Here is a 133,607-nt window from a genome sequence, read left to right as displayed (position 1 = left end):
AATTTCATATAAATTTACCCTGCGCAAGGCGCAAGTCTTATCATAGTTTGTAGATATATAAGAAAATAATGATTTTACAATTAAATTTTTATAATTTTATAAAAAAATTGTATACATTTTTGAAAATTTTAGTAATAAAATTTTATAAGTTAAAAATATATAATTAAATTATATTTCGAAATTTAGAATGCCATATTTGAAAATATTTATTTTAATGATGATTTATGAGTTATTTCCATATTCTAAAAAAATTTCCAAAAATATGAATTGACATTAAATATAATATATGAGTTATTACTATATTTTAAAAAGTTTATCAAAAATATAAATTAACATTAAATGCAATTGTCCATGTCATCTATGTTATTAAAAGAGAAGTACCCATTAAAAAATACCCCTAAGTTTTCTAACTTATTTACACTTCCATGCCACTGAGAATTAAATTAACTACCTATTTTAATGTTTGTCTTTTCCAGTTAAATTAATGAGTTTTCCTTAATGAAATTTAAACTTAATGTCATTAAATGAACTTAAAAATGCATCATGTTTAACGTAGCTTATTACGGACGAGTACGGCCCAATAATGAACTTGAATTTTATTTTTACGAAAACGTGAATCACTTGACTTATGTATTATTTAAAATATATTAACTACAATATAACAAATGCGTATAACCTACCTATACTTTAGTTTGAAATGATCATGCTCAAGTTTTATATAGTCAACTTACATCATGCATCGTTCGATGTACAATAGTCAAACCACCTATAGTTTTCGTTTTCTTTATAGGATGTATCAACCAACCAATCATCCCATTGATTTTCTAAGCTTTATAAAAAAACAAATCAATAAATACAAACTCAAAATCTAATATATTCTATTAATCAAAAACAAAATATCTTCAATGTCGTATATTTAATGTACCTATTAAATATAGAAACTGTAACCATAATTACACTAATTATAAGAATAGATTTGATTCCAACCAATTGATCTATTACTTCGGTAATTGATTTGCTTGCAAAAGAGGAAACAATAAATTTAAAATTTATAAGAATATAAAGATTATATTCCAACCAATTGCTTATATTTGCGTATGATTTTCTCATAATAAGCTTCAAATTGAACATTGAAAAAGATAGAGAGATTTTTTTTAATCTTTTACCGACACAAACTTAAACAAAACGAAGAGTTAAATGTAATTTTTTTTTGTTACACTTCCCGGAAAAAAACGGTTACAACATCGGCTTTCATAATATGGCCTTTTAACATATTAATGTTATGGACATTTAATAATTATCTTGACGAAAAACAAAGACTATAAATAATTTATTATTAATAAAATTATGAAATTATTTACAATTTGATGACTAATTCATCGCCTTTTTTTATATGTTAAATTTTTCATAGAAGTTTAAAAATCATTTTATTTTCTTTAAATATGTATAACTAATTTATAATCTTTTATGCCATACTAAGTCATAATATAACATTTCTTCATATTTTACATTAATAACCATTGTTTTTATATATCGTCTACAATTCTCTAATTACGTCTATTTGTTCAATTTTTTATATGATATCGAATATTCATCGTAAATAGATGGTCTAAAATGCCAAAAAATTATTTACTTGGTGAATATAATACATCAAATATTACAAATACATTATTTAGTTAAATAAATAACCAAAACCCGTAAATTCAATTCCGCGCTGGCGCGCGGATTAGGGTCTAGTATTAAGTTATAAGACATGACATCAATTTCAGTAGCCATGTCATATTTGTTTTGTGAAATTGACTGTACAAAGTACATGTGACAAAATCACTTCGTAAATATAGATACAACTAGGTATTTTCCTGCACCATGTACAGTGATAAATTTCTTAAAAGTTAAATTGTATTTAAAATGATATTTATTAATATTATATATTTTATTATTTTTGACTAATATTTAATATAAAGTTGATTATTTAAGCATATAATTAAGAAAAAATAATTTTGTTTATTTTAAATTACATTTAATAATATATGTAATATATTTAAAATTCAAATCTTAGATAAATATTTATCTATTTATTTTAGTTAAATGTATTAAATCAACTTGTATACAATTTCTAAAAAATCATATAAAAATTGTATAGTTATTAAAAATTATAACTAAACAATATTTATAAAATGTTCAGATACCTAAAAGAAACTAATGAAATTACGATTAACAATTTATTATTTTTTTTAAAAAGATGTAGAAAATTTTCAAAATATTAGTAATAAAAATTGTATAATTATAAAAATACAATTAAATAATGTATTTCGAAATTGATAATGCATATTTCAATATATTTATTTTAATGATGATTTATGAATTATTACCATATTTTAAGAAGTTTAACAAAAATATAAATCAATATTAAATATAATGTATTAGTTATTGTCATATTCTATAAAGTTTAGCAAAAATATATGTCAGTAATAAATGTGATTTTCCATGTCATAGTAATTATAAGCCATGTCATCAATCTTGTTAGTCATGTCATCATTTTTTTTGTAAAAATGATTGTAGAGGGAAATGTGGCAAAATCACTTCGCAAATATATTCTAGGGATGATAATAAAATCATACAAACAAATAATTTTATTTTAATAGGTTTTTATGTTTATATATATATATATTTCATATCGTTTAAATTTAATTATATATCATATACGATAGATAAGATTGATTGTTTTGCTTTATTTATTCTAAAATTATTTAGAATATACAAGAGCGGTCATTTGATTTATATATGCAAGCCAATTTATTACATAATAGTAATTGATTTCTTAGTTGGTTGATATAATTATTATTTTATTATTTCATAATATGCACAAAAATATAAAATAAGTAATAAATATAAAATATTTATTTTGCACAAGGCGCAAATCTTAACTTAAGTATGTATCTCTTTAATAATTTGAATCTTAAATATTTTCTAAATCTCAGGCCAAAATAAAAGAAAGAAATTAGAATATACTCAAAAATTAATATTTATATCGAGCAAATAACCAAAATGACACAAAAATGAGAAAAATATCGAAGATAGATAGGATTAACACGTGAACGTAAACTTCTCATAAACATAATTAATTTTTAAATTGTTAAATCATGATATAAACCGAACGGACATAGTTTCATTGTAACCAAATAGTAGACATGAGATTATTCGGCCTAAACGTTAGGTTTTTAAGTGATAAATAATTTTTTTGACCTAAAAGATTTTTAAAAATACGACCAGTTCATTAGTAAACAAATTATGTAGTTAACAAAAAAGTTTTTAAAAAATTGTTTAAGGACCAAAAATATTATTTCGATCAATAATATAAATTTTATTTTCCATACAATATTTCTTAAATAATTTTCATACAAATTTACCCTGCGCAAGGCGCATGTCTTATCATAGTTTGTAGATATATAAGAAAATAATGATTTTACAATTAAATTTTTATAATTTTCCAAAAAAAAATTGTATACATTTTTGAAAATTTTAGTAATAAAATTTTATAATTTAAAAATATATAATTAAATTATATTTCGAAATTTAGAATGCCATATTTGAAAATATTTATTTTAATGATGATTTATGAGTTATTTCCATATTCTAAAAAGAATTCCAAAAATATAAATTGACATTAAATGTAATATATGAGTTATTACCATATTTTAAAAAGTTTATCAAAAATATAAATTAACATTAAATGCAATTGTCCATGTCATATTAAGTTATAAGACATGTCATCAATTTAAGTAGTAATGTCATATTTGTTTTGTGAAATTGATTGTACAAAGGACATGTGGCAAAATCACTTCGTAAATATAGTCTAATAAGGGATTCTCTGCTAACTACAAAACAACATTCACGCACACAAATACTTTTTGTTTCTTTTTAACAATAGATGCTTATATTAAAATTAAAAACCCAAAGAACTAAGAAGTCGGTTACAACCGGAGAGATACTCGACGATAAACTAGAAAGCTAACATAACTAAAACATAATGAAAGATAGGAGTGGCTAACGAGAGAAGAAACCCAAAGAATGCAAAAAAAATCGTAATCGACGTTGAAGAACCCAAACAAAAGGTTTTGAGACCAGTTGAAAACTATCTCTGAAGATGCATGGATCTTCCGACGTTGCGGTGAAGTGCGGAGGTTGCCGATAACAGGTTCAACAGAAGAGCTAAAAAGGTAAAGGTTATATTATTTTTATTAAGAAAACGAAACTATGAAAGTAACCGATCGCCAACCGAACTTAAAACAAACATCTTTTTCAAAAATACTACCGAATCTAACCAAAAGGGTTAGGTTTGGTTCAAAATCCCAGCCGCACTTTAAACTCATTAGGTTCTGTCTGGTAATACTTGGTTTGAATTCGTTTTTAAGTTTGGTTTTGTTCTCAGGTTTGAAGCGACTCGTCAGATAAGGATGATGGAGAAGGAAGCTAAAGAGAAGACGAAGCTGGAATGGCATTTACCGATTCTAGCCATGACCGCTGATGTGATCCACGCGACATACGAGGAGTGTCTGAAAAGTGGAATGGATGGTTATGTCTCTAAACCATTTGAAGAAGAGAATCTCTACAAGTCTGTTGCCAAATCATTCAAAGCTAACCCAATCTCAGATTCGTCATGTAGCCAAAGTTGAAGAAGAAAGAGTCATCGTGCTAGAAAAGAAACATGCAACTTGGTTGGTTCGTGTGTACATATAGGGTTCAGAGGTTTTGGGAGTTGGGTTTTGACCAGTAATGTTTGTGAAACGACGGTTTAGTGTTGATATTTAATCCTTACCAGAGTTCGATTTGTACCGAAACCTTTTGTTTTTTATTTATCTAAAGACATACTCCCTACGGATACGCAGTGCCATGAGAAGAGCTGTAGGGGCCTAAGACAAGTTTTAAAAATAAACTTATTTACAATCGTAATGAAAACAGTTTTTAAATGATATATTATTTTCACCAAATACACAAGTCTAATACTGTAAAAGAATAAATTTATAACGTAAATATGTTATATTATGTTATATAGAAAAAATACATGAATTCAGAAAGTGAGTTAATTAATTTTCGTAGAAATGTTTTTTTTTTAAAATAAATCTAAACCACTAGTCTAGAAATTATTTTAAATTTTGGAGCCTTAAAAACAGTCATATTGATCGAGGGTCTGAGGCGAGTGCCTTTTTCAATACACCGTAGGCACGCCTATGCGGATACGAATATAAGATGTTCTATATTTTTATCTTGTATACAAATGTATGATGTTTTGAAATATAATTAATACATTTATTTTTAAAATTTAAACATAAATTAAAAAGTAAAATTATGAGCGGTCAAAAAGTAACAATTAAAATAGTGTATTTATTGTTTCTTAATATGTGTATAAAACTTTAAACATCTTATATTTAAATCCAGAGTAAATAATAAATATCCATTCATTCGATGGTACAACAAACGTCTTTATACATTTACATTGCCCAAACTTTGAGGATGACAGAAAAAAACTCACGAACTTGTAATATAAGTTGGAACGTGTAAGTTAGGAATGTTCGATTCTTATGTTTGTTGTTCTGTACTTCTCATTCCATGCAGTTTCATGTAATATTTTAGAAGTTAGTTGTGTCCGGAGTATCTGATAACATGGGAGACTTAGACGTGGTGCTGCTCCCACCAACTCACACAGGCAAAAGATCATTGGTGGGGATCGGCATAATGTTGATAGAAACTCAGCCATTGAATGAACTTTGAAGAGAAGAGTCAATGAGTCATGTGATGTTGATGAAGCAGATATGAAGCTTGAGATCATTGGTGGTTACATGACAAGGATGATCGTGCAGTAAATTGATAGGACAGTGACTGTATAATTAGGGTCACCGGGAACTGCATAGATGATGATGCCCGGACGTTGATAGAACATTTGAACAGAGGTTAGTTGCAGGGGTTGCAAGATGGGAAGTGTTTGTAAACAAGTTGAAGAGGTTCTCAGCAAACATGGTAAAGCTGAGTTTTGGTTTAGGTGAAGAAAGTATATGCCCCGAGGCTCGAAAGAAAATTTGCTAGGACTCTTGTTTAGTGTCTTGTGATAGAGAAGATCGTTGTGCCGTGGAGAAATCTCACAGAAAGTTGATTAAAAACGGTAATTAGTACTGTGAATCAGTCTGTGTTCTAGTAGCTGTTAGAAACCTTGTATTGGCGACAGCAGTCATGAAGTCAACGAACGAAAGGATTCAAAGGAACAGCTATGTGTAAGATCCTCTAGACGTGAAGACTCAAGGTTATGGTTAATTATGATTGGTATCTCTCAGGTTATTTCTCATGTGACTTTGTCGTGTTCAGAATCAGTACTTTCAAGATAGTTCAAGAAGTTATGTTGTTGGCAAAAAGATGGAGAATTTAAGTTGGTTGAAGAAAACATTTGTTTGTATGTAGCTAATAACTGATCAGTTAGTCAAATCTATCTCATGAGATCGAGCTCTGTCTTGAGAAGTGCAAATTTCTTGAAGGGTCTTTTGGATTTTTTACGGGACTGTGGCATATCTATAAGATGAGTAATGGTTTGTGTTTGACGTAACACATGGTATTATTTCAAGAAGATAAATTCATCTTCAAATGCAGTAAATCAGAAGTTGATTGTGACTTATAGTGATGGAGTCTGAAACTGGTTTCTAAAGTAGCTGTCTTTGGAGCTTTGGTTTATTAACATGTGGAGTTATTGATGTTGAAGAATGTGATTGTGATTGCAAAAGACAAGGAAGTCATGTGTAGGTACGAGCCTCTGTCGGCTTCATGCATCGATACTACAATATGTGGCTTCTCCTCATTGTCTTTGCCTGCAATCTCATCTTAATAGATTTAGAACATCTACTAAGCACAATAAAACAACATTTAAGGAAAAAAAAAAAAAATATATATATATATATATCACTACTATATAAAAAGAACTAATTTAGAAGTTTCTAAAGCTGTCCACATAGGACAAAATATTCTCAACCAATTAAACCACCACGTTATCACGGTCATTTCTTAATAATCAAGCTATTAGGCCACGAAAGCATCTCAGCGCTTCCAGATATTCGGCCCAATCGTAATACTTCCATAGCCCTAATATCTACAGGGATGCCAAATCTGTTTGTCTATCCCACTCTTCTGGTTTAACACTCACAGAGAGCCATGTTATCAATTATTTACACTCTTCCGCTATATTTCTTGCCGATTGCAAAAATTAAAACCAGTCTGTTACAAAACTTTCTATCTTCCACATTCCACTTTTTTTGCTAGATATTGGACTGCTAGATATTGCTGCCCAATTAAAAGTGAGTATTGAGTAACAACATCATCTCCGGACTCCAAGCTCTCTTCGTCTTCTCCCCTTCTCAATATATAAATCGATGCCTTTCTTTTTTCTCACCAATGGGTTTGTACATTTGAGACGAGCCACAGTAGAGCTAATCGTACGGCGGCTAGAATCTGATTGAGGTTAAACGCTTTACTCACGGGATAGAGGTAATGACAGTGAGAATTTGATTTGTGGTTAAACGGACTCATTCTCTTTTTATATTTTTAAACTAAAAACACATAATCTGATTTGGTCGTTTCGCTTTCTTTTGCAGCCATTTGAGTTTGGGGAACGATGAACCATGAAGGTTTGTATCCTAGCTCCTTTATACATAACTTCATTTTCTAATCCTGGACACAGAGAGATTATGAAGAATTCAAGGTTAACCTCAATGCTTAGTTGCGACTGCACAGAAAGTGTCTGAAGAAGTCTTGACTAGGCACAAATGCACTCCCTGGCCTGGTAATAATATTTGTGATCATCTGTCCTGATCTAGGTGAGATTCTCAGAGGCGTTTAACTGTTTCATTTTTGTTATATGTGCTGAGTGTACACATTACTCCCAGAGTTATCTGTTTATTTTCATGTTTTCTCCTTTGAAACAATGGTGTTTGCGATGTATAAAACCACAAGCTGCCTAGGCTGGTTTGTCTTCCCATGAGAAGAGACCCAGAGTTGACCATCATAAAATGTTGGAGCCATGAATCTTTTAGTAAATGATTATGCCTAATCCTTGATTATATTATTTGAATTCTTTCCGCAAATCTCGGGGTTTCTATCTAATGCTCCTTATCTTATGAATGTAGATTGTGATCACTACATCAACAATAGCAAAGCTCTTAGAGAAGCAGAGGTAGATCCTCAGCCGAGAAAGAAGATTCGATGGGATCAGTATACACGACATATACATATATCCCAATGTTGTAGTCTTCGACCTAAGTATACGATAGTTCTGTCAACACCCTCCTTCTCTTGAGTCATAATCTTGGGCTTAAAATTAATTTTTCATCTTGATTGAGCTCCCGCTTTGGCACTGCTTTATGTTGCTACCTTTAGCTTCATTGAATGCAAAAAGAACAGCTACTGAATAGATTTTTAAATGAGGTACATATATATAATCACTGAAAATATTTTTTTTAGCGCCCACTTTGACCTACAAAAGAATTACAATTTAAAGCACTTGAAAGTTGAGTCAACCGATTCAAAACAAGACTTTGATGATTTTGTTATCCCCCACGACAAAGAGACACTTCTTACCGTAAGAAATGCACCATATATTATCTCTAGGGTCTCATCTACTTATGATTTGCATCTTCGTTTTCTCCACAAATAAAGTTTTCCGAGGAGCTGAGTTGAGGAATTCCCATAAGTTATATGGTCAGTGAACAAATAGTAACTGTGGGAGCCAGCTTTTCTGGGATCCTTGACACAGAATACGTAGAGAATCCAAGTAGAATAATGGTTTGTCTCCGGGCAATAATATGTGTCGGGATTACAGTACACTGTGAGTTTTGTGTATTTGACAAAAAGTAATTACAGTGTATTTGTGTATATGCATGTGTCAGACACAAGTTCGTGATTGATTTAGTTGCTGACATGTGAGCAACCTTTTTATGATTGTTTCGTCTTTCTCAACAGATAAATGAACTTATATTATGCCAAGCAATCTAACAAATAAGTTAACTCATTAATTTTTAGATAAGTATTCAAAGTTGTATAAGCCGCATGCAATTTTTCGTGTTTTGTTTATTAAGCTAGATGAGCTTTCAACCTAAAACCAATTGGTAATAAGAGAAGTGATCTATCTATCTTATATATTACTAATGATCTCTTCCAATACCCGATGTGGGACTTATGTCCCTAATACGCCATCTCGAGATGATGGCTCTTTGAACGTCAATCTCGGAATGTTTGGGCAAGGATCGATGGGTCGACTTTGGGCTTGATCGATAATGGATCGGGTTGGATTGTTTGGATCGGGCTCTGATACCATATTAAGCTAGATGAACTTCCAACCTAAAACTAATTGGTAATAAGAGGAGTGACTCATCTATATTATACTCCCTCTGTTTTTTATTGTAAGTAGTTTAAGTAAAATTTGTTTGTTTCAAAATATAAGTAGTTTTCATAATTTTAAGTAACTTTTATTTTATTGGATATTGTGTGACCAATCAAATAATATATACTTATTAATGATTGGTTTAGACTACTGATGTTAGGAGTTTTCAAGGCTCCTAAGACAAATGTTGTAGTATAGTGATTGTCGAACCAGTTCTGAGGGATATCAAAGCACTGAGAATGCAAGTACTCACTTAATCTAAGTGCAACCAATGATTTAGATGGGTTTTAAGCTATGACTAAAACTAGAAAGCAATAACAGAATGATACTTTCTTGACTAAGAAAAAAGAGAACTCATGGGCATAGGGATTAGACCTTGGGTGATCAAGTATCGAACTAAGGATGGCAAATGATCAATCAAACTATCAACCTTAAGCCTAGACACAATTCTAAGCAAGCTCTATGTCTAGATGAATACTCATTTGCTAACATATCTCAAACATCAAATGTCTTTGGTTGAATAATATGAAGGCAATCATTACTAACAAGTCTATTAGCTATCTTAGCATCTTTAACAACAAATGTCTTTGGCAAAGTATACTAAAAGCCTAGGAGAGTTGTCTCAGGCATTTCATCAAACACCTTTCGGGTGGGAAATGCCTATTGATCAACTTTTGAGTGGCCAACTCAGAAGATGCATTAAGAATACTCTACTAGCAAGGAACAAGAATGATCTACACTAAAACATCCTAGAACTAACCTAATCACCATTAATCTCCCTAACCCATGAATTCAAAAGGTGATTACTCACTAATCTCCATGATTCCTCTTAAACCCATATTGGATTTCAGATTAATCATTCAGAGAAAATACAGATAATAGAATAGAAATCAACAGTAGAACATGTGATCAATAAATCAAAGAGATCCCCTTTTTCAAGGTTTTTGGTGGTTTTCTTCAGAACAAAGATAGATCTGCCTCCTGGTGGCTTACAGAGTATTAAAACATAGGTTTAGAAAATAAAAACGTGCATCATCAAATGACCAAAAGGCCCTTGAGAAATCATAAGTTCGAGCAGAAATAAGACGCGGAGCGACCTCCGCTCGTCGCTCCGAGTAGTCGCTCCACACTTCGGGAGCGACCTCGCTGTGTCGCTGCGAGAGGTCGCTCCGGACTCGTTCTCGCGTTCCCGAGTGATGAAAATGCGAGCGACCTCCGCTCGTCGCTCCGAGTAGTCGCTCCATGCTTCGGGAGCGACCTCGCTGTGTCGCTGCGAGAGGTCGCTCTGGCTCCATTGTGTTGTCGTCATGCGATAGAAATGCGAGCGACCTCGGGGTGTCACTCTGGCCAAGTCGCTCTGGGCTTCGGGAGCGACCTGGAGTGGTCGCTCTGATAGGTCGCTCCGGGTCAGTTTTCGGCTTCCACCGGGATGAAATGGCGAGCGACTTCTCCGCATCGCTCTGGTAAGGTCGCTCTGAAAAGGCAGGTCAGAGCGACTTGCTGGTGTCGCTCCGGGAAGTCGCTCCCAACGCTCTGCTCGTCCAATGATCATCTTTACACCTCTTTCGAGCTCCAAACACACCCAAATGTCTCCGAGAACTCCATGTGGTACTCCAATACCTGATAAAGACTTATGTATGCAAAATGCAACCTAAACATGGCTAAATCCTAGTCTATATGATCAAAATGCACATGGATGAATGGATAAGATAATGGAAATATACAAGATATCAACTCCCCCAAACTTGTTCTTTTACTTGTCCACAAGTGAACTTTCTAGAACTCATAGGGAGAGAGGTTTGAAGGTGGGAGCTCATAGCCAAAAGAAACACAACTAGTACTCGATTCAACATCTAATCCAGCACGAGCACACTCTCTTATTACACTCTAGCTTCTCTAGGTCTATCTGAACTCTTTTCATCCCTACACTCATCATCATGCATCCACACATTCAAATCAACCAACTCTCACATTCATTAAGCACAAAACATCAGGTGAATTCTTGCAAATGGTAAGTTGGTCCAAGTCATTTGGTTGGGTGAGGGAAGACTTTTATTCAAGTGATTCAAGAGGTTCGAAACATAAAATCTTTAAGGTGGTTTACTCTCGAAACAAGTAGCCTTGACATTGCACATAATATATCTAAGAAAGGGATCAACTCATGCATACAATGCTCAATCTCCATTGTTCTACCCTTTTCCCAAACATACAATTACACAATCATTCTCAAATGCCAAACCCAACTCACATCTCTCACCAAAAGATCCTAAGAACATTAACTCCTTCTCTTTGAAATCTACAAGGGATTTTTCACAACCTCAAAACATTACTTAGCTCCTAACAACTTTGCTAGCCCCTTTTTCTTTCTTTTTCGTTTCTTTTCATATTTTATTTCTCTTTTTTTTTTTTTTTTTTTTTTTTTTTAGATGGGGGCCAAGACTTTTCATAACTTGAGCTAGAGGTTTTTCTACTTATCCCAATAAGACAATTCACTTAAACACAAAGAGTCATTTCTTTTCCTTTTTCATTGCTCCCAAATCATAATCACAACTCTCACCTCCCACCTATAGCTAGACAATAGAGTGCCCAATCTAGCAAGAATGAAGATCAAGCATTGTCGTTCCCGATACTCTCAACATTATGCACATGTAAGACTTTCCGAAGAAGGCCTCACTCATCAAACAATGAAAGCTTAAAAGGAGGGAAAGGTTTTGGGAGTGGTCTACCACTAGAGTTTGTCAGAATAAGATTGGCATAAAGGATGTGACAACTCAGGTGTGTATAGCCATGACTCAGTACACAAGGGACCATGAGCAAGAAGCATTAAGTTCGTTTAGTTCAAATAAGGTTGTAGTTGGCTTCAAAGACTGAGTTTCAGCAATCAACAAGTTTCAGGAAGAGTCTTCAAGGCTCGAAGCATACAAGTGTTTTTGAGAGGTGCATAAGCTATTCAGGTGCAAAGTAATGTTCTTTACAAGGCATTTCAAATCATTGCTCCCAATGCAAGTAAATGCAACCTATATGCTCTAGACTCTCCTAGAAATGCCAATGATGCAAACTTAATGAATTTTTTTTATGCAAATATATATGTATAATGCAATGCATGAGACTCAAAATCATCAAAGCAAACGTGATCAAATACTTGGTACCTCCCCCAAACTTAAATGACACAGTCTCTGTGTTGTCAAGGAGAGAGAGATACCCAAAAAGAGAAAACTAATATGCAAAAAACGAAATGGTATATACAAGGGAAAGTAGTGGGTTACCTTCTATGGAGAATGAGTAGAGGGAGATGCTCCCTCCTCGTCGTCCTCAGGTGGTAACTCTTCAAGGTGCTCATCAGCAAGAGTGCCCATCTCTTCAATGTAGAAGGCTTGCCCGAACACAGTTGGTTTCTTCATTTTCTCCTTGATGTCAAAGTGGAGAACATGCCCTTTACCCAAATGGAGATCAATCGTGCCCGCTTTCACCTTAACAATTGCTCCTGCTGTAGCTAAGAATGGCCTTCCAAGAATCAATGGGTCTTGAGCCTCCTCACCCATCTCAAGCACCACAAAATCTGTAGGTATCTCATATTTTCCAATCTTCACAGGTAGGTCCTCTAAGATGCCCACAGGGTACTTCACTGAACGATCAGCTAACACCAGAGAGAGTTTACACTTCTTGTACTGAGTGAATCCAAGCTTCTTTGCAACAGACAAAGGCATCACGCTGACACTAGCTCCCAAATCGCAGAGACATTTCTCAAATACCATAGGTCCAAGAGCACAAGGTAGTGTGAAGCATCCTGGATCCTCTAACTTCTCTGGAACATCAAGCCTTTGGATGATGGAACTGCACTCATGGGTAAGAATCATCATGCTTTCCATTTCCTTCTTCTTTGCAGCTACAACATCTTTCAGGAACTTGTTGTATTGAGGAATCAACATGAAAGCATCGATGATGGGCATTGCAACCTGAGCTTCACTCATTTGCTTGTCAAACAAAGCCTTGTACTTCTCTAGCAGCTGCCTCTTGAATCTACCAGGGAATGGTAGTTTGGGTTCATAGGGAGGAGGAACAAAAGAGTTCTCACTTGCTGGAGCAAGAACTTCACCATCTTTCACTGTTTTCTTCGCTTCCCCAACCTTTCCTTTACCCTTGGCTTCCACAATCTTCTCCAAGATTTCATCATTGATTTTCTCATCAACAATCACCACTTCATCATCTAAGTTGATGGCCACCTCTTCACCTAGTTTCTCAGCATCACTGGTGAGGGTTGTAGGAGGTAACTGCTTACCACTCCTAAGGGTGATAGCTTTGGCCTCCTTGGGGTTTTGGTCAGATTTTCCAGGTAGAGATCCTTGCTGGCGAGTCTGGTGAGTGTTCATGGAAGCAAACTGATTCTCTAAATTCTTGACTGTAGAAGCAAGATGTGAGAACTTGTTGTTGAGCTCATTGTAGCTTCCATCAATCTTGGAATGAAGGTTTTTCAACTCATATCCAACATGCTTCTCACTTCTAGTCTGAGACTCCAAGATTTGTTTCAGCAGGGTGTCAGTGCTGCTCTCTTGAGGAGCAGAGGAACCAGATGAGGGGTTTTGATGAGGTTGATAGCTGCCTTGCTGGTTGTTTCGAGGCGGATAACCACTCTGTTGGTTGTTGGGGTAGGATTTCTGTTGGTAGTTGTTGTACTGAAAGTTGGGCTCTTTTTTGTACCAGCTACCATTGTTGTTGATGAAACACAGGTCTTCCTGACCTTCCAAGCCCTCAACCTCATGGACAACAGGTGGTGTATCTTGGCTTGGGTTACCAACAAAGTGCAGCTGCTCTTGTGTGGCTTTATCAGCAAGGAGGATGTCTATCTTATCCTGTAGAGCTTTCAACTCCTTCCTCGTCTGCTTATCATCTGTTCGACTGCTTCTGTCGTGGTCTCCACTGTAGACTGCATCACTCTTTACCATGTTGTCAACCAGCTCCTCTGCATCTTCCTCAGTTCTCCCCAAGAAGAACCCATTGCTAGCTGTATCCAGTCTGGCCCTGTACTTAGGAAGAGCACCACGGTAGAATGTGCTCAGCAAGCTCTCCTTAGAGAAACCATGGTGTGGGCATTGAGCTTGGTAGCCCTTGAATCTCTCCCAGGCTTCACTGAATCCTTCCAAGTTCTTCTGTTGGAAACTGGAGATCTCATTTCTCAGCTTAGCAGTTCTTGAGGATGAGAAGAATTTCTCCAAGAATGCTCTCTTGCACTCATCCCAAGTGGTGATAGAGTGGCTGGGTAGAGACTTCTCCCACTGACGTGCCTTATCCCCCAAAGAGAAAGGGAATAGCTTGAGCTTTAAGGCATCTTCGGACACACCATTGGTTTTTGACAACCCACAGTAGCTGTCGAACCTATCCAAGTGATCAAATGGGTCCTCTAGAGCCAAGCCATGATACTTGTTGTTCTCGATCACGTTGAGGAGTCCTGACTTGACCTCAAAGTTGTTGGCTGCCACAGCTGGTGCTCGGATTCCGAATCTGTGACCATGTATGTTGGGGCGGTCGTAAGTGCCAATGGGTCGAGCTGCCCGCGGTTGGTGTTCTGCCCCTTGCGGTGGATCTGCCATATCAATATCCAAGTGGGCCTGGTGTTCTTCTTCTCTTCTAGCTCTAGCACACTCCCTCTCAAAAGCTCTGATGTCTGCTACTATTGGAACTAGGTTTGATGGACCCCTGCTCCTCAAGTTCATACACCTGAAAGTGAAAGGTAGGTGAAGAAGAAGAATCAGTAACAAAACAAAATTAAAATGACTTAGTCTCAAGCAAGTGACTAAATCTCAATGTTTAAATCTACTCAGAATTTGGCAACGGCGCCAATTTGATGTTAGGAGTTTTCAAGGCTCCTAAGACAAATGTTGTAGTATAGTGATTGTCGAACCAGTTCTGAGGGATATCAAAGCACTGAGAATGCAAGTACTCACTTAATCTAAGTGCAACCAATGATTTAGATGGGTTTTAAGCTATGACTAAAACTAGAAAGCAATAACAGAATGATACTTTCTTGACTAAGGGAAAAGAGAACTCATGGGCATAGGGATTAGACCTTGGGTGATCAAGTATCGAACTAAGGATGGCAAATGATCAATCAAACTATCAACCTTAAGCCTAGACACAATTCTAAGCAAGCTCTATGTCTAGATGAATGCTCATTTGCTAACATATCTCAAACATCAAATGTCTTTGGTTGAATAATATGAAAGCAATCATTACTAACAAGTCTATTAGCTATCTTAGCATCTTTAACAACAAATGTCTTTGGCAAAGTATACTAAAAGCCTAGGAGAGTTGTCTCAGGCATTTCATCAAACACCTTTCGGGTGGGAAATGCCTATTGATCAACTTTTGAGTGGCCAACTCAGAAGATGCATTAAGAATACTCTACTAGCAAGGAACAAGAATGATCTACACTAAAACATCCTAGAACTAACCTAATCACCCTTAATCTCCCTAACCCATGAATTCAAAAGGTGATTACTCACTAATCTCCATGATTCCTCTTAAACCCATATTGGATTTCAGATTAATCATTCAGAGAAAATACAGATAATAGAATAGAAATCAACAGTAGAACATGTGATCAATGAATCAAAGAGATCCCCTTTTTCAAGGTTTTTGGTGGTTTTCTTCAGAACAAAGATAGATCTGCCTCCTGGTGGCTTACAGAGTATTAAAACATAGGTTTAGAAAATAAAAACGTGCATCATCAAATGACCAAAAGGCCCTTGAGAAATCATAAGTTCGAGCAGAAATAAGACGCGGAGCGACCTCCGCTCGTCGCTCCTAGTAGTCGCTCCACACTTCGGGAGCGACCTCGCTGTGTCGCTGCGAGAGGTCGCTCCGGACTCGTTCTCGCGTTCCCGAGTGATGAAAATGCGAGCGACCTCCGCTCGTCGCTCCGAGTAGTCGCTCCATGCTTCGGGAGCGACCTCGCTGTGTCGCTGCGAGAGGTCGCTCTGGCTCCATTGTGTTGTCGTCATGCGATAGAAATGCGAGCGACCTCGGGGTGTCACTCTGGCCAAGTCGCTCTGGGCTTCGGGAGCGACCTGGAGTGGTCGCTCTGATAGGTCGCTCCGGGTCAGTTTTCGGCTTCCACCGGGATGAAATGGCGAGCGACTTCTCCGCATCGCTCTGGTAAGGTCGCTCTGAAAAGGCAGGTCAGAGCGACTTGCTGGTGTCGCTCCTGGAAGTCGCTCCCAACGCTCTGCTCGTCCAATGATCATCTTTACACCTCTTTCGAGCTCCAAACACACCCAAATGTCTCCGAGAACTCCATGTGGTACTCCAATACCTGATAAAGACTTATGTATGCAAAATGCAACCTAAACATGGCTAAATCCTAGTCTATATGATCAAAATGCACATGGATGAATGGATAAGATAATGGAAATATACAAGATATCAACTACACCTAATTTATATATCAAATGCTATTTTTGGAAAAATTAATAACTTTCTTAATAATCATACATTCACCTAAAACTACCTACATAAAAAAATAGAGGGAGTATATTACTAATGATCTCTTTCGATACCCGATGTGGGAGTTATGTCCCTAATATTGTTGATATATACTATCTCTCTGTATTTTAAAATGATGCTTTAAGTTTTTCACAAATGAAATGTTAAAATTATTGTTATTGGGATTAATGTTATTTAGATTAATTTAATCTTTTATATTTTACATTTTAATTACAATATTTATTTGTCACTAATGATGCTCGCCGTTAATGATCTTTGAGTTTTTTCTTGATGCTTTAAGTTTCAACTTTAAAAAATGTTATATAAACAATTAGTAATATTGTAAATATAGTGGAAAATTTTCTAAATTAATAAATTTGAAGCATCTAATCCGCGCGTAGCGCGGAAAAAGAATCTAGTATATATAAAAGAAAACAACATTTCTAAACTTCAGTGCGTCTATAAAGATTATTCTAAACAAACAAACAAAAAACAATCGTTATTTACATCAGATGACAAATAATTTATACTAGGATAAGATCTGCGCCTTGTGCAAGGTGAATTTATATAAAAATTATTTAACAAATATCGTACGGAAAAATAAAAATTTATAATCTTGATCGAATTAATATTTTTGGCCATTCAACAATTTTTTAAAGACTTTTTTGTTAATTACATAATTTGTTTATTAATGAGCTGATCCAATTTTTTAAAATATTTCAAGTAAAAAAATCACTTATCGCATAAGAACCTAACGTTTAGGCTGAAGAATCTCATGTCTACTATTTGGTTACAATGAAACTATGTCAGCTCAGTTTTATATCATGATTTAACAATTTAAAAGTTAATTATGGTTATGAGAAGTTTACGTTCACGTGCCAGTCTTTTGTATCTTCAATATATTTCTCATTTTTGTGTTATTTTGGTTATTGCTCGATATAAATATTGATTTTTGAGTTTATTCTCATTTCGTTATTTTGTTTTGGCCTGAGATTTAGAAAATGTTTAAGATTTAAAATTATTAAAGAGATAGATACTTAGGTTAAGATCCACGCTTTGTACAGAATAGATATTTTATATTTATTACTTATTTTATGTTTTTCAGCATATTATTAAATAATAAAATAATAATTATATATTAAATAACTAAGAAATTAGTTACTATTATATAATAAATTGGCGTGCGCATATAAATCAAACGATCGCTCTTGTTTATTCGCAATCATTTTAGGGTAAATAAATCAAAACAATCAATCTTATCTATTGTATATAATATATAATTAAATTTAAATGATATTAACATAAATATATAGTATACTTTTAATATGGATATTTATTAAAAGAAGTTTGTACTCATATGATTTTATGATTATCTGCATATTTGTATAACAAAATTTTACACCAACGATTTTTTATAATATGGAATGTTTAGTGGTTTCAATAATTTATAATCATTTAAAAAAACAATGAAGATTTCAAAACTAAAATATTAACTTTTCAATATATGTTCAACGGAGATATCAAAATATAAGTATGTATTTTCATATGATGTATAGTTTAATTTAAACGATATGAAATATATATATATATTAACATAATCACCTATTAAAATAAAATTATTTAGTCATGATTTTATAAACATTGTATCTTATTATAGAAAAAAATTTAAACCTTGATCACAAAAGTTTATGTGAGACTTTTAACAGTTTTAATAATTTATACTTGTTTTGAAAAATTCAAAATACAACATATACAAAAAAATCTAAATTTTTATTATATGATTAATGTAATTGTGTAATTTATTTTAATAATAAATAATTAAACAACAAATGATAGAAAGTATACAGATTGTTATTATTCAAAATCATTAATTGAAATATATATTTTAATTACATTAGGTAATTCTGTAAGTTTTTAAGGAAATAATATATATTAATTTTAATTGATAAATGAATGATCCATAATGGTTATACTATATAATATAACATTTCCTAGCAATTTAATTTTGAACTAACAAAATTTTCAATTGATTCTCAAGCCGCCATATAAGCAAAATTAGTATTTTAATTACGTGATAATTCAGCAGAGTACTTTTTTAATTAGTACAAACTACATGTTACTCCCTCTGTTCCCGAAAGAAAGATTTTCTAGAGTATTCACGCATATTAAAGAAACAATTAATTTTTTACAATTAAATTTATTATTTATTTTACTATACATTTTCTAATAAATATCAACCAATAGTATTCAACCAATTCAAATATTTTCAATTAATGTTTCTTAAAAGTATACAACTTTTCAACATTAACTGCTAAAAGTACCTTAAAATTTTAGAAATCTATCATTTTGGAACAAAAAATAAATCTAGAAAATTCTACTTTCAAGAACAGAGAGAGTATAATTTTTTAAATATTTCTCAATTAACATAGAGGGATTATTCATTGAAATGGTTAATGATACAAAGACCTCTTTCTCATCTGCAATGTCTCTATTCGGTGTCATTTTTCAGTCCGCCTCTGAAGCTACCGGTAAGTTTTCTTTGGCGTTTGCTCCTGTGCTTCCTTGTGGCGTCGTAGCTTTGTCATCGCTGCGACAGTCTGGCGATATGAAGCTAGCTGCGTTCTGGTTCTCGGAAACGGCAAGCAGTGAGTTGGTGGCTTGGGTAGTCTCCGGCTTCCTGTCCCTTCTTCGATGACTCTGCTTGTTGGTTGCATCACATCCCAGTTCTGATGTCTCGCTCCCTACATCAGTAGTGTTGCTTTCTAGTAGCTTTTCAGGTCTAAAGGAGCCTATTGGTATTGGGCGCTGCTGCTATCTTGGATCCGTTTTTTTGTGAATGAGCCTCTTATTAGTTTGATGGAGTGGACCTTCTTGAATCTCCGTGGTGCGGGGCAGCGGTTTAGGAGGGTAGCACCTTCTCGGGTTAGAGCTTTGGACATAAAAATGGATCTTTTGGGGAAGGTGGTAACCCCGATGGTGCGGTCTGTTTCAACTTCCACGGTTTCGATCCGACAGGTGAAAGAAAGTAGTGTCTGATGATGGTTGAATCTGTGTGTCGGCGCCTCTTTTGAAAAGGATATGAATATACAGTGTTCGGCTTGGCCTTGGCTAAGTCGGTGTCGTTGGCTGCGTTTTTCAGGTGATGACGAGCGACCATTATGGTCCTTCGAGCCGGAATTCTTTCTCTTCCGCTGTTTATTTCATTTACTTTCCCATGTACTTAGCGATAAGCCCAATCTATTTTCAACGTTCACTGTTTCTTCATCAACTAAACGGAGGTCTTGTTCTGATACGCCCTCCGGGATTAGTTTCATTATTAATATATATAAAAAAAAAATAGGTGTTACTTCAGGTGCGTCACGTAAACGTTGCAGACTAGTTGTTCTCACGTAGTCTTGCCATTTTTAGACATCAATAAAGGTATTCGATCTACCATTTCGTGAAATAAATTATTTACGGTTGGTGCGTATAATACGGTGGTGTTAAATGTTCAACTACTTTTTTTTTTGTCAATACCTTCGACTAATTATCTACTATTTACAGTAATATTTTTTTTTACAGTAATATATGTGAGTTCTATATATAAACTTTTATAATTGTACTATATTTTTCATAAATTATAAGTAGGTTTCAATTATTTCAATACCGTACGTATTTTTGTATCAGCGAATACAATACAACAGACATTCAATGCAATGAGAATATAATAGTTTAGATTACCGTGAAAGTGGTCAGTATTCTGACTATTCAGTAATAAATTCGCCAAACGAACATATAAAAGTTAAACGGCGTCAAACCAACAAAAAAGAATTAAAAAGTAAACGGCGTAAGATAACGACCGTTTATACAATCCGCGAATGTCATGATAATGTGTGGCTAATATCCTCCGGATTTCACGGCGTTTGTCTTTACAGTTTCTTTTTGTCAGGACCAATCGCATTTGTCTTGTTGTCCAATAATTAGTGGGAAGATAAGACCATTCAAATGACTCGTTAAATATTTAATCCTCAGATATTTTCTTAATTAATTCGTTCAAAGATTAAAAAAACAGTAATACCACGATGACTCGTGACTCGTGGATAAAGAAATTAATCTATATATAAATAAACGATGTATACTAAACTGTCTTTAGCACGTTACGATGGTTTTCTCCGCTGATTTGACCGTAATTAATATAGTTTATACCACCGCCACCGTAAATGCCTTTTCAATAGTAGTCTACAGATACATTTCACGCATTGTGGAGTTTGTCGCACGAAAGCTAAAAGAAGGAAATAATATTCTTTTATATAAGCAAATGGAAATAATGTGAAGAAAAATCCAAGATCTATAGAAAATATTCAAATTATGTAAGACAATCAATATTATCAGTGGTAACGAATAAAGCCGAAAAATCAATCATAGAGATACAGGCAAGAGAATAATAAATCAAAGACCATATCATTTTTCTCATCTTGATCAGTAGATTTTTTGTTCCCTTCTTAGCATTAAATTGGTCAGAGAGTTACCAATTCATTTAATTAGTCAATCGTATCGATCTTCTTAATTAAAATATGATCCTCTAGGTTACAAAAGAAACATTTCAAACTGTAGAGTAGTAATTTGGTTCTTAGATCATATAAACATAGACTCATATGTTTGACTAGCCGAATTTATACTGTTTTTACCACTTAATTACGCCGCGTGACAGCTGTATTCATAACATTTCACCACTTAAATAGGCAAAAATAAACAACGATTGTTATTAATATACACTCTCTCTCTGTTCCACACACAACACTCTCTCTCTCTCTCTCGTAGTCCCCAGGAACAAAACTTTAATAATTCATTATTTTTATTTGCTGGTTCATCGATTTTTCTCCAGAAGAATAATTTGGAAAAAAGGCAATGCTTTTATGATCATCTATCTCGCTACTTTATCTCTCCTCTATCTCCGCCGATTCCATCTCTCAATTTGTCTCTCTCTCTCTCTCCCCTTTTCTTCTTCTTCAATGACACCGTAAAACCCTAGAAGATAACAACAGTACACTCCACAAGCTCAAAAAAATGACCAGATCTCATCTCTTCCTCTGTCTCCTCCTCCTCTCCTTCCTCAATTTCGCCGCTCCTCAAGACGACGCGACGATCATGCAATCCCTCAAATCGAGCCTGAATCTCACATCGGACGTGGACTGGTCGAACCCCAACCCTTGCGAATGGGACACCGTCCAATGCGACGGGAGCAGCCGCGTCACTCGGATCCAGCTCAAGCAGAAAGGCGTCCGCGGCACTCTCCCTCCGGATCTCCAGAAACTCTCCGAGCTCGTCGTCGTCGAGTTCTTCTCCAACAAAATCTCCGGCCCGATCCCCGATCTCTCCGGGCTCACTCATCTACAGACTCTCAACCTCCACGACAACCTCTTCGATTCGACTCCTAAGAATCTCTTCTCCGGGATGAACTCCTTGCAAGAGGTGTATTTAGACAACAACCCTTTCCCTTCTTGGGAGATTCCGGAGACCGTTAAGGAAGCGACCTCTCTCAAGAACCTTTCTTTAATTAACTGCAACGTCACGGGTTCGATTCCTGATTTCTTCGGTTCCGAGACTCTCCCGAGCCTCGCTTCTTTGAAGCTGTCTCGTAACAATCTACACGGAGGTTTGCCTTCGAGCTTGTCGGGTTCGTCGTTGCAGCAGCTCTACCTCAACGGACAGAAGCTCAACGGATCGATCTCGGTGCTGCAGAACATGACGTCTCTCGTCGAGGTTGATCTCCAAGGTAACGCCTTTTCAGGTCCAATCCCTGATCTCTCTGGTTTGCAGTCTCTGAGGCTCTTCAATGTAAGAGAGAATCAGCTCACCGGCGTTGTCCCACCGTCGTTTACTGGTCTCAAGTCTCTTACTGTTGTGAATTTGACTAATAATTTATTTCAAGGACCCACTCCGTTATTCCAGAAGTCTGTTAGTGTTGATGCGGTAGCGAAAACGAATAGCTTCTGTCTGGATACCGCTGGTGCTCCGTGTGATCCTCGTGTTGAGACCTTGCTGTCTATAGCTGAGTCGTTTGGTTATCCGGTGAAGCTGGCTATGAGTTGGAAAGGGAATGATCCGTGTGGTAGCTGGCTTGGGATTACTTGTTCGGGGAGTAATGTTACTGTGGTTAATCTAGGGAGGCAGGAGCTTACCGGTTCGATATCTCCGAGTTTTGCTAAGCTTGATTCGTTGGAAACTATCAATCTTTCTAATAATAAACTTAGTGGGAGTATTCCGGAGGAGCTTACCACTTTGCCTAAGCTTAGGACGCTTGATGTGTCTAACAATGACTTCTACGGTGGTGTCCCCAAGTTCAGGGAAAGTGTGAATGTGTTGACTACTGGTAACCTTAACATCGATAAGGATGGACCTGTCTCACCGAGTGGTGGAACTCCTGGAACTTCAGGGGGTAGTAAAGGGTCTGGTGGAGGAAGTGACAGTGGCGGTGGAAACGAAAGTTCTAAGAAGTCAAGCAGTGTCAAGATCATTGTTCCTGTGGTTGGTGGTGTTGTTGGTGCATTGTGTCTTGTAGGGCTCGGTGTTTGTCTCTACGCCAAGAAGAGAAGGAGACCCGCTAAAGTTCAGAGTCCAAACACCAAAATGGTGATTCATCCGCATCACTCTGGTGATAGCGATGCAATTAAACTCACTGTTGCAGCTTCTAGTCTCAACAACGGGGGAGGAGGAGGAACAGAGAGCTCGTACAGTCACAGCGGAAGCGCCAACAGTGACATTCACGTAGTGGAGTCTGGTAACTTGGTTATATCCATTCAGGTTTTGAGGAGTGTGACGAACAACTTCAGCGAAGAGAATATCCTCGGGAGAGGCGGTTTCGGTGTAGTTTACAAAGGTGAACTCCACGATGGAACGAAAATAGCTGTCAAGAGGATGGAGTCTTCTGTTGTGAGTGACAAGGGACTCGCTGAGTTCAAATCAGAGATAACTGTGTTGACTAAAATGCGTCACCGTCATCTCGTTGCGCTTCTCGGTTACTGCCTTGATGGTAACGAGAGGCTTCTTGTCTATGAGTATATGCCGCAGGGAACATTGAGTCAGCATTTATTCCACTGGAAAGAAGAAGAGAGGAAACCTCTTGATTGGACTAGAAGGTTGGCTATTGCATTGGATGTAGCTAGGGGTGTTGAGTATCTACACACGCTTGCTCATCAGAGTTTCATCCATAGGGATCTTAAGCCATCAAACATCCTTCTTGGTGATGACATGAGAGCTAAAGTCTCTGACTTTGGGTTAGTCCGTTTAGCCCCTGAAGGCAAATACTCCATCGAGACTCGTGTCGCTGGGACCTTCGGTTACCTTGCTCCAGAATATGCAGGTTTGAATTTGTTCCCTACCTAACTGTTAATGTCTCATGTTTCATGCTTTGATCGTTTTTGTGGTATTGATTATGGCAGTGACTGGAAGAGTGACGACCAAAGTAGACATCTTCAGCCTTGGGGTTATACTTATGGAGCTGATCACTGGACGTAAAGCTCTTGATGAGACGCAACCTGAGGACAGCGTCCATCTAGTCACATGGTTCCGTCGTGTAGCAGCAAGCAAAGAGAAAGACGAAAACGCCTTCAAAAACGCTATAGACCCAAACATCAAGCTCGACGAGGACACCTTATCCAGCGTTGAAAAAGTTTGGGAGCTTGCTGGTCATTGCTGTGCACGTGAGCCTTACCAAAGACCTGACATGTCTCACATCGTTAACGTTCTTTCTTCGCTCACAGTCCAATGGAAGCCCACTGAGGTTGATCCTGATGACCTATACGGTATAGACTACGATCTTCCGCTTCCGCAGGCGGTTAAGAAGTGGCAAGCTTCTGAGGGGCTTAGCCAGACGGGAGATGACTCTGGATCTTCGTCCTCGGTTTATGGAAGTAAAGACAATACACAGACAAGTATCCCGACACGCCCGTCTGGATTTGCTGACTCGTTCACTTCTGTGGATGGACGTTGAAGAAAATAAAAGACTGCGTTTCTCAGTTTCGTTAAAACGTTTTTAGTAGTATAGTAGTAGTAGATGGAGAAGCATTGTGTGAAAATTCTCTTTTCTTGTTCTTTGTTTTTGTCTGAAGCACTTTACTTATGACATCTATTTTCATGAAAACTTTTGGTTTAAGTGTTTATGCAAACAGAAAATATCCATACCATACATCTTGCATGTTATCAAACATTGTATTTGTGAATTAGTTACATTGTTTAAGATGAAATCAACCAGATGAATATAAGTACCAATTCTCATCGTGGAATAAAGGTCCGAGAAGAGTCCGACAGTGCTATAGACACGTCTTTTCTGGTTCAGTCAAAGAATGTTAAGTTGTAGATTTATTGCTTGGCTTACTATGATCACAACATGATCTCATTGGGAGATCGGATGTGTGTTTGGAGAAGACACCAAAGCTTGTATCTCGCTTGCTGGAGATAGGATGTGTGTTTGGAGTCCATTATACTTGAACGGTCTTGAGTACAATGTCGCAAGACTAAAACCTGAAACTGACTAGACTGTCTGCTTTTATGGTACACACAAGAAGAGTTTTCGCGGGAGAATTCACGCAAGTAAGCTTCGTTAGTCTAAGGAGCACACCTCTTCTTCTTCAAACAAGTTCACGAGATCCAGAGATCTCGACACTGTTATCAACTAAAAGGCATTAATAGAAGTTGGTTAGTCCTCTTTCTTTTCCGTGACATGATGCTTCTGTTGACAAATCACACATTCTTATGGGCATTTATTTAAGGGGTGACGAAAAGGAAAAATAAAACAGCTCATGGAGGTCTGAGATTGAATAAATACGACTCACTTCTGATTCTGTAAAAACAGACTCCACATCATCCAAGTTTGTTTCTTCTTCTCCTCAAAACTTAAGCACAATCAGTTTGTTCTACAACAACTTGTTATAATACATGAAAATGATACAGTTCAAACCACAACAGTCTGCTTTTGAAACGTTTAAGCCAACCACTGTTTTGTCTGGGCATTTAGTAGAAATTCATCCAAAGTATAATATTATACAATCTAGATTATGTTTAGTTATATGATAATTATTGATAGAATAGTAATACTAAAATTTATGATATAAAATTAGTGATGAAATAAAGTGACATAAAACTATATAGTTCATATGGAATATGATTTACTTATTATAGTATATTTTATAATATGATAAAATTGTATATTGTCATATATTAGCATAAAATTGTTTGTTAATAATTTTATAATAATTGTGATTAGATTTGTATATAATAATATTCTAATGATTTGATTACTCTATAGTATTTAACTAATATGTTTGTTTATTTACAAAATGTGTTAAATAGTAATGTTTTTTATTTTATTAAATTAGAGCTTTTATCCAATCACAAGTTATGTTAGCAATTTCTGAAAGTTTAATTTATTCACATTTGACTCATCACTATACGTCATATTAGTTAGATAACACTTTTCAACCAATTAAATTATATGTTTTCATTTAAGCTTATTGTAAGTTAATAGTATGATAACTGTCAAGATAAGGACGAAATATTTCACTCAGAGCATGATTAACCCGGGTTCTTAGGATAGGGTTCTTAGCGAAAGTTAAGAAACAGTTTCTTAACTTCCGATAAGAACCCACTCTAAGATCCCGGGTTAATCATGGTCTCATTAATGAAATGTGGTAGTAACATTTTATAAATCCAAATGGAAACTGCGAGAAATTTATTGTGCATAAAAGAAAACACATCACCATGGACTTCAAAAGCTAATCATCACCCCTAACGAGCCTAGAACTACCGCGGTAAAGATCATCGCTTTGTTACTCTTACCAGAAGAAGAACCACTAGGCATGTCCGAAGCCCAGAGTCTAAGATAAATGTACTCCCCTCGCTGTTATTTCCTTCGAGTTGTTGAAGATTCAAGACATGTTCTTCACTCCAGATCAAGCATTGATTGGAGCTTTCCTCATGTGCATAACCCATACAAGAACAGTTTCCTAGACAAGCCGAGCCGCAACTACCAAGGCTCTTTACCCCCAATACCACTGAGCTGTCAGGTAGCTTTACGTTGGTGAGAGGCAGAAACTTGTTAGTCTCTCCTTTATAGCATTCTAGTAGGTTACTTTTTCTGACACAGCCTCCTGAGTAATCCTTCAAGTCCCAATCTTTTCGCGACCAAGGCCTAAACCCATGAGGAGGGCATTGGCAAAAAGGTTGGGACTTGTCATTGCAAATCCCATAGGAGCCACAGTAAGCGTAGACTTGGCACTGTTGTCGAGGCCAAAGTTTCTCTGAGGGTTCCAAGGACCACTTGACCAGTACTGTGCCGACCCGTTCCAGAGGACTTTGTAAGCTGTGGACTCGTCTAGCTCGAGAGAGAACAAACCTGGAGACGGGTCTTCACTACTCTTCCACGACGTGAGCCGTTGAGTACTCTTCTTGGTCCGTTTGTCGTACCGGATTCTGGCTCCGGGAAGCCACGTGTCACATGGATGGTCGAAGCTCTGCCATAGAACAGAGCCGGACTCGTCCCTGAGGACGAGGTTGCCGTCATCGAGCAAAACGGCCTCGTGAGCAGAGGAAGAGTTGAGACCGGGGGACCAAACTGGAGTCTCGTACCTTCCGTCGAACAGAACTAGGTTCCCGTCGGAGATTTTGAGAACTGATATGTACATGTCGGAGACTGGTTCGTCACGGTTGGCTACCCAGACGATAGTTTGTTGATAAACTTGCTGGTACGACATTCCTATGTAGAACTTTGAAAAACTACCAGCTGGTTGGAAGAAACCCATTTCGAAAATTCCGTTGGAGGAGACGAGTGACTGGACTCCGAAGAGAGTGACGTTGCCTGAGATCGTGTCAATAGTGTAGTTGCCGGAGATCAAAGAAGAGACATGGATGCAGAGGAAGAAGAAGGAAGAGAGGACGTAGAAGAACGAAACCGTGATAAAAAAAACTTTGAGGTGGGGAGAGAGATCGAGAGAATGTCATATGAAGAGTCTGTCCAACTTTTATAAGAGCTACGAATCTTTATGTCTATGGTCTTTGGTCTATGCTGGTGACTCGTGACTGTGAATTTTCTCGTGGGGCTGTTAAGATCAAGAATAGGCCTCGGCGTTCGGGTACCCGTTGGCATTCGGGTCGGGTTTTCGGATTTTCGGGTTTACGCTTCTAGGTCCTATACTAAAATTTTATTAGTACGGGTCGGGTTCGGATAATAACACTTCGGGTTCGGTTCAAAATTATATTGCATCATAAAACCCATAGAGTAATCATATATCGTACGGGTTCGGGTTATATCGGTTCGGTTCGGATATAACCAAAGTAAAAAATAAATTTTTTAAAGTAAAACATAAAGAAAAATATCTAAATTAAATAAAAATTAATCTATCACATATAAAATTGATAAAATAACAATAAAATGTTAAATCAAACATGAAAACAAACATCATTTGTAAAAAATATGTATTGCCTTATAAATAGTAGACTTTTTATTTCAATGAGCAAATTATAAAATACTTATTTATAACTAATTGTGTACTTAAAGAATTTATTAGAATTTTAATATTTATTATTATATATAATATTACCACAAATATTGAATTTAATAATTGGAATACTTATATATATTTCAAAATATTTATATTGACTATTAATTTCGGATTTTTCGGGTTACCCGTTCGGGTTCGGTTAATAACACTTCGGGTTCGGATATTTTTTGTACCACCTTACAAGACCCGTTCGGATATTTTTACGTTTCGGGTCGGATAACGGTTCGGGTTCGGTTCGGATTTCGGGTTCCGGATTTTATGCCCAGGCCTAATCAAGAATCTGTGAATCCATAACACGACATAGAAACGAAGATAAGGGAGAGACAGTGTTGTTGCAAGACAGCTTGAGTGGAAAAAAGAAGGCAAATCTTATTATCAAATAATTGAGTTTCAGTAATTTAGTGAGATAAAGTTAGTGTTACAAAAAAAAAAAAGTGAGATAAAGTTATAAAAATATAAACAACCAATAAAATTTAAACACATATCAATGTGGAGCCTTTTTTTTCCAACAAGTTAAATATTTACTATTAAATAATTGAGTTTCAATAACCGAACTAAGATAAGACCTGCGCCTTGCGCAGGGTGAGTTTATTTGTATATATTATCGATAGTTTTTTTTATATATGTGATCATTTTATTTATATATATAAAATATTTTTTTTTGTTATTATATAATTTCTTTCCGATGGATCGGATCAATTTTTATTAAAAATAATGAAACAAAACTATAATTAATACATAATGGGTTGATCGGATTTGACATTAAACAAATTATGACATAAAAACCTTATTTTTCCATCGAACACATTCTTGAAAAAAATGAACAGTATTGTTTTCACAGTTGAATTATTTGAACTTTTATCTTCCATATGGTTTTGAAAACTTTCAAATCAACCATCGAATTGATACATGTCATTTTAATGTTTTTAGTCGTATACTTAACGAAAACTTACATTTTTGTAATTTAAAGTCATTTAAAAAAATTCAAAATATAACATCTAAGAAAAAATCTAACATATAAGAAAAATCTAACATATAAGGTGTCCTCATTTTTGTATTTTAAAGTCGTTTTTAAAAAAAAATAACATATAAGGTTTCCTCATTTTTGTAATTTAAAGTCATTTTAAAAAATTCAAAATATAACATATAAGAAAAAATCTAATTTTTTATTATATGGTTAATGTGATTGTTTATTTTTTTTAATAATATAAAATTAAACAAAATGAAGAAGGATGCAAAAATTGTTATCAAATCTTTATTATTCATAATCATTAATTGTTATATATATGTAAATCATATTAGGTAATTTCGTAACTTTTATTTAGGGAACAAATACACACTTCTTATATTTTAGGTTAATATAATGTTCTCTAGTGGACATTAAACAAATTATGACATAAAAACCTTATTTTTTTCCTCGAACACAATTTTGAAAAAGTGAATAGTATTGTTTTCATAGTTGAATTATTTTGACTTTTAACTTACATATGGTTTTGAAAGCTTTCAAATCAACCATCAAACTGATACATGTCATTTTAATGTTTTTAGTCGTATATTTAAGGAAAACTTACATTTTTGTAATTTAAAGTTGTTTTAAAAAATTCAAAATATAACATATAAGAAAAATATAACATATAAGGTGTCCTCATTTTTGTATTTTAAAGTCGTTTAAAAAAAAATATATAACATATAAAGATTTCCTCATTTTTGTAATTTAAAGTCATTTAAAAAATTCAAAATATAACATATAAGAAAAAATCTAATTTTTTTATTATATGGTTAATGTAATTGTTTAAGTTTTTTAATAATATAAATTTAAACAAAAATGAAGAAGGATGTAAAAATTGTTATCAAATCTTTATTATTCATAATCATTAATTCTCGTATATACGTAAATCATATTATGTACTGTAGCTTTTATTTAAGGAAAGAATACACACTTCATATATTTTAGGTTAATATAATGTTCTCTAATGTTATATAATTATGGAATAATGTGACACCATTAGATTAAACTATACATTATATTAGATGCTCTAGAATTCTTTGAAATGGAATTTAGAAGGCATTTAGAGTGCCACCTAGGATTTGAGGTTTTTTTTAATTAATACAAAATTAAGGTTCTAATTTTTTAAATGCTTCTCAATTAATATATAGGGGATGAGATAAGATTATAAAAATCTAAACAATCAGTAAAAACTGAACACATATCAATGTGGAACCATTTTCTTTTCTTTCAACAAGTTGAATATTTATTATTAAATAACTGAGTTTCAATAATTAAGTGTCATAAATTCTAAACAACCAATAAAAATTTAACACATATTAACGTGAAGCCATTTTTTCTATCTTTCAACAAGTTGAACAAATTCAATTTGTGTGACCCACGTCATCATCTTTATAAATTCAACAACATTTTTTTTTCCATCAATAGATATTTGATTAAACGACCTAAAAACCCACAATACAACGTACATAAGCCCAAAAACGGGCCAAAATACAACAAAAATCTGGATCCAAGGCTCAAGTACGAGAACTCTAGGAGACAAACGAGGTTCCACCGCCGCACGGACAAACGCTGCGGCTCCGACGTCGCCCTCGCTTCGAAACACCACCGGGTAACCAACCGTCGATTCACCCGGATCCACCGGAGCTCACTAACTCCACACCATCACCACCGCAAACATCTTCAACTCAAGTGAACCCAATTTCGGAGAGCATCAATCGACTGTTCGAGATCTCATCTGTCACCATTCATCCCAATCACCGAGAGGAAAGCTTCACGCGAACCATCACCGTTAACCATGGTCGAGCTTCGATCGTCCTCCGACCAGATCTCCACCAAACCAAACCAAACCAAAAGCGTAAAACTAAAAGGAAGGAGAAAACCAAACCCTAAAATGGAACTAGGGAACCAAAAGTCGGCGAGGCAAAGCAAGGAACACCTTCACCCCCCGGGATCTAGACTGACGACGGCAGAGCTGACGAAGCCTCCACCTCTCGGGGACAGGAACCGGCGTCGACGGAGCTGGAGGAGCCTCTGTCTCCCGGAGACAAAACCAAGTAGCCGAACGATGAGCTTCACCGCGACTTCCTCAACACGACCACGCCTTTACACCAGAGACAGATCCGCCATGTGCGGCCTTGTTCCAGAGCTCGGGCAAGGCAGAGGAGAGAGGGAACGAGAGCGAAGCGAAAATCAACAGCTTTAAAGGTGGCTTGAGGGGCTCCGGTGACGGCACGCACGCTCACGCGTCGACCGGTCACCGGACCCGGTTATAGATCTACTTTCTCTTTCTCTCTCTCTGAATTATTTTAATATTGTCAGATTATTTTACCGTTAAATTCAACAACATTATTGCATTACTTTCAACCGTTAGAATTATTAATTCAGCTACCTCATTGTTATTGGTCTAGCATCACAACTTATAATTTAAAGATAGTCTAAAAGCATTAAAAATATTTTCATTGTTATTTTACACTTTTTATAAAATAGAATAATTCTATCACGGAGTCGTAAAATTTGAATTTTACTCTATTTTTAAAATGAAAAAACAAAATAATAGCTGAAAACTAAATTTTGTTGTTCCAATTTTAGAGTGATTTGTTTTTACTCTATCATAGAATAAAAAGAGTAGAATTAAAGAAGATTTTACTATAACCCCTATTTTGAAATAAAAATAGAGTGACGTTGAAAATGTTATAAAGATATACTAGATTTTGATCCGCGCGGGCGCGGATGTATTTTTTAAAAAATATGATGCTATTTGTTTTTTATGTCACTATTTAAGGTTGGGCAAAAAATTCGAATTCGAAGAACCGAACCGATCACAATCCGAATAAGTAGTACTAAATCCGAACCGAAATTGATTAAATATCTGAATTATTCAAAATTTTGGTATTTGAAGAACTGAAATCTAATCCCATCTGAACCGAAGTATTTTGGGCATCCAAAATAGATTTATATACTTATATATGTATTAATTATTTTTAGATTTAATATATATAAAAACATCCAGAATATATATGATACTTTAAGTCTTTTAAATTTTTTGAAAATATATACAAATAATCAAACGTAAATATCTAAAATAGTTAAAATATACTCAAAACTCCAAAAATACTTAAATAATTATTAATTCTCTATCCAAATATTTAAACCAAACCAATTTATATATTAAGTTAGGTACTCTGACATATATTATTCAAATATATATGTAATATATTCTATTGTTTATAGATTTTTTTAAAATAATTTAAATTGATTATCCAAATCCGAACCAAATCCTCAAAGATCTGAACCGAACACGAAATCCCAAACAGACCTGAAAACAAATCCGAACGCCCACCCGTAATCACTATTATATATCATATATGTGTCATCCATCATAGGTTACAAAATATGTGTTATCATATAATTAATCATATTTTATACGTACCATCAAATAAGTAATCTTATAATTATTAATATTTTATATGTGCAATCATATAAATAATCACATATATTATATTTTTAAATTTCAATGTGAAATATAAAAACCATAATTTAAGTTGGTGTTTGAAATTGAGCTTTGTATTGTATTTTTCTTATATATATTGAAATTTTTTTTATAATGGTTATCGGAAAATATGTTATTAAAAATCAAATTTTGAATATATGTATATTTTGAATAAATTTTTGATATAAATCAATTTTAAATTATTATTTTGATTTGAATATGTATATCAAGTATCATAAGTCCATTACTTTTTATTATAATGTAATGGACTTCCAATTTTTTTAATAGCATAAGCCCATTATTATTTTTTCCTAACTTAGTCCTATCTATGTTTCCAAACAACACTATTTTTTTCTAATTACTATCTATGTTGCCAAACAAAAGCTTAAAATACTTCTAATTTAATAAGATAACTAGAACTTGATCCGCGCTTCCGCGCAGATGTTTATTTTTATTTTTTATAAATAAATTTTTATTTGTATTAGTTATAATATATATTTAAAATTTACATGTTCAAATAATTGTTTAATATGACATTTCTAAACACAATAATTATCTTGTTTATATTGAGTAATTTTATTTTATCATGTAAACCATCAATTGTATGATCAATGTTCTTTGAATATGACATGTATATCCGAACAAATGTATTTCTTTTATGCATCAAAATTTTATGATAATATATAATAATTTTTTTGTATATACTATTTATGGATAAAAGTTTATGATAATGTATAGTAAAATTGTTGTATATACTATATATTATGTGAAATTAGTAAAATAGTTACCGTATAATGTATGTATTTAATTATGAAATTTATATATGGAATTAATTATTTTCAAACACACATATATAAAATAAATAGGAAAATACAAAGAATACAAAAACCTAAGTTTATTAATTATTGTTCTCATAAATTTTTAGTTAGAATTTGATTTTGGAAATACATTAATTAAAGAAGAAAAGACAAAGAATCATAAAAGGTAAGTTAATTAATAACTTCAATGGCATGCCTTTGTAAATAAGTTGAAAAATTAAAGGGTATTTTATTTTTGTACTTCTCTTTTAATAGTATAGATAGATTTAATAAGATAACTAGAACTTGATCCGCGCGTCCGCGCGGATGTTTATTTTTATTTTTTATAAATAAATTTTTATTTGTATTAGTTATAATATATATTTAAAATTTACATGTTCAAATAATTGTTTAATATGACATTTCTAAACACAATAATTATCTTGTTTATATTGAGTAATTTTATTTTATCATGTAAACCATCAATTGTATGATCAATGTTCTTTGAATATGACATGTATATCCGAACAAATGTATTTCTTTTATGCATCAAAATTTTATGATAATATATAATAATTTTTTTGTATATACTATTTATGGATAAAATTTTATGATAATGTATAGTAAAATTGTTGTATATACTATATATTATGTGAAATTAGTAAAATAGTTACCGTATAATGTATGTATTTAATTATGAAATTTATTTATGGAATTAATTATTTTCAAACACACATATATAAAATAAATAGGAAAATACAAAGAATACAAAAACCTAAGTTTATTAATTATTGTTCTCATAAATTTTTAGTTAGAATTTGATTTTGGAAATACATTAATTAAAGAAGAAAAGACAAAGAATCATAAAAGGTAAGTTAATTAATAACTTCAATGGCATGCCTTTGTAAATAAGTTGAAAAATTAAAGGGTATTTTATTTTTGTACTTCTCTTTTAATAGTATAGATAGATTTAATAAGATAACTAGAACTTGATCCGCGCGTCCGCGCGGATGTTTATTTTTATTTTTATAAATAAATTTTTATTTGTATTAGTTATAATATATATTTAAAATTTACATGTTCAAATAATTGTTTAATATGACATTTCTAAACACAATAATTATCTTGTTTATATTGAGTAATTTTATTTTATCATGTAAACCATCAATTGTATGATCAATGTTCTTAGAATATGACATGTATATCCGAACAAATGTATTTCTTTTATGCATCAAAATTTTATGATAATATATAATAATTTTTTTGTATATACTATTTATGGATAAAATTTTATGATAATGTATAGTAAAATTGTTGTATATACTATATATTATGTGAAATTAGTAAAATAGTTACCGTATAATGTATGTATTTAATTATGAAATTTATATATGGAATTAATTATTTTCAAACACACATATATAAAATAAATAGGAAAATACAAAGAATACAAAAACCTAAGTTTATTAATTATTGTTCTCATAAATTTTTAGTTAGAATTTGATTTTGGAAATACATTAATTAAAGAAGAAAAGACAAATAATCATAAAAGGTAAGTTAATTAATAACTTCAATGGCATGCCTTTGTAAATAAGTTGAAAAATTAAAGGGTATTTTATTTTTGTACTTCTCTTTTAATAGTATAGATATATATTGAAATGCGAGTACACTAAGCATATTAAGAGATGTGGGTGATCATATCCTATTATCCACAATATTCTATACTAGATTAAGACAGAAAATATTAATATATATCACATTATTGAAATAACATGATTTTTCATTAAATATACATGTAAGTTACAAAATAATAAATAAATTCAAAATTGGCAATAGGAACCTGCATTACAAATTACAAAAGAATGTGTTTTTTTTTTTGAAAATGTACAAAAAATTGTGTTCTATCGTTAAATACGTGTGGATTGACCAATATTGTATAAAACCATAATGGGGTTTAGTCATTATATCTATCGTACATGATCCTACCATTGTAGCTCTGATTTTGATTTTTTTTGTCTAGGAAAATTAAAGGCATATTTAAACATCTTTAGCGTAAGAGTCGTCATGTTGTAAATAACTAATTCATGTAGCAATATTGAGACAAAATTTGTTTAAAAATAAGGTTATTGAATCGATTTTTTCAAGATTTTCATCCAATATTAATGAATTCATATATATCCAGAATTAGTGCCATATTTATCTTTATACATTTACTAATTTGAAATATTATGAAGATCTTTGCACTGTATAGCAAATATTGGTAATGATTGGTTCGACTGTCGCTGTAAAATTTTAACTGTAAAAGTTTAGCTGTAGATAAATTGGTTAGAACTGTAAAGTTGTTTCTGTAGATTATTTTTGCAGAGACTTTTGCTGTAGTTAAATTTGTTGTGGCTGTAAGTTATAGGCTGCAGATGTTTTAAAATTAAATATGTGAAATATGTGATGTAATGTATATATAAAATAATAATTATTTGATCACTTAAAATAATTGATATTAATATTTCTAAAAATTATCAAAGTTTATTATTATGTAAAATGGGATATGTAAATAATATTTAAATTATTTAAAATATTTCAATAATTTAAAAGCACCCAAAATTAGAGTAAAATATTTAAAGATGTTTTTTATTATGATTATCTTATATATTTGATATTATAGATAATTTTTTATTCTACAGTTTCTACAGCCTATAAATGAAAGATGTAGGTTTTTTTAACTAAAATACATAAGAAAAATGTTTGCTTTATTTTTTTTGATGTACCTTTAAAAATAAAGCTAAAGCATGATTGGTAAAATTAATAGAAATTTGATGTAGGGTTTAACTTTGAAAAGTAAAGCTAAAGTATGATTGGCAAAGTTTAATGATTTAGAAAAAAATAAAGCTAAAGTAAGTAGATAAAGCCCAACCAATCACCACTATTGTGTGGTTGACTATCTCTTCATAACTTTGGAAACTTATGTTATTAAGAAAATATTGTTATCAACTCATTTATATATTACCCGACTCAATGTTATAATTAACGTATAAAGATATTTAAATTACATAGCTAGGATTTCATGTACATTGTATTGCCATATTAGACATTATATTGCATATTCTTATGAGATTACCTTGGAGAGCAAAACACATATTCAACATTTTTGGAATCATATGTTATAAGTAATTACTTTATTCCAATAAATAAACTAATGAAAAATAGTTTACCCCAAGGTTTGATTATTGAAATGTTTAACCGTGAAAATGGACCGGTATATTACGTTATAACAAATTTTGTTGTTATCCAAACAAAACAATCTGTTATTACAAAGAATAACTATTCTCTTCTCCTATGCTGTCACATCAGTAATTCTTTAAACCACATGCTGACATGTGTCTTATTTTAAAAACAATGCATTTCATTTACACTCTGTTTGGGCATTTTTTGTGTAGGGGCTCTAGGTTTCAGTTAAAGAGTAAAGCCCGCGGACGAGACAACATTGTGATTGGTAGTTGCTGTATGTGCTGTGCACAGTCTTATTTATTTCTAAAGCACCAAATTCAGAGCAATTAAGCTTTAAATTTTTTTTTGAAGCCACAGCTCTAGAAATAACCTACAGCTGTACAAGTGCTCTGCAGGGCCAAATATCCAAAGCAAATTTTTAGTGCTTTCATAAAATTCTACAGCAATAAAATTTAAAGCCACAGCAAAAAATCTACAGATTTTTTTCTACAGCAAAAATTTTAAAACTACAGCCATTACCAATCGGACCCATTATCTTTTTTGTGCGATCAACTTCCGCTGAGGAGATAACACCGTTTACATCAGTGTATGAACTAACAATGTTTTTAAATTGCAGGTATGCATATTAGACAAAAACAAAGTGAAGGTACGTTACCACACAGTTCTCGTGTGTGGGTATGAATCGTGGCATTTGGTAAGAGTGCAAGTCCAAATATGCCGTTTTCCATTTGATTGTCCGTTTCAATGGCTTATTAATATACCCTTTCACAATTTGATTAATAAAATTTCGAAATTCAGAGAAAAATGCTATTCTAAATTCGATTTTGAAATAAAAAATAAAATGAAGTTGAAAATGCTATATAGATATATATTGAAATGTGATTATACAAAGCATTCTAAGAGATGTAGATGATCACACCCAGTTATCAACTTATCCACAATGTTCTATATAGAGAGCTTACAAAGCTTTTTTTCTAAATTATGGATTATGCCGAGAAAAATTGGCTCATTTTTTAGGTTTCGGTTTCTCTTAGTTTGGTTTTATTATCCAATTCTTATTGGTCTTAGTCAAACAGTTCCATTGGCCATGAAATTTCACATTCATTAAAAACTAAAAACAATATTTAACTTTTCTTTTTCTGTTTTACTACGCAACATAAATGATAAATACTTTATTTGTTTCGAAAATATATTATTTTAGAATTTTTGTTCATATTAAAAAGTATTATTTAATAATTTTTAATTAACTTTAAATTATTTTTTAATTAATTTTATAATTCAAAATCAACAGTAAACGAAAAATGTAATTTTTATCTATAAATATGTTGATATCTACATTGACTAAATTAGTAAACTATACATTAAATTTTGAAAATTTTATCTTTAAATAACAAAAAAGTTAAAAAATCATCATTATGTAACGTATAAAGTAAATTATAAACTTAACATGTTTTGCATGTCGTTTGGTCCAATAGCAGAGCAAAAAATCTTTTCAACCGGGGCTAGTCTTACCTAAAAGAAAATAATAATAATAAAACAATAATATATAAAATAATATTTTTGGATTACTATTACATCTAATTATTAAAAAAAATATATTTAATATTACTGAAAAAATAAAATTGGTTTGGAGTTAGATATTATAATTAGAATTGATAATTTAGTTTAAATTAATTGATATTAAAATATCATTTATTGACTTTCATATAAGTTACTATTTTACCCACTTTTTACTAGTATTAAAATCTAAATAGAAGGATAGTTGTTTTAATATATTTGAAAACATCAAAACTATGATAATTTTTCTAAATATACAAATATATAACATTAATTTTAAACCATTAACAATCTCTTTAAGTTTTTGTATGTTCTGCCATTCAAACAAAGAAAATGAATAGAAATACGTGATATTTTATTTTATTTAGAAATCTATTTTGTGTATCTAAAATTACTTATATGGGTTTATTTAAAATTAAGATCATAAAATAGTTTCTTTAGTTGGAGTAAAGTGGACTTCACAAAATATAGATATCGATTAAATATTTGTACCGGAGTCAATGTTGTACATTTGGGCAAAACAATTTAGATAATTGAAATCAGGTGGAGTCAGCTGACCCCTTATTTCAACATGGCGCCGCCCTAGTTTGGTCTAAAGATTAAGCTCCACAATTTAATATTTTCAAAAAAATTAAGTTTAGACATGGCTTGTTTGTATTTCTTAAATAGTGTCCATCATGTGGTATATTGTTAGAATACATTAAAAATGTCTAAAAATAACATTTTGGTATAAAAAAAAGTCCGCCTAAAATTTCAATTATATTAAATTTTTTATTTGTTTAATTTTAATTTATCCATATACTTATATCAATTTTTGTTACTAAAAGTCTAATTTTTCCTTTTTAAAATCCTAAGTTTAATTTTTTAAAATTGCTTTGTTTTCTGTAACAATTTTTTTGCAAAAACAAATTGCTTAAGCATTTGTTTTCTGTAAATGTAATCTTGTTTATGAGTGAACATACGTGATAATCTCACACAACGTAAATCATCTATTTTAAGCATAGTGCTGGTATGTGCTGAATTTGAATCTAGTCATGATAGATACAATATATTACTTTGACATAAAAAGATACATTATTTTCACCAGTTGAGGGTGTTTCAAAAAAGAAAAAAAGCGTTTCAAAAAAAATCTTCACCGGTTGAGTAAATTACTCTTAGATACAATCATACAAATATATTATGGTGACTGTTGCACAACTAAAATAAGAGGGATAAGATGATTAAATGCGATTATACAAAGCATTCTCAGAGATGTAGATGATCACACCCAGTTATCAACTTATCCACAGTGTTCTATATAGAGAGCTTACAAAGTTTTTTTTCTAAATTATGGATTATGCCGAGAAAAATTGGCTCTTTTTTTTTAGGTTTCAGTTTCTCTTAATTTGGTTTTATTATCCAATTCTTATTGGTCTTAGTCAAACAGTTCCACTGGCCATGAAATTTCACATTTATTAAAAACTAAAAACAATATCTAACTTCTCTTTTTCTGTTTTGCTACACGACATAAATGATAAATACTTTATTTGTTTCGAAAATATATTATTTTAGAGTTTTTGTACATATTAAAAAATATTATTTAATAATTTTTAATTAACTTTAAATTATTTTTAATAAATTTTATAATTCAAAATAAACAGTAAACCAAAAATATAATTATTATCTATAAATATAATGATATCTACATTGACTATATTAGTAAACTATACATTAAATTTTGAAAATTTTATCTTTAACGAACAAAAAAGTTAAAAAATCATCATTATGTAACGTATGGAGTCAATTATAAACTTAACATGTTTTGCATGTCGTTTGGTCCAGTATCAGAGCAAAAAATCTTTTCAACCGGAGCTAGTCTTATATAAAAGAAAATAATAATAATAAAACAATAATATATAAAATAATATTTTTGGATTACTATTACATCTTATTCTTAAAAATTTTAATTTATTTAATATTACTGAAAAAATAAAATTGGTTTGGAGTTAGATATTATAATTAGAATTGATAATTTAGTTTAAATTAATTGATATTAAAATATCATTTATTGACATTCATATAAGTTATTATTTTACCCAGTTTATACTAGTATTAAAATCTAAATCGAAGGATAGTTGTTTTAATATATTTGAAAACATCAAAACTATGATAGTTTTTCTAAAAATACAAATACATAACATTAATTTTAAACCATTAACAATCTCTTTAAGTTTTTGTATGTTCTACCATTCAAACAAAGAAAATGAATAAAAATACGTGATATTTTATTTTATTTAGAAATCTATTTTGTGTATCTAAAATTACTTATATGGGTTTATTTAAAATTAAGATAATAAAATAGTTTATTTAGTTGGAGTAAAGTGGACTTCACACAATATAGAGATCAATTAAATATTTATACCGGAGTCAGTGCTGTTAATTTGGGCAAAACACTTTAGATAATTGAAATCAAGTGGAGTCAGCTGGCCCCTTCTTTCAACATGGCTCCGCCCTGGTTTGGTCTAAAGATTAAGCTCCACAATTTAATATTTTCAAAAAATTAAGTTTAGTCATGGCTTGTTTGTATTTCTTAAATAGTTTCCGTCGTATGTTATATTGTTAGAATACATTATTAAAAGTATCTAAAAATAACATTTTGCTATAAGAAAAGGTCCGTCTAAAATTTCAATTTTATTAAAAAAATTTATTTGTTTAGTTTTAATTTATCCATATACTTATATCAATTTTGGTCATTAAAAGTTCTAATTTTTCCTTTTTAAATCCTCAGTTTAATTTTTAAAAATTCCTTTGTTTTTCTGTAACATTTTTTTGCAAAAAAAAAAAAATTGCTTAAGCATTTGTTTTCTGTAAATGTAATCTTGTTTATGAGTGAACATACGTGATAATCTCACACAACGTAAATCATCTATTTTAAGCATAGTGTTGGTATGTGCTGAATTTGAATTTAGTTATGATATATACAATATCTTACTTTGACATCAAAAGATACATTATTTTCACCAGTTGAGGGTGTTTCAAAAAAGAAAAAAGTGTGTCAAAAAAAATCTTCACCAGTTGAGTAAATTATCCTTAGATACAATCATACAAATATACAACGGTGACTGTTGCAAAAAAAAATTAAGAAAGATAAGATGATGAACCTTTGTTTTTCTGTAACACTTTTTTGCAAAAAAGAAATTGCTTAAGCATTTGTTTTCTGTAAATGTAATCTTGTTTATGAGTGAACATACGTGATAATCCCACACAACATAAATCATCTATTTTAAGCATAGTACTGGTATGTGCTGAATTTGAATTTAGTTATGATAGATACAATATCTTACTTTGACATTAAAAGATACATTATTTTCACCAGTTGAGGGTGTTTCAAAAAAGAAAAAAGTGTTTCAAAAAAAATCTTCACCAGTTGAGTAAATTATCCTTAGATACAATCATACAAATATACAACGGTGACTGTAGCACAACTAAAACAAGAGGGATAAGATGATGTAAAAAAATAAGAAAGATAAGATGATGATTACCTTTGTTTTTCTGTAACACTTTTTTGCAAAAAAAAAATGGTTTAGGCATTTGTTTTCTGTAAATGTAATCTTGTTTATGAGTGAACATACGTGATAATCCTACACAACGTAAATCATCTATTTTAAGCATAGTGCTGGTATGTGCTGAATTTGAATTTAGTTATGATAGATACAATACCTTACTTTGACATCAAAAGATACATTATTTTCACTAGTTGAAGATGTTTCAAAAAAGAAAAAAGTGTGTCAAAAAAAATCTTCACCAGTTGAGTAAATTATCTTTAGATACAAATATACAACCGTGACTCTTGCACAACTAAAACAAGAGGGATAAGATGATGTAAAAAAAAGAAAGATAAGAAGATGATTACCCCCCCCCCCCCACCCCCCAACTCCCCCCACCCCATCTAGCTCCCGCTAAATTGTATGTTTACTCTCACTTAATAGCTATATTATTTTCACCCGGATGTTTCAAAAAAGAAAAAAGTATGTCAAAAAAAATCTTCGCCTGTTGAATAAAATGACGTAATATATATATATATATATGCTTAATTGTATGTTTACTCTCACTTAATAGCTACTTTTTCAAACTCTCCCAAAATATGTGACCTTAATAAATTCATATTTTGTATTATTTTCATGCATTTTAGTTTGAATAACGTTTGACAGAAAAGACGGTGATTATTTTTCTATTTTAGTTTTTGGCCAACCTGCTAATTCTTGCTGGTAAATATAATTAATAAAGTTTTTAGTAGTAATATATTATCTGCAATGCGAGCGGTTTATCTTCAAAAACTAATATATTCATATGAATCTATATGTACAGAATGATATAATTCCAAAATTAATAAGCTTTTTCCTTGGAAATTTCGGAGTAAATATAGGAAGCTTTGCTTACCTTTATCGCACCATCGAAATTATAAAGACTCCTTTTTCTTCCTCAAAGTCAAATTATGTCCACTCAATTATTAATATAGATTTGCATATTAACAACCTCACTAGCCGATTTCATTTGCATTTAAAATGATTAATTTTGAAGGTTAAAACTTAAAAGTTAATATAGTTACACGTCTTTCAAATTCCCGCATGCTATCCATTCTAGGTGTAAAAGAGCAACAGTTTATGTTGACTGTTAGGACTTTTGATATTTCCCTTATTTAATTAATTATAAAAAGTTGTCCTTTATTTTCCTTATTTATTAATATTTTCTCACAAAACACAATATACAATTGATGATACATTCCTAATATAATTTGTTTATATTTCCTTTGCCTTCTACTAATTTATTCACACCGCAATCACTTCTTCTTTTTTGCTTCTGGCCTCTCCTTCCTCTTCCCCAAAAACCCTGAATGTTCTTCCTTAACGCTGCTCATCTGATCGATTAAAGGAATCCAATTTCTCATACCCAAATGAATCTGGTACAAACCCTTATTTATTTTATATTTTTTCCGATTCATTTTATCTGTTTTTAATTTGTATATCAATTCATCATAAACACCAAAACACTCCAAAATTTCTGCCGATCTCATCCTTTTTTTTCCTAACAAATCCCTAAGGTTCAAGTTTTTCTAGTTTCAACAAAAAAATAGAAATCATAAACAAGAAATTTCTGCAGAATTTATCCTTAACAACTATCAAATTTGTTTTTTTTAATAATCTGGCTAATGAATCAGTTTAATTCAAATTTGTAATATTTTCATATATATTCACTATAAAATATCAATAAAGTTTCAAATTTCTGCAGATTCCATCCCTTTAAGAAATAACTGGCTTTTTTCTTAAACCAACCTCTAATCCAAGTTTCAAGTGACTTCATATGTAACTGATATATAAACTCAATAGAATCTCAAATTTCATATTTTAAAAATTAATAAGAAGCCGATTTAATTTTTGATTATCGTCTTAAATCATATATAAATTTATCATAAAGTTTCTGAATCTTTTTCAGATATTCACAAGTAAATTAAATTTTCAAAACAATGGTTGCAGAGTGAGAAGAGAAATGTTGATGGAGATTGGATTGCGACACTATTGAGCTTAGAGTTCTTTGGGACATGTGTGGATCATATGCATCTTCGAAAGAACGAGAAAAATGTCTTTTGCATTGACTGTAACATCGAAATCTGCAGACATTGTTGTAACACAGAAGCTCACTCTGTCCATCGTCGTCTTCAGATCTGCAAATATGTTTATCAAGATGTTCTGCGTCTCCTCGATATTCAACACTACTTTGATTGCTCCGAGATACAGGTTTTTATTTTATTTTGAATATTTTATTTTGAATATTTTATTTATTTGTGTTGTGGTATCTTTTTTTGATCGGATTTTCAGTGCCTATGAAATTCAAAATTAACTTGATATATACTATTGTTTTACCTTTTTTGTTATTGATTGGCAATAGACATATAAAATAAATGGAGAAAAGGCAATACATTTGAATTCGAGGCCGCAAGCAAAAGATGCAAGACCTTCAACAAAGTCCAAGAATGCAGCTTCATGCGTTACTTGTAAAAGATATATTCAAGATCGTCCTAATCGATTTTGCTCCATCTCATGCAAGGTAAAATTTGATCTTTCATTTTCATTAAAGTTATTTTTTACATCTATACATTGCTTTTTTTTTATTAGTCAATTGTTACTTTGATGGTTATGCATTTAAAAAAAATAAGTTAGTTAGTTAGCAGAGTAATAGAAAATGTTTTGGTTAGAATGTATCGTAAAAGTTTTAAAGAACAATCTTGAAATTCTAAAAAGAGTTAGTCCTCACTCGTCAGTAGATGAATGAGGCATATATCTCTGACGAGATAACTTTGAATTCTACACATTGTCAATGACTCAATAGTACAGTTCTCACTCGATTTTACTTTGGTTTTAGAGTACATTCAAATAAACTTTTTCTTTAAACAATTTCTTTTCAACACTACACGCATAGGAGTTTTTATATTTTCTTTTGGAATAATCGTAACACACCAAGAAACATGTTAGAGTATCAGTCATATCTATACTTTTGACACGTAACCTACATTAACATAGGAGTATCATTTTTTTAAACGTTAATATGGACATTATTGAATTGTATATACGTTATAAACACGTTTCAAAAACGTGAAATTCAAAGAATTCTTTTCATGCCAAATACTATATCTTCTTTCAAGTTTAGAGTATGCTCAAATAACTGAACGACATTTGTTTTTGTAGATTTCATCAGGCCCTCCGAAAAAACGTAAGTTTTGTTTCTCTTCAGAAGTGGAACAAAGTGTTTTGGAGAAAGAACATTATAATCGAGAAGGAAGTTTAGAAGAGAAAAAATCATCCATATCGTCACTCACCGATGTTTCAGAAGACTCGGAAGCTTTATTGAGTAATCTTTCACTGAGACCATTCACGAGACTACTCAAGAGAAAAGGAATTTCCCAAAGATCTCCTCTTCATTGATTTTTTTTTTCTTTGTTTTTCTGGATTGTGTTCAAAGCTATACAGTCTTTGCATTTTCCATTTGAAAGTGATATAATATTGGATATTAATTTTATGTTTTAAATTAATAATTTATAAAAAAAATATAGTGAATGCTGTGAGACAAAAAGAAGAAATGAGACCAGAGCGATGGTGATGTTGAAGGCCGTATGAATGATTTATTTATTATCATCATAGAGAAAAGAGAGATATGGGTCCAAAAGTGTTCAAAGTTTGGTGTTTATGAGATTGTGTTGATTCACTGGAACCCACAAATAAAAAATGTGAATATTGTGCAGTATTCTTAATGATTTTAAAGATCAAACTGATGGGTACATTCGTCCGTCATATTTCTACAGAATTGATAAAAGAAATATATTTTCTACAGAATTCATTTTTTTAACACTAAAACTTCGTTAACAAGAACAGATCAGAGCATCTCCAAAAAAATAATTCTATTTTAAAGTTTTCGAAACTCTATATCTGAAATTTAAAGGTGTTTTTATCTAAAAACAAAACTTCAAACTCAACTTCAAAAATATTTGTATTTTATAATATAGTACTTATATTTGTCATAACTAATTTGAATTCATAAAACCTTTGTAAAAAACTAGCACATATATAAACATATTACAACAATATTAATTAATAAAATATTTTATTAAAATATAAAAATTTAAATAAAAATAACTTAATTAATATTAAACTTCAAACAAAATACCATATTATTTCATAAAATGATTTTCGTAATGCATATATAATCTATTAGTGCATTTCGAAGTAAGAATGGCTCTCCTCAGTTTTATTTCGTAGATTACGAACTAACAGTTGTTGAAATCGGGTAATATTGATACTTGTAAATACATTAGATCGGAACAAAAAAGTAAAAGAGAAACATAAAATATTGCTAAAACACTAATTTTTTTTTATTATACTAATATTCGTGAATATATTCGATATGAACAAGAAAGAATTATACAAAAAGACATCATAAACAAACAACCATCTTCAGTCACACAAAAAAAATTGGACAATATTTGAAAATTTTGAAGGTTCCAGATCAAACTTACCTGACTATTAGTGTTGTTGTAATATTTAAATTTGTGTAATATTTATGTCTTCATGTAATTTTTAAAAATCTTTTTGTTAAGTTTTCTTTTGTATATTATTGTTGTCTAAATCTAGCTTAAAATATTTTAAATCTTATTTTAAAGTTTTATTTAATTTTATGTGTAAAATTTAAAATCTGTAAACAAAATTTAAAATATTTATGAATCATAACGGTGATGTGTGATTGTAGGGACCAAAATGCAAATAAAATATGAAACTTCAAATTTGAAGTTTAGAGTAATGAAACTTCAAATATATAGTTTAACTTCTCGAAACTTCAAATTTGAAGTTGTGGAAGCACCGTAGCCGACTGGTTAAGGTTTAAAGGCTTCTACACCCATGTATGGGGTTCGAATCCCAGATTATGCAATTTATTGCAGATTACGGGGAATCCAGGTTTCAAGTCCCGGAAAAAACGATTTATTAAACAATTATGCAGACTACGGAAGAAAAGCCCACAAGGGATCTTCAACATGGTGAAGTAAATCTGGTCAGACGTGGATCTTCATAGGATGGTTCATGTGTGCAGTTAGGCGTGGATCTTTATAAGGTAGTTAGTATTATCGGTTGTCGAATCGTCTATGTAATATTTTTCATATCATAATTGTAAGATCATAATAAATCAGTGTTAAAAAAAAGTTTTGAAGTTTTTTTTTTGTAGAGCATAAAACTTCGTATTTGAAGTTATAAAGTGTATTTTAGAAATGCTCTTACAAGAGTAGAATGTTTTAATGGAATACATTAGTGAGATATTGCACTGGCAGGCTTCAAACCTCCTGAGCTGAGAACAACTCCAATCCTAATCCATATTTTAACAACTTCAATCCTAATCCATATTTTACTGTAAAATGGAATGAAAAATAAAGAAAAATAAAAGAAAAATACTGTCTCAAATATATGTTTTTTTTGTTAAAGGTCTCAAATATATGTCTTTCTGTAGGTTTGAGATTTTGTTCTTCCATTTTCTACAGAATTCATCCGTTATATTTTGTTTTTTATATTCACTATATCAGAAAGCTTTTATTCAATTAAAATATTATTACCCATCATCATCTCATTTCTTCTCTCTATTTAAATATAGTAGTGTTAAGAATTCATAACTTAAAAGATGAAGCACCGACTGACAAAAAGAAGAGCAGAAGCATGAATCTAAAGAGGGTGATTTAAATATGTGACAGAAAATCACGAGTGGTGTTAGTTTTAATTCCTGCCATAAAATAACATTATCAAATCCAACAAGTGTATATATTTATGATAAAATGATCCTCTATCTACAGTTTATTTTGTTTAATTACAATACTTAAACTATAAAATATAAATCCAAAACATATCTATGCATACAGAAATTTTGACCATATACTTGCTTTAAATTTGATCTTTTTTTGTTAACAGCTTTAAATTTGATCGAATCTGTCTAATTTTAATTATTAAATTTCTTAATAGTTAAGTAGACATAATAAATTTTAGAAACGCACATAAATGTTGACCACCAGTGCCTCACCAGTCAGCATGGCTCGTTTATCGGGCGGAGACGTTTGTCGCGATATTAGTCTCGAACAAAATAAATTAGAACAAAAACAAGACTTAGCTAGAGTTTTTTTTTAACCAACTCAATATAATAGAAATCTTAAATCAAAAAGGCATCCTCGTCTTATGGCTGGATCACTGTTATTGATAATTATTGACTCACCTTATTAAAAGGATAATATGATCAATGATACAAGAAGAATGATGGTCATAATGTTTTTGCAGCAAAATCCACTTTGAAAATTAAAAAGGAAAAATAGAAAGTAATACTAAAACCATTAATTGGATATGATTATGGCAGACAAAAAGTAAGGAATAAAAGAAGAATGTTGTGAGCCAATTGAATATGACATATTTAACTAAAGGGGTCGAGATATATTGAGCCATGGAGAGTAATGCATGTGCTTTTCAATCTCAATGTCATGCATGTTCCACATGTCATGCATTCATCTTCAATATTATACTCTTATCTCTTTCAAATTAATTGGCGTTTATAGACTAAAATTTTTAGTAACAAAGTAAGTGTTGTTTTAACTTCTAATGCATTTACTATTGATTTATTCGCTTTATATCCGTTATTGAACTAAATAACTAATGGTACCGAATTTTAATAGTCAAATAAAAATTTTAAACTTCAATTTTTTCTTAGTTTGTAAGAATAACTTTAAATTACTTATAATTTAAAACAAATGAGATAGTCAAGTTGTATAATATTCCATCAGAAAAGATTCATGTTTTAGCAGAAAAGAATTGTTTCAATTTTTTTTAACATATTCAATGCATTATTTAATGATTAAATGTAAATTTTTTTTAAAAAATAAGTTATTGAAATTCTATTAGTAAAAATTATGGAAAATAGTTAGTTACAAAAAATAATTTATTGACAATCAAAATTTAATATGTTTATACGCAATTTATAGCTTCTACCAAAATGTCTGGAGCAAAATAACAATGTTTTTCTGATGCAGCAAAGTAAAGATCGATCAATGGTTAAAGTATTCAATGGTTTGGAAATGTTCACCATAACAATGTACGATCAATCATAGCGATCTCCAAAACACCAGCTATGCATGTTAATTAATATAATCAATGGTTTATGTTAAAATATATTAGGGAAAGTCCGCACTTCTTGGGTCGCAAGCGATCTCCAAAACACTTGGCTATGCAAGTGCTAGCGATTGGCAACACTGCGTTTCTTGGATCTTACGCTATCTCCAAAACATCTATTACATAAAAACACCTGAGGCACAACTTCATCATCTTCTATGGAATGACACTTAGTGTGGTGCCAAACCTTGCAAGCATCACAAGCCACCATTCTCTCGCCGTCATCATCTCTAGCACCGCATCTGCACTCAACGGTCCAGTCATCAAACCCGCCTTCATACCTTAGCTCTGTCCCTGTATCCAGACCAAACCCTGTTACCAGAAACTCTGTCATCATAATCTTATTACCATCTGACTTTACACCAGAGGTCTCATCAATCTTCTCAAGGTCTTTCTTTCTGATCTCCAACACTTCAAAATTCTCCATGACGAAGTAAGTGTCCCTCAGAGCTTTCTCTGCTGCAGACTTAAGTTCTCTGATGGTTGCGTTTTGAGGAACCATCACGAGTTCTCCAGGGGGTAGTTTCCTGGTGAAGTCTCTGAGTACCTCTTCGTGATTGGGCAAGACTTGGCAGCTTACTGTTAAAGAGTTCTTTTCCTGGTGAGAGAGTAAGGGCCACTCTTTCACAAAGCCCTTGCAGTTCAAGATAACCTCAGAGGCATCACTGTATACCTCTGTATCAGGATAAGATAGCAAGAGATTCTGATACAGATAGAGAATGTCTTCGTAAGGATCTAGTCCAGGAGTGGTTGATCTCCATTCATCAGTTTCTTGAGTTTTCCTTCTCTTTTTCGCTTCTCGCTCTAGAGCAGGGGGAGTTATTTTCCTTAGGGAGAATTGTAGCATCCGCGATTCAGGGTTTGTGAACCTCTGAACTATTTGGTCTCCTATTAGAACCTTGTCAATGTGTTTGAGCAAGAAGTCAATCAACCCTGTATCACCAATGCTGCCTCTAACAGCTTCACGTAGCTCTTGGCGAGTAATGACGCTGTTGTTTCTCTCGTTGAAAACTTTGAGAACAGCTTGAGCTGCGTTACTCAACCTCTTTGCAGACCATCTAGCATCTTCTCCCCTGGCCATAGCATCAAATGAATTATACTTTGGGGGAACCATGCCCACCATTGTGGTATCTTGATCGACTAGGACATCGTCTGCGTCAGAATCATTTTCATTATTATCTGATTCCTCCTTATCATCAGGGGATGAGGTAAAAGAGCTATCAGAAGTGTCCCCATCGTCTTCAGGAATCGGGTTTGAAACATGATTTGAAGACATTGCTACTAATGACATTGCAGTGGTTCTTTCAACGGGAGCTTTAGAAGCGAAGGCAAGCATGAACTGAAGCAACTCAGAGAGAGTGACCAATGGGGTTTTACTTGATTCTATGTAGAAGTTGATTATCATCTTTATCAGTCTCTCTTTTCTTGTTCCGGAGAAATCTTCCTTTATCTTGTCAACTTCCATGGAGCTAAGAATGCAAATAGCTCGACTGTATTGTTCTTTTCTGATCCCAAAGCTTCCATGAGAGAACATGTAATCCCATTTCCCAAACCATGGTCTACCATATGCAACACCATGGAGCAGCCTCAGATCCATCGATCCCTTCCTCGATATATCATCCAGTGAAATCTTCCTGGAGCCATTGCAAAAACATAATCGTTGATTAACGATTTTATAAACACTACTCATTAAACCCACTTAATATTATTGGTAAGGGTAGACTAATTGGTGCATTATAACCACAATGATATAATATGGATTACTAAATAACCAGCATATATATGGCCTGCATCTTTGTATAAGATCTTCAAAAGCTAGTTAAGTTCCCTGCGCTAGTATATACTTCTAAACCATAAATTGAGTAACAATGTATTTTAGTTAGAATCTAGAAATCAAGGTTAGTTCATATACTCTATCTACTATAGATTAAGTCTAAGTTGGGTTTAGAAGACGCATGGCACTACGAGACATAGTAAGGGGTTTGCAAGCTGATCACCTTACAGATTAACCCACCCGTTTCAAAACAAGTGAGTAAAATGCATTTATATACGTAGAATTTGGAATATAAAAACTTGAAAGTCAAAATATTAAATAGAAACATTCAAATAAAAAAAACATTCAAATCCAAAATAACAAATAATTCGAAAACGTAGACAATAAACGCAAGTTGTGAGAAAGAGAAAACGTACTTGGAAACTTAGTTTTTATAATTAAGAGAACTTATGATGAGGGAGATCGAACATCGTCATATAGTTAGTAACATCAATGCTATAGTCTTTCTTTAAAAGTAGCTGACATGAAATGTCACAATCTCTCTCTTTAAATTGGAAAACTTATTTGTCTCAGTTAATTTTAGACAGAAATTTTAATATCAATGACACATTTTTTCTTATAATCAAGAAAACTTAATCTTTCCAATGAAATCTCTAGCACCAATGCCATTATTTCTCTATAATATTATTGAAAATTGTTATAAATATCTAGCAGCAATGGCATTATTTCTCTATAATATTCATGAAAACTCTTATGACATCATAAGAAAAAAAATTCTAGTCCTAAATTTATATTTTATTTAACAAAAAAAGTTTCACCTGATAAATTTTTTAATGTATGCCAGAATCTTTATTACATGTAGTAAAATTCTTTTTGTAAACATTAACTCAACGAACTCTCTTATAATTAGCAAAAAATACATGGAATTTCTAACATCAGTTCTACAATATTATTATGGTTATTATTATGATTGAAATTTCTAATATTAGTGCACTATTTATTTTATAGTCAGAAAAATATTTGTCCAAAATAAGATTTCAAACAATTTTCCGATATGGAATTTTAACATTGATACCAAAATTTCTCTTATAAATAAAAAAATTCCATACAACATTAGAATTTCTGACATCAATTCGACAAAAAAGCTTATTGTTAGAAAAATATATCCATTCCAACTAATCACTGATATGAAATTTTTGATATTAATGGCCATAATTTCTCAAAGTTTTATTCAGTCCGACGTGGAATTTTTAACATAAACACCACAAATGTCTTTTAAATTTAGCAAAAAAACTTCAACATGGAAATTTTAATATGAATACTACAAATGCCTATTATATTTGGCAAAAATATCCGACATGAAATTTTTAAATTTAATACCATTGAATTTATCATTTTTAACTTATTTTTCGATGTGGGATTTCAAACATCAGTTGCGCGCCAAAATGTTTTTCTATAATTAGCAAAAAAAAGTTTCTAGTATTATCTTATATATGATATATATATATATATATATATTTTTGCGAAGTTAGGATTGTCCTAGTTTTACCGTATCTTTTGTTTCATTTCTTATGAAATGATCACAAACAATATTTTGAAAATGGATATAAAATTGATGGTAGAGAATACCAAAACAAGCATACAGGTTACCTAGTGTGAAGAGTTGAACAAAGACGGTCCCAAAGGTGCATGATTTGGTCGCCAGAGAAGTAATTACGAAAAGCATCATCAGTGTTGATGCATAGCAAGTGACCAAAGCCATTGCAGTGAATCACACCATGCATCAAATGCGTGCTAGCCTTAATGGTCTCTCTCGTCAATGGCTCCTTCCATTTATCAATCCTCGGGATTATCAAATGATACTTTCTCTTGGTCACGTAATGATGACCCCAACCTGCACACACATAATAACAATAATAAATCATCAGATTTTTATTTCGACGAAAACAAAACCCTATAAAACGATTAGAAGAACATCACGAGATTTGAGTGATAAACCTAACAAAATCAAAATCAAATAAAAAACGGTTGAGATCGAAAATCGATCGAGAAATTGGTTATACCGACGCATCTACAAACATCGCAGAGAAGATTATGAGATAAATCGCCTTCGGAGATTCGTTCTTCGACGGTGAAAAGAGGGAACACGGCGCCGGTCTCTTCGCTGTAGAGGAAGATACAGGAGACGGTGTTGCCGTGAACGGTGTAATCTTCTGTCGCGGCGTAGTCGCTGAGAAGCGATCTGATGCTGTCGAGGAAAGTAGTCGACGAAAGGTCAACTAAAGAGGAGGAAGAGGAGGCGGAATCGCTAAAATTGATGATCTTGGCCGGTTTTTTCCTCTCCGTGAGGGCGTCGTATGCGGTTATTGCCATGACTGCAAAGAGACTAGTACGACGACGAAAAGAGAAAAGAGAAGAGAGGAGAGGAGATGGTTTTTATTTTATTTTCTTATTACATATATATATATATATATATATATATATCACCGTGATATTATCACGTGACATTGGGGATTTGGGTTGGACCATTGAATTGACGAGTTTGCCCTTATGGCGGCGAAGTTGTTAGCAAATCTCGTACTGTTTTGTCGTTTTGTGATTCCAGGGCTCATTGGTAATTTGCTTGTCAAAAGTAAGAGTGGGATTTCCGGTTTATTATATTTTTCAACACATTCGGCTAATTTTAGGCTATATGACTGACACTTTTTGTAAATGAATTTTGGAGATTTTGTTTCTTCTTAGTATAGTTTTAATTAATAAATTATTGATGGATAGTATCGTTATTTTTTCAACACATTCGTCCAATTTTAGGCTGCGACTGACATTAGTCTTTTTGTAAATGAGTTTTAGAGATTTTGTATGATTTAAGTAAGATTTTTATTAATAAATTATTGATGGATAGTATCGTTATTTAAAAATATGTAAGCAAGTAAAACAAAAAATTTAAGTAATAGTCTCGGCAAAAAAATTGTTTCCTTCTCTAGTAAGAAATAAGAAGCCAAACAATATGATCTTTTGGCTGATAATTTTCTCATGCTCATGCACAATAAATGTTTTATAAAATAAATATATTATAATAATTTAATAATAATTTATTTTTTTTATATTTTAAATAATTTGTAGTTTGCATTGTGTTTTATATGTATGATTTATTTTAAATAATATTATGTTATTTAATTATGCGTATAATTTTGAATATATAATATCATATCTGTTTGGTTATTATTGGATATATTGGATAATATCTAATTTTATAATTCAATCATAGTATTTTTGTTCTATATTTTAAAATCTTGATTAATTTTCCTATATTCATTTAATTTAATTCATGTCTTAGATTTGTAAATATATTTTATTAAGATTATCTATAATTTAATATATATTGTTGTGAGAATTAAATAGTAAAAATAAATTTTTGATTGATTCAAAGTAACATAAATGAATATAGCAACAATAGTCTTTCGAAACCTCATACATATTTATAAATTATATAAAAAATTGGATTGAAACTGTAGGTTAATATCTCTATAATAGTATTTGGAAATTTCATATTGATTTATTTATGTTCAGTCATTCTATAATTTATGACTATAATTTATATGTATAAAAATAAAAGTATTAGAGAAAATTTTATGTTTACCATTTTCAAAGTACTATTTTTCATCTTTACCATCACTGAAGAAACATTTTTAAAAGTACCTTCTTCATTAAGTAACAAAATACTTTTATACACTTGTTATCTATATATATAATAAATTATTATTTAAATAAAAAATAATAATAATAATAATAATAAATAATAATTTTTTTTAGGTTTTCGAATTATACTTTTTCATTAAAAAAAATTTTTGATTTTTTTTTTTGAATTTATTTTTGAAAATCGACAATTATGTTTGAAACTATTTTTTAAATTTTGTTTTATATTTTTTAAGTATTTATTTATATATTTATTAGAATCCTAAATTTTACATTCCAAAAACCCTTTCCCACCTCTGAACTCTAAACCCTAAGTTTAGATTAGTTAATCCTAGGGGTATAAGTGTCTTTTACCCTTTGTTAAAAGTGATGGTAAAAGTGGTTAGTGTAAAAATGAAAAGTAGTATTATAAATGTGCTATTTGTGGCAATTTCCCAATAAATAATAATATAATTTTTTTTGTTAAACTTTTTGTTTTACAAAAAAAAATTGAATTGGTTTAGTTACTTATTTTGGATATCTTGTGTTACGTATATTTCTTCAAATTAAAGTACAACTATTTTAAATCTAATTCAGCCAAATCGAACTAATTGTATTCATTGTATTAGTTTGGTTTTTCATCTCAGATGTGTAAAGTACATTTTTATTTTTTTAAATATTTTGCTATATGTTAATTTTCAAAACTAAAATTAGAAAAAATAAAGTGATGATCGGTAAAAAGTAGCATAAAAACATAACCGATAAATTTTGAAAGAGAAAATTTCTTTACTTTAATACCAAGATTATTTTTGTAAACTCAGTTTTTCATGGAATCACATTATATATAAAAAACTATTTTCGTTTTAAATTTTATAATTTTTCTTATTTGAAATATTATTTATAAAATATAAAAAAGGAAACTTAAATAAAAATAAAAGAATAATACTAATTATTCATTATAGATATCTTAGTTATTTAATATTTTTATAATAATTTGAAAATAGACAGATTTTAAATAAAATACTTATTACTTTTAGAATATATATTATGTTTTTTTTAAGATTATCTTCTTAAATGGAGATTACTTCCTTACTTTAAATTCAAAGATTATTTTGTAAATTTTCTTTTTATGAATCACATTATATTTAAAATTTATTTTCATTTTAAAATTTATAAATGTTCTTTATTATATAGGTTATTTAAAAAATACAAACAAAAAGAAAATTTTATTAAAAAAGGAAAATACAATATTTTTTAATAATGACAATAAGATATATTTGATTCATTAAGAGTATCCATGTAATTAAATATCTTTAGAATCAACGTGAGCTCGACAATAAAAATCAGTTGTTCTTTATTATATAGTTTATTTTAAGAATATAAAAAAGAAATTTAATTAAAAATATAAAATAAAATATTTTTTGATTTTACAGTAAGATATATTTGATTCATTAAGGGGTACCTCTGTAATTAATCATCGTTAGAATCAAGATACATAGAAAACAATTTTTCAAATAATATTATATAGATTTTCAAACATTAAAACCAGAAAGAAATTACTTTATCAATCGAAACGATTTAAGCCCTGTTTAAAAATAAAGTCCAATATAAAATGTAATAGCATGTTAATAACAAAACCCAACCACGTCAACCATAAATGAATTTTGCGTCATACAATCAAACGAGCAGGCAAGCGAAAAAAGCGATCATGATCCATCTTTGATAGTTGAAAGTTGAAACCATAGTTCGAGGATATAGGAAGTCGGTTAGAGCGTAAGGGTCTCACCGATGTAAACACAGCCAGGACTGGCTTAAATAGGGGGACGAGCAGTGCGATCGTCCCGGACTCAATCCGTTGTCTTCCTATTAGTTCAAAGAAGAACAAAACGTCTTTTATGTTTTTTTAAAGCTATTTTCCTTTTTTTTATTTTTTAATATTCTTTTTGTTTTTTAATCATACGTGGCAATTTGACTGTCTTTAATAATAGAAGTGAATTTGAACATTGGGAGGGGAGGGGGAGGTGAACCAAGTTTGTTCCTCAGAGAACCGTAGCCGGACCTTATCATTACCTGAGATCCACGGCCAACGAAATCTACTTCACAGAGGTCAAGCCGACCACTGCCCTTTCACTTCCTTCTCAAAATAGGCGTCAACACACATAAAAACCATCGACACTTCCGCTAGCTTCAACCCCCACGAACCATAAACTTGTTTCTTAACGATGAAGCTCGATCACCGATAATCACACAGTGAAAGAAAGCAAACAACAAAAAGAAACAGCTAACCGAAACAATCTTAACCGAGAAACAAGAAGACGGGTTCAAGACAGCAATTGAACTGGAAACCAGAGAGCTCTTTAAGACCTGAAAGAAACTAGAAGAATCAACACTGCCGATGATCCGAAAGACCAACAACATCATTGGGATACACTGATTCAGCAAGCAGATCCACCGATAAGGGACTGAAAACCGAAGACCACCCAAGCTATCAGCTTCCCTCACTACTTGCCGTTTCCAAAAAGTGTTGATAACAGAAGCAAAATGATTAGTGGTGAAAATTGGAAATAGAGTAAATGAAGAAGTGTCAACAAAGGGACAATGGTAATCGGCCAAATATCATGGTGCCTTACCAGCACGTTTTGGTCGAGCATTAGATTCATCTGTTTGACTACTCTCAGGTACGGCAGTCTCCAAAAAAAAAAGGTATGATAGTCTCTTGATTATAAGACGAAGAACCAGAATTATGAGATGTATGAAATGCATCATGAGACGAGACTGAAGTAAGAGCAACATGAATAGACACATGAAGAATAGTTTTGGAAAAGATTTTATCAGTACACGGATCAAGATTCAATTGTTTGAAAGGAAAATCAGTTTCACAAAGGACCACATTTCTTTAATCAAAAACAGTACGTGTATCTAAATCTAAAACTTTATAAGTTTATAACCTTTGAATTCTGATGGATAACCAAGAAAGACACAACATGAAACACGAGGACTAATTTTGCTATAAAATTGCTAGAATCGTTTTGAATTATGAGGGCTTGACTAGTTTTGTCGGTACCACCCATAAATGATGTATTTGTGAATAGTAGATGCTCTTGGCTTTTGACAGCAATCACCAAAAATGACATGGACCGTTTTGCACCAACGATGTAAACCGCTTTACACCGCTCTAAGCATCTTCAAATCAAAAATTAGTTTCAGCAAACATTTGTAGTTGGAAAAAGATAAATAATTTTTCTCAAAAATATATAAATATAAAATATTTAATTAATTTTTAAAAAATGAGATAAAACTTATATATATATATATATATTTTTATAATTTTTATTATAAAACTTTAAACACACAAATATTTGCTATAATTTTTTAGACTTTAAATATATGTATCCCCAACAATACAATTTAAAATTGTGAACTTATAAATATAATTTTTACATTTCTTATAATAATTTGATTTTTAGTATTTTATAATTATATATAATGTTGCTATTAATTTATTATTAAGCTGTTACTACATTTAGTAACCAAGTCATAAGTATTCCGTAAATATATTAATTTTTGGCGGGTATATGAGTCGTACCAATCGTTCAATCTAATCTATTAAAATTGAAGTACATTTGAGAATTAACCCTTACTTTACAATTATAATTACATCTTCTGCCATTGACATTAAAAAGTACTTATTTACTAAACAATTCCCAAGCCTTTTCATGTTTATTACCAAGCCCAACTCAGTGGACATTTACGATAAAGTCTCATAGATAGAAAATAAATGATTAATATTTCAAAAATATTTCATTCCTTTTACGATGTTCCTATTTATTCGGCTGGTATCGTGATAAGGAGACTGACATAACAATTATTATATGCTTTAAACCACCTCATAATCTAAGGTTGTGACAAATCTTAATATCTAAGCTTAACAGGTATATTCCTTCCAAGTTCTTGCAAAACACGTTTTCAATAATTTTCAGTTTTAGATTTTTTTTAAAAAAATCTTCACACGATCCATCAATATATAGAATATTCCTTCTATCATACCACAAACACAACATAAGTCTTTTTAATGTTACAAATCTAAAAATATAATTGCAACTAACCAAATCAGTTTTTGGTAAGAAATGTGTAAAAAATTATAATAAAAATATCATTATACCTATTTATATATCTTATTAAGAACTACAAATGTTGCTACTAATAAATAATGAAATATTATAAAAAATATATATAAACAAACAAATTATTTCTTTTAGTTAATTCACATTTATTGTTATATATATATCTATGTTTCATTGCTAAACCATCGTGATATATATATATATATATATATATATATATATATATATATATATATGTATATACAATTGAATAAAATAATTCGACTGTTTAAAACAATTAATAAAATTATTGCATATAAAATATAAAATCATATTATACATAATGGGTCTATATTGGTTAGTCGTAAGAAAAATATATACGATCAAACACGTAAGAAAAATATATACGATCAAACATGGAAGAATAATTATGAACTATATAAAAATTAAAAAACACCCGCACAGGCGTGCGGATCAGAATCTAGTAATATTTAAAACCGCAGTCATCCGAATTTGCAAACTCTTACAATCGCTGTGTTCAGGGCCGGCTCAATGGTGTCATGGGTCCTCAGGCAAAACAAAAAATTTAATTTTCAAATTATTGTTTTTCTTTAAAAAATCTGATATATATATGTTTTTTTTTCAAAATACCAGAAGTATTTTTAAAAGTAAATCTATGGAAATAAAAAAAATACTTTCATATAAAAAAAATTAGACCCTTTTTCTTTCTTATTTCATGTATTTTTTTTAAAAAATAGGGCCCTTATCTATTAAGAAATAGTCTTTCGCGAAAAATCAGTTTCACAAAAACTTAGATTCTTTCTCTTCCGCTATATTTGTGATAAACCGTGATTAGAGCTCATCGTGATTTGTGACAGAAAGGGGAGAAGATCAGATGAAGAGCATATATAGAAGAGAAATAAAGAGGAAGAAGATAAGGGATAAACCCATTTGTTAATTGATCATTTGATAGTTTCTTACAAAGACGAGGCATAGTTATATAATAAAACGTAAATAATAGACTTGGGCTTCCTTGATTACTTTCCTTCCGAGGCCCATTTAAAACCCATTTGAGGACTTATCAATACTCTCTGGTTGAGAACAACCTCCTTGTCCACAAGGTTGAGAAGTATATCCCTTTCCTTTGACAGTATCCTCCATGATCCGTAATGCTCAGATAGATACATATCCGGTGGTCTCGGTGAATGGAACCAGTCACCAGTGAGGTTGAGAGTCCATCTACCATCTCCTACTACTGAAACATCTCCCAACAAGTCTATAAATCACCTGCAGCTTCAATATCGACAGACTTGTTATAGCAACCTTCATAGCAGGGGAACATCCAAGTAGATCATACGTCTGAGAACACGTCACTCTCACACCTTTTGTGTTTATCAAAGATATGATGTACATGTTTATCCTAGAAATGAAATCAGCTTTAAAAACTGCAGACAGCAACTCAAACGCTAGCAAAAGCGTAGCAAACTCAGTAACAAACAGAAGAATATGCACATCTCGGTTTCCACATCCCATGACACCCGTATCAGCTTTGAGAGTATATGGATCACTGGAAAGTGGGGTTGAACTGGATTTCTCAGTGGGCAGTTCCATGATTTGATGCTTCACCATTAAATCAGCTTCAAACATCATCTCAGACTTCATAGTTGTACTCACGAGTGTAGGGACTGAGAGCTGATTCTGGTCAGAGCATCAGCTTGGACTCTTTTGGCTTAATACAAGCAGCTCTAGTGTACTCCCTGGTAGAATAACAACCTTGTCCGCAAGGCTTCATAAGCCAAAAACTGAAACTGTAATCACAACTAACCAACTTGATAAAGTCTTTTAACTCTTTAGAGGTCTTGTAACACCGAGCAACAAAAACTTGACCACAATCTCAATTCTTCGGTGCCGTGAATTGTCTTGACCCTTGAGCCTTGTCGCAGCTCGACGAAGCACTTGATTTGGCCTGGATCCCACACATCTTGAGTTTCTCTATGCGCATAAGATCTTGAGTTGTTCTTCATGACAACCATACTGACACTCATCTTTCGAGAACTCACCAAGATCTCATAGGATCTGCAACAACTGTTGAATCTCCATGTTTCTTCCTAAATTTATTAGACCTGACTTGTTGAACAAAAGAAGGTTCAGCACATCCTTTGTAGTTTCTCACATTTCCAAACTCAAACTCCATTGTTCCTCCATCTTCAAGAGACTCTTATCACTGTATATACCTCACCATGTTCCAGCTCCCTCACATCTTTGGCTAAGTTGTTTGGATCCGATGTGCATCTCTCCGGCTTCTGATTCAAGGAACAATCTCTAACACCTGTGTCCACGCCGCTGATACGCCAATACTTTCACTCTGCCTATGAGCAATGAAGAATACTCACATCCCTTTGTGCCTCTGCACCGGAGAGTGGCTCTTTAGGTGACCTCGTAGCTATCATTTTTTTCCGATGCTATTTGTTTTTTTTATGTCATCGGGCAAAAAACTCGAATTCTGAGAATCAGGCTGATCCCAATCCGAATAAGTAGTATCTAATCTGAATCGAAATTGATTAAATATCTGAATTATTCAAAATTTTGGTATTTGAAGAACTGAAACCTAATCCGATCTGAACCAAACTATTTTGGGTATATATCCAAAATAGATTTATATACTTATATATATTAATTATTTTAAAATTTAATATATATATATATATATATATATATAAACATCTAGAATATATATGATACTTTTAAGTTCGTTTAAATACTTGAAAATATATACAAATAATCAAACATAAATATCTAAAATAGTTAAAATATACTCAAAACTCCAAAAATACTTAAATAATTATTAATTCGCTATCCACATATTTAAACCAAACCAATTTAAATTGCTTATCCAAATCCAAATCCGAACCGAATCCTCAAAGATCTGAATCGAACACGAAATCCCAAAAGACCCGAACGCCAACCCCTAATCACTATTATATATCATATATGTGTCATCATAGGTTACAAAAATATGTGTTATCATATAATTAATCGTATTTTATACGTACCATCAAATAAGTTTTCTTATAATTAATAATATTTTATATGTACAATCATATAAATAATCACATATATTATATTTTCAAATTTCAATGTGAAATATAAAAATCATAATTTAATTTGGTGTTTGAAATTGGGCTTTTCATTGTATTTTTCTTATATATATCGAAAACATTTTTATAATGATTATTGGAAAATATGTTAGTAAAAATCAAAATTTGAATATATGTATATTTTTGAATGAATTTTTGATATAAATCAATTTTAAATTATTATTTTGATTTGAATATGTATATCAAGTAACATAAACATATTAATTTTTAATATAATGTAATTAACTTTCAATTTTTTAATAGCATAAGCTCATTTTTTTTCCTAACTTACTCATATTCATGTTTCCAAACAACACTATTTTGTTTTAAACTTCTACTTATGTTGTCAAACAAAATCTTAAAATAATCTATACTATTAAAAGAGAAATACAAAAATAAAATACCCCTTAATTTTTTAACTTATTTACAATAGCATGCCACTGAAGTTATTAATTAACTTATATTTTGTGATTCTTTGTCTTTTCTTATTTAATTAATGTATTTCCAAAATCAAATTCTAACTAAAAATTTATGGCAACAATAATTAATAAAACTAAGTTTTTGTATTCTTTGTCTTTCACTATTATTTTATATATGTGTGTTTGGAAATGATTAATTCCATATATAAATTTCATAATTAAATACATACATTATACGGTAACTATTTTACTAATTCGAAAAATACATAATATATAGTATATACAACAATTTTACTATACATTATTATAAAATTTTAATCCATAAATAGTATATACAAAAACATTATTATATATTATCATAAAATTTGTATCCATAAAAAAAATACATTTGTTCGGATATACATGTCATATTCTAAAAATATTGATCATACAATTGATGGTTTACAGGATAAAATAAAATTACTCAATATAAACAATAAAATTATTGTGTTTTGAAATGTCATATTAAACAACTATTTGAACGGGTAAATTTTAAAATATATATTATAACTAATACAAAAAAAATATTTATAAAAAATAAAAATAAACATCCACGCGGGCGCGTGGATCAAGTTCTAGTTTATCTTATTAAAGTATAAGTGCTTTTAGGAAGGGTTTGGAAACATGAGTAGCAGTAAAAAAATACAACATTGTTTGGAAACATGGATAACAATATATTAAGAAGAAAAAAGTTGCGGGCTTATGTTATTAAAAAAAAATTGAAAATCCATATATTATAAGAAACTATATATTCAGGTTAGTTTTAAAATATACGAAAATAACACAATCTAATTACCTAAAAATATCTTTTGTCTAAAATAATCATAAAACAAAATTTAAACTTTATATATATATATATATATTTCAAATCAAAATATTAAATTAAAATCGATTTATATCGAAAATTGATTCAAAAATATACATATATTGAATAATTGACTTTTACTAAAATAGTTTCTAATAACCATTATAAACATATAAGGAAAATACAATACAAAGCCCAATTTCAAACACCAACTTAAATTTATGTTTTATATTTCACATTAAGCTTTAAAAATATAATATATATATGATTATTTATATGATGGTACATATACAATGTTATTAATTATATGATTATTTATACGATGGTACATATAAAATAAGATTAATTATATGATGACATATATATGATATATAATAGTGACATGAAAAATAAATAGCAACATATTTTTGAAAAAATAATATATGAAATATTATATTATACTTATAAGAAAAATAAAATAGCATTTACTAGAAAATAATAACATAACTCTGTCTACATACAATATTATATATAAGATAAAGCAAACATTTGCAAAGGTTAAAATCTAGTTCTACATAGATAATGAAGTTTAAAAAATGTTTTATCAAATGGATGAAAGAAAATGTTGACAAAAGATAAATTCATCACTAACTGACGTCGTTTTGGTTCTGCCGCAAGAGTGGTTGCGTTTGACCAAATAAAGTTTTCTGTCAAGATGAGCGTGGTATGCACGCGATGACGATGATGCAACATGATGAGGGGATGGGATAAAAGGCTATAGGAAAATCTGGACTCTTGAAAAATATCGTTCATCAAACCTCTCTCTCGCGTGATAAAACATGACGGAGTCCAGTGACGCCGGAGCTTCCATGGCTAGTAAGATCGGAAACTTACGGCTGGCCAGTGACATCGATATTAATGACCACATCGACCTCTCTGGGAAACCCTGCAGGGTATATTTCGATTTCCCTCATCTCATCTATCTCTGTCTCTGTGTCTCTCTTGTTAACCATATATATATGATTCCAAATCTCGATCTTGTGTATATGTACTTGATTTTGGATTCTGTGGCGTGGATCCGTAATCAGATTGTTCTTGGGTAGGAATTTAAGATCAAAATTTTTATTAATTTTCGTTTCCATGAACTCTTCAGGTTATTGATCTCTACACGAAGAGAGGCCTTTGTCACTTACACACCATAAATATATTAACTGGCTACTTCGTGCGGAGAATTGTTCCCATTTCCACAGAGTTTGTTGTACGTCACAAATCTGTCTCTCTCTCTCTCTATATATATTAATATAATCCTCATACATATTTTGTCTATTCTCTCAGATTCCAGATGTGAGCCGTGATCTTTACCAGTTGACTGGTATCTCCTACAAGGATGATTCTGTCTGTCTTCTTACTCACTCACTCATGTCAATCCGCTTCTTCTTTTTTTTGTCTTCCAACTTGATTCCCTGCCCATTTCAGGTTACCCTTCTGCATCACAGCGGCGCCTACACTAGGGATGATATCTTTCTTCCCGAGAACGAGAACCTCAGGACCATGGTTAATTTTCTACCTTTTCCTTCAAACACACGGCATATATGACTACTGATTATCACTGTTTTTTTTTTTCCTTCTCTCAAATTGCAGATGGTTGATGGATTCAACGATGATAAGAGGGTTATTGTGGGTATCGTGACTTCATTGGGGCAGGATGCCGTCTATGCCGTCGATGTCTACCAGACCGGTTCAGCAAATGACATTGATTTTGTGGCCAAAAATGTTGGCTTCTAAGAATGAAGTAGGCCCTAATTGTCTTGCCATGGGCACTGTGCCAGACATTTACTGATAATAAATCTTTGGTTATCTCAGTATTGTAACAACAACACTAAAAAGAAAAAAAACCTTTATGTAGTTGCTTGTGTGTTGTTGTTTTATTTCTCTTATAAAAAGATATTTTATTAGAGTGTTGGTTATTTTGGTAAGCAAAATTAATGTTCCTTAAGATCAAGGACCTAAAGCTAAAGAGGTTTACACCAAACCCCACATCAAAATGTTAAGCGAACCAACAATTCAAAAAACCAAAAAAAAAAAGGGCTCGTCTACTGTGACAGACCGTATCACCTCCATGTTCCCGTAGGATCCAGGCTGCACCACTCAGGTGCAAGGTTTCTACGCTACATTACACTTGGTCAGACCAGGTGGAGGGCTGGCTAACCCAACCGAGCGTCCTCTGTACCTCTGATGTTGGTCTCACCATCCCCCGAAGCACTAAAGCGAAACCATATATCCGCTTCCTCCAGTAGTGCCTTCTCCTGGATCCTTTGCGGACTGAGCCGTGTCTTTTCAAAGCATAGAAGGTGATATGAGCAGTTAATTCAAAGGGGGTAGATGGTCATTGACGCTTGACTAGATAAGAGAAAGTAGCATAAAGTAATCATGGTCTAGTTACTCAGTCTTTCATGCTTTATCTATATATTAGAGGAGAGATTGGAAGAGGAGGGGAATCGAGTGATTGAGTGAGGAAATAGATGAGAGAGCGATCTTCTGAGATGATCTTAGTGAGAGAGATCGTGATCAGACCCTTTGTATTCACTCTTTTATTGAATAAGAACTTGTTTCATCTTTGATTATCAGCATCGTAAATAGTAACAGAAGGTTCCCTGCTTTCCAAACGTGCCATAGGATCCAAAGGAATTTTCTTTTCTTAGTATCATTTGACGCTTTGTTTCTGCTACAAGTAACGAGATAATGGAGATTCAGGAATGTTCTATTACTTGAAAGGCCATGACGAGGAAGAGGAAGGCCGCCTAGGAGCTGCCAGACATCTTTAGCCACAGAGCAGTGGAACAAAACGTGGCAGATAGTCTCAGACCTATATCCACATACATGCCTCGTGATCTTAGACGTGCATTAACCGCCAAAGGCACCAGATAGTGCTCTCCAAAGGAAGTGCTTGATTTTAGGCGAAGTTTTAGTTTTCCACAAGTCAGATCATAGCTTCTTTTCTACAGGAGGCAATGTAGGACTGTCTGCTGCATCATTCAAGGTACTTTCCAAGAATTGATATCCTCTTTGTGAAGTATAGAAGATGCCACTTCCTCAGTGGTAAGCAACGAATAGATAGGATACAGTCAACATTTTGACTGAATCTTTTGATTCTGGTAAATCCCCTAAGTTCGTCCTTCCTCATCTTTGATTCGTTTTTTTTATTCTTTTCACTGTAACTACTACTCAATATCAGTTTATTTTTAATATCATTCACGAGAGTTTTCATCATAATTCTTGTACTGATGAATGCAATATTTCAATTTTGCAAAGTATTTTCCAGATATTAACAAACCCACGCTGACTTTGAAAAATTCTTCTTCTTCTTCTTCTTCTTGTGCATTTCTTGTGGTACTTTATGTCCAGACTGTGGCATAATTCTTCTTCTTGTGCCAATCAGCCCTACGATCACATAAAATATAGTATGAAGTTTTTATTTAAACATCAAAACATTTTGACGTCTGCCTCTTCTTTGGTCAGGCTTGTCTCTACTTTATGTTGGAATTTGATTCGCCACAACACTGAGAGTTTCCACTTTTTGTTGCACAGCCTCTGCTTTCTCCTCTTAGGCAGTGTTAGTGTATTTAAACATTTGGCAAGAAGATTTCACCAGAATACATTAGGCAATTGTAGAAACATTAGCCTCTGTTGGCTCCTTGACCAAGAGTGGTCGCAGGCATTGAAGACATCAATTCATAAGCACAAGAAATTCTGAGGCAGCTAAGAGTGTTCGCGGGCAGAAACACACATAAAACAACCCGGGGGCACTTGTTACAACATGAAATTAATCAAATGCAAAACTCTATCGTCAAATTAAATACCAAATCTTGTCTTACTTGAATCTTATCTCCAAAGAGAACAAAATGTATAAACCCAAATCTGAGTCAATTAGATCACGTTTAGCACCAACAAACTTATGATTCCAACTCAAACAATGCATAAGTTTTTTACTCTAGGCTACTACTACTCTTATATTTAGAAACTTCCTATTACAATGAAAACAATCTTCACTTTGCTCTCACCGGTCACATTTCTCACCTCATTCAGCTTGAGTCTCCCCATATCTCTTATGATGTCTTTTTGAAAAACATGTTGAACTTAGATTCAGATCTTAAGTTGTTGGAAATGATATTGTGCACTACCATCAGCAATTCTGGGAACCGAGAAGCAAAATAGCTATGAAATCCATCTGGCATGTCTCCCATAACCGTCTGAGAAACCATAATGAAAAATCAATTAGATTATGCTAGAGAAAAAAAAAAACAGATTTGAAAGATTTGTTTACGAGGAAATACCTGAATAGAAACTATACTCCCCTTTATATCTATCATGATATCAGAGTAGTGACATTTACAATTCCTGAAGAAACGCACCAATTCCCCAAAATCGTTGTCCCTGTACTTACTTCTCATTGAATTCAAGACATTTCCATCTACCTGGCTGACCCATTTCTTAGCCAATGCAGTCGTTATCTTTCTTTCAGTGGCTGTAAGATTTTGCAGAAAGGCTGGTACAGCAGTGAAATGGTCACTAGCCTCAACAATTAATTGAATCTTTTTATCTGTGCTCCAAAATATTGGATGTTTAAGCACTTCAGATGCACTAGGACTGCAACAATGAAGATAATGTACATTAGAGATTAGCCTTGTTGAAATGATTTTGAATCAAAATAAGAAAATGATGTTACCGTGATTCAGGATTAGAGTTCAGCAAACCTCTAACGAGTTGCTTAGCTTCTGGCAGATGATTTATTTCCGATAAACTTGGTTGGTTACTAGCAATGTGTTTAACACAATTCTTCTCATCTCCAAAAGGATGAAGACCACCGGAGAGTGAATAAAAGAGAATACACCCAAAGCTGAACATATCTAATGCATAGGTAACTGACTTGTCGACTGGCCGCCAACCTAAATTACTAGAACCTGAAAAGAGTTTGAAAATCATATTCCATAAGCATATAATCACAAATACAATACAACCAAAAGAGATAGTATACCAACTATTCAACTATGATCTCTTGTATTAATTTTGTGTTAAAAGATCATTCACTCTAACTTACTCGATAGAAAAGTACTAGACACCAACTCCTCTGAGATTAAAATGATGTCACCCAACCGTGACAATTTGGCAGTCAAAGAATCAGTAACCAAGATATTCTCTGGGTTTATGGCTGTATGAACAACTTTCAATGTATGCAAGAAGTCAAGAGCATAAGCTATATTCCTGAAAAAATAAACAGTTTACATCAGTCTCTAACTTTAATCTAATAAAGTAATAACATCACAAATCAAAACAGAATCTTACTTCATTAGATTTATTAGAGTTTCAGAAGGATTACTATTGGCATCCCACAATTGCTTTCCTTGCATTAGGTTGATTAAATCTGGATCTGCAGCAGACTTTCTTCCCCCGGTTTGTTTTGAGCTACAAAAACTAATCAACATATCTAAACTACATTTGCAAAGCTCAAAACAAATGTAGTTATACTGTTTGTCTGACACAAAACCAAAAGACGTAACAATATTTGGATGGCTGTCATATGAACTGAGCCTATCTATTTCTAAGTTACCCTTCTTAATAATAAGAGAGCGTTTCGCAGCAACATCACGGTTTTTAAATCTCCCCAAAAAGACTTTAGAACTTTTGCTTCCAAGTTGAGTGTCTAAACTGAGTTTCAAATCACCAATAGTCTCTTCCCCTTTATCTTCATTCCTCTTCACAAGATTCATACTGATTCGAAATTTGTTAATTTCTTCAACACTGGAATTTGGGAACAAACATCGACTATATGATGCACTTGTCACGGAAAAACTGGTAAAATCATGAGAGAACGTGAAATCCAGAGGATCTGAATCGATCCTGAAGTCTCCTCTAAGGGTAACCTGAAATGGGCATGAAAGCAAGTTGAAAGACAAAACAAAAAAAAACATGAAGGTGGATTGTTGTGAGCAAGATCACATAATACATACATGCACAGTTTTTTACTTACAACAAAATTATAGAAAAGGGAACAATTCTCCACACAAAGTAGCCATGGAAACGAAATAAACAAATTTGGATCTTAAACTAGACAAAACATAAAGTATTTATAAAGCAAAATCGAAATCACAAAACCGAAGGAAAGATATCATAATTTTCTAAGTAAGAAGATCTGATTACTGATCCAGAAAGATAAAGTCACAAAATCCAAATCAAGTACATATTACACACAAAAATACTAGATTTAGAATCATATGATATCGAGATCAAGAGCGATGTACAAGATAAACAAGAGAGATACAGAGATAGATGATATGAGGGACAATCGAAATCATACCCTGCAGGGTTTCCAAGAGGTGTCAGTGTGATCATTAATACCTATGTGATCAATTTTGTTGAGAGTGATCTCTGCAAAAATTCTTATATCTTCGTTGGAACTTTTTTTGGCAATGATCACCACCTTTTGCTTTATTTTCTCACCTGCTAAACTAAAAAATTGTGTCACAATGACTTCATTCCTCACAATTGTAATTGATGCACTGTTGAATGTATGTAAGAACTTACCGTTTTGTAGGTGTGCTAAATAGCAGAGAGCTGTTTCGAGCTGTAGGCTTATAGCTGAATTTTTATTTTCGATGTTTTCTAATATCCACTTCAGATGTTTACTAGCTAGCAAGGGAGACTGAAATTTTGATTGTCCTGTTAAATGAGATGAATGATGAATGAGATACAATGGGAATATTGGGCAAATAATAAGAAGTTTCTTACTAGTTTCTCTGGCAAAGTTTGCGACCCCCCTAGCTACTTCTTCAAAAACTTTGGGTTGTGGCCATGTATCCGCTATTTCGAGCAAAGCTTGAATCCCTTTACGTTCCTTCTGCAAATTATCTGTTGATGCAGAAGATGAATGTGTTACCAACAAAGATGAAACTAAAAAGAAATAAAAAGAAAAAGAAGAAGAGATAAAATGGAAGTACTATTTCCACATAAGTTTGCAATTGCTTTGGCAACCATCTCTACAGTCTTAACATCTCGAGCCTTCTCTGCTACGTTTGACAAAACCTCGATAATGTCTAGCTCTATGATTTGAGTCTGGCAGTTATCTGAAATGAAAACAGAGTAAATAAATAAATTATTTGTTTATAAATAAAACATGTGCGAGAAGACATTATGATTTGATTCTAGTAGTTATCTGAAAATGAAAATGGAGTATATATAAATGTTTGTGTTTATAAACACAGCATATGAGAAGCTAAAATCAAGTTTTAATTTACATGTCACTGCAAGGTTGGTTATTGCACCAACAGCAATTCTGTGAATATCCTCCGGATGATTTCTACTCAGAACCTCTATCAACACCTCGTGACCATATTCTTTCATAATTGTCTTATGATTTCTCTCTACAAGAAACATAACATATTAAGAGGTAATGGAACCAATTAAATATTAATAAGGCAACTGCAAGTAAAGCAATTAAAATAAATAGTGACTACAAAGATCGCTGAAAGAAACCTTCGGCAGTGAGATTAGCTATCACTTTTGTTGCTTGAAACTGAACATCAACATCTTTAGAGTCAAGCAGATCCAGCAATTTTGTCATATACACTTCAAAAGCAAACCACAGTCAAAGTGTCACTCTATTATTGTTGTTCTAATAAAACGGTAAAACATGGTATGGTATGAGAGATTACCCTCGCCGAAAAATCTAGCTTCAGGATTTACATCTTGGATCTGGGGAAGTTTTATTGGATACCCAAAGTTACTAGAATATTTTGTCTGCACAACAAAGATATCTCATGATACATAACAAACAAACAAAAAATGGTATTGAAAATCTATGTTATTTACCTCGTTAGTAAGACTCAGTTGTAGTATTTGCTGAGCACGCAGTGTGTGTCGTTCCCCTTCTAACTTTTCTTTTTGCTGAGTCACATCTTCCAACTCCTTTTGAAGTTTGCTGATATCTGAATTTTCTAACAACTCCTAAGCAATTAAAGAATGAATTATCATATTGAGTTAGAAAATGTAACATAAACCACAACCGGAATGAAAACGAAATAAAAAAAAAGGATATACTTGTTCAACTGGTTGAATAACGGGTTGAGACTTTGGCTCATTCATTTCCTCAACATCATCATCGACCTTTTTATCCTTTTCGAAAAAACTGAATCGTTTCTTCTTCTTTTCTCTGCAAATCGAGAGGTTAAGGTTAAGAATTTTTCTTTTATGGTTCTTTTCTAGATCTAAGGTTTTTTGTCAAGCTGTCTTCTCAGCTACTTTAAATAAGCTATTTGATGGTTTCATAATGTAGTGCAAACACAGAAAATAGAAAAGAACACAAATAAGACAGTACAAACTTGAATCTCATACACAGTGACTGTGAATCAATCTGCAGAAACAGAGTTTACAAAACACCACAAGAAGCATTAGAGAAGACGAGTTCATTTGCTAAGCTATGAAGTTAAGGAAACCACAAGGAGAAAAGAACTTTGCAAGCTAATCTAATCAAGACAAGACAAGGACATAAGAATCAAGACAAGTAAAGCTTTTCTCTTGGAAAGCACTTCGAGGAGCTCTCCCTGTTGGGGAACGACTAATGGAGAGACACGTACCTGTGGATCATCGGTGCAAGAGATGTGGCTGCTCAGAATCTATCCTTCACCTCTTCTTCCAATGTCCGTACGCACAAAGGGTATGGCAACTCGCCCCGTTCACTACGGCATTGGATGTGAGCAGAATAATAGATTTGATGGCTAGCTGGGAGACCTTATGCTCACTTAACTGTCTCCCTCCCGCTGGTATCACTTCGGGGTCTCTGTTCCCATGGGTCCTCTGGTCGATATGGAAAGCTCGAAACAAATTTGTATTTGAAGGACACTCTGCGTCTCCTGAGGACACCCTCTCGGCGGCCATAGCCTTAGCTCGGGAATGGAGTCAGGACGTGACGAAAGAAAGCCCAAATGCTCTTAGATCGCCTCCTCAACAAATCCCATCCCCGCCTGGAACGGTTGTTGTTCGGTCTGACGCAGCCTGGTCCTCTGTTTCGAAGAAAGCAGGTCTTGGATGGGTTATACTCGATGAAGCAGAGACTAACTCCTTCCAGTCTTCAGCGAGCCCGGTGCTTTCCCCACTTGCAGCAGAGGGTTTGGCTCTTCGCGAGGCAGTGAAACACTGCAGAGGAGAGGGACGGAATCGGACCTCCTTCGAGCTGGACTCAGCTCAACTAGTGAAAGCTCTCAACTCTGGACCCCCTTCCAAGGAGCTCTATTGCATTACCGCTGATGTTAACTACTTTATCTCAGCTTTTGAATTTGTCTCCTTTGTTTGGATACCTCGTGAGAAGAATTCCATGGCAGATTGCCTTGCCAAAAATGCATTGAATGTATCAGAACAAGAGGTTGGTGGTGCTTTCATAGCTCGCAACTAACTACTTTGGTTTAAATTAATGAATTGGTGTTTCAAAAAAAAAAGAAGAAGAAAAATCCTAAAATATGTTTCCATTTCATCGTCCTCTTCCTTCTTTCTTGTGTCGCACTTCTTCCTTTTTCTCCTCACAGCAATTACAGTACTCACAAAATCCTATTCTGATAATTCTATCAAATCAGTCGAAGTACGACATGTTGTCTCCAAAACCGAAAATACCAATCAAAATTATCCAAAACTTAGTTCTGCTTCGCCTCAAATCTCGAAATACATGGAATTTAAAAGAGCAGTGGAAGCATCTTCGAAATAAATGATCCAATGTACTAATCATTAGTAAGTTGATCTCTTATTTTTCGTGAGAATATCCAAAATTTTGACTCAAAACAAAATTGAATTTTTCAACAGTTGATCTGATTCAGCGAGTAAAGCTTAATCAGGTGAGATTTAGCAGCAAGGTATTCATAAAAAAGTCCCATAAAGTCGATGTGAAGCTAGGTAATGCGTTTATAGAACACAATATTAGCAAATCCTTTATTGCTCTCTCCACTAAAACGTCCCCAATTTGGAACATGATCATCATAAACCGGAGCTTGGAGCGTTTAGGCTGACTTGCATGTTGATAGATTCTTACCGGGAAAAAAAAAAAAAAAAAAAAAAGATTCTTACCGGGAGGATCCAAGTTGGGCCTCCGGAAACTGCAATTCAATGGTTGATTGTTAGAATTTGAATGGTTAGTGCGATGTTTTGATTGCTCAGGAAGCAAGATACATAACTAAATGTGGAAGATGGAAGATTGTTTCCCAGTAAAATCACTAACAATATCTGTAGCTCGAACTTTTCTTTAGACAAATGGTTGCAAGAACTGAGTTTAACTCTTTGATAAGCTTAGAAAAAATAGGAAGTTCTCATCTGCTCAAGCTTTAGGTACCATAAGACTTACTGTAGAAGATTATGGTCGTCTATGTTTGGCTAAAGGGCAATTAGTGAGGGTTTGGATGGATATTTGGTTGAGAGTTGATAACCTCTCACTAATATTGTCTCTCTCTGTTTTGGTGAATTTGAACAATGGAAGCAGTCTCACATCTTCTGTTCTGTGGCCCTGTTCGTTTGTACATCTGGAAGATGCATCCAGATGGTTCATCTGGATGTCTTATCCAGATGCTCCATCTGGATGTTGTTCGTTTCTTCATTTCGTCTATGCATCTAGATGAATCATCTGAATATAACTATGTTCGTTTGCTTTTCATTTTTTAACTTTCATCTGCATCTATGTGGACTTGTTAATAAAATGGCTAAAATATTTTTTTTTACGTTTTGGCGGAAAAATAACATTTTTACGGTTTTGGCAGGAAAATAGCATTTTTACGGTTTTGGCGGAAAAAGTTTTTTCGCGATTTTTGGCGGGAAAACGATTTTTGGCGGGAAAAGTTTATTCGCGATTTTTGGCGGGAAAAGTTTTTGGCGGGAAAAGTTTTTTTCGCGATGTTGGCGGGAAAAGCATTTTTGCGGTTTCAGAGGGAAATTACATTTTTCCGGTTTTGGCGGGAAAATACATTTTTCCGTTTTTGGCGGGAAAATACATTTTTCCGGTTTTGGCTGGAAAATGCGTTTTTCCGGTTTTGGCAAGAAAAATTGTTTTCCCGGTTTTGGCGGGAAAATGTGTTTTTCCGGTTTTGGCGGAAAAATTCAGTTTTCCGGTTTTGGTGGGAAACGTGTGTTTTCCGGTTTTGGCGGGAAACGTGTGTTTTCCGGTTTTGGCGGGAAACGAGTGTTTTCCAGTTTTGGCGGGAAAATGCGTTTTCCGATTTTGGCGGGAAAATACAGTTTTCCAGTTTTGGCGGGAAAAGTGTGTTTTCTAGTTTTGGCGGGAAAATGTGTTTTCCGGTTTTGGCGGGAAAATGTGTTTTCCGGTTTTGACGGGGAAATGCGGTTTTCCGGTTTTGGCAGGAAAATTTCGTTTTACGGTTTTGGCGGGAAAATTCTGTTTTTCGGTTTTGGCGGGAAAATTCCTGTTTTCCGGTTTTGGCGGGAAACTTTTGTTTTCCGGTTTTAGCGGGAAATTGTGTTTTCCGGTTTTGGCGGGAAAACTACGTTTCCGGTTTTGGCGGAAAATTCCTGTTTTTCGGTTTTGGCGGGGAAATTACGTTTTCCGGTTTTAGCAAGAAAATTGCTTTTTGCGGTTTTGGCAGAAAAATGCTTTTTGGAGTTTTGGCGGGAATATGCGTTTTTTGGGGGTTTTGACAGAAAAATTCATTTTTCGGTTTGGTCGAAAAGTGCGGTTTTACTGGTTTGGCTGAAAATGTGTTTTTATGGAAATGTACGTTTTACATTTTTTTTTGCGGCAAAACGCATCTTGCGGTTTTGGCAGGAAATTGTCTTTTTCAGTTTTTGCGAGAAAATGCATTTTTTGGTTATAGCGGAAAAATGTATATGCAAAAAATTAGAATCTACGGTTTGAAAATAATATTTTGATTTTAAAAAGGTTTTTTTTGTCATTTATCATATTAAACTGAACTAGATCCATCTGCATCCAGATGCACCTTCAAGACTCACCTTCATTTGGGTGAGAAATGTGAGAATTTGAGATGAGTTTTTAAAAATTCAGCTGGGTGATTCATCTGGATGTAGCATTATAATGCACAAAACGAACATCAATTTGTATCTTCACCCAGATGGATCACCTGGGTGAGCAAATGAACAGGACCTGTCTATGTTCATTTTCTTAATGATGTTCTGTACTTTTATCTGTTTCAGTGAATGGTTACACTGATACTCTCAGTTTCAGTTATAGGTCTGAAGCCAGCGGAATGTCTAGGTTCCATCTGAAAACTTTTTATTTTTTCAGTATTTGGGTTGAAACTAGGCCGACCTTGGAAACTAAACTACATGAGAGGAGGTTTTTCAGAAGCTCGGAGTGGAGCAAAGAAGTATGTTTCAACGAGAGAATTAAAACTTGCATGATGCAGTTGAGGTTGTGCCTATAGGCTATAGGTAGAAGATCATTAGAGAAGGTCTTTAAGATTCAGAGATCATTAGAGAAGGTCTTTAAGATTCAGAATATGTATGATGCATAGCACAACGTAGAGGTGAATACCACTATTTTGTGTGTAATGAGGTTAAAGGTGTGTTGGAACATGGAAGCGTTTTCTTACCTTACTTTTGCACACAGTTCTGAGCTTATTCTCTTGTTTTTGGTCAATTTTTGTTCTTTACTACTTGAACTTGTTATATTTATATGTTCTTTTCTGCGCAATAAATAAAATGTTTTGATGTTTTCTTTTTGTTAATTGGTTTTGCTAACGAGAAATTTAAAGTTCAGTACACTTAGCTAGATTATTATAGAGTATGATTTTTTATTCTTTAATCATTTAAAAACAGTCACACATGATGCAAAAAAAAGTTTTTTGATGAATAAATTTAACATCCATTCGAAAAAAAGAAGTTCAGATTTTTGTATAAGCTTATGTAAGTTAGTAGCTTTACACTATTGGGTTTATTTTAATAAAATAAAATAAAATGTGACATTAGAAATTTATTTTTAATTGCACATAATGTATTTAATACTTGTTTAAAAATATAGATATTTTATTATCACATCTAAAACATCCAACTGTCATGTAACATAATAATAATATATTACACATTATTAGAATGGAATTTTACAGAGGCTCTCCTTAAAAAATGGAATTTGATCTACATTGGGTTAAATTAATGCGAGGATGTATATCATCAGCTCAATATAGGATACTTATTAATGGCCAGCCAAGAGGCCTTATAACCCCTCAACGGGGATTATGTCAAGGGGACCCCTTATCTCCCTACTTATTTATTCTATGTACAGAAGCCTTAATAACAAATATAAAAAAGGCGGAACGGAAGAAACAATTAACTGGTATGAAGGTAGCAAGGGCGTGTCCAGCAATTTCTCATCTGTTATTTGCAGATGATAGTCTTTTCTTTTGTAAGGCAAACAAGAAAGAGTGTCAAACTATTCTCAGGATACTCAAGGACTATGAGACGGTGTCAGTACAACAAATTAATTTTCAGAAATCTTCAATTCAATTTGGGCATAAGATTGAGGAAACCAGCAGTCAAGAGTTGAGAGACATTTTGGGAATTCAGAACCTAGGCGGAATGTGATCCTATTTAGGATTGCCAGAAAGTCTAGGAGGATCTGAGGTACAAGTATTTGGCTTTGTACAAGAGAGGCTAAATAATAGGGTGAATCGATGGACCTTTAGATTTTTTACCAAAGGAGGAAAAGAGGTGATTATTAAATCGCTGATCACGGTTCTACCAAATCATGTGATGTCCGTGTATCGACTACCGAAAGCTACGGTAAAGAAATTAACGAGTGCAGTAGCCCAGTTTTGGTGGGGTCCAGGAGGAAGTACACGAGGTATGCACTGGAAGTCATGGGATAAATTATGTGAACATAAGGATAATGGCGGGCTAGGATTCAAGGACCTGACTGATTTTAACACGAAAATGCTTGGAAAGAAGTTGTGGCGGCTGATCGAGAAGCCAAACACCCTTTTCTCTCGAATTTTTAAAGGACGGTATTACAGGAATGCTTCACCCCTAGAACCGATTCGCTCATATTCTCCGTCTTATGGCTGGAGGAACATTACTTCTGCTAGATCTCTGGTTTGTAAAGGACTAATCAAAAGGGTTGGAACAGGGTCATCTATATCAGTATGGAATGATCCTTGGATCTCATCCACTCGCCCGAGACCAGCTAACAAAAACTTTCATAACAGTTACCCGGACCTCACAGTGGATTCTCTCATTAACCAAGAATCCCGAACATGGAATTTACAAGCAATTAGAACTTTGGTGGAGCCAGACGATGCAAAAATGATTGAAAGTATTCCTTTGAGTAGGAATCAGATGGAAGATAGGAATGAATGGCATTTCACCAATAATGGGAAGTATACAGTACAATCAGGATATCAAGTAGAAAGGATTTATCCTGATAAAGAAAAACCACCATAATTTTATGGACCTAATGTGGATGTACTCAAAGCTTTCTGCTGGAAGGTAAAGTGCCCTCCAAAGTTAAGGCATTTCTTATGGCAGCTATTGACGGGTTGTATAGCGGTAACAAAAAATCTAAAAGAGAGAGGAATACAAGGAAATACATGTTGTACACGGTGTGGTGATCCGGAGGAAACAGTGAATCATGTGTTTTGTGAATGTCCCCCAGCACGTCAAGTATGGGCACTATCGAAGATTCCATCGAATCCAAACATTTTTCCTATTGGCTCTCTTTTTGCTAATATGGATCATTTGTTTTGGAGAGTTAACCCAAAAATGGAAGATCATCAGTTTGCATGGATATTATGGTACATTTGGAAAGGGCGGAATAACAAAGTTTTTAGTAATCTTGATATTGATCTGAAGGAAACGTTTAACTTAGCAGAATTGGAATCAACATTGTGGGCTGAAGCACAGGTCACCACTAACCCCAGGGTGGCACATGAAGTATAGATCAAACCTAATATAAGGTCTACAGGAAGATGGTGTTTCACAGACGGTTCTTGGAAAGATATGGACTTATTTTTAGGGCAGGGCTGGTTGAGCACATTACCGGGGTTTGGTGGTTTGTTAGGAGCAAGGAATGTAAGGGCAAGTCTCTCACCCCTCCATGCGGAGTTTGAGGCTTTAATTTGGGCAATGGAATGCATGAAAAATTTAAGACAGTTTCGGGTTACGTTTGCAACAGATTGTTCTCAGCTGGTGAAGATGGTTTCAGAACCAGAGGAATGACCATCATTCGAAAGCTACCTCGAAGACATTAAACTCCTGCGAAGAAGCTTCGTCAACTCAGATATCGTTCATGTACCCAGGATGGAAAACAAAATGGCAGATCGCTTGGCACGCAATGCTAGGAAACAACCGTCTTTTGTCGTACACATGGATGCAGAGTTGCCTAATTGGTTTACAGAGTCTATATGAGTCTGGGAATGTTTGCTGTCAAAAAAAAAAAAATTACTAAAAGGGCACTATATTTTTTCTTTATACTGCTATCTAGTTTCCAAACAGTTCTCATTTATACTGTTATTCATGTTTAATATAGATTTTTGATTTTATAATTAGTACAAAGTTAATGTTGGTTAACTAATAAATCAGAATATGCACTATTATTATTATGGTAATATAAATAATTTTTTGATTTATTGTTAAGTTAATATAATTAATGAAATTGTTAAATTAAGTGAAATATGAAAATATAATTAATGTAATTATATTAACGAAATTACTAAAAGGGCACAATACTTTTTCTTTATATTGTTATCTATGTTTTCAAACGGTTCTCATTTATATTGTTATTCATGTTTCGAAACAAAACCAAAAGGTACTTAAGTTTTAATAATATAGATGATTTTCACAATTTGAGATCTTTTGATGACCGACTCAATATAACAAATATTTGTCTGGTTTCTAAACTGGTAAGACCAAGTCACCGATTAGTTTATGTAATGTTGAGTATATAAGGTTATTTTAAAGGTCATGTATCAAAGGCTTAAAGTATTACTTCCAAAATTATTGGAAATTCAGTCTTCGTTTGTGTTGAGACGTCTAATTTTAGATAATATCCTAATAGTTCATGAGATGTTTCATGGACTGCATACAAATAACTCATGTAAAGAATTTTTTACTAATCAAGACTGATAAGATGATCGGGTGAAATGGACTTTTAGACAAAAGCATCTTATAAAGAAAACACTTTCACCAGTTTAGGTTTTTTAGATGATGAAATGTATCACATCGATAAAATATAAAATTTTAATCAATAGACAATCAAAAGTACATATTATAACAAAGAGGGTTCGAGAGAAGGGGACCGTGTTGCCATCCTATTTATTTATCTTTTGCACGAAAAATCTTATTGCAAATATTCATTAAAACGTGAAAAATATTTAACAAGTCTTAAAATAGCTAGAAAAAAAATCTACGATGTCTAACATATTATTCATAGGTGATATTTTATTTTTTGTAAAGCAAATAAAGGGGAATGTAAAGTCACTTAAAAGGTTTCAATGGTTATGAGAATACGTCGGGACAACAAATAAACTTCTCAAAATCTTCTTTACAATTTGGACATAAGTCTCGGAGGCTACACGGGTAGAACTGCAACATTTACTTGGGATGACTATTATGATTGGGGAAATGGTAAACTGTTTAAGTATTTCATAAATTTTTGGTGGGTCAAAGACACAAATTTTTGGTTTTTCAATGAAAGAATCAATAATAAAGTAAATAGTTGTACGATTTGTTTTCTTACAAAAAGAGAAAATGAATTAATTATAAAATCAGTAGCATCAGCTATGTCAACGCATGTTATGTCATGCATTTGGTTAGCAAAACAATGACCAAAAAACTAATGAGTGCAATAGAACACTTTTGGTGGAATAGTGATGTGACGAAAAACATGTGATGTGTTTTGCATGTTAGTCAATTGAAAAAGTAACCTACACGCAAATTTCTTGCGACAGTTCGAATACTTCATCTGGTGCTAAGAATACATCTATAGAAGTCTACTCTAAGAACACTTCTCTGTAAGACTTCTTTAGAGAAGCAAATATCTCTAAACTTTTGTCAATTGTAAAACTAACATATTTATCAGAAAATACTTCTTTAAAAATCTTCTTTAATATTATCGAGAATTTAAAAAAAAAACAAAAGTAAGCCAATATTTACAAACGAAAGTTCTCAAAAAGTCTGCTAGTAGAGTAGAGTTCTTAAGAAGTATTCCTTCATAAATTTGCAATTACAAAAATAACCTAAATGGAAGTCCTTTATGTAATGTTTAGTAAACTTTTATTTTCTCCAAATTTAAAATTATTTCTTTACAAATTTCTTGTGAATTTATGTGTATTAGTAAATATTGGGGTTTTTGGATGAAATCCATAATTAGTAATAATTATGACCTTACAAACATTTATGTTTATTATGTTTATAGCTTCTCTGAACTTATTTTTTCAAGATGATGTTTATGTTTGTTAATGTGTTTTAGTGTTATTTTTTTTCAGATAATGTTTCAGTTATCTGTAGTCTACGGAGAATAGTTGGTGAAAGATAATTATTGGGATTTTGTGGTTGATAATGTCAAAGGATTGAGAATGTTCTTATTGAGTGATGGTTCTACGCATGTCGAACTTGTTGAAATGACCCAAAAAGATTATAACTGAATACATAGTTTGCGGAGTTATTTTATATTGTTGTGTTACGAAGACATGATGAACTTCTATTTATCTATATCTAGAGTTATGAACTTATTCTATGTTTGCTATGTTTTGAAACTTATATTATTGTGTTATCAACTTATTGTTATGTTGAACTTGTGTCTATTATTATACTATTGTAAGCCTCTTTTGTAAGTTACACACCATAATCTTAATATAAGATCTACAATGAAAACAATAGTTTATGATTAGAAGAAATTGAATGAATAAATAAAGCATTAGACAAATATTTTAATAGATTGGAGACAAAGTGGATATATTATTTATGATATTATATAAACTATCAAAACATGAGTCTCATAACTCTAAGAGAGAACTAAAATTTTAATGAAATTTGAATGTAAATTGGAAGACTTCTAGAGAAGTCTTATTAAACAAATGTTTCTATAATCAATTTGATCCCCAATTAGATCTGGGGCAAACGCCGACGAAAAGATCACTTGGATTTAGTAAAAAATCGCTTAGATTTACTCATAATGTTTTATTCCTTACCTCTAAAATCCTATTTTGATCGGATCAAAAATGATTTCTATTTCTATATAGGATAGAGTTTCTATACAGAATTAAGAATATAGGATTTGATTTCTTTCTATTATTTGATTTGTTTATATTTATATATACATAATAATAATATGTAGATACTCTCATTATTAAGGTTCTTTAAATAAAATCTTGATTTCCCCTTGAATTGTATGTTTATAACAATATGGACATAATTTTCTCAATTCCAATCGACTAGGAGTGTTATGCTGATTCTTTTGAGTAATATATCTGGAAATTCCAGCCGATTCTTTCTTAATATCATCGAACACAACTGGTGCATTCCTAAATAATTGTTACTCGAACATCTTTACCTTTGGCCATGAAACCTCCTTTGGATTTATGATTCACCCCCAATCTTCTATTTTATCTAGAAGTCTTCTAGTTCGTGGTCGAAATTCATTTTAAATTAAAATTTCCCGATTAAATTTTATTTTTCCTCTTAATTTGCTTGAAGTCTATCAAAAGGTTTTCCCGGAAGTCTGCTCAAGAATTCTGTCGAGAAGTCTCTGAGTAGAAACTCTATATTAATACTTGATAAATTAATAAATATTATAAATTAAGAAATATATCCCGTCCCAATTTAAGACATAAATCGATAAAATAATAAGATAAGAATATTTATAAAAATCTTAGGTAAACATATGGCTCCATTAAAATTATAAATTAATAATTGCATACATAAAAATTTACGAAACTTTTTATTGTGTATCTTTCTTAAAAATGGATTTCATCTCCTATTTTATTTTAGTTTTATCGAGTTATATTTAAAAGTAAATTATATTATATGATATGTATCATCATACAAAAAATATATAAATAATCAAATAAAATGGTAAAAATTCAAATCTTTAAACTTTAATTAATATATACTATTATGAATGAAATATTCTTTTCATTTTTCTACACTAATTGTTTTAAAAAAAATTATAAATCTAACAAAGGACTCTTAAATTAATAACTCTATAAACTAATAAATTTTTGTAGTACCAACATTAATAATTTATGGAATATTTACTTTATATAGTGTTCAGATTGTTGTAAAAAAATAGTGTTCAGATCTAAAAAACTTGCATATTTTTCTTTACTACTAGTGGCAACAAAAGTTTTCGTAGTTCAAAAGTGGGAAGGTTAACCATTCCACTCATTTCATTCATTCAGTGTATGTGGTGAGGCTCGATCCACAATCTCTCGTGCCATCAGAATAATCCTTCAACAAAATGTTTAAAATGATTTCAACCAAATAAAATTTTCAAAAAAAACTAAAAATTTAAGCTTAAATAAGAAGAAAAAAACTACAATAAGCTATATATATATATATATATATATATATATATATATATATATTTATTTATTTATTTATTTATTTATATATTAGTTTGAATCTAACATAAAAATTATATTATTTCAGAATATAATTTCTATAACTAAAATAATAACAAAAAATATATAATCACAATAAGTTTTAATTTATATTCTTGTTTGGTTTTAACACACATATGAAATGAATATACCAAAATTTTAATGATCTATATCTTGCTTTTTAGAAAGAAAACCATGAAAAATACAATTTTAAGCTACAATGATAAAATAATAATCACATTAAGTTGAATCTATAATTTTATTTAGATTTAGCACACCAAACAAAAAAAACAATTATTAGTGAAAAATAAAAACTTACCAGTTTTGGCAGTTTGCATAGCAGACTTCTCCGGCGGACTTCTCGAGAAGTCTTCTAGCGAAGTCTTCTAATGCACTCTGAAATCTGATATTGTCCTCATATCTAAAAAAAACTGCATATCCAAAAACGTTAAAATGGCTTCAAAACGGAGAAAAAAAATTCAAAAATGCATATTTTCAATTTACAGATCTACCTTTAAAGGAGAAAAAGATGAAAAACATGAAATGAAAAACCTGCAAAAACAAGATAAATTAGTGAGAAAGATATGAAAAAAATAGTTGAGAAATTGATATAAAATTTGGTGTCTTTAAGCACAAAGAGATTAGAAACATGTTGAAAAGTTTTAGAGTGAAAATATTACATTTTGTTGCAGTCATTCGAGAGTAATAGAGAAAACGTGTAAATCTTATTTATATAAGGAGACAAAAAATCCAATTAGGTCAAATATTTTTGGTTTAGAAGACTTTTTGGGAAGTGTTCTAACATATCATGCACTAAAAGACTTCTTGGAAAATCTTCTAAACCTTAAATTTATTATTCGTTCCAGAAGACAAAAGTATTCTAATGCATCATATGTTAGTAGACTTTCCAATAGATCTTCTAAATCCTAAAAGCAAATAACTAACTAAATAGCAAAATCACTTTATTGAACATAAGCTAAATTTATAAAGTTTTTAATATATACAAAACTAAACACATATATGTCAAATTTACATTATTTTAAAATCTTAAGATTTTAAAATATGACCCTCAAATACAAATAATATTACAACATATATTACCAAACCCTAAACCGAGTACCATCATGACTTACAACATATATTCACTCACCTGTGTTGAAAACAATTCAATTTTGGTAAATCTAAATTTACATAATTTAAAATTGTTTATATTTAAATTATTTCAACTTATTTTTCATAAAAATATTTTTTATAAATTTTATATATTATTTTTAAAATTAAATACATGGGTTCACTAACCGGAGAAGACTTCACAAGGTTATATTTGTAAAAGTAATTATATGTTTTTGGTTGGTCATATGAAAATGGTTGTAACTTTATTACTCTCACCGTTTCGATTTAATTGTCATTGTAGGGAAAAGTTTTTGTTTCAAAATAAGTCTCGTTTTAGAGTTTCAATAAAAAAATTATTGATAAGAATCTCCGCTTTATTTTTCTATTGGTTTAAATATGGTTAATGGTGTTTTTAGTTTGGAAATATACAAAATCATATGTTTTCTTAATCTGTGTGCATAAACTCGGAACGACAATTAAAATAAAACGGAGGGAGCACCATTTTAGATTACTTTTGTATTTTATTGAATTTAGGATATGGTTTTGCATTTAAAATCAAATTTTAGGTCATTTCGTGCAAATCCCACATGAAGTATTTAGTTGAGTAGTTTACTAATAGCAGTATAAAAAGGTTTCTTATTGTTTTTAGGCTTACATACCACAGATATAGTTCCCTATTCTTTTGAAAATGTTTCTTTTTGATTGGTCAATAAATTTAAAATCTCATCGGAAAAAATGAATTGTGGCTCAAGTTAATTTTAGTAAAAAAAAATTGATTATATTAACATATTTTATACTTTATATTTAAAGTTAAAATTTTTATTTAAAATAGCGGTTGATTGATTGAATGTTAATTCATCCAAAAACATAATACACAACAAAATCTTTTAAATGAAATATATAGTATTAAAATAAGATAATATATAATCAATATAATAAATAATTATGGTAAATGCGTTTAGTAAATAAGAAATTAATTATATATATAATAAACCAGTGTACAGAAATCTTATTCAAAAAGTAATCAAAATAAAATTAAAAAAATCACCAATTATATTCTGTAACTAACAAAAATATATATTTTAAACATAATTAGTTTGATTGATAACGTTTTTGGATAATTTTTTAATACATATGTATATTTTTAATTAGTAACTATCATAATTATATTGTTATTCTATCTAAGTAATTTTTTTAATACTGGGTAACACATTACATCATCATATAATCTCTAACTCTATTACATATGATGGTCAACTACTTGCAACATATGTTAAAAATTTGATTATATTCATAAATTTAATTGTTTCATTTTTAATTATCTAAATCAATAAGTTTTCTAAATGTATATGAGAAAATAAATACTAATGGATTCAAAACAATTACATAGGAGAGGAAAATATTAATAATTTATTTATGGACTTTAAAAGATAATTTCGAATAATTTTATTTTACATACTTTATAAAAAGTAGAAAAAAGAGTAAAAATGTAAGACAACTATATTAAATAGAAATGAATACTTCTTATTAAATAGATAAGCATCTGATATTTAACAAGAACAACAAAAACAAATATTACAGATTGAAGATAAGTACTATTTCAATTATGCTAAATATTTTTAGACATACATTAAAACTTAAGATATTATTTTATTGTTTTTCACTAGCTCACTTTAACTCTAGTATTATTATTAAGTCTTTATATGTTTGTTTAAGTCTTTATATATTTTTATCTATAGTGATATGTATTATTATAATTAATTTATTTTATGTATTATTATTTTTATAGTAAATTTTTATGATTTAATTTATTAATCACATACGGCAGTCATAAACTGTATAACGACACTGATTATGTATAGGTCGCCAATACAAGGCAGTCAGAGCATCTCCAACCTCACTCCATAATTTACTGTAAAATGGAGTGGGAAATGAAGTGATGAACAAACAAAAAACTCATTACTCCATTTATGGAGTAGAGTTGGAGATGCTCTCATAAACAGTTGTGTGCATACAAGACAATTAATCACATATAGGTCGCCATGTTAGTGTGAGCCTACATAAGACTCTTCGTTTGTCTAGGTTAGACTCTGATACCACCTGTAATGTTCTAATTGTCCACAGTTAATGCATTTCAGACTTGTTCACTCGGCCAGTGGATTCTATTATGTCTCATGTACGGTGCGTTAATTTTTTGAAGGCTCAAAATATTTGTGTATTGATCTTGTAATCACCAAATGATTTTTTTTTGTGTGTTTTGGTTTCACTCACATAGTATTGTGAATCGATAGATCATCTATTCTTTGACTATTCAAGATCAAACATGCTTTAAAAAAAATTGAAAAGAAATTAGCTATAAATATATATGCATTTTAATAATATAGATAGCACAATCAATTTGTATTACCTTTCAACATATACTACCATAATAAGATCTTCTTAAACAAAAGAAGAAACGTGGTCACGGAAACAGATAGTTTTCTTGCATTTCTAGTTATAAAAACCAACGACAATACAATAACATCTCTAAAATACAAAAATACTCTTGTTTTGGGCATTTTATTTTCCATGTATTTGTAATCGGGCAGTTTTAATATCAAGTATTGCTTGCACAATATTATTGTCCAAGTAGAGGTTGACTGCAAAAAATTAAGAATAAAATAGTCAACTATTAACTAGTTAACGGAAAACTAACAATTTATGTCGATTTTAACTGTTGACTATTTTAATTATAATTTTGTGCAATGATTAGTTGAGAAATAAATATGTGCATATAATACTTTAGTATTTAATTTGTCGATTGCAAATAATTGAGAAATTAAAAACACCAGTCATTTTTTAAAAAAAATCATAATTTAAAAGATACTTAAGTTAGATATAACCAATAAACGAATATTTACTTTTAGAAAGAGTTTTTGAGTTTTTTATGTATAAACAATACAAATACTTATAGTTTTATCGTATAGTTGACGTGCTTCATCTTTATAAAACCTATGGATAATTTCGTATTTCTTGGAAAATTATATGATGCACATTGGATCTCTACTTTAAACAATAAAATGTAATTATCTCTATTTTAGAAAATCATATAACATCGATACAATTCAAATGTATTTCTTTTATATGCTTTTGTAAAAACTCAAAAATCCTTTTCCTGGATTAAATATCTCGTATATTGGTTAAACTTGAGAACCTTTTTAATTATAAATTATTTTAAAAAATCATCTAGAGTGATTTTATAAATATCAAGTACATCAACAATACGATGTAACTATAATTATCTTTTATTGTTTTATATATATAATTGTAAGAACTCAACCATTTCTTCTAAAAAGTAAATATCTCGTATATTGGTTTTGTTTAAGTTAATAATATTTTTAAATGGATTTATGTTCCTGACTTTAAATTTAATAAGAAACATAACAAAAAAAGTAAGCGTGGACAATTCGGTTTAGGTCGGGTTTGGTTTGGGTTTGGTTCGGTTCGGTTTATTTGGGTCTAAAAAACCTTAAAACAAAGTCAACCCAAAATATTTTGGTTTGGTTTATGTTTGGTTTGGTTTTAATTCGGTCTGGTTTGTGTTCGCTTCGGTTTAATATAATTTTTTGTGTTTGTTCAGTTCAGTTGAGTTGTTTTTTTAGTTTTATTCTAGTTCAGTTACAAAATATAATTTATAAAAAACATAAACAAATCATCATTCGACACTAAAGCATTATTTTTTCATATTTAAATGTAAAGCCAAACATCACAATAAAATCTAGAAGACTAACCCAATAATTTTATATTATTATTTTTAAACCTAATATAAAATATCATAGGTATTTTTTTTGGTTTTGATGCTAATGTATAAGATTCATATTCTTTTATTTTATTTTAGTTGTATTTATTCTATTCATTTATAAGTAAAATTTATAAAATTCTGTTTACCTGTTTAGATTAAATGGTTAAATATATTAAATTTTAATATTATTAAATATTTAATTAATCTAGTTAAAAATACTTTGATTTTTCAGTTTGGTTCGGTTAAAACCAAACCAAACCATTTGGATTGATAAAATCATGAACCAAATGGTTTGGACATATACTTTGGTTTGGTTTGGTTCCTTTTTTTTTTGCCCATGCTTACAAAAATGTGAGTGTTTGTTCCTCAAGTATTTTCAGTTGGCATATTAAATACTTAAGTTATATCCGCATATTTATTCCTTAACTAATCATTGAGTGCGCAAAATTATGATTAGAATAATTAATCGTTAAAATTTGACGAGAATAACCGATTAATGGTTGACTATTTTATTTTCAATTTTGTGCAGTTAATTATTAGTTGATGAATAATTTTGTGCAAGCAATACTTAAGTATTAAAACTGCGGGTTCTAAATATTTAGGGAATATTATGCTCATTTTCCCCCTTGTTTTCTTGTTTAATAATTTTTTTTCCTTTTTAAATTGTGAATACATGATGAATCTTTGAGTAGTCTATAGATCCAACGAGAATGCTAAGTTTACCACACACACAAAAAAAGCAAAAAAAAATCTTATCTTAAAAATCATAAAAACAATGGTCACCTCACATAATGGTATGACTCTTTAACAAAATACAATGCTTATCACGCCGGCGGGTCCATGCTGCAGCATAGCCGGATTACTCCTTTCCCGGCGCATTTCTCGGCAGTTTTCTCAAATAACCGAATTACCATCACGCACAAACTCGAATACCCGTAACACCATTTCAACCGTTCCTGCGACATCGAGAGCTTCGAAGCCATTACGGTGCGGTGCTCGGAGAAGGGTGAGAGACGACGGAGAAGATGAAGATGAAACGTACGGCTACAACGAGGAGATAGCGATGCTGGAGACTTATAGCCAAACGTGTAGAGACGAAGCGCTTATCGTGACGGCCATTGTTGACGGTGAAGAGGTGGAAGTTCTGATCTTCAAAGGATTTTCGTCGTGTCTGAGCGGAGACACGGCGGTGGACCCGGCGAGGAGTGTGTTGCCGGAGAGAGCAGTGATTACGAAGATAGATAGAGTGAGAGGTCCTTTCGATCCTTCACAGATTCATTACATTCAGAAAGGACTCTCTTTTCAAGCTTTCAAGGAGACTATGGTCAAGTAATGTTCTAGAAGATATATATACACTGTATATCAAGAGAGTGTTATATGGTCAATGAATGTTGCCTTTTGATTAGTAGAGAGAAGAATGCTAATTTAAGTGAATTGATCCAGAGTTTTATATATATATATTAGTGTTGGTTTATTTAAACTTTCAATACAGTTGCTGGAGATTATGGTTTTTATTACCTATCTCAAACTGCATACCACCACTTTATAACCAATAATACCTCTTTACACTATCATATTTATCTGACCAAACGAAATTACGAGTCCGTAACTCCGTATTGAATTTCATGTGCTTTAAATTTAAAATTGATTCGAGTAAATTGCCAAAATTCTTTATATATTACTACTCTTGATCACCTAAATTTTCAATGTGGTATCTCAACTTCTACTCAAAGAATTTAATACTTCACACCTCTTTTACTGAACTAATTTTAAGATTTGCAACAATCATCTAAGTTCTCTTTGACAGACAATGAGAAACCAAACTACGTTAAGTTTAAACTCTAAAGGCTTGAAACCATGAACATTCTTTTTTTTTTTTTTTTTTTGCTAAGACCATGAACATTATTTGCTTACAAGATTGTGGTGAGAGTCTGTTATGGTCAATAAATGTTGCGTTTGAATTCATAAAGAGAAGAATGCTAATGAGAAGATTTTAGGATTTGTAACAATCGTATAAGTTCTGCGTTGACCAGAAAAAGTAAGAGCTAGTTGTGAGAAACCAAACTACTTACCACTATGTTAAGTTCATAGTCTAATGTTTGAAGTTTCTTCAACCTAAAACATTACTTCAACCCAAACATGTTAAATGCGTAGTTTGTTTAGTGTCCAATTTATGTATAAAATCTATAAGAAAAATGGACAGAGGTAAAGAGAGAAATAAAACAAGTCACACACGAAGCTTAAAAGGGTAGTTACAAACACACACACAGGCTAACTCTTTTCTGTACTATACTATAAGTAAAACAACTCTTTTCTGTACTATACTATAAGTAAAACAATAAACATCACCAACACAAAGAAGATTAGCAATCTTACTATGTTAGAGAAGCACACAAACTTTCTCAATTGCTTTTCTACATTTGTGTGCTTTTGTTTTTAATAATCATCCTTCAATATATTAATCACTGATTGAGATTGAAATTTAGCTCGTGGAATCAAACTTTCTTTCTGGTTACTTCTTTCGATTACTGCGTGCTCCTTGTCATCCCCATTCGTCCTGACCCCCTGCTAAACACCAATTATGCGATTAAAACATTTACTTATAAGTTAAAAACTAATATAACCACTTGGTCATTTAAGTACCTTCCTGACAGCAAATGTGCAGTAGTTGTTGAAGATCCCCTTGAGTTAGTAGTAGTAGTAGAGAGACGTCTCGTTCTACTATCTGGTCCTTTATTATCCACACGCATGGCTGAAACTTCTTTCTCCATTGCAGCTACTTCTCTTCTCATCTTCTTTGCCTCTACCTCCATCGCCTTTGTTAGTGTCTCAACCTTCTTGGCCAACATCTACGCAAACATTTTTTGTCACCAATCAGAGATTATAAACAGAATCAAAAACACATTCCTGGAAAAGGTAAAAAACTAAACTGACCTCAATAGCTTCGTCCTTATCTCTTATGCTTTGATCTTTATCATGAGCAGCTTTTCTTAAAGTTATCACCTCCTTCTGAAGCAAATCATGTAACACTCCCGGGACACTATCATTATTCGTTCCTCCTGCAGGCTTCTCTGACTCTTCTTGTTTTGTTGAGTTAGGTAAGTCGCCTTCGCTGGTTCCTTCAGAAGATTGGTTCAGTGGAAACTTCGAGCTTCGTTCGTTTGTTAGCAGTTTGCTCCTATCTAAAGATCTGCTGCCTCCGTCGAATGATTTGGATGTTCCTCTAGCATGCTTCAGCACTGTACTTGCACTAGAACTCAAAGATCTGAACTGGGAACTCGGTGTTCTCTTGGAGAAGAATCCATTTGAGGTCAGTTTTGGTATGACATCGGCTCCGCCAAGTGATTGTCTTCGTGAAGGCCCGTTGCTGATACTTCTTCCTCCAGGTGTCGTTCTGTTGCCACCGCTTGGAGGCCCTCTTAAACTCTCTTCTAAGACCTTAAGCCGCAGTTGAAATTTCTCCTGCAAAAAACAAAAGAGCCAATTCTAACTAAAGCCATGATATGAAAGGATATAAAGAAGACTTAAAGATTCTAATACCTTCAGCTGAGCTTCTGATTTTGCAGCTCGGTCAGCTATGGCAAGTTTGTCACGTAGCTGTTGCATTTCTCCCTGATAATTAGTTATAACGGTTGAAGTTAAAATGAATCAGACGATTTGAAGAAGCAAAGAGAAGCCAAACAAAGATAAGTGACCTGCAGAAATCTCCGTTCTTCGAGCCATTGCTTCACAGGCATCACTTTGTCGCTACCATCTTTCCACTCATTTGCCACTACAGTTGCAACCCTGCTTGCGCTTACCTTTGCACGGGCCAGCTCCCGGTCAAGGACTCTCCTCTCTTCCTGAGGTAAACAACAGTGGCCACAGTTATGGTCAGCACATGAGTTGAATATAATAAGAACCAATGAAGACAATACGCTACTGAGGCACTGTAAAGGTAAAATGTGATTACATTCATTTCTTGGAATTTCCTCTGGTAATCTCGCACTGCATTTGCAGCTGCGCCACCAGCAAGAACAGCTTCTTCTAGCTCTCGCACAGTCTGTGTAAACTTTTCAACTTCTGCAACCTTTTGTCTGTGCATTCTGTCCAGAATCCTGTTCTCTTCCTAGTATAAACAATCGGTAAACAAGGGATGCTCAGAAAAAAACCTAAGGAAGGAAATGAAATCCAAAGTTCCGCCTAATAAAGCAATACCTGACAAATTTCAATCTGTTTCATTAACTCTTGGTTCTTGTTCTGGAGATCATCAACCATTGAAGCCTTGGCAAGAGCAGTCTCGACAGTTCTTTCGGCATCCAGCAAAGCTGCTTCCTTTGATTTAGTTAGACGGTCCAATGCTCTGTTATCGTCTTGAACTTTAGCAATCTACAAATGAAGAATGCAAATCCAACTTTTTTTAACAGGTTCCAAGACTCAATAAGCAGAAGAGATATGTTTGGTTAGAAAGAAAGTAAAAATACTTCATGTCTCGCCAACTTGAGTTCAGCCTCTAGAGGGGCAAGAATGGCTTCAATAGGAGGCATATCATCATCCTTCTGAGCAGCATGAACCCTTCGAAGAGTGGCTTCTGCAGCAAATTGAGCTGCCATGGACGCCCTTTTTTCTTCATTAATTTTCTTGATTTCAAGATTCTATAACAGGAAATGATTTTTCATCAAATACAGATCCAAAAGAAATAGCAAAATGAAATGCAACCGAGGAAACATTGCAAGCATACTTTACTCTGGACAAGGTTCTCAGCCAGTTTGAGCTTCTCCGACATCTTTCCCAACTCTTCGGTAAGCTTTAGCAATAAAATTTCGAAGTAGAACGTCAGCGTATACAAAGATGGAAAGGAACAATTTATTTAAGTAATACAATAGATAGACTACATATACATGTGACTTTCACTGGCACTATATCACACAGCATTTCAAAAAACTAGCTACAAACAATAGTGAGAGGCTGAGGCCATCTCCAACCCAAACCTATATTTTCCTCTAAAATAGAGTAACTCTATTATAGAGTAACTTTTGCTCCAATGGTTGACTCTGTAATAGAGTTACTCTATTATAGAGGGGGATATAGGGATGTCATCTTTTTACTCTAAAAATAGAGTAACGTTTTCTTTTCTGGAGAAACAAGAACTCAAGAATATGTATATTCTTCATCGAACGACTGGTGAAGGCATGTCTACAAAGGAACGGTAACAGAAAAGTACTAAGACCACATATGGGAAAGCTAAGCCAGATTTAGAAACCAACCCCAAAAACTTATTGATTTCAACAATCTGTTCTGGCTCACAAAGAACACGAACGCAACTTGAGCAGAAAATACTAGCCGAAGGATACTTACTAGTTTTAAGTAAATCCTAAAATTTTCACATGGTTAAAACCTCTTCCTGACCATTAATATGATCCAAACAAATCAAAAGGAACCCAATATGTCAAGCTATATTCACCTCAATGTGAAATAACTAAGTCGAATCAAAGCACAATCCAAACAACCTTAAAGAACAATAGAACATAGTGAAAAATAAAAGGGAAAGAAGAGAAGAGCTCCAGATAACTCTGACTAACAAGACTTGTTCATCAATTTCGAGTTAAAAAAAAGGGAAAGAAAGTAAATGCATTACAACTAACGAAAACACTATGGTAACTAACCTCTTCGACAGCCTTCTCTCTTTGGCGTTCAGACAACCTCAAGGCCTTGATCTCAGCTTGGGATTCAGACAACTCCCGATCTTTATCTGCACACACCAAAGTCAAATGTTTCAAACCCCCAACAAAATGACACGCATGCACGTAAGTACAGGGTGAAAACACAATGTTACAAAATCAAAATTAAAAAAAAAAAAATGTCAACGGAAACTTGAATCAACCAATAAGAATAAAGAGATGGTCGAGTATCGTCGTTATTGTACCTCTGACTTCATTCTCGAGCCTGCTGAGCTCGACTCTCACCGGATCTGAGCCATGGAGTAAAGTAATGAACTCGTCTTCAGAACTCGGCTTCACTGACCTCCGTCCTTTACTTCCTCCTCCTTCACGGACAGACGATGACTTCGTCAATGACGGCCGCTGCGGCGAAGAATTCCTCCGAGAACTCCCGAACTCACTCGCCGTCGGACGGCCATTGCTAACCTCAAACGCATATCCTCTTTCCTCCATCGTTTCCCCCCAAATCTAAAACCCTAATTTCAAATTTCAAACAATCAAATCAAGATCTCAAATTCCACCACTGAAATTCAGCTAGACCGCCACGATAGATAGAAACTAAACACACATTCTCGTTTAATCGAGCAGAAATCGAAGAAAAACAAAAAAAAAATGCAGAAAGACCTGAGAATCGTTGAGGAGAATCAAGGAGACTCCTCGTAGTCCAAAAGGGTTAGGGTTTGAATTTTAATTTTTGTTTGTTGCAAAATATAGCTTATAGATGCAGGAATGGGAGAAATGGTGGAAGTTTGTTGTTTATAAGCTTTAGGAAAGAAGAAGGATTTTAGAGAGGTTTATGGCTAAATGTTTGTTTTTATTTAATGTTGTAAATAATTAAAGTGTTAGCTAATAGAAGACACATGATTGCGTCATATATATATAGTACAAAATTACGTTTAATTAATTCAGGGTTGCCAAATTGGGATTTATTACTAATTACCATTCATTTAATTTTATAAGAGGTCTGTAATTGAAAAAAAAAAAAAAAAGAGGTCTGTAAAAAAATTTCTTTTTTTTTATTAAACTACTTTCGGATTTTTTATAGTGGCAAAGTGATATAACTTTTATTAACAACAGTGGGAAAAGTGATAGTTTATATTTCATTAAACAAAATTTTCCAACATGGTTTTTTATTTAACAAAATGAGTATTTTCTGTTGGGAAAATTTGATATTTGTGTCACTAAATAAATTTGTGTTATTCACAATAATCATTTTTAAACTATCAATTTACTAAAGTAAAAACTCTATAAATTAATAATGTTAGAATTATAATATTTTATTAATTTATAGAGTTATTAATTTACAAAATAAAAATAAAAATAGTGGATTTTATCATATATATCAATTAAATTTTAGATATTTGATTTTCATACCTTTTACTATGTTAGTTGGTTAGTATGAAATATGTTTCAAAGAAAAGAAAAGAAATATTTTTCATAGAATTTAAATATAATTTTAAATATGCCTTTACTATATCTTTTCCAAATATATTGAAGTGTTAAAAATAGAAGTCAACTCTTGTGAATAAAAAGCAAACAATTTTTTTTGCACTTATATAAGCTATAAATAATATAACTATTAATGAGATCATTTATTTATATAGAAATTTATTTTAAAAAATATTATCTTATCGATTTTTGTCATATTTTGGAATTGTTTCAATTCAAAATTGATGAAATTTATTATATTTTTCATTGATTTTTGTCATATTTTGAATCGATTCAATTCAAAATTGATGAAATTTTTTAATTTATTATATTTATTAATTTACCAAAGTATTGATTTATAGAACTTCTACTGTCTATAAGTCGTATGTATGCTTCCTTTGTTGATAGTCTAAAGGATCATGGACCATGTTAATTTTATTTGGAAGTGGAGAATCAATATAGGCTATAGCCATTGACAAGTATATATTGATCCGGCCATTCTTTAGATTTTCATTATCAACCATCCAATCTGTCCTCACGTGTAGCGATAGAAACACTACAAATCACGTCCTCCAATACTCGAAAATCTTATTAGATTTTTCTCTCGAAAAGTCACTGTTCTCTTCACACGGTTTTGTAGTTATATGTGTATGTTCACAAGTCACAAGTCTTACTTCATACGTTACATAATGTAACAAAATATTCAAATTGTTAATTTTGGTAAGGGGACATTCGATTCTAATTTGATGGTTTGAGCGATTTTATATTAAAAACTGGGGCTGCTTCTTACCATTTATCAGTAAGCAATCAACGTATGTTACCTAACGAATTTAATACAGGTTTGCAGGCCAATCATATGTATTTCCTTATAAATTATAATTTATGTTTGGCGCAAATAATTTCACTCTTAAGATGAAGGAAACATTGTTTCAAAACGGTGTCTTTAGAACCGAACCACCTCAACATAAACAAATTAACCAACACCGAAGAAACCAAACCAAACAACAGAAAGCTAATACATATATTAGTTCATATCTATATCCAAAATATCCAAACCAAAAAGCAAATGAGCATTGAATCAAAATTTAACCTAAAATTATTAGTTAAATTTAAAAGAAATCAAATATATATGTATAAATATAATTTATAACAATATTCAAAATATTTAAAGAAATTGAATTACACCAACTATTTAAAATAATATAAATTACCTGATATTTTATTTGAATCATACAAACTATTTATTATCCAAATTATCTGAAACAGGGCCGTCTAATCGCACGTGCATGTGGAGCGGTCGAACAGGGTTCGAATATAAAAATAAAAATTTTAAAGAAATTTTCAACAATATATACATAAATTATAGTCTAAAACTTCAAAATTTAAATACAGTACTGACTAATTTAGAGTTTATAATTTATAAAAAAACCTTAAACATATATAAATAGAACTATTAATTTCTAAAGCTATTTTATTATGCTTTAAATATATCGTTAATATTTTTGAACAGGGTATAAAAAATAATTGAGACGCCCCTGATCTGAATTACATTCCCTCTTTTCGAAAAGATACATATCTTTTAGAATTTTCATACACATTAATAAAACATATAAATTTTAGTTATAAATGCATTGTTTTTCACTGACAAAAAATGCATTTTTGTGATTAACTATTTTTTATAACTTTTAGCCAATAAACATAATTAATTTTCTAAAATTTTATAATTTACAATTATTATTTAATAAAAATGTAAAGAACGTATCTTTTATAAACAAATAATTTTCTAAAACATGGATATTTTTTTTGTAACAGAGGAGTATGCTTTTGACAAAAATGATGAATGCGTATTTCAAATCCGGGTGCATGAAGGCTGTCTTTTAAGTGAAAGCTAATGATGTTATGTACACTGCTTATTGACGCTTTGTGCAGAGGAGTTTCAGAAACTCTTTAGCAAACTTTCAGAGGCTGTACTTGTTCCAGATATGCTCATGTACACTTCTTGGATAGCTGATTTGTATAAGCAAAGGGAATTTGGTTGATGCGTTTAAGTTAAAAACCAAAATGGTTCAACAGGGTCTCGAGCTCGACTTGTTAACCTACACTACATTGATTTACAGGTTAGCTAGCAAGGTTTTGACTGATGGTGGAGGCTAGACAAGTTTTCGATGAAATGCTGAGAAGAGAGATAAGTCCTGATGCAGCTGTTTTTGATCTCTTGATTAGAGCTTTATGAAAAGGAGGGGAATATGACCGCTGCTTCAGGTTTGTGTCTCAATATGCAAACTAAAAGGCTCAAATCAGTTGTAAGTGATGAGGAATGCAGTAAAAAATGTGACAACGAAGTGAGATGTACTTGAACTTAGAGATGATATGTATAATGTGATCTCTTGCAATTAAAAAGGGATACCTTTAACAATAGATACATGATTTTTCATTTTATATATACAAGAGTTTTAACTGATGAAATGGAACTTATGTCTCTGTTTTATTAGAGTCCGTCTTCAAGATTGGTCAGTGGTTCCTTTAAGGATGTTATGTTTGCAGAGAGGGCACGTTGCTCTCATCTTTAGCCATTTAACTATACAATTGGCATGGAAATGGTGGTTGCAAGGAAGAGTATGAAGCTCTGCTCCATCTTCATAAGAGCTCAGACATATACAACAGTCCTGCAGGAAAGAAATCAAAGTAAACAAACATCTTTCAAACTTTATAAAACATAACAAATTCTTATCATAACAGATTGGTTTTACCGCATCCTCAGCAAGTAATGTTCTTTCAGTTGCCAAGCTTAAACCATCAGTCGGAACGGGAACCATTTTACCAGCTCCGGTAATGCTCTTCTCGTTGCTATGAAAAGCCTGAAACTTGTACATCGGAAGAACTCCTAGCTCCGCCTCTGATACCCCTTCCTGTATATAAACCCGCAAAGCTGTAATCTTTAAAGACCACAAAGATGGACATTTTCAAGAGACTATTCATGCTCATACCGTTCCTGCAACGGCATAAAGAAGGGCGATGATGCAGGGGAGGCAGCAGCAGAGAGCTATCCCAACAAGGCAAGCCAAAAGAACACAGAAAATGGCGAAGAACACATCAATCGCCAGTAACATCACCGACAACCTGCGAAAAAAACCCAACAAGATATTAAAAGAAAAACAAATAATGTGTAGTGTTTTAACAATGTGACCAAAAACTGTATTATTACCAGTAAAGGTTAGGAGCTTCTCCTAAAAGCCTATCTCCACCTTGAACTACCCAATAGAATCCAAGTATCCACCATATGAATGATATCACAGTGTTTATCGACTCACATCTTTTCGCAAAACTGATCACAACAACACATTCATCATAAACCGACAAGAACAGACTAAATCATCATAAAGACCAAACCTGTATGTTGTTGAACTATCACCATCTTCTTCATGATCATACTCACTGTTGTAACCTAGACCGTCACCGGACTCCAAATCTCTAGCTCTACGCCTCGTGTTTCTCCTCCAGTACTCGGACCAAACCAACGCCACGTGGATCAAACACTGTAACCCGTACCCGCAGATCCACACCCTGATCGGCTCGTTCGGTCTTTCTTCGATTGTGCCGACGAGCATAACCGCCGAGGCGATTACCAGAGCGGCGTTCCAGAGTATGTCGGCGGCGACGACGGGCTTCGAGTAGCCCCAGTCGATGCGTCTCTCCTCGAAGGCACGCGCCGCCGTCTCTCTCACGAGCATCGACGGCGCGCGGTGGCCGGTGATCCGGCCCAAGAGAACGGCGAGAGCTGTAGGCCTGGCGGCTGATGAAGAAGAGGAGGAGCCGTCCTGACGCGGGCGGAGAAGTGGGGCGTGTTGATCACGCGCCGCTGTGGGATCTGAAGGGGAAGACGACGACATCGGTTTATTCTTCTCGGGAGTTTTTTTTTTTTTGTTTCTTTTAAACCGACGAAGAGAATTGATTACTGGTTTCACTTTCTCTCTCTCTCTTTAGAAAACGCTAAGCCATGTCGGGCCGGTCATTTTAAAATTGATCTAAACTAATTAACTAGAGTTAACTTGATTAAGTAAACGACGATAATTATAATAATTAATTTACGATTAGACTGACAGAGTCAAAAATATTAGTTATCATTCAAATTATCCTTTGACCTTTGGATGTTTCCACGTTTGTTAGCTATTAACTGGCGCAAAGGTAGTAAAGGTGGTCATTTTTGTTGGTCATGCCGACCCAAAACTCATATTCAAACATTTTTTGTTTTGTTTTGCATAGTCAAAACTAGGGCTGTTGGTCTGTTGCAAAAAAAGCTCGACTATTGTTTTGACCTAATGGCGGATGAGAGCGTTTCAAGTGAGAGTCGAAGAGCTATTCCTTGGTTATTGTGGGCAATATGGAAGAACATGAATGCGATCATCTTCGCTAACACAAGAGACTCTGTGAGGAGACAAGTTCTATTTGCAATGGAGGAAGCTAAACTATGGAAAGGGCTTAACAGGGCTCGTAACTCACCTTTGAACTGTCCTTCTGCTCTGGTCCTGGCCAGGAGTTGGTCTCCTCCACTGCAATCTCAGGTGAAATGTAACATACATGCGAACTGGCGTAATAATAAGCTGCATTGTGGTGGCTCTTGGATTACAAGAGATTACCAAGGAAGATCTCAACCATCATGCACGAGAAGCTTTTACCTCTTCTCCGGACAGATTCACGGTAGAGCCAAGAGTTTTGTTATGGGCTTTACAGAGTTTGAGAAACCTACATGTTCAAAAAGTGGTAATTGGCTCTTACTTAAGCGAACTCGTTGAAGCAATTAAAAGACCTGCTGATTGGCCAAAGTATCGATGGCTATTACAACAGGTGGTGGGGTTAATTGGTGCTTTCCCTATGGTTGGTTTTGAGATTGAATCGACCACATCGAACTTTGTAGCAAGGGAGATAGCTCGGAGTGTTCTGCGTAATGGTTTGTTTCAGTCATACCTTGCTCTTGGTGGTCCTTCCTAGCTGCATGATCGTATTCGTCAAGAGAGTGCATTTTAAGCTCTGAGTTTTATTATGTAGTCTCTTACTTTGCTTTGTCTCTTTGCTTTACTGATGTAATCAGTTGTTTCATAAGTTTCATAAAAAAAACTAGGGCTGTTCGGTGAAGTTTAAATTTGATTTTTTGGTTTATAAAATTATCTACCATATTATATTAGTTTCAATTTATATATTGTCGAATTTGCAGTTTATTTAATTTTATACCAAAAACTCTAACTATATATATATATATTTTTTTTTTATCTAATCAATTTTATTAAACAATATTCTACTTTTTAAATATAATATTTTTTATTTAACTATTAAAAATAATTGGTTAAACAAAAATTATAATTAGTTAATTTTATATAATAAAAATAAGAAAAGTTAATAAATAACATAATACTGTATTATTAAATGGGCAATTCTCCATAATAGTATCTTTTTAGTTTTTGTCTCAAAAATAAGATGGAAAGCTAAAAGTCACAAAAATAATATTCATTAACTGTTCAAAAGACTCTAATACCCTCAATAAATAATACAACTAACAAAAAAAGACGCGTCTTCCTCGGCGTCGTCTCCTACGATCTCTCTCTCATGACTGTGGCACGAAGACGATGAGCACTGTCATCAACTCCGACGAAAGCACGAAGCTTTGATTATATTCTCTCTGATCTCTCTCTCACGACGGCGGCACCAAGGCGACGAAATCCCAATCAACTCCGGCGACGACAAACATTATCATCAACTCCGACGAAAACATGAAGCTTTGATTCTCCAACGCCATCTCGGTATGATTCCAAAGTCTAGAGTTTTGAGATTCAAATACGAGGCTTCAATCTTCAATAATAATGGTTTGAGAACTAATAGGTTTGTTTTGTTGTATTAATTGAACAGATAAAACAAAGCAATTCAGGATTCACTTTGAGCAGTACAAAAGCTAATGTAATCCATCTTATTTTCTCCAAAAGTTTCTATCTTGATGGGATTTGGTTATGCCCTTTAACATGTTCAATAGAATGACAAAGCATTTCTGTGTCATTTTTAAAGCACTGATTGAGAAATATGATTAATGATCCTTTTGAGCTGTGTTGAACACTCAGGTCTTGTGATTATCTCCTTACCTCTTGCCATCATTGATGCTGCTCTTACTGTCTTAAGCTTAGCTTTCCTAAGTGACAGGTTATTTTGATTTCTTTTTTAATTTCTACTTTTATATTCCTGCTTACATATCATTTGTTTTCTGTTTGCATCTATTGAATGTGTTTAGGAACTGTTGCTTATGACATTGTTAGTCTCTTGTTGCTTGTGCTTGTGAAGCTGTCTAGTGTTCAGAAAAATTTCAGGAAGCATTTGTGTAGTTTCAAGAAAGCCTTCCAGAAAATCGGATGGTAGCAAATTTTGAAATTTTTTTGCTTGGTGTTTTGATCTGCTTAGGCATGTTGATATCTTTGGTAAGCTCTTGAATTTGCTTATGAGTCTCTTGTTGCTTGTGCTTGTGAAGATGTCTAGTGTTCAGAAAAAAAATCAGGAAGCATTTGTGTAGTTTCAGGAAAGCCTTCCAGAAACTCGGATGGTAACAAATTTTGAAACTTTTTTGGTTGGTGTCTTGTTCTGCTTAGGCATGTTGGTATCTTTGGTAGGTTCTTGAATTTTCTTTTGAGTCTCTTGTTGCTTGTGCTTGTAAAACTGTCTAGTGTTTAGAAAAAGTTCAGGAAGCATTTGTGTAGTTTCAGGAAAGCCTTCCAGAAAATCGGATAGTATTTTCCCTTGTTTACGCAAGATAGAAACAAGATGGGAGATTCTGATTTCGGATGGACGAAGCTTGATAAAGAGGATGATACACATGTCAGTACCAAAGAAAAGTCAAGATATAAGTACCAAAGAAAAGTCAAGCTTAATCAATATGGTATACATATACTTCGTAGTTAGATCGTGTAGATAATACACATACAGTTTTGTGAATGTGAGATAGGAGAAATCATATATCCGTGTGGTTTACATAGCTAGCTCTTGTTTTTTGTTATTGCAAATATGATGGGATGCTAGATACAGAAACAGTGACCAATCCCACAGATAAAACTGTGGCTCATTTGTTGAAGCATCCCAAGGAAACAAAAGAAAGTTGTGAAGGGTATATTTCGTCCCATGCCATTTTATAATCGTTCATATAGAGCTTTATATAGATTTATTATTAACTTAGTACTCAGGTGTTGATTTTGTCATCACTCAGTTTAGGTTGCTGTGTTAGAGAGGAGCTTGAGGTATTCAGAAGAGTAGCCAACATCTCTCTGCATGTCTACAAACAATCTCCTTTTTGGTCCTTTCATGTGAAGCTTTTATTCTTGTATTATTTGTTTTGTTTTGTGACTTGTTGAATACCCCTTCTTATAACACGTACCTCCATGAGAACTACATTTTGGAAAACTCATGAAGTTTGTTTGCTCTTACATGTTTATCTTTCAAAACCAGATTTGGTCTCTTATTACAATTGTATGCAATAACTAAAGACAAAAAAAACTTCTCATATCAATCAAACTAAATTAAATGAGAAGTAAAAAATCTCATAGGTTGTAATGAATTTGCCTTTTCTTGAGTTGATGATGCATTGGTATGTGGAGAAAGACCCAACATGTTCTTTACTGTATGTGATGTTCACAGCATGTTTCTTGTTCAAACCATTATATATTGATTAATATGCATAGTCTTTGTTATAGATGGCTATCCTGAATTATAACTTAATCTTCCAGAACAACCAAAACAAAACAACATAATCAAAATCCAAAAAAAAAATTCATTGGCTATAGAAATCACCAAATAGAGTTCATTGTCTACAAAAGAGAGAACACATATCAAGCAGAGAACATGGAAATAAGATAACTTGAAGCATTTTCAGTAATTCTATCAAGAAAGTGTTAAATGTGGTATCATTATAAAACACACATGTTCTCTAGGATAGCTTGTAAAACTTTCAGGATGAGTTTCAGAAAATAAAATGAATGTGTTTTCTTGCATAAGTCTGTTTTCGAAGAAAATCAAAAGCGTGTAAAAAATGTTAGACACTCCTTGTTCATGATAACTATCCTGAATTGGAACTTAATCTTCCAAAACAACCAAAACAAAACAACATAATCAAAATCTATAAGAAAATTCATTGACTATATAAATCTCCAAATAGAGTTTATTGTCTACAAAACAGAGAACACATATCAAACAAAGAACATGGAAATAGGATAGCTTGAAGCATTTTCAGTAATTATATCAAGAAAGTGTTAAATGTGGTATATCATTATAAAACACACATGTTATCTAGGATAGCTTGTGGAACTTTTATGATGGGTTTCAAGAAAATAAAATGAGTATGTTTTCATGCATAATTTTGTTTTCGAAGAGAATCAAAAGCGTGTAAGGAATGTTAGACAGTCTTTGTTCAGGATGGCTATCCTGAATTGAAACTTAATCTTCCACAACAATCAAAACAAAACAACATAAAAAATCTATAAGAAAAATCACTGGCTATAGAAATCTCAAATAGAGTTCATTGTCTACAAAACAGAGAACATGGAAATATGATAATGTGTTTTCTTGCATAATTATGTTTTCGAGGAGAACCAAAAGCGTGTAAAGAATTTTAGACAGCCCTTGTTTAGGATGGCTATCTTGAATTGAAACTTAATTTTCCAGAATAATCAAAACAAAACAACATAATCAAAATCTATAAAAAAATTCATTAGCTATAGAAATCACCAAATAATGTTAGACAGTCTTTGAGGATTGCAACTTAATTGAGTTAATCACGCAGCATCACTTGCAAGACGTTAACAAGCTAAGTGTGGTAAGTTATTTTGATGACGATATAAATGTACATCTCTATTGATATAGATTATATATGTTTTCTAAGGGCTTGATTGGTAGAGTATTGTCATTAGCAGTAGCAGTATGCTATAGAAGCAGTATGATGTAGGAGTTGTATGCTTTTGCTAAACTGTTTAATAGGATGATTGTATAGCAGTATGATTATGCTATTTAAAATTATTATAAAAATTAGTATATAATATATAATAACATATAAAATTAAAAGGATATATAATTAATTTATTTTATTTAATAATTTAAAAATTATTTTTATATCAAAATATATTATTTTAAAATAAATTTTATAATTAAAATATCTATTTTAAAAAATAATATTTCACATTTAAAATTAATTAAATTAAATTATATAAATTAAATTATATTTTAAATGTGAAATACTATTTTTTTAACATATTTTTATTGTAAATTAATTTTAGAAATAAAATTCTTATTTTCTAGATATAAAAATAATTTTATGAGATTATTAAATTAATAAATGAATTAATTATATATTTTTTTTAATTTATAAATTATAAATGCAAATACTCTTCTAAAAGCTTCATATGAGAGCATTGGTCATACAACATTTGAAAATCATTAGCATTTACTGAATGCTTTTCTAAATATTTTTTTAACAATTGTTGATTGGATAATGTAGATCATAATAATAATGTTAATGCTCTACCAATCAAGGTCTAAGAATATGATCTATCCTGATCTAAAATTAGTAAAACTTGCTAGGCAATGCAAAAAGTTGCCTAAGTTTTTTTCATTACATGTACTGTATAATATTAAGTACCCTTTATTCGGGCCTGATCAATTTGTATGATCCAAATAAAAACCATAAAGAACCAGCCTAAAATGTGTTGTCCAAATTAAAAGACTAACCCAACTTCTTTGTACGTTTATATATTTAATTTTTCATCCTATTTATTATAAAATTCAGAAAAGTGAGTAAAATATATAAAACATCTATTCGATATTTTGGTTGTATAATATGAGGGGATACAATATAAATACTTTACATATAATAAATTCATTAAAAATTGCATACAATTGGAGAGCAAATCTGGTTTTTGTAAGTTAGTTACAACCAAATTAAGCGGACGTGTCTAATTCCCAAGCATTTTCATCCCAGTTGTACAAACATTTTTTAATTAATAAAAAAATTACAAGTATTTCCATTGCCCTAATATCTCTGGCCCGATCATATAACATTTACACATGTATGAAGCACTCATTTACTAATTATTGTAAATTACAAATATTTCCATTGCCCTAACATCTCTGGCCGATCATATAACATTTACACATGTATGAATCATTCATTTACTAATTCTTGTACTACGATATAAAATTATTATGAAACTGTTTAAATATTTCAATTATTTAATGTGAACCAAAATAATAGTTTTGAAGATCAATTTAAATTATATTTACCCCGCGCATAAGGGAGGGTCTTTACCTATTCGACTTGTATATTTGATTATTTACGAAACGATCTATAATACTAAAACGTTTTAACGAAACTGAGTGCAGTCTTTTATTTTCTTCAACGTCCCTCCACAGAAGTGAAGGAGTCAGCAAAACCAGACGGGCGTGCTGGGATACTTGTCTACGTATTATCTTCACTTCCATAAACCAGAGGACGAAGATCCAGAGTCATCTCCCGTTTGGCTAAGCCCCTCAGAAGCTTGCCAATTCTTTACCGCCTGCGGAAGCGGAAAATCATAGTCTATCCCGTTGAGATCATCAGGTTCGACGTCAGTTGGTTTCCATTGGACTGTGAGCGAAGACAGAACGTTAACAATGTGAGACATGTCAGGTCTTTGGTAAGGCTCACGTGCACAGCAATAACCAGCAAGCTCCCAGACTTTTTCAACACTGGCTAAGGTCTCTTCGTCCAGCTTGATGTTTGGGTCTATTGCGTTTTTGAAGGCGTTTTCGTCTCTGACTTTGCTTGCTGCTACACGACGGAACCATGTCACTAGATGGACGCTGTCCTCACGTTGGGTCACATCTAAGGCTTTACGTCCAGTGACTAGCTCCATAAGTATGACCCCCAGGCTGTATATGTCTACCATGGTCGTCACTCTTCCAGTCACTGCCATGATCAAACCACAAAGTATGAAACTTTAGTATTAGGGTAAGTTCTAAATCAATCAAAGTATGAAACATTAACAGTTGCAAACCTGCATATTCTGGAGCAAGGTAACCGAAGGTCCCAGCTACACGAGTCTCGATGGAGTAGTTGCCTTCAGGGGCTAAACGGACTAACCCAAAGTCAGCGACCTTAGCTCTCATGTCATCACCAAGGAGGATGTTTGATGGCTTAAGATCCCTATGGATGAAACTCTGATGAGCAAACGTGTGTAGATACTCAACACCCCTAGCTACATCCAAAGCAATAGCTAACCTTCTAGTCCAATCAAGAGGTTTCCGCTCTTCTTCTTTCCAGTGGAACAGATGCTGGCTCAGTGTTCCCCGTGGCATGTACTCGTATACAAGAAGCCTCTCGTTACCATCAAGGCAGTACCCTAGAAGCGCAACGAGATGACGGTGACGCATTTTAGTCAAAACATCGATCTCTGATTTGAACTCAGCGAGTCCCTTATCACTCACAACAGAAGCAGAAGACTCCATCCTCTTGACAGCTATTTTCGTTCCATCATTGAGTTCACCTTTGTAAACTACACCGAAACCGCCTGTCCCGAGGATATTCTCTTCGCTGAAGTTGTTTGTCACGCTCCTCAAAACCTGTATGGGTATAACCAAGTTCCCAGACTCCACCACGTGTATGTCACTGTTGGTACTTCCGCTGTGGCTGTAAGAGCTCTCGGCTGCAACAGCGAGTTCAATCGCATCGCTGTCACCAGAGTGATGAGGATGAATAACCATGTTGGTGTTTGGGCTCTGAACTTTAGCGGGTCTCCTTCTTCTCTTCTTGGCGTAGAGGCAAACTCCGAGTCCAACGAGACACAATGCACCAACAAGCACAGGAAGAATTATCTTCACAATGTCACCAAAACTTTTGCCACAACGACCGCCACCAGAAGTCAGCACCTTCACACTTGCGCTGAACTTGGGCACATCACAGTCGAAGATATAGTTGTTAGACACATCGAGTATCCTAAGCTTAGGCAAAGTGGTAAGCTCTGTCGGTATTCTCCCGGTGAGTTGGTTGCTATAAAGAAAGATCGTTTCCAACGAAGTAAGCTTAGCAAAACTCGGAGATATCGTACCAATAAGCTTCTGCCTCGCTAGGTTAATAACTGTAATGTTACTTGGGGAACAAGTAATCCCGAGCCAGCTATCACACGGATCATTCCCTTTCCAACTCATAGCCAGCTTCATCGGATAATTAAACGACTCAGCTATAGACAGCAACGTATCGACACGAGGATCACAAGGAACACCAGCGGTATCCAGACAGAAGCTATTCGTTTTCGCTACCGCATCAACACTAACAGACTTCTGGAATAACGGAGTGGGTCCTTGAAATAAATTATTAGTCAAATTCACAACAGTAAGAGACTTGAGACCAGTAAACGACGGTGGGACAACGCCGGTGAGCTGATTCTCTCTTACATTGAAGAGCCTCAGAGACTGCAAACCAGAGAGATCAGGGATTGGACCTGAAAAGGCGTTACCTTGGAGATCAACCTCGACGAGAGACGTCATGTTCTGCAGCACCGAGATCGATCCGTTGAGCTTCTGTCCGTTGAGGTAGAGCTGCTGCAACGACGAATTCGCGAAGCTCGAAGGCAAACCTCCGTGTAGATTGTTCCGTGATAGGTTTAGAGAAGCGAGGCTCGGGAGCGTCTCGGAGCTGAAGAAATCGGGAATGGATCCGGTGAGGTTGCAGTTGACGAGGGAAAGGTTCTTGAGAGAGGTCGCTTCCTTGACCGTCTCCGGAATCTCCCACGAAGGGAAAGGGTTGTCGTCTAAATACACCTCTTCCAAGGAGTTCATCCCGGAGAAGAGATTCTCCGGCGTCGAAATGAAGAGGTTGTCGTGGAGATTGAGAGTCTGTAGATTCGTGAGACCGGAGAGATCGGGAATTGGGCCGGAGATTCTGTTGGAGAAGAGCTCGAGGATGACGAGCTCGGAGAGGTTCTGGAGATTCGGAGGGAGAGTGCCGCGGATGCCTTTCTGCTTGAGCTGGATCCCAGTGACGCGGCTGCTCCCGTCGCATTGGACGGTGACCCACTTGCAAGGGTTGGGGTTCGACCAGTCCACGTCCGATGTGAGGTTTAGGCTCGATTTGAGGGCTTGCATGACGACGTCGTCTTGAGAGGCCGCGAAATTGAGGAAGGAGAGGAGGAGACAGAGGAGGAAAAGATGAGACATTTTCCTCGACCTTGGAGGTGGAAGGAGTGAGACTTTCTTTTTATCTTCTAGGGTTTTACGCGGCATTGATGATTAGGTGAAGGTGAAGGTGAAGAAGAAGAAGAAGAAGCATTTCGCAAAAATACAAAAATTAAAGATGAATTATTTTGTGTTTTTCTCTATAAAGAGTATGAATGAAAAATGTATATTTAGTGGTGCATCCATGTCAAGTGGAGGGACCGCTTGTGTGTTCCCATTCAACAATTTTTTTAATTTAACGATGGACTGCATTTATAAAATGATAAAATATTGTTGAACTGCTAGCGGTTCTTTGATACGACCAAAAATCCCAAAACCACTCTCTACAGTAATATCCTCCAAATCTAGAGTGTTTTTGGTGGGTAGAACTACCGTTTCTTTTTCTTTTTGCAATTTCTTAGAAAATAACATATATTTTTTTTTTTTGAAAAATAGAAAATAATATATGTTTCGAACTAACTTATACAATTAATTTTATTCTACGTTCAATGTTGTTCCAATTCCTCTTTAACTGATCTATATTATTATTAGTTTTTATATTAAGTGGTGAGAAAGTTAATTTTGTGTTTTTCTCTATTAAGTGGTGAACAAGTTAGCTGGCACGCGTAATTAGATGGTTCTAAATCTACATTGGTGAGTATTTCGTGTAAATTTGTGTTACGAATTTGTAGAATAGCTCAGTGGTGTCAAGTGTGCTCCCATTTAGGGTCATGTGACCTGTTCGATTTCCCACATTTGTAGTTTCTTACTTTTATATTTCAGTCTTTTGTTTTATGTAGCTCCGCACGAGAAACATCTTTTCTTCTTGCACCGGTGCATTAAATATGTTTTGCTATTAGAAATTTTTTATTTTTTTTTCTTTTTTTCTTTGAAATACTTCATAATTTGTTTAATTTTCATATTAGAGTAATGAAAAATTTAGAAAATAGCCATGTTTTTTGTAGACCAATAGAAAGATTGAAAATATAATATAATATCCAAAATTTAAATTTTAATTGTTTTAAATATAATATTTTATTCAAAAATTAAAATAAGGTATATATAAATTATATAATATATTTATAATACTGTGCCTCCGATTAAATAAATTTCTAGATCCGCCACTAACTATGAAAGTTAACAAACCAGTAAAAGAAAGAAGATGATAATATTTTTTTATTCAGAAATGAACATTTATAGAGTCAATATATAGGAGGTTCGGAATCATCTAGACCTAATGACCTCTTAGCTTTACATGTAAAGTAAATTACACAACACATAACGATAATAACGGACTGAATCGATTGAAGATAAGGTTGTTCGTCCTTGCCGTTCTCAACTTTGTCTTTCCAGCTGCTCCGCATACCGACAAACACTGAGAAGATGACCGTTGTGTAGTGGGATCTGGTTGGGCTTCAGTTGTTTTCGTGTTAGGCTAGACCTTATTATCCATTTGGCTTACATTTCTCCTCAAAGTTGAGGTGGGAGAAGGACCAACTCCAAATTTTCACCTTAACTCAACAAAAGACTTCCTCAGAAGAGAGATTGCAAAGATATCATCAACCTGAAGAGAAGCCCGTATATGATGAGTTTCAATCAGTCTCAAGGCCACTTGTTCCCTGATGTAATGGTAGTCGGTATCAAAGTGTTTGGACCGCTTATGAAGAGTCGGGTTGGTGCTCAAATAAACCGTAGACAAGTTGTCAAAGAGAAGCAGGGTAGCGTGTGGCTGAGGTATACGAAAATCACAAAGTAGAAATGAAATCAAAGTTACTGATATCTTGCTTATTTGCATTGTTTTGGTTATTCATTTTTTTTTATATTTTGATCATCTAAGATAGCATTTAGGCATGTTTAAGATACATTTCATTGCATACGTCCTTATCAGGTGTTGAAGATGCAATATGGTGACTTTGGAAGCCTTGAGAGGTGTTTTGGAGACAAGAATGATGGTTTTGCTTCTTGAGTCAAATTGCTAAAGTGTCACAGTGGTTTCTTGGTCTTCACAACGGCCTAATGGAGTGTCGTAAAGCTGTTGGAAAACCAAGTTTAAGATGAGTTTTGCGTATTCTCAATCGGCCTCTTACAGCGGTATGCGAAGCTGCTACTAACAAATCTAGAAGAGCTCAAGAATTATCTAAGTGTCCCAACGGCCAAAACATCACATCGTCTTAGTGTTATCAACCCAACGGCCTCAGCACACCGCAGCGAAGCTTTTACCCATTTGTTCTTGGGCCGGCCCAGGTTTGTTTGGCTAGCCCAACTTATTTTTAGGATTAGTATAAATACTTTTTAGACATAATTTGGGGATTTATCTAGTTTTTTCTCTAAAAACACTTGATACTTTGGTGAAGGATTCAATCTTTAATTTATTTTTATTTTGTTTCTTGTGTTTATTGAGTGGATCTTACTATATAAACATGGTTAAGCTTGAATCTGTGATGGGTTAAAGAGTAAACATGTTTTTTTTTTTAAAGAGTAAACATGTTGATTAGTGAGTAGATCCATTTTGGATTCATGAGCTAGGATGATTATGGTGATTAAGTGAAGATCTAGGATGTTTAGTGTTAGATCTATTTTTTTCCTTGCTAGTTGAGTGCTCTTAATGCTATATTAGTGTTGGCCACTATAATCTAGAGCTATAGACATTTCATGCCCGGATGGTGTTTGATGAAATGCCTGAACCAACTCTTCTTAACTCTTTTCTTGCTTAACCAAAGACATTTGATGTCAGGAAAGCTTAGATAGTTAGTAGACTCATTCTTAATGATTACTTGAGTTAATTGAACCAAAGACATTTGTGTTTGATTAAGAAAAATAAATGAGCATTTATCTTGACAAAGAACTTGTTTAGCATTGTTGTCCAAACTTAAGGAAATGCATTGATTGATAGCTTATCACTTCTAGATTGGATCTTAGTCACTTGAAGTCAAATTCCTAGTCCCATGGGTCTTATTCCCTCTTATCGACAGAAAGCTTGTTACTTGATTGCTTTAGAGTCTTGTTAGTTGAATCATATCACTTCATTAAACTGATTGCACTTAGATTAAGCATTCACTTGCATTATCTTTGCATCATGGTCACTAAGGATTGGATTGACACACATCTATACTACATTGATTTGTAGGATTTAGTAAAATCCATATTAGTTACCTCTTGCGCAGTGGCGGTGCGAGCCTGATACTCTGCCTCAGTGGAGGACCTTCAGACTGTCTCCTGACGTCTAGCAGACCATGATATCAGGTTGGAGACAAGTATAGTGCAGAATCCTGTAGTTGATGCCTTTTATTTTGGCATCCTGCCTAGCCGCTGTCACAATAAGCATACAAAGACAAGCTGAGATTCTTAGGAATGTGCAGACCAACCTTCATTGTCCCTTTCAGATACCGTAGAATACACTATGACTTTTTAGGATTGTAATAGATAATCTGAGTTTAGAATAGAATATAGAAGAGATTCAGGTAGAATAAGAGATTATGAGACTAATAGAGATTAATGGAAAATCATTGTGAAATGAGTAAAGAGAATAATTGTTTAGAACTGTCTAATCTTTATTAAGAGATGAGGTTACAATATATATAGTCTGAGTACATAGGGTTTGCGAATGCATAAAGATAAGAGAAGCATGTGGAGTCAATGGGAAGAGGAGCGGCCATTTGAATCTGGCCAATGAGCGGCCTCACACGTTTAGAGCATCTTTTGGATCCAAGGCAATGGGCTGACTCTGATACCATGCTAAGTTTCTTGGGCTTCCAATTTAAGACCAATTGGCAATTAGTGGATTACAGGAACACATTTACAGTTCACATGAGAATTATTAATAACCTGAAGACAATATATTTTTGGCACATAGCAAATGCATGAGATTTATACCTTTTCCAAACACTTTTTAACATTTAAAAGGCTAAAAACAAATTAGTGTACTATAAAATAGTGTGATTATTTGAGAAGCTGATTTGAATCGTTTTCTGTTGTGAATAGCCACAAATTAAGCAAGAAGGCATTAGAGAACAAAACGTATTGAGGCAAATACCCTTTTAGGGTTTATTATTATTGTGTGAATTGAATAATCTTACAAATCCTTAGACTCATATTTATAGCAGCCTCAAAACCTGATTTCCTTTATCTTTTAGGAATACATACTTATCTATAGAAAAAGTAAATTTCCTAATCCTAAAAAGCGTACCGACCCACGAGTGTCGGACTTTTACTGGTGCACAGAAATTTAAGACACACAGATGCAACATTTTCAAAACACCGTTGTGGTTAATAAAGGTAAGAGAATTGCAAATTAGTACTAATAAGGGTACCCTACTAATAATAATAAGGAATCTAGATGATGGTTGTTTCCTTTTCGGTGTAGCATTAGAAATGGATTCACATTGTTTGACATAACCTGTGGACGGGACACATTGTTTGTCTATCAGCGTGTCTTGGGGGGGTTGTTAAGCTAAATTGGCAATTAAAATAAAAGGAAAAAAGACAATAAAGCAAAGCATGTCTCATAATTTGGGTATTGAAGGCACGTTGCTTAGCGGGTACGTGGCGGTCCGTCTCATTTCTTCTTTCTTTCTCTCTTTCCGTTTTTCCTTTCTCTTCTCTCGGTGGCGAAACTGCGAATCCCTGACACCTCGACGACTCCTCGACAAAATAGCGAGGTCTCTTTCGGTGGCTCTCGGCGAGAAAGGAAAATGACGCACTTTCTATCGGTGGCTCCCCTCCAACAAGGAAAACAGCGACATATCTCTCTATCGGTGGCTCTTTGAGGCGTCATCTCTCTCTATCGGTGGCTCACGGAGACGAAGATAAACGGCGACTGTTGCAGCTCCGGTGAATCGAAAGGTTGTATATCTCATTCTGCATGTCTTGATTCTTATTTATTTGATCAATTTGATCTGTTTTGATTTATTTGATCTCGTTTGATTTATTTGATATGTTGTGATTTGTTTATTCATCGTGGGTTTTTGTGGGTTTTTGTGTAAGAATATTGATCAAAATCGTTTCTTTTTGTTTTTCGATCAGGGAAGCTTCTCGAAGCTGGTGGAGGTTTGGTTGATGATGAAGATAATGATGGTTGGGTTGCTACTCATGGAAGGCCTAAAGGGTTTACTTGTATATCAAATCTGCAAAATTATCTTAACATATAAATCTTTGTAATGGTTTTGATTTGTTTTTGCTTTTTTTTTTTCTTGAGGTTGTTTGATCAAGATGGTCTTGAGGTTGTTTGATCAAGGTGAGACAAAGGCCTACGATTGTTCATACAAGTAAACCACTCTCTTTGCTCTGGGCAATTGGATAAAGCATTGTATTAGTTTGAAATGAATTAACTTGTGGTTCAGTGTTTGGTTAGGTAATAAATTGATGTTTAAGTGGTTAGATAGAAATGAGATTATGGTTGGCTTAGGTAATAAATACTTTACTAGACCCTGACCCGCGCGCGATCAAATTTTCGGTTTTTGGTTATTTATTTAACTAAATAATGTATTTGTAATATTTGATGTATTATATTCACCAAGTAAATATTTTTTTTGGCATCTTAAACCATCTATTTACGATGAATATTCGATATCATATGAAAAATTGAACAAATTGACGTAATTAGAGAATTGTAGACGATGGTTATTAATGTAAAATATGAAGAAATATTATATTATGGCTTAGTACGGCATATATTATAAATTAGTTATACATGTTTAAAGAAAATTAAATGATTTTTAAACTTCTATGAAAAATTTAACATATAAAAAAGGACGATGAATTAGTCATCAAATTATAAATAATTTCATAATTTTATTAATAATAAATTATTTATAGTCTTTGTTTTTCGTCAAGATAATTATTAAATGTCGATAGCATTAATATGTTAAAAGGCCATATTACGAAAGCCCATGTTGTAACCGTTTTTTTCCGGGAAGTGTAACAAAAAAAAATTACATTTAACTCTTTGTTTTGTTTAATTTTGTGTCGGTAAAAGATTAAAAAAATCTCTCTATCTTTTTCAATGTTCAATTTGAAGCTTATTATGCGGAAATCATACGCAAATATAGGCAATTGGTTGGAATCTCTATATCTTTATATTCTTATAAATTTTAAATTTATTGTTTCCTCTTCTGCAAGCAAATCAATTACCGAAGTAATAGATCAATTGGTTGGACTCAAATCTATTCTTATAATTAGTGTAATTATGGTTACAGTTTCTATATTTAATAGGTACATTAACGATACAACATTGAAGATATTCTGTTTTGATTAATAGAATATATTGGATTTTGAGTTTGTATTTATTGATTTGTTTTTTATAAAGCTTAGAAAATCAATGGGATGATTGGTTGGTTGATACATCCTATAAAGAAAACGAAAACTATAGGTGGTTTGAATATTGTACATCGATCGATGCATGATGTAAGTTGACTATATAAAACTTGAACATGATCATTTCAAACTAAAATATAGGTAGGTTATATGCATTTGTTATATTGTAGTTAATATATTTTAAATATTACATAAGTCAAGTGATTCACGTTTTCGTAAAAATAAAATTCAAGTTCATTATTGGGCAGTACTCGTACGTAATAAGCTACGTTAAATATGATGTATTTTTAAGTTCATTTAATGACATTAAGTTTAAATTTGATTAAGGAAAGCTCATTAATTTATCTGGAAAAGATAAGCATTACAATATGTGATTTATTTAATGACATTAAGTTTAAATTTGATTATGGAAAACTCATTAATTTAACTGGAAAAGACAAGCATTAAAATAGGTAGTTTAATTTAATTCTCAGTGGCATGGAAGTGTAAATAAGTTAGAAAACCTAGGGGTATTTTTTAATGGGTACTTCTCTTTTAATAATAGAGATGGAAAAGACAAGCATTAAAATATGTAGGTTTATTTAATGACATTAAGTTTAAATTTGATTAAGGAAAACTCATAATTTAACTGGAAAAGACAAGCATTAAAATAGATAGTTTAATTTAATTCTCAATGGCATAGAAGTGTAAATAAGTTAGAAAACTTAAGGGTATTTTTTAATGGGTACTTCTCTTTTAATAATAGAGATATGGTTAGATAGAAATGAATGGATTACATTGATGAATGTGTTGGATAAATGTCTAATCAGTCTTCTCTTCAATGCGTTGAAGCTTTTTTCAATCTATTAAACTCTTCTCCTCTGTGTTGAATACATTTCTCACCGTGTTCTTCCCTTCCCACTTTCTCATCTCTGTTATTTTCTTTCTCTCTTCCTTGAGCTTGCTTCCAAAATGGATTCTTATCCATCTTCCCACACCTCAAAATTTGTTGACCTACTTAATAGCCAACAAAGCATTTCGTTTGGTAACTATGAAGAGAGAGTTTCACTATCTTCATCACAAGCTTTTGAAACCGAAGATGGTGGAGAGAGTGGTACACAGCGTAGAGAAAGGCGGAAGTGGACGCCTGCAGATGATATTGTGCTCATTAGCTCCTGGCTTAACACAAGCAAAGATCCAGTGGTTAGCAATGAGCAAAGATCAGACACTTTCTGGTCAAAAATAGCAGCGTATTTTGCGGCAAGTCGTCAAGATGGTGGCTGCGAGAGAGAGGCCCTGCATTGCAAGCAACGTTGGCACAAGATCAATGATCTTGTGTGCAATTTATGTGGAGCCTACGAAGCTGCAAGCAGGGAGAAGACCAGCGCTCAAAATGAGAATGATGTGCTCAAACTAGCACATCAAATATTCTACACCAACCATAAGAAAAAATTACTCATGGAACATGCTTGGAAAGAGCTGAGGAATGACCAGAAGTGGTGTGAGGCATCGGCTGCCAAAAACGAAGGAAGTTCTAAAAAAAGAAAGTGTGAAGACGGTGGAGATTCTTCAAGCTCTCAAGCAACTGACATGAAGCGTCCACTGGGTGTAAAAGCGTCAAAGGTCCATGGTAAGAAGACAATGGCTGAGGAGAAAGCGATGAAGGAGTTTGAGACTATGTGGTCTATAAGACAACATGATCTCGCCCTGAAAGAACGCTTGTCTAAGATGAGACTACTGGACAGTCTGATTGCCGATAAAAAAACCTCTCCTTGAGTATGAAGAAGCCCTCATGAAGAAGCTGATTAATGAGTTGTTGTTATCTTAGTTTAAGTTCATTTGTTGTGTTCTCTTGAAGTTTTAATGTTTTGTTCTCTTGAAGTTTTATGTTCTGTTCTCTTTTAAATGTTTCTTGTTATGTTTTAAATGTGCTTGTTTATGGTAAAATGTTTTTTCAAGTTTCATATTCTCTTTTAAATGTGCTTGTTTATGGTAAAATGTTTCTTGAGGTTTCTGTTCTCTTATAAATGTTCTTCTTCATCTTGCTGGCTGCTTATATCTTTGGAGCAAAGAAGACAGAGGTCACGGGTTAATGTTGTTGTTGTTTGTTGTCACGGGCTGTAAAAGCTAGAGGTCACGGGTTAATGTTGTTGTTGTTGTTTGTCACGGGCTGTAAAAGCTAGAGGTCACGGGTTAATGTTGTTGTTGTTGTTTGTTGTGGTTGTAAAAGTTATAAGTCACGGGTTTGTTGTTTGTTTTGGTTGTAAAAGTTTTAAGTCACGGGTTTGTTGTCCTTGTGGTCACTTGTTGTCTTTATAGTTTTGTATTCTTGTTTCAATTTTGCATCACACACACACTTATAAATTGGTTTGTATTCTCACCATTTTCTTCATTCTCTTTCAAAAAGAAATCTTCTATCTTTAAGAAATCTAAAAGAAATGTTCATCTCTTCTTTCATTTTATCTCGTAACAAAAACTCAAACAGTTTTCATCTTGTAACCAAGAATCTCAAACAATTCTAAAAGAAATCTTCATCTTTTATTTCTATCTCGTAACCAAAACTCAATCAATTTTCTATCTTGTAAACAAAACTCTCAAACAATTTTCATCTCCTCTTTCATTTTAAAAAATTATCATCTCAAGGCATCTTCATCTCAAGACACTTTTGAGGATTCGTTTGATGAAACTTTCGATCAATATTTTGATCAACGTTTCGATCAAGCATTTGAGAAGACCAAAGGAGAACAAGGAAAAAATGAGAATTATTGAAAGAAACCGTGAAGAATGTCATCTCCAGTTATGGAATGATTATTTTAGTGATGCTCCAACATATCCTGAAAATCTATTCCGACGACGACTTAGAATGAACAAGTCATTGTTCATGCGTATTGTTGATCGCCTCTCCAATGAAGTTCAATTCTTTCATCAAAAGTAAGACGTTACCAGAAGACTTGGTCTCTCTGCACTTCAAAAGTGTACATCAGCTATTCGTGTGTTGGCATATGGTTATGCGCTTGATGCGGTCGACGAATACCTCCGGGTCGGTGCAACCACTGCTCGTTTATGTGTGTAAAATTTTGTGTAAGCAATAATAAATTTGTTCGGCGATGAGTACCTAAGAAGACCAACACCGGCTGATCTTCAGCGTCTACTTCATATTGGAGAGCTTCATGGATTTCCCAGGATGAAAGGAAGCATCGATTGTATGCATTGTGAGTGCAAGAATTGTCCCACCGCTTGGAAAGACCAATATTCTCGTGGTTCGGGAAAACCCACAATCGTTTTAGAGGCGGTTGCTTCGTATGATCTCTGGATATGTCATGCGTTTTTTTGACCTCCAGGTACCTTAAATGATATTAATGTTCTTGATCGCTTACCTGTTTTTGATGATATAATAAATGGTCGAGCCCCGCAAGTGAATTTCTTGGTCAACGGAAGAGAGTACCATTTGGCTTATTATCTCACCAATGGTATTTATCCAAAATGGGCAACATTTATCCAATCTATTCCAATTTCCCAAGGGCCGAAAGCAGTTTTATATGCGCAACGTCAAGAAGCTGTCCGAAAAGATGTCGAGCGTGCTTTCGGAGTTTTGCAAGCTCAATCTGCCATTGTCAAAAATCCCGCCATTTCTTGGGATAAAGTCAAGATTGGAAAGATTATGAGAGCATGTGTCATACTCCAAAATATGATAGTAGAAGACGAAAGAGATGAATACACTCAATATGATCTCAGATTTCCAACAAGTAGAAGGGAGCGGAAGTTCACATGTCGATCTCACCTATTCTATAGATATCCCAACTAATATCGCCAATCAGATGAGTGTTCGAACAAAAATTCGTGATAGACAAGCGCATCAACAACTAAAAAGTGATTTGGTTGAACATATATGGCGTAAATTTGGAAGTGATCAAGACAACAACTGAGCTTCGATGCCTCTTTGAAATTATTATCGTTTATTTTACTAATATTTGTTTATATGTTTTCATGTTTGTATTTTAAAATCTATGTTTAAAATGTCGTGTTTGACTTTGTTTTATTTAATAAATAAATTTAATCTTTGTTTAAAAATTTATGTTTAAAAAAGGTTAATATTTTTTTTATTGTTAAGAACCTTAATTAAGAAACCACTAATAAATCACTATAATTAAGTGTCTCTTAACAAAGTCTCTTATCCTAATTTTAATACATAAAAAATCATTAAAACCCACTTAAGAAACACTTAAGGGTTTTACCAATAAATATGCTCTTACTGTAGAATATGGAAGTGATTTGAAATACATGACTTTGGTCAGTTTGGTGGATATTACTACCAAGTGCGTAGATGGTAATTAATTGATTGATTTTAGGCTTATGAATTGGATTAAAGATGATTAAATCCAAGGAAATCTAAGATTTATGTAGATTTTTAAAAATTATTATTACGAGTTTTAAGGTTATTTGAAAAATATTCAGGGTTTCTGAAAATATTCTCTCCATCTTAAAAAAAAAACAAATGATAAATTTTATTCATAAATATATTTAATCTTATCAAATATATAGAACGTGTATAAAAATTAAAATTGATTTTCAAATTATGATTTTATTTTTATTCCAAACATTTTAATTTTCTTAGTTTTTAAAGTGAAATAATAAAGAAAAAATTGTTTTGTCATTTAAAAAAGTTTCAAATATTATATATGAATTGGTATTTTTGTTCACAATATATTAACTAAAAAATATATTTCAAAACCCAACAAATACTATTTTATAGATTTTATTGACAAAATCTATATATTTCAATAAGTTATAATTTAGAGAAGTTTGTACAAATGACTAATTTGGTAAACTTAGATTTCATATAATATTTTGTAAATGGTTGTTACAATAAGAGATAATTTAAGAAAAAAAATTAAAATTCTCTCATATTTTCGATTCTATAATCCCTCTTCAGTGTTGGGAAACGGGTCAAACACCGTCTGATTTGTTTTGCCGCAGGTTGAATCCTTTTTTTTAATTCAAAAATCGACGTGCATAACTGGCAAAAATAATAGTGAACCAACACCGGCTCCATTGAAATTTACAGGTATTTCGAATAGGCCACAGTGATTTTAAAATTTTTAAAATAATTACTTAATTTATATTTTAGTTATTTATTTTTGAAAATAATTTATCATCCTGGCGTCGAGTTATTTTTCACATTACATTTCATATGAACCTCTTCAAACGGGATTTATATAAATAAAATAATATAAACATTTTTAATATATATTATGAAGAATTTGTTTTCCATTTTTTTTCAAAAAAGATTTGCAGGTCAGGTGAATACCCGCAATTCAAATCAGAACAATCCACAACCGCTCCACAAAAAATAAGTTTGATCAACACCCATTCCACGCTGAGTCAAACGAGACGAAACTTGCAGATATTATTGAGTCAAATTCTTAACTCTCCTTCCAGCATCTCCGACCCACCCCTAGATTTACCTCTATATGCTATAATAAAAAACTATAATAAAAAAAACTACTTCAACTCACTTCTAATTCTTCTCTAATAATAGAGATTGCTATTTTTCTTTTATATTTAGGACAAAAAATAACATTCCTAAATAGTCATTTAACTTTTGCGATTATAACTAAAATACATGTTTATGAAGAAATACAATTTTTACATATAAATGCACAAATTTTTGTTTACATACTAATTTTTAATTTTTATAATTATAAATAAAATAAATAAAAAAATATCTAATTATTTTATGTTTACATACTAATTATTTTATTTTAAAGTCAGATTTTTTATTTAGTGAATGATATATTTTATATTGATAATTTTCTTCTTCTAGTGTATTGGAAGAGAAGCTGCACCACCATAAGTTCAAATACCAGATGATGAAGATAATCGGTTCCAAGAGTTTCTAAGTTGTTTCAGAAAAATCAAGGATAAATAAGCTCATTTCTCACTTCAGAATGCATTAATTGACCATTTATGGAAAAATATAGTAATGAGATGTTTTATATAATGTTTATTTTGTTTTATTATTATTTTCTAATGTCATTTGTAGTAAAATGTTTAATTTAAATAATATTGCAATTTTATGAAAAAAATTAAAAGTTATAATAAATGAGTTAATTTGCAATATTTATAAGTTAAATGTATTATTTATAAAATAAAAAAATCTATAAAAATATTTCTTTATAGAAAAAAAAATAGAGAAATACATCGAAGATGGTCTTATACTTCGCTGATACCACTTAAACTTTGCTGATACCAGAATATCTTGAATAAATATGAGCACTATAACTAGTAGTGTTCTATAAAGTTAGAAACCATTAATTGGTGAAAGATTCAGTTGCCGATAGTATAATATTACATATTTCACAAATCATATAGTAACATATTATTTTGATTCTTTTCGCAAGTAGTTATATGTTGATAATAAAATAACGATCTGAATACAAATACGAAACATAAAATGTAAAATATGTTGATATATATGGTCGTTACAAGTTTGATGCCAATCTTAAATATATACTGGCAAAACATAACCGGTCTTGACCCCAGAAATAAGCTCTCTCTGGTACAATACATGTAATGGAAAGCTCTCTGGTCTAATATAGTTTAACCTTAACCTTAACGTATAATGCTCAACCCAATGCTTTTAAACACTCTTTTACTTATCTCTCGAACTATAAAATAGTTTAAAAAAAACAAAGACAAAATGGGAAAATAGTCATTTAAATCATGAACTTTCTAATTTGATTTGAAAAAAACATGAACTTTACCGTGAATCATTTAAAGCATCAACTTATCGTGACTAGCAATTTAAAGTCTCAACTAAGTTTGACGAAGCCAATTTTAATACATCGTTAAAATGGTTAACAGATTGAGTTAACGGGGTTAATCTCTGTTTCTACTCTCTGTTAAATTCATACGACGTCGTTTTGGAATTTTTTAAAAATTGGTGTTTAAGGGAATGGAACATGAGACCAAAGCTTCCCTTGTTACAAAACTAAACCACTAGACCACTTACAATTCCGGTTACATGTATGAATACAAATAGTTAATATTTTTATACCTCTAAATCATCTTCTCCCAAACTAAATCCCCAATTCGTTTTTGTTAAGTTTTAAAAAACACTAGCTTTTGACCCGCGCGCCCGCGCGGATGCTTGTTTTTCGTAAGTATATGTTTTCACTTGTATAGACATTCATGTTCCTGATTCCATTTATAAACTATGCAGTTGTATTCTTCTTTTATTGATTTGACTTGGTAAATTAATACTCTAAAGTGTAAAATATTAGAGTATTAAATATAACCGTATGTGATTTATTTAATTATACTATAAATATTATGATTCAAATTAGATGTAAAGTGATAATTTTATAGTTTTTTTAACAAATACATTATTTAGACCGTAACAAAAAAAATTACTGAAAAAGTAACAAAAACCATTCAAAATAAGTACAGATTTTTGGTAATTTTATTTACCAAACCCAATTTTAGGTTGACTCGCGCAACCGCGCAAGTATTTGATAAGTAAAAAAAATTGGAATCTATAGAAATAAGTAATTCCATACGATTTTATTTCAAAAACAATTGTGATAACAATCAGTTTTATGACGGACAATGGTATCATATATAAAATCCCACATCTATAAATAATTGGAGTTATATTTATATGTGTCTTTTTATTTTATAAAAGAAGTATTTTTCAACATTAAAATTTTATAGATATATAAGAATTACATATTCCATACTTGTTTAAATTTGGCATGTCTACACATAAACATTCTTATTGTTTATATGTTATAATTTATTGTTTAGATTATTCAGTTCCTTGGTTGTGTATATGAATTTATTTGTACTTTATAAAAATTTAGAATATAAATAACTAACATGTACATATATATTCGTACAACAACTTAATAAAAATCAAAGAAAAATTAATTACAATAATTCAAAAACTTTGAATTAAGAAGCCATTGTAAGTTGGGCTATAGTAATTCATGAGAAAAAAAAAATTAATTTGGGCCACAGCATTATTAATGTTTTCGTCATTAGCCCATTAGGTTCTGTTTTCCTTTTCCAGAAAACAAACAAATTTTTTGTGAACGGAAACGTGAATTCTCCGACTGGATTTTCCATGTTTTTACATCCTTAAGGAGTGTAACATTTTCTATGGGCACAGCTATTTTTATGGGTGATGTGAGAATTTGTGCATTGAGTAGATAAGAAGATGTGTATTTATATGCGAGCGGCTGCACATAGTTAGAGAATATATTTAATATCGTAATTAATTAGGCTAAATTTATGGGAGATTAAAGCGCATATACATCATAATATTCCTTTTAAAAATATTCCCTTTTTAGAAATATGTGAATTTCGTATATAGCCGTTAGATATTATTGGATACAATCTAAACAGAGATTTGTATATAATGAATCAAGTAATGGATCTGTATACAGTCAATCACGTAAATAAATATATTATTCAAAGCAACCAATCAAAAAAAATGGGGGTGATTGGTTGGAATTTATCTCTCTACTAGGGGTGTGCACTTTACCCGATATCCGAAGCCGCATCCGAATCCGATCCGAAAAACCCGAACCGAAATCCGAACCAAAGTAGCAAAATATCTGAACGGGTATTGAATTAGGAGAGATTAAATATCCGAATCCGAACGGGTAATATCCGAACCCGAATGGATATTCGAAGATAACCGAACATATGAATAATTAACCATATATTTCTAGTTTACATATCTCATTTTATATAAAATATTTATATTGATACTACACATACTTTAAGTTCATATGATATACATATAATTACGGAGAAAATGATTTAATACTCACTTTAAATGCATGTCAAACTTTTTATTTCAATAATTAACAAAAAGTTACATCCAAAATTTAAAAATAATAACCAAATTAAAGTATTTTTTAGTTTCAAAATGTTATGTCCAAATCTATTAACCATTCAATCTATTAAAAATAAAAAAATTAGTTAAGTGAAAGTTATATTTTTAAATACAAAAAATTTGAGAAATGAAAATTTTAATTTTTTTTCAAAATCTAAATATCCAAACCCGATCCGAAATAGCCGAACCAGAACTAAAAACACCCGAACCCGACCCGAAGTATAGAAATACCTGAACGGATTCTATACCTCTATACTGAAATATCCGAAAATCCAAAATACCCGATCCGAACCCGAACGGGTACCCGAATGCCCACCCCTACTCTCTACTTTAGCTTTATTTATTTTTAAATCACTAGATTTTACCTATCATATGTAGCTTTACTTTTAAAAATTAAAATCTACATCAAGTTTTTATTTAGTTTTACCAATCATGCTTTAGTTTTATTTTTAAAGCTACAACAAAAAAAAATAAAGCAAAACTTTTTCTTATGTATTTTAGGCAAAAATCATACATCTTCTTTTTATAAGCTGTAGAATCTGTAAATGAAAAAAAAAATCTACAATATCAAATAAATTATATAATCATAAAAAAACTTTTATAAATATTTTAATTTTGAATTTGAGTGTTTTTAAATTATTAAGATATTCAAATAATATAAATATTATTTACATATCATTTTAAATTACAATAAATTTTGATAATTTATTTAAAAAGTATTAATATAAATTATTTTAATTGATATAAAATAATAATTTTATATATACAACATATATTTCATATATTTTATTTTAAAATATCTACACCCTGCAGCTACAGCTACAACAAATTTAACTACAATAAATGTCTCTGCAAAAAAAATCTACACTAGCAACTTTACAGCTACAACCGATTTATCTACAGCTAAACATCTACAGCTAAATTTTTAAAGCCACAATCGAACCAATCTTATGATTGTCCATCACTTAATGCATAGTGGGAAGTTCCGAAGTTGTGGCTTCCTGAATTTTAGGAAGTTATTAGGTTGACTATGATCCCATAATATATTGTTGACAATTTCTATTGTGCAAACTTTTTTGGCATCTAATATTGTTTACATATTTGCAAGATTTTCGGCTTCATAGTTAATATTATTGTTTATTTTCAAACTTTCCTTTTACTTGTATGTAAGATCCGCACGGTTCAAAATACAGGACCGGTTGGTTCATTAAACCGAATACATCATCACATGAAATACCAATCAAACAACTTTTGTTTTATTAACCTCCATTGAGTATGTTTTACGAAAATCGTATTAGTAATACACGTATAAAATTGCATGAATATCATAATATGTGTGAATTAAAATTTATACATATATTAATATATATTGTTTATCCGATTCAATATGTAAAGGTAATATACCGATGTGTATATTGTTTTAGTATTACGTATCTGATTTTAGTTATAATATATGATACTATATCGGCCCACATATAACTTGCAGATCATCGTAATGGGCTTTGATAGTATTATATAACTTAAGGGTAAGTAACGTGAAATTATTTTGGGTGGCTTAGAGAAACTTTAAAACGATTGTGTATTAAAGCCAGTGGTAATTCTTTGTAAATATTAAGAAAAAGTCAGGGTCAATTTATTTTTGTACTCATGTTTTAATAAATTAGATGAATATGATGAATCTGGCGGTGATGTGTTGGTTTCGAATTCGAAAACTAAACCAGAATTTGTTTGCTTGTGAAAAATTTAAATTCTAAAGGTTATAACTTGGTAGGAATAGGAAATTACAAATCATGAATTTGAACCTAATCATTTTCTCCTATCCTTAATCCGTAATTCGATTTTGCTAGGTTTTAAGAAGAAACAATTTAGGGTTTATTATACTCATAAATGAATTATGTTGGCCGTTGGGAGAAGATGATTTGGAGGTATAATAATATTAATTGTTAGTATTTATACTTGAAAATAGAATCGTAAGTGGTGTAGTGGTTTATGTTTGTAACAAGGGAAACTTTAGTCTCATGTTCGATTCCCTTGAACACCAATTTTTTTTTTAATTCCAAAACGACGTCGTATGAATTTAACAGAGAGTAGAGACGGAGATTAACCCCGTTAACTCAATATGTTAACCATTTTAACGACGTATTAAAATTGGTTTCGTCAAACCTAGTTGAGGCTTTAAATTGCTAGTCACGATAAGTTGATGCCTTAAATGGTCAAAGGTAAAATTCATGTTTTTTTCCAACCAAATTAGAAAGTTAATGATTTAAATGACCATTTTCCCAAGATAAAATCTAATTAGTTTAATGTAAATGGTATAATACGACAGATTCTGCGAAATAAGCTGCTAGTTTTCCAGGAACTTGTAGTCCAAGTTGTCTGCATTGGATACGAAATGGGTTCGACCTTTTTCCTCAATACGAGGTTAAAAGCGATTTAACATAGGCTGTTCAGAGATTTTTTTAAGAAGCTGCTAAAGGATGCAAGAGGTTTGTCTTTTGTATGTTGATGGCAAGACCCGACCCACATTCAAGCCGAAGACCTCTTCGCTCTTCGAGGTCAAGGTAGAGATTGTGAAGGTAATGGCTGGAATAATGGACCTTTCCCAGCAACAGCCTTCGATGGTGCCGAGGAACGCCTGCTTAAACTGATGTGAATTGAATGATGGAAGAAACATGTGTTTCTACAACTCTACCACCCAGTCAATTCCGTTCTAATGTACTCCCTCTAGATTTAAATGTATGATATTTAATGTTTTGCACACATATTAAAAAATAATAAATACATTATTTTAATTGTTGTTTTTTGGTTATATCAATAAAGTTTCACCACTCATAATTTTATTCACTCAAACACGCGATTTTGAGACCATGATTAATCTCAGTCTCTTAACTAGTTTATAAGATTACTAAATAAATATAAATGAGCAAATTTTGAGAAAAAGCATGTAACGTCCACTTCAAAACTAACGTTACGTTTTGGTCAAAAGAAAAACTAACGTTCGTTAATTTCATACAAACGAACGATAAGATCACATATGCATCCAAAAGAGCTTGTTTTTGACAGAGATGTGAGGTCTGAAATTCCAAAAATGGTTAGATACTTTCCTTTAATTTCTGAAGGAAAATGATCGGGATGTAACTACACACACAAATACAATGATCCAGAACTAGTTCGTGGATGGTCCACCACGTTAACATGTCATGGAAATAAAACATTGACTTATCCACTTCATATTAAAATAAGACATTTTGGGATAAGAAGAATAGAATTAAAGCAAAGTTGCATAAACATATGTAAGATGATGAAGTAAACTTGAATGTGGTCAAACTGGAACATATAATTGTTGAGTAGAATACATAAACTTGTTCTGGATACAAAAGTCTATATATCGTGAGTAATTTTTACGATCAAATATAAAAAAAATAGACGTGAGTGCGTGTGCGATTCAGAGTGATGAGATGATTAATTAACGATGTTTTCTTAATACACTTCATGTAACCTCTGCCAATAACTTGGCTTATATCTTGACAAAGGCGCTTCATCCGGGTCCTTTTCATTCTTTGTTGTCAAGACTTTCAGTTTCAAGCCTTTAGCATTCTTTGTCGTTCAAAATCTTCGAATTGACTTTCTTCTTTTTACTCTTTTTACCTTAAAAATTATTTATTTACTTCAAAATAGAAAACCTTTTAAAACCATTTTCCCATTAGCAAGACAAGAATTACACGAATATTTGTTTTTGCAGACTGTGAACTGAGAAGCATTCTTCGCTGTCTTCTTTGTGTTTTCCGGCACTAAACAAAATAGGTGTGTTGTTGAGTCGTGAGTGCAAAGGCATAGGCAATAATCAGGTAAAATCTGTAAAGTATAAGAAGTTCATAATGTATGCAAGAAAAATATGTCTCGCCAATTTAAGCGTGGGCCAGGAAGAAGCCCACCACTTACTGGACCCACAAACCCCACTCACTCTACACAGACAAAATAATCTACGTATCTTTTAGGGAAAATTAGAAATATAGGATGCTTACAACTTTGATTTGTCACGATAAGATTTTGTCTAAGTTTTTTCTCCTATTAAGATTTTAATTAATGTTAATACGATTATACCCTAGATTATTGAAATCTTAATTTAATTATAATACAGAATGTTTATTAATTAGATTTATTTATAACTGTTTTTACATCAGAGATAGAAAGAAAAATCAAAAGCATTATCAGTTACGTAATTGTGTCTGTTTCATGAAATTTTTACTTTCTATGACACTTTTCGTCTTTCAAATTATATACTAAGACAATTGTTGCTAGAAGCACACTTCTTCTTTGTGCAATGTCCTACATACCCTCTAATTAACTACACTTTCTCCTAACACTAACTACTTTCACTTTTCCAACTATAAAAATTTTATTTTTTCTTTTAAAAATAAATCGATAAAGCAAACATTTTTTCAGTTTTCAAAACAGAACTTTTATTCTCTCTCCATCTTTATTTCGAAATTCAGATTCACTTTCTCATTTCTCTCATAACCCTAATTCCACGAACCCTCTTCTCCTTCATCTTTAATTTTGTAATCTTCATGATTTCAGAGGTCTCGCCGCGAGTTTGATTTCTCTCCTAACCTTAATCCGCTCTCATCACCTTTATCATGCTCTCATCGTCGTCCATTTCCATCGCTCTGTGTAATGATGACGAAACCAAAATCAAAGAAGAAAGTGAAGATAACTAAGCAACCATCCCCACCAGAAAATGATATCAGAGGTTTTGTTCTCACATCGGACGTAACAGCAGAGAAGGGGTTGAAACGGAGAGGTTCGTGGAGCTAATGATGTCGTCCGGTTTGATCTGCTATGAGTCGGTGTGGTGGGTTACTCTCGAAAGAGAAAGAGCAACAATGGCAAATTTTTACTTTTTGCAACTGTGGTCCTTCATGTTTTGGTTATTCACGCTTTCACCCCAAAATTCTTCAAATGTGTTTTATGGTTCTCTTGATCTAGCCACAAACTTTTAATTGTATAATCCAGACCCTTTCAAATGCAAATAAACATGTATATATGCATCCAAATTTTATGTCCATGTCCACGTCCTTTAATTGTATAATCCAGACAAGAGAGCAAGAGCAAAAATGTCTACGTCTTTCATTTACAAATTTTACGTCCATGTCCACATCTCTAACATTTACACTTTTATCATCCATGCCCACATAGTTTTTGTATGGGTAATATATAAAAAATTATAATAGCAAATATATAGAGAAAATTAAAAGTATCCAAATTTATGTGGACATGTCCACGTCCTTTAATTTGTATAATCCAGACCCTTACGCTCAAAAGAGCAAGAGCAACAATGTCTACGTCTTTCGTTTACAAATTTTATGTTCATGTCCACGTCTCTAACATTTACACTTTTATCATCCATGTCCACATATTTTTTGTATGGGTTATATATAAAAAATTAAAATAGAAAATATATAGAAAAATTAAAATATCACAAAATTATATCAAAGTGGATATCACAATATAGAAAAAAAAACTTTATTACAGTAGGAAAATTTGTCATATATATCTTAAAAAACAAAACATAAAATTTGAAAAACATATTTTTTTTTGTCCATGTCCATAAATACATGTCCAATAAATTATAATTTGAAAATTAGGTAAATATTATAGTATAAAGTACATATATATATGGATATCAAAATAATAAGAAGAAACAATTAGGTTTATATATGATTATTATATTTTTATTTACATATCATAAATTGAATTAATAATGAATTAAATATGGTGGGATAAATAAAGTACAAATGACTATGTCTCTTTTATCTATAAACGTATATTAATAACTCATCCAAGAAAACCCAAAATTTTATTCAGTTTGGTCTCCACTACAAAATACAAAAATAAATGGTCCCCACAAACACCTAATCATTTGTTGTTTCTTCTTCCAACGAAGGGCATTTTAGTCCAAATTCAGCTTGGCTATGAGAAAAAGTGTCTCTCCAAAAACATGTGTCTTGTAGTGTCAAAAAAGTGAAAAATGTGTCCTAAAGAGAAATGCACTCCTGTTTCATTCTTTCTTCTTCCATAATTCAAGGCACGACATTTTTTCACAAATACCTTTATGAGGTTTATGTTCTCTTCTTCTTCTTTATCTTCTCAGATTATTGTCTCCATCTTTACTTGATATCCTTCTTAGCCTCTTTGATTTCGCATTGTGTCATGTGAAGATGGTTTATAGCATCCTCGATTTTTTTTCGTATTTTATTTGATGGGTGATTTTCTTTTGTTCTTGATTAGATCATTTGTTAAAGGCGGCCATTAAATCGGAGTCACCAAAATTATTCACGTTTTTAAGTTCTGAAAGCTTGAAATTGGAAGATACATGCTAAATCTACAAATTTAAACCATACCCAGCAAAAAAAATGCAAAAATAATGGACGAAATCAATCAAAGAAAGCATGGCGGCTCTGTTAAAATATCTCTGTAACCCTAAAAACTGTTGAGGAAGATGATGATTTATTTACGGTTATGCCATTAATGAAAATAAACACTAAAAAGAGCAAAATGCACTTCTTGAGGATTGAACCTGACAACCGGGCAACATAAACATACCCAATTCCCACTAGGCCGCTTCAATAAATGATGTCTCTAGACAAATCATTAAGTAATATAAACAAATTTCTGAAAATTGAAATACAGTTTTTAAAATTAATCCACGATTAATCGGTATTTAGTAAAGATATTTAAAAAAATATGGAACTTCCATATTTTTGGTTTAGACTAAATTTATTAAAAATATTAAATAAAATATTCTTTGAGAGATTTAAAATAGATTTAGTTTAGATTCAGAAAACATCTTCAACTGTATATGGAAGTTTCCATATTTTCTGGATTTACCTAAAATATGTATACTACCTACGCAGAACAAAATATAGTAGGCAAGAAACATATTCTTCTTTAAGGTGTCATATAAGGTAAAGGGTAGAACATGTTATGGCATGTAATGTAGCCGAGCTATATCATTGAGTTGTAGCTATATAACGTTATCAAGTTGTAGGTAGACTGAAGACATCTTTCTTGATTATAACATAACCAATTCTAGCTTTGTTAGAATATACAAGAAATATTATTTTACGTTATATATCCTTGATATATATATATATGTTTAAAACTTATAATTGAATTTATAGACTAAGTAGATTACTAGAATGTGTATTCTAACTATATGTAGAAGATAAAGTAAAATATGATTCTAGTTTTTTTTTTTTTTTTAATTAAACATATATGTTGTCATACTTATGTTTCCAATAGTTTTCATATTATCTTACATTTTTAAAATTCATGTTACTATTTTTTCCATAAAAGAAGGATAAAACATGTCTAGAATTGCCAAAAATATCAGAAGTCCTAAAATGACAAACAAAAGTTCAAAGCGTCACTTTTTTCCAATTCTCCCCATATTTTACTCATCATTATTTTTTGCGTTTGTATAGTTATTTTTACTATTCTTTTTCCAAAGCAATAAATACTACTTGTTGGTAAAGACTGGAGATGTCAAACAGGTTTATTCATCCCGTTCCGTCCTGTACCGCAGCAGGTTAGTCGTCGAGTGGGTTACAGCGGGCCTGTCCCGCGCGGACTGCGGTCTTCAAAATGCCGACACAAACCCGTACCGAAAAATATATAGGCCTTCGTGGGCCGTCCCGCTGGACGCCTCCTTATCAAACCGCCTACTACAGTTTCTTTCATGAATGTTCAAGTAGAAGAGTTGTATAAGAGAGTTGAAGAGAGCTCATTTAGCTTCACTAAAGACTTATCAAAATCAATGTCACAAAGCTCCGTTTGTGCTTGCGTTCTTGAGTTAAAAACTTTATTTTGTTATCAGCATAAGCTTTTGTTGAGTTTGAATCTGATTGAGTTGTTGTCTTTGTAATAATTTGGCTCAAGTGTTGTATGTCTTCATCAAACCATCTCTCTTTTTAATTATTTGGATTGCAAAAAAAATCATGAATCACTTTACCAAATTATACAAGTGGCGTGATATACAACTAACTTTTCTCCTAAACAACACCATTGTAACCAAATTTAATTTAAGAAAAACACCATTCACAGTACTTAAAACAAAATCAATCAACTTAAACAAGAAATATCACATTGTAATAAAGAAATTCATAGTTGTGTGTAATAAAAAGAGAAAACCAAATCAAAACACCACCAGAGCTCGAATCGTCATCGCCGGAGCTGGAGTCTTCATCGACGGAACTCGAATCATCATCACCGGAGCTCGAATCATGCATCATCGCCGGAACTCTTTATGTTTTCTGGGGGAAAAGTCACAAGAATCGTTTTTTTCTCACTTTCTTTCTCATTTTTTTCAGGTAAAATAAGAAATTAAGAAAAAATTACGGGTCCATGTAATCCCGCATGACCCGTTTCGGCCCATCCCGCAAAAGATCCAGTCTCGCAATGACCCGTCCTGCGAGGCCCGCAAATTTGCGGGACTAAAAAACCTCGTCCCAATACAGTACCGCGACAGTTCTTTTTCGGGTCAGGCCTGCGGTCCAGATCCATGATTGCCATCTCTAGTAAAGATGCAAAGAATATGGAAACAGTTAACCATAAATTGACAGTTTTGCAAATCTTTTAATTTTTAATTTGTGTATATTTGTTTTAAAGATAGAAACGGATAAAAGGAAATGAATCATTTGAGAATCCAAGTGATAATTTTTAAAATTTTCAGTAGAGAAAAGAGTATTTGGGATTTTTTTTTTTTTTAGACATACAAAATTGAAATGGAAATTTGGGTAACAAGAGGGATTTCAAAACAGTCAGCTAAACTTAAAAAAAAAAAAGATAAAGGGGATTATTGGTAAGTGAATTCTCGTGAATTTTGAAAATTTTGAGATTTCATTGTTATTGGTTTTTAGATTTCAAAAATCTTAATAGAATCCATTGTACTTGGTTTAAGAAATTTTAAAATCCATTCAAATCCCTTGTTATTCAAAAAGTTTAGTTATTATTGATTTTCTAATTCCAACAAAATCTAGTGTTATTGGGAGATGAATTATATTCATTTTTACTCATAAGACTCAACTTTCAAAATATCATATGTAACCTGGTGATTTTCAAAATTCATGCGATAAAAACAAGAAAACAAAATAATTGTTCTTACCAAATATCTATTGCACCTTAAATCCAAATTATATGTCCAAAACTATAATTCATTACATTTATATGCTTTAGCATTTTTGAATATATAATTATTTTTATAAATAATTATCATTTTGAATATAAATATTAATAATTACAATTATAAATATTAATAGTTTTAAATCATTTTTTTAAATAGTTTCAAAAAAAATTTGAATTTCAAAAAAAAAATCAAGGGGTAAAATCGTCTTTCCCCTTTTTCATGAAATTGTTTTGGTCATTTTTCTCTTTGAATGCTCTTTTTCTGACAAAAACTTTAAAATGACTATTTAAGAAATGATTATTTAAGAAAAATTATCCATTTTTGTATGTATCACTATTCTTTTCTTTTTAATTTGAAAGAAAAAATAAATAATAATGATATATGATTTATAAAATAAATAAATTGTATATTTACTTTACAAAAAGAATGATAGAAAATAGATAATGCAAATTCATGAAAATCTATACTAATCCAAAAAAAGTTATGGTTAAATTTCATAAGTCAATGTATATAAATTTTCACAATTCACGTAAACTTTTAAAATCTACCAACTCTTAAAATTTACAAACTCTATACAAATTCATCTTCCAATAACTCCTAAGTTAAGGTTTTAATTGGGTTGGAATAAATATTTCAGCTAATTTAAGAGAACAAATAGGGAAGTTCCAAAATTTCGGAAGACTTTAAATAAGGAAAATCGAGGTTTAAATATTTAAATAGAAAATTTATTTAATACTCTCTCCGTTTCATATTAAGTGTTGTTGTAGAGAATTTTGATCGTTACAAAATAAATATCGTTTTTTACTTTCAATGCAAAATTTATTAATGTTATTCACAAATTTATTTTTTATTGGTTGAAATATGGTTAGATGTATTGGTAATTGTGTTTTTATATAGAAAATATACAAAATTAATTGTTTCTTTAATCCGCGTGCACTTATTTCTTTTTATATTTGTCTGCATAAAATAAATGAATAAAAATATTTTAAAAGAAATAGAGATGGAACGGGAAATGAAATAATTTCTTAGCACAATTTTATATTTTCTGAATTCTTACGATTCGTATTATTTATATCATATAAATCAAAAAGATTTATTTAGTTTTAACTTTGACCTTTTCTGTTGAACTCGTTGTTATCCGCAACCTTTGTATTTGTGTGCGTGAATGTTGTTTTGTAGCTAGCAGAGAATTTGATTTGTATAAAGAAAGAAGACAGACGAAAACGTGGGTGTAGTACACCCAG

At 32.3% G+C, this 133,607-nt stretch overlaps 10 protein-coding genes, 1 non-coding gene and 1 pseudogene across 18 annotated transcripts; 6 read left to right on the top strand and 6 right to left on the bottom strand.

Moving 5' to 3' along the window:
* Positions 1–14,491: 14,491 nt before the first annotated feature.
* Positions 14,492–14,598, top strand: LOC125590804. The gene has a single exon (XR_007326806.1). It is a non-coding gene; the product is annotated as a small nucleolar RNA R71 (small nucleolar RNA).
* Positions 14,599–21,645: 7,047 nt separating this feature from the next.
* Positions 21,646–25,031, top strand: LOC106409615 (receptor-like kinase TMK3). Its single transcript, XM_013850215.3, has 2 exons — positions 21,646–24,239; positions 24,319–25,031. Exons 1-2 carry the CDS (start codon positions 21,944–21,946, stop codon positions 24,867–24,869), a joined length of 2,847 nt encoding a protein of 948 aa, XP_013705669.2. The 5' UTR covers positions 21,646–21,943; the 3' UTR covers positions 24,870–25,031.
* A 1,521-nt stretch (positions 25,032–26,552) lies between these two features.
* LOC125590593 lies at positions 26,553–27,870 on the bottom strand (annotated as a pseudogene).
* A 15,117-nt stretch (positions 27,871–42,987) lies between these two features.
* On the top strand, positions 42,988–45,681 carry LOC111213259 (protein RGF1 INDUCIBLE TRANSCRIPTION FACTOR 1-like). Its single transcript, XM_022714969.2, has 4 exons — positions 42,988–43,454; positions 44,026–44,286; positions 44,438–44,596; positions 45,235–45,681. Exons 1-4 carry the CDS (start codon positions 43,446–43,448, stop codon positions 45,469–45,471), a joined length of 666 nt encoding a protein of 221 aa, XP_022570690.2. The 5' UTR covers positions 42,988–43,445; the 3' UTR covers positions 45,472–45,681.
* A 3,432-nt stretch (positions 45,682–49,113) lies between these two features.
* Positions 49,114–53,961, bottom strand: LOC111213261 (PHD finger protein At2g01810-like). Its single transcript, XM_022714970.2, has 3 exons — positions 53,071–53,961; positions 52,658–52,901; positions 49,114–50,867 (listed from the first exon to the last, which is right to left on the bottom strand). The coding sequence occupies exons 1-3, from the start codon at positions 53,378–53,380 to the stop codon at positions 49,298–49,300; spliced, it is 2,124 nt and encodes a 707-aa protein (XP_022570691.2). The 5' UTR covers positions 53,381–53,961; the 3' UTR covers positions 49,114–49,297.
* Positions 53,962–63,864: 9,903 nt separating this feature from the next.
* LOC106406915 (eukaryotic translation initiation factor 5A-1-like) lies at positions 63,865–65,119 on the top strand. Of its 2 annotated transcripts, XM_048763711.1 has the most exons (5): positions 63,865–64,117; positions 64,318–64,422; positions 64,500–64,559; positions 64,641–64,718; positions 64,806–65,119. In XM_048763711.1, exons 1-5 carry the CDS (start codon positions 64,004–64,006, stop codon positions 64,947–64,949), a joined length of 501 nt encoding a protein of 166 aa, XP_048619668.1. In that variant the 5' UTR covers positions 63,865–64,003; the 3' UTR covers positions 64,950–65,119. The 2 variants fall into 2 exon arrangements, with proteins under 2 accessions (XP_048619668.1, XP_048619667.1); XM_048763710.1 differs by having other exon boundaries at positions 64,500–64,718.
* A 1,725-nt stretch (positions 65,120–66,844) lies between these two features.
* LOC111203006 (serine/threonine-protein kinase/endoribonuclease IRE1a-like) lies at positions 66,845–70,785 on the bottom strand. 2 transcript variants are annotated; one of them, XM_022696372.2, is made up of 10 exons: positions 70,695–70,785; positions 70,457–70,582; positions 70,160–70,285; positions 69,747–70,070; positions 69,520–69,662; positions 68,508–69,085; positions 68,263–68,426; positions 67,891–68,125; positions 67,499–67,811; positions 66,845–67,414 (listed from the first exon to the last, which is right to left on the bottom strand). In XM_022696372.2, exons 1-10 carry the CDS (start codon positions 70,780–70,782, stop codon positions 67,271–67,273), a joined length of 2,241 nt encoding a protein of 746 aa, XP_022552093.2. In that variant the 5' UTR covers positions 70,783–70,785; the 3' UTR covers positions 66,845–67,270. The 2 variants fall into 2 exon arrangements, with proteins under 2 accessions (XP_022552093.2, XP_048620414.1); XM_048764457.1 differs by having other exon boundaries at positions 69,520–70,070.
* A 17,458-nt stretch (positions 70,786–88,243) lies between these two features.
* Positions 88,244–89,124, top strand: BNAC07G21120D. The gene has a single exon (XM_013849658.3). The coding sequence runs from the start codon at positions 88,468–88,470 to the stop codon at positions 88,981–88,983; it is 516 nt and encodes a 171-aa protein (XP_013705112.2). The 5' UTR covers positions 88,244–88,467; the 3' UTR covers positions 88,984–89,124.
* Positions 89,125–89,860: 736 nt separating this feature from the next.
* On the bottom strand, positions 89,861–94,200 carry LOC106411250 (microtubule-associated protein 70-3). Of its 6 annotated transcripts, none has more exons than XR_007326643.1 (13): positions 93,974–94,200; positions 93,556–93,825; positions 93,296–93,381; positions 92,371–92,436; positions 92,114–92,284; positions 91,848–92,018; positions 91,603–91,758; positions 91,346–91,492; positions 91,191–91,262; positions 90,585–91,112; positions 90,294–90,499; positions 89,976–90,218; positions 89,861–89,942 (listed from the first exon to the last, which is right to left on the bottom strand). XR_007326643.1 is itself a non-coding variant. In XM_013851971.3 (12 exons), exons 2-12 carry the CDS (start codon positions 93,800–93,802, stop codon positions 90,176–90,178), a joined length of 1,893 nt encoding a protein of 630 aa, XP_013707425.2. In that variant the 5' UTR covers positions 93,803–93,825; positions 93,974–94,200; the 3' UTR covers positions 89,861–90,175. The 6 variants fall into 6 exon arrangements, 4 of the variants coding, with proteins under 4 accessions (XP_013707425.2, XP_013707427.2, XP_013707426.2 ...); XR_007326644.1 differs by having other exon boundaries at positions 89,976–90,215; XM_013851971.3 differs by having other exon boundaries at positions 89,861–90,218.
* A 2,907-nt stretch (positions 94,201–97,107) lies between these two features.
* Positions 97,108–98,774, bottom strand: LOC106407166 (E3 ubiquitin protein ligase RIE1). The gene is made up of 5 exons (XM_013847966.3): positions 98,168–98,774; positions 97,983–98,102; positions 97,765–97,897; positions 97,528–97,686; positions 97,108–97,443 (listed from the first exon to the last, which is right to left on the bottom strand). The coding sequence occupies exons 1-5, from the start codon at positions 98,665–98,667 to the stop codon at positions 97,279–97,281; spliced, it is 1,077 nt and encodes a 358-aa protein (XP_013703420.2). The 5' UTR covers positions 98,668–98,774; the 3' UTR covers positions 97,108–97,278.
* A 6,219-nt stretch (positions 98,775–104,993) lies between these two features.
* On the bottom strand, positions 104,994–108,139 carry LOC106407004 (receptor-like kinase TMK3). Its single transcript, XM_048763806.1, has 2 exons — positions 105,829–108,139; positions 104,994–105,740 (listed from the first exon to the last, which is right to left on the bottom strand). The coding sequence occupies exons 1-2, from the start codon at positions 108,050–108,052 to the stop codon at positions 105,265–105,267; spliced, it is 2,700 nt and encodes an 899-aa protein (XP_048619763.1). The 5' UTR covers positions 108,053–108,139; the 3' UTR covers positions 104,994–105,264.
* A 7,107-nt stretch (positions 108,140–115,246) lies between these two features.
* LOC125590592 (glutathione S-transferase T2-like) lies at positions 115,247–116,050 on the top strand. Its single transcript, XM_048764208.1, has one exon. The coding sequence runs from the start codon at positions 115,247–115,249 to the stop codon at positions 116,048–116,050; it is 804 nt and encodes a 267-aa protein (XP_048620165.1).
* Positions 116,051–133,607: the final 17,557 nt, after the last annotated feature.

Source organism: Brassica napus, chromosome C7 (assembly GCF_020379485.1).
Source record: "Brassica napus cultivar Da-Ae chromosome C7, Da-Ae, whole genome shotgun sequence".
Taxonomy (NCBI): Eukaryota; Viridiplantae; Streptophyta; class Magnoliopsida; order Brassicales; family Brassicaceae; genus Brassica; species Brassica napus.
Note: the sequence above shows the minus strand (reverse complement) of the source record. Positions and strands in the feature narration are given on the sequence as shown.

Coding starts and splice junctions, on each gene's coding strand:
- LOC106406915 (XM_048763710.1), top strand. CDS start 64,004: ATGACGGAGTCCAGTGACGCCGGAGCTTCCATGGCTAGTAAGATCGGA. Junction 64,423..64,499: donor CCATTTCCACAGAGTTTGTT/GTACGTCACAAA, acceptor CTATTCTCTCAG/ATTCCAGATGTGAGCCGTGA. Junction 64,719..64,805: donor ACGAGAACCTCAGGACCATG/GTTAATTTTCTA, acceptor CTCAAATTGCAG/ATGGTTGATGGATTCAACGA.
- BNAC07G21120D (XM_013849658.3), top strand. CDS start 88,468: ATGCTTATCACGCCGGCGGGTCCATGCTGCAGCATAGCCGGATTACTC.
- LOC125590592 (XM_048764208.1), top strand. CDS start 115,247: ATGGATTCTTATCCATCTTCCCACACCTCAAAATTTGTTGACCTACTT.
- LOC106409615 (XM_013850215.3), top strand. CDS start 21,944: ATGACCAGATCTCATCTCTTCCTCTGTCTCCTCCTCCTCTCCTTCCTC. Junction 24,240..24,318: donor CCTTGCTCCAGAATATGCAG/GTTTGAATTTGT, acceptor TGATTATGGCAG/TGACTGGAAGAGTGACGACC.
- LOC111213259 (XM_022714969.2), top strand. Junction 44,287..44,437: donor TTGATTGCTCCGAGATACAG/GTTTTTATTTTA, acceptor GATTGGCAATAG/ACATATAAAATAAATGGAGA. Junction 44,597..45,234: donor TTTGCTCCATCTCATGCAAG/GTAAAATTTGAT, acceptor TTGTTTTTGTAG/ATTTCATCAGGCCCTCCGAA.
- LOC106411250 (XM_013851971.3), bottom strand. CDS start 93,802: ATGGAGGAAAGAGGATATGCGTTTGAGGTTAGCAATGGCCGTCCGACG. Junction 92,019..92,113: donor TCAAGTTGGCGAGACATGAA/GTATTTTTACTT, acceptor CTTCATTTGTAG/ATTGCTAAAGTTCAAGACGA. Junction 91,759..91,847: donor AACAGATTGAAATTTGTCAG/GTATTGCTTTAT, acceptor TGTTTATACTAG/GAAGAGAACAGGATTCTGGA.
- LOC106407004 (XM_048763806.1), bottom strand. CDS start 108,052: ATGCCGCGTAAAACCCTAGAAGATAAAAAGAAAGTCTCACTCCTTCCA. Junction 105,741..105,828: donor CCTTGCTCCAGAATATGCAG/GTTTGCAACTGT, acceptor TGATCATGGCAG/TGACTGGAAGAGTGACGACC.
- LOC106407166 (XM_013847966.3), bottom strand. CDS start 98,667: ATGTCGTCGTCTTCCCCTTCAGATCCCACAGCGGCGCGTGATCAACAC. Junction 97,687..97,764: donor TTTATGCCGTTGCAGGAACG/GTATGAGCATGA, acceptor GTTTATATACAG/GAAGGGGTATCAGAGGCGGA. Junction 97,444..97,527: donor CATTACTTGCTGAGGATGCG/GTAAAACCAATC, acceptor TCTTTCCTGCAG/GACTGTTGTATATGTCTGAG.
- LOC111203006 (XM_048764457.1), bottom strand. CDS start 70,782: ATGACAAAATTGCTGGATCTGCTTGACTCTAAAGATGTTGATGTTCAG. Junction 70,071..70,159: donor TGCAAACTTATGTGGAAATA/GTACTTCCATTT, acceptor CTGCATCAACAG/ATAATTTGCAGAAGGAACGT. Junction 67,812..67,890: donor AACTCTAATCCTGAATCACG/GTAACATCATTT, acceptor TCATTGTTGCAG/TCCTAGTGCATCTGAAGTGC.
- LOC111213261 (XM_022714970.2), bottom strand. CDS start 53,380: ATGGCAATAACCGCATACGACGCCCTCACGGAGAGGAAAAAACCGGCC. Junction 52,902..53,070: donor CGATGTTTGTAGATGCGTCG/GTATAACCAATT, acceptor ATGTGTGTGCAG/GTTGGGGTCATCATTACGTG. Junction 50,868..52,657: donor TGTTCAACTCTTCACACTAG/GTAACCTGTATG, acceptor CAATGGCTCCAG/GAAGATTTCACTGGATGATA.